The sequence below is a fragment of the Piliocolobus tephrosceles genome, chromosome 19, assembly GCF_002776525.5.
Source record: "Piliocolobus tephrosceles isolate RC106 chromosome 19, ASM277652v3, whole genome shotgun sequence".
Taxonomy (NCBI): Eukaryota; Metazoa; Chordata; class Mammalia; order Primates; family Cercopithecidae; genus Piliocolobus; species Piliocolobus tephrosceles.
In genome coordinates, this window is record NC_045452.1 from 3,183,058 (window position 1) to 3,287,410 (window position 104,353).

The 104,353-nt window shown below is 53.0% G+C and overlaps 3 protein-coding genes across 7 annotated transcripts in view; 1 reads left to right on the forward strand and 2 right to left on the reverse strand.

Annotated features, from left to right (window-relative positions):
• The window catches only part of TBX1 (T-box transcription factor 1), a 12,643-nt gene extending 6,998 nt beyond the window's left edge, over window positions 1-5,645 (forward strand). Inside the window, exons 5-11 of the mRNA XM_026449002.1 lie at window positions 1-136; window positions 2,030-2,131; window positions 2,959-3,130; window positions 3,750-3,905; window positions 4,533-4,600; window positions 4,677-4,777; window positions 5,164-5,645. Coding sequence (XP_026304787.1) covers window positions 1-136; window positions 2,030-2,131; window positions 2,959-3,130; window positions 3,750-3,905; window positions 4,533-4,600; window positions 4,677-4,777; window positions 5,164-5,645 — 1,217 coding nt within the window. The remainder of the gene's footprint in view (window positions 137-2,029; window positions 2,132-2,958; window positions 3,131-3,749; window positions 3,906-4,532; window positions 4,601-4,676; window positions 4,778-5,163) is intronic.
• Window positions 5,646-27,156: 21,511 nt separating this feature from the next.
• GNB1L (G protein subunit beta 1 like) lies at window positions 27,157-97,203 on the reverse strand. 3 transcript variants are annotated; one of them, XM_023192597.1, is made up of 8 exons: window positions 97,084-97,203; window positions 96,702-96,803; window positions 60,894-61,040; window positions 60,287-60,412; window positions 51,006-51,168; window positions 45,582-45,680; window positions 40,952-41,167; window positions 27,159-27,688 (listed from the first exon to the last, which is right to left on the reverse strand). In XM_023192597.1, the coding sequence occupies exons 3-8, from the start codon at window positions 61,019-61,021 to the stop codon at window positions 27,437-27,439; spliced, it is 984 nt and encodes a 327-aa protein (XP_023048365.1). In that variant the 5' UTR covers window positions 61,022-61,040; window positions 96,702-96,803; window positions 97,084-97,203; the 3' UTR covers window positions 27,159-27,436. The 3 variants fall into 3 exon arrangements, with proteins under 3 accessions (XP_023048366.1, XP_023048365.1, XP_023048364.1); XM_023192596.2 differs by lacking the exon at window positions 97,084-97,203 and having other exon boundaries at window positions 96,702-96,911; XM_023192598.2 differs by lacking the exons at window positions 60,287-60,412; window positions 60,894-61,040; window positions 96,702-96,803; window positions 97,084-97,203 and adding an exon at window positions 53,537-53,725 and having other exon boundaries at window positions 27,157-27,688.
• Window positions 92,438-97,147, reverse strand: RTL10 (retrotransposon Gag like 10). 3 transcript variants are annotated; one of them, XM_023192593.1, is made up of 3 exons: window positions 97,084-97,147; window positions 96,702-96,803; window positions 92,438-94,733 (listed from the first exon to the last, which is right to left on the reverse strand). In XM_023192593.1, the coding sequence occupies exon 3, from the start codon at window positions 94,497-94,499 to the stop codon at window positions 93,459-93,461; it is 1,041 nt and encodes a 346-aa protein (XP_023048361.1). In that variant the 5' UTR covers window positions 94,500-94,733; window positions 96,702-96,803; window positions 97,084-97,147; the 3' UTR covers window positions 92,438-93,458. The 3 variants fall into 3 exon arrangements, with proteins under 3 accessions (XP_023048361.1, XP_023048362.1, XP_023048360.1); XM_023192594.1 differs by lacking the exon at window positions 97,084-97,147 and adding an exon at window positions 96,911-97,036; XM_023192592.2 differs by lacking the exon at window positions 97,084-97,147 and adding an exon at window positions 96,923-96,959.
• Window positions 97,204-104,353: the final 7,150 nt, after the last annotated feature.

Sequence of the window (104,353 nt, forward strand, 5' to 3'; positions counted from 1 at the left end):
GCGGCGGCGGCGGGCCCGGGGCGCCGGGGAAGAAGAACGCGAAGGTGGCCGGTGTGAGCGTGCAGCTAGAGATGAAGGCGCTGTGGGACGAGTTCAACCAGCTGGGCACCGAGATGATCGTCACCAAGGCCGGCAGGTCAGGGTGCCCCTCCCCACGCCGCGACCCTCCCCACGTGCTGCAGCCAGGGCCGCGGGCCTCCGCCGGATCCGCGCGAGCGGGGCCGAAAGCCGGGTCGGGGGCGCGGCCCGGCCACCTGCGGGCCCCTCTGGGCCCCGCTGCCTCCCTCGCTGTCCGCCGTCCCGGCTCCGGCGACAGCCGCCCGGCGCTCCCCTCCTAACACTCACCTATCCTCCGCCGGGGCGGGAGGAGACGGCGAGGGCCACACGGAAACCGGCGAGGAGCCCGGTGGGACTCGCCCGCCCGCCCCGCCGGCGGCCCCAGGACGCCGCGCGGCCCAGAAACTGGCCCGGCTTGGAACGCACCCGGCTGGGGGCAGGCAGCGGCGTCCAGGGTACCTCGCCGCCGGGCCGACTCCTAGTAAATCCCACCTCAGGGAAACGCTGGTTCGGTTCTGGAGTTCAGTCTATGCGGGGAAAGATAATAGAGCAGCAGCCAGGCAGCTCTCTGAACACTTTCAGGAAAAGATTACCCTTAAAAATACCCTTAAAAATAGCGTGCACTGTTCCGTGGAAGTTGCTACCCAGTTTCCTTCAGCCTAGATCCCCATAGTTGTGGGGCCTGGCTCTGTAGCCAGCGGCCGGTCACCTCCCAACCGGCCTGTATTTGTTTTAAAGACCAAGAGAGAAGGGGAACAAGTTTTGCAGATGCACCCGATTTGACCAGTAGACAAAGGCGGGTGCCGGGCTGTGTCTAAATGTACACACCAGCTCGGAGTTCGAACAGCCAAGGGGAGCTCAGGGCCTGTTTGCAAAGCCTTCTGGTAGTTTCTGTTTCCCTGCTGCCGGCGTCCTTCCTGAGGAACCTGGGCCTGTGCTCCGCTCCAGCTCTGTGAGTTTTTTTTCCAGGCCCTCCTTGCTGTCCCCAGGCACACAGGCCCTCCTGAGGACAGCGGCAGCCCAGCCTCTGGCTCAGGCCAGCCCGGCAAGGGCCTTATCGGTGCTGGGCTTCACCTGGGAACCCATGTTCAGAGGCTTCTGCAGGGAGTTGCTTGTGAGGGGAGGCAGTGGGGAGGACAAGTGAGGGCCAATCCTTGTGTTGTCCTGAAGGGCCCCACGGCCACTACTCCTGCGCCATCATGTGGGGGCTGCCAATGGCCTACCGTCCAGGTACCACAGAATGTCCTTTCAAGAGCCCTGATCAGTTACTGAGCCAGGGTCCAAAGCGGGGGAGATTTGAGGAATGGGAAAGACAAAAGCTGAGTCCACCCTGGGTAGCTGCGTCTTGGGGTTATGTGTCTTACGGGGAACAGAAGCTTGCCTGTGCCCTGAGGAAAGTGGGGAGACTTTCATGGGGCCATGATAGAGTGGGGCCCTGAGAGTCAGGGGAGTGAGGGCTCTGGGCCCTCGCCTCACTGAGGGGATTGGGTAACAGCCGAAGACCCAGCTAAAAGGGCAGCGGGTACACCTTGAAATCACACGGGACTACCCGGTTTCACTTTGTTGGAGCCGGGAGCTGCTTTCATCAGTTTGGGGAGGCTCTGCTAAGGGCGCATGTTAGGCACCCTGCTGCCGGCCGAAGCTGGGACCAAGAGGCTAAAAACTCAGCAAGGGCGAGGCCGGGTTTATGCAGTCCAAGGTTGCTGAAGGTGGGGTCTCCAGCGCTGGGCCAGCCATTTCTGCGTCCAGGAACGGCCCAGGAGGCTCCCCTGCTGTGCCGAGCTCCTGCTTGAGTAGGGGCCTGCCCAGATTAGAGCAGCTAAGCCAGAAGAGATGGAGCTCAAGGGTTGGGATGACACAGCAGCCCCCAGAGGCTGGAGGGAGGGCCAAGCCAGAGGGGCTGCTAGCCCCGGCAGGTTAAGGGGGGCTGCCTTCTACCAGCTGGGGTGACCCGAGGCCTCATCACCCCCAGGCGGATGTTCCCCACCTTCCAAGTGAAGCTCTTCGGCATGGATCCCATGGCCGACTATATGCTGCTCATGGACTTCGTGCCGGTGGATGATAAGCGCTACCGGTGAGCGAGCGGTTGTGAGCCTAAGGGACCTGGGAGGGCACCCTGGAAGGTGGCGGGTCTCTGCCTGGTGACCCAACTCCAAGGGTCGTCTGCACCATGAAACTCTTCAGGCACCTGCGATGCTGCCCGATCAACCCGATCAACCCGTTCCCTCCTCCACTCCCATCTGACCCCAGACCAACGATCCCACTCCGTGTGCTCTCAGAACCCGCCTCTGGGAGCCCCTTGAGCTGCAGGCTGCAGACAGCTCTTGCGCCCCTGGGCTGGTGTGGCCCTAGGGTAGTCAGTCAAGTACCCAGCCCCAGACTTCTTAAAGTCTCCCTCTCCCAGGAGGCCAGCCTGAGTGCCTAGTTCCCTTCCCCCATCCCCAGGGAACTCTGGGTCCTGGAGCTGGGCCGGAAAGGTGGGGTGGCCGGGAGAGATTATGCAGGGCGGGCCTCAGCTGCCTGGACAATTAACAGCAATTAATAAGAGAATGAGCACTGCCCTGTGCCTGAGGCCCGGCAAGACCAAGTGTGGGCTCCCACCGCAGCGGCACCAGCTGGGAGGACCCGCATCCAGCGAAATGAGATGGTGGGAGCCCAGCCTCCCCGCTCAGTGCCCCACAGGGTATCCAGTTCCTTGATTGTTTTGAGCGTTGGGGTGGGTGGGAGTTGTGTTTAGTCCATAGTCCCCCTCGGAAAAGCTCCCAGCATGTGTGGCAGCAGAGGGTTCAATCTCACAGGCAGGGAAACTTCTCAGAGGCATTTTTAGTGTTCATCCAGCACAGGGGTCAAGGCCCTCTGGGTTCACCTCCACATGCACAACCCTGCCCCGTGCCGCTCCAGGTACGCCTTCCACAGCTCCTCCTGGCTGGTGGCAGGAAAGGCTGACCCTGCCACGCCAGGCCGCGTGCACTACCACCCCGACTCGCCTGCCAAGGGCGCGCAGTGGATGAAGCAAATCGTGTCCTTTGACAAGCTCAAGCTGACCAACAACCTACTGGACGACAACGGCCACGTGAGCGACCGCCTCCCCAGGCTCCCAGTGTCCCACAAGCAAGGCCTCAGGCACCCGCCTGTCCCTAAGAGGACTGTAGAGTCCCCAGGCCCTCGGCTGTCTCCAGGAGGCTCTGGGCTGCCCCCGAGGAGGCCCTTTAGAGTCCCTGCGAGGCCAGAGGCTGAGGCAGAGGTTGGGCAGCACTGGCGTGCCAATGACGAGAGCAGCCTCTGGTCAGGGGTCACACAGCCTAGTGGACCTGGGCCCTGGGAGAGGGGTCGCCCTCCTTCTCTCACCCTACTCCTGATTTTATGCGGGAAGCTTTTTTAATGGAAAGGATGGGGCCATGCAAGGGGGCTAGGGAAAGGCTTTATGGAGTCCAGGCCAGCGAGGCCGCTGGGCAGGCACCACAGAACCTAAACCCAGATCTTTTGCCGCTTGGAGCTCATTCCTGGCAGTTGCCAGTGGGTCACAGCCTCCTCTTGGCCCAGTGACCCAGCCTCATCTTGGAATTAAGGGTTTTGCCCAACTTATCCAGGAAACTCATTGCCAACTCAGACCTCAGCCCGTTTCCTGGCTCCCACCCCAGATCCTCAGCCCAGCCCCACCGCTAGAGCTGATTCCTCACCTTGTCTTCCAGATTATTCTGAATTCCATGCACAGATACCAGCCCCGCTTCCACGTCGTCTATGTGGACCCGCGCAAAGATAGTGAGAAATATGCGGAGGAGAACTTTAAAACCTTTGTGTTTGAGGAGACGCGATTCACCGCGGTCACTGCCTACCAGAACCATCGGGTGAGGGCCTGCGGGGAGGACCTGAGCAGATTCAATGCCTCTGGGGAAGCGGGTGTAATTTTCAGTTGGGGACAGTAGGTCCGCTTAGACCTGCAGGCTGTGGTCCCAGTGGAGCCCAACCCAACTGGAGCCCCACTCCCAAAGGCCTCAAGCAGCCCCCTCCCTCCAGAGGCTGGCTGGGCCAGCCTCCTATCAGCTTGACCTCCAGCGGCAACTGTCCTGAAAGTTTGTTTTCCGAACCATTCCGGAAACTCCCCATCAGGGGCCTGATCTGAGGTGTACCCAGATTCCTAGGGAACCCGCTCGCTCTGTTCCCCCCGCCCCGCGCTGCACAGGGAGGGGGGTGGTGACCACATTCTCGTCCCAGTCAGGGGCACAGGGTCTCCTTCCCCATCCACTTGGGGGACACCAGAGAGGGGTTCCCTAGTGAGAGAGGAGGTTCAGACCCCCGCCCCCTGCAGGAGGGAGCACCAGCTCCGTAGAGGAGAGGCAGATGTGGGCTGGTTCTTGTCGGGGCAGCAGAGAGGCCCTTGGTGCTCTTCTCCTAACACTCCCCTATCCTCCGCCGAGGTCGGGTGGCCCAGGCTGCAGGGCTCCAGCGGCTTGCTCTCACCCACCTCCCTGCAGATCACGCAGCTCAAGATTGCCAGCAATCCCTTCGCCAAAGGCTTCCGGGACTGCGACCCTGAGGACTGGTGAGTGTCGTCCCCAGAGAGAGTGAGCGCTGGGCGCCTGGCGCAGGCGCCGCCCTGACCCGCCTCTCGCCCGCAGGCCCCGGAACCACCGGCCCGGCGCGCTGCCGCTCATGAGCGCCTTCGCGCGCTCGCGGAACCCCGTGGCCTCCCCGACGCAGCCCAGCGGCGCGGAGAAAGGTAGGGCCGGGGTCGTGGGATCCGGGTCCCGGCCCTGTGCGCGCTCTTCCCCGGGCCGGCGGCCTCGCCCGACCTCGCCTGCGCCCCCGGGGCGCTCCAGGCTTTCGCGCCGGTTGCACAACTGCAGCGGCGGCGGGCAAGCGCGCACTCGCCCGCCCGGCCCGACGGCTGCGCCCCGCCCGCCGCCGCCGCCGCCCGCAGAGGGGCGCGGGCCCCGGGGAGGGTTCGGGGCGCCCGCGGCGCGGGGGTCTCGGGCACGCTCGCACCGACGGGTCGGGAACACAGAGGGCGGCCGAGCGCCTTCTCCCCGCCAGGGCCTCGAGTGGGGCGTCGGAGCTCCTCGGCGGCCACAGCCGGCCGCGCTTACTCCTCGGCCCTCTCCGCAGACGCGGCTGAGGCCCGGCGAGAATTCGAGCGCGACGCGGGCGGGCAGGCAGTACTCGGGGACCCGGCGCACCCTCCGCAGCTGCTGGCCCGGGTGCTAAGCCCCTCGCTGCCTGGGGCCGGCGGTGCCGGCGGTCTAGTCCCGCTGCCCGGCGCGCCTGGAGGCCGGCCCAGTCCCCCGCACCCCGAGCTGCGCCTGGAGGCGCCCGGCGCATCGGAGCCGCTGCACCACCACCCCTACAAGTATCCGGCTGCCGCCTATGATCACTACCTCGGGGCCAAGAGCCGGCCGGCGCCCTACCCGCTGCCCGGCCTGCGCAGCCACGGCTACCACCCGCACGCTCACCCGCACCACCACCACCACCCCGTGAGTCCGGCTGCCGCCGCCGCCGCCGCCGCCGCTGCCGCAGCCGCCGCGGCTGCCAACATGTACTCGTCGGCCGGAGCCGCGCCGCCCGGCTCCTACGACTACTGCCCCAGATAACGCGGGCCCCGCCCCGCCGCGCCCCCGCCCCGGCCCCGCAAAGCCCCGAGGTTCGCGGGGCCCGGCCACCCTGCCCCAAGGGCCGGCAAGAAATACGTTCCTTCAGTCCCAGGGGCCACCTCGGGTCTCCCCTTCCCCAGCCTCGAAGCCATGGGGGCCCCCTCGCCACCCCCCAGCCCCTTGGGCTATCGAAGTATCCCGGTTCCCCAGTCCCTGGAGCCACCGCGGGTCCTTTCCCGGAGCCACCGCGGGTCCTTCCCCGGCCCCGAGGGCCACGGGGTCCCCGCCCGCCAGTGCCAAAGCGCCCGGTCGCAGGCGGAAGGAAGTGATATTTATTGTTCTCCCCGAGACCGCGTCGCCCGCAGCCCGGCCGGCAGTTGCAGTGTAGACAGCCTGAGAGCCCCGCCTGCAGGCGGTGTAGATACGTGTAGATATTGTAGATACTGTAGATACCGCGCCGGCGCCGACTTGATAAACGGTTTCGCCTCTTTTGGAAGCTGCCTGCGTGTCCATTTATTTGCGCCCAGTTAGATCGCGTTGGGAATCTTTGGGACACGAGCCCAGGGTGGCTCGGGGCCCTCAGGGCCTCCCCAGCCCCAATCCCTGCAGACTAGGTCGGTCAGGGTCCCAGTGCGCCTTGTCCGCCACGCCCCCAGCCCTCTCCCCGCCCCAAAGGGGCTTCCACTGCCCCTCCCCTCTCCGAGGCCCCTCCTGCCAGGCCTGTGCACTCCCCCCACCTTCCCACCGTCCCGTCTCATCCCAACCTCCCCAGGGCTGGTGGTACCGCCCAGGTGTGCATCCTGCCTTTTTATTTAAATTCCTCACACCTGCAGTTGTCCCTATTCTGGGACTTGGGCCTGTGCCCTGGCCTGTTTTCGGGACAGATGCTTGTGCTTTTCCATGGAAATTGGGAAGAAGGGTCATGACAGACACTGCCGGTCGCTGCTGGGAGCGGGAGAAGCCTCTGACCGGGATGGGATCATGGAAAGACAAAAACAGGCAGCACTGTTCTGCTAGCATTTCCCCTGCCGGCCCAGGCCCGCATGTTCCCTGCTTATTGACTTTATTTGCTGTGAGTGGCCCTGCGGAGTGACCTGGCCAGGGGGCACAATGACAGTGGCCATGAGTCATCTTGAGACCTGTGTGTGAAGCATTTTTCCCAGGCCAGGTGGCTAAGGGACCTTTCCCTGTTAACTCAACACCAGGGATGGGGCAAGAGGAACTCTTTGATCCCTCCCTTCCTGAGCGCAAGCAGGAAGGGCTGACAGCCGGTCAGCGCCAAGGCTGCTGACTTGGACACAAGATGAACGGGAAGTGCACGTGGCGGAGGCTCTGTCCCCCACCTCCCGTGCCTGTCCCAGTGTGTTTGTGGCAACTGCTGCCTTCTAGGCCACTTGGCTCATCACCCCACATGGTAGCGTCAGCCTGAGTGCTACCCCTCCGAGGGCACAGCCAGGAGTTTCCAGATGTTCACTCTCGATGGACCTGTTCTTCGTATCCATGTTTGCCCTGGCAGCGTGAAGTGAGCCGGGTCTTAGTAACTGAATGGCAGGAACCATTCCCAGAGGCCAGTCTAGGGTGGGAGGGGCTCTCCAGGGGCCATCTAAAGCTTTAAAGGGCATCTAGCACCAGAGTGTGAAGACCTCTGCAGCATCTGCCCCTGTGGCCTGCAGGCTCCGTGAACACAGTTTTGGAGATGCATTCTGGAGGATGGCTGTGGATGCCCATTCCCGAGTCCTGATCCACACCAGCGTGAACTTGGGGCAGCCATTACCCATGTGCCCCACAGTGGGCGGGGCTTTGCGCTGCAGAGGGCCTCCCCCTCTCGTGGTCAGAAAGCAGGCATTCCATACTCCACATCCAGGGTGTGCGGAGGGGCTGCCATTCGAGACCTCCACCTTGGTTTTGTTCAAAGCTAAAGGGAGGAAAAGCTCTCTCCTGAACAAAGAGCAAACACAGTGTTTGTAAATGAGGGTGGGACACACAGCAATGTGCAAGGACCTTGGCTGTGCAGCAAACTGGCCTGTTAACGTGCCCCTCCTGTTGGGATGGCCACGCAAAATGGAGCACCCAGCTATCCAGCAGGGCCGCCACTGGCCATCCAGGGCTATCCACATTCTTTTTTTTTTTTTTTTTGAGACTGAGTCTCGCTCTGTTGCCCAGGTTGGAGTGCCATGGTGCAAACTCGGCTCACCGCAACCTCTGCCTCCCGGGTTCAAGGGGTTTCTTCTGCTTCGGCCTCCCAAATAGCTGGGACTACAGGCATGTACCATCGTGCCCAGCTAATTTTTGTATTTTTAGTAGAGACGGAGTTTCACCATGTTGGCCGGGTTGGTCGTGAACTCCTGACCTCAGGTGATCCATCTGCCTCAGCCTCCCAGAGTGCTGGGCTTACAGGCATGAGCCATCACACTCAGCCACATGTCCTAATGAATTAGGATTCATTCAACATTCAGGTCCTCACTGGCCCCATTCCAGGTGCTCCGTGGCTTACAGGCCATGGGTCACCACACTGCGGCTGTTGCTGCTGAGGGCGCTCCACGCTGGGCAGTGGTCCACAGAGGTGTGGGTTATCTCCTCTCCACCCCCATAAATGAGTTTGTGCATCTGAGGACTTGTAAATGAGAGCTCGCAGGCCGGCGTCTGGGTGGCAGCTTCCGCTGCTGTGTGTCTTCAAGACTGGTGCACGCCGCTGCTCACTGTCCCTCATGTGCTCAGTCCTCAACCAATGCCCGGTGATTGCCTGCCTGCCGTGGGCGCTGTCTGGCCAATGCCCCAGCCATTGCCGTGCCATTCCTGGCCGTTCCTGTGGAGCTGACGTTCCCGTGGGCAGCTGCCCTGAGGCTTGGCTTCCAGCAGCTTCCTCTGTGACAGCTGTGATCTGAACGTTCACCCCCAAGGTGATGGCAGCAGGAGATGGAGCCTTTAGGGGGTGATTAGGTCGCGAGCGTGGAGCCCTCATGACCAGGATTAGCTGAGTGCTACCCTGCTTATAGACCTCCAGCCTCCAGAACTGGGAGAAATAACTGTCCATTGTTTATAAGCCACCAGGCCTATGGTGATTTGTCCTAGCTGCGCTACTGGACTGACAGTGGCCGTTCTTCCTTCCCCTTCTTGTTCCCTGTTTTAGATTCCTCGTCGAGCACACCTGCCCTATCCCTTCTGTACGCTACTGTGCTGGGCAGTACGGTGTAGGGGATAGGGGGCTCGGCCCACCACTGTTCCCCTAGAGGCTCCCCCTCAGCTGTTGGACTTCCCCCAAGCATCCTCCTCCAGGTTCCCTAGCTGGTCCAGAGGCCCCGTTCCCCTCCCCTAGCCTGGCTCCAGACGTCCAGCTGCCAGAACTCAGGAGGACAAGAGACCAGAAGGGCCCCCAGACTCCTCACTCCCAAAATCTCCAAAAACAACAGATGCACAACGGAAGAAATAGATACATTCCTGACTAAGAACGGACCATCCACACCCCCTTCACACCACTGCATCCACAGAAGGGTTCTAGGACCCCAGGGCCTCGGGGTGTAGCTGGACGATCCTACAGTAGCCCTGTTCCCTGTTTTCAGAGGACCCCCCCACCGCTGCCTTCTGCAGCATGTGCCCCTTTGTTGAAGGGATGATGGGCACACCACTGCTCAGAGGGGCTTCTCACCCAGGAAAGCATTGGAGGTGCAGAGGCAGGAGCACACTGGGGCTTGGCTGTGGGACAAGGCGAGACTGTTTGGTGGCACCTTGAGCTGCGGAGGAAGACAAGACCCTGGCCTGGTGGGCTCCAGGCCCCACCCTGCGGCGCACCCTCCAGCTGGGGAAGTCCATGGGGTGTGTGGGATCCATGCGATGACAGTTGTGTGAGGCTGAGGCCCTGATCTCCAGGTGTGCCGCAGATCAAAGCACCTGCATACCAGAGAATTCCACGTGGCCACAGCTGCCGAGGGCAGAGGGAGCCTCACCTCTCGCTGGTGGAGGGAGAGTGGTGGGCGAGGAGCTGCTTCTAGGATGAAAGGGATGGCTCCAGTGTGTCAGGCAGTGCAGCCCAACCAGGAGGTGGGCACCAGGGGAGAGCATGTGGCCTGTGTTTCACAGACTCTATGTTCCAGAGACTCAGTTTCCCCTTCAGCTGGGGTGCTGACGTCCGCCTTGTGTGGAGAAGCTCTCTGTCAACAGTGGAGGCCTGTGTCAGCCATGGGCACAGGGACGTTCATTCCTACTTCTCTCCTCCCTGTGGATTCCAATGAGTCTGTGTGCTTAGGCAGGGTCCGCAAGCCTCTGCACCATCCTGCCTCTCCTCCTTGCCAAGATCCTTCACCCCCCTCCCGCCGAAGGAGCACCCTGCAGAGCCTGGCCAAGGAGCAGGTGGGGACACGGACCCCCAGCCTGGCATAGTGGCACCCAGGCCTGGGGGGGCAGGATGAGACCTTTTTCCCTGATGCTACCTCACACATTTTCTGGATTTCAAAAAACACAACGGATGCCTTTGATTCAATTCCCTTTCCTGCTTGTTGTACTACTTGAAACCAGATGGGCTCCTCAGATGAAACTTCGGAGACTCAGTGTCTCTCTTTAACCGCTGCCAGGTCTGTGTGTGGGAAACAGCAGAACCAGAATATTTTGCTAAAACCAGCCCATGTGGGGGAGAGGCTTAGATTTTAATAGCAGTAATTAAATTATCTTCTTAATTATAAAGGGTGATGGCATTGTCAACATCCTTTATCTATCAGCTTTCAATTGCACAAAGTAAGCACGTAATCCTCTCCTCCCGGCCCCGCCGGCATCCTCTGCTCTGTGGCCAGCCTAGGCCCCCCTCCTGCAGTACAGATCCCCGGAAGCTTTGGGGTGCATCTCCCCATTTCACCAATTCTGAGTTGCACAGGGTTTTTTGCCTGCATTTCAACACCTCTGAAGTTGGTATCTGTCTTAATCAAAGTGGGGGGTCTCAGCCTAACTGAAGGATCTTGGCTGCACATGAAACCATGGTGCAGTGGCAGTTGCCAGGATCCTGCAGTTGAGGCCCGTGTCTGTGTGCCCACTGTGGCCTGGGGCAACGCTGGGTGGCAGCATCTTGCTCTGGGTGACCTTCTTGCAGGTGGTGCCCCTGGCTTCTGTCTCCAGCCCCTGCAGTGGCCCTGTCCTTCCAGGACCTCACTCTTTACTCACGTCGTTTCTCAGGGCACCCCTCTCTGCACATCCCCAGTCTTCCCCATCTCTTCATTCCTCTGTCACTCTAGCCTCAATTCCTCTCAACGTTTTTTTTTTGTTTTTTGAGATGGAGTCTCGCTCTGTCGCTCAGGCTGGAGTGCAGTGGCATAATCTCGGTTCACTGCAACTTCTGCCTCCTGGGTTCAAGTGATTCTCCTGCATCAGCCTCCTAAGTAGCTGGGATTACAGATGTCTGCCACCACGCCCGGCTAATTTTTGTATTTTTAGTAGACATGGGATTTCACCATGTTGGCCTTTTTTTCTTTATGAGACAGGGTCTTGCTCTGTTGCCCAGGCTGGAGTGCAGTGGTGTGATCATGGTTCACTGCAGCCTCGAACTCCGGGACTGAAGCTATCCTCCAGACTCAGCCTTCTGATTAGCTGGGAGTACAGGCATGTGCCACCACACTCTGCTATTATTTTGTAGCGACATATGAGTCTTGCTATGTTGCCCAGGCTGGTCTTGAACTCGTGGCTCTTGAACTCTTGGCCTCAAGTGAGCCTTCAGCCTCAGCCTCTCAAATTGCTGGGATTACAGGCGTGAGCCACCGTGCCCAGCCCTTTTCTCCAATAGTTTTTTTTTTCCCCTCCATTTCTGAATTCATCCTTTATCTCAGAATGTGTTTTCTGGATTACTCCCCAAGACAGCTTTTTTTCTTGTGACATCATCACAGAACGAAGATGGTGACGGCAGCAAGGCCACAAAACAGTCCCCAGTCTACCCAACTGTTCATGGCCGTGGTTTGGACCTTCAGCCATGAGGCAGTACATCCTCCCAGAGCAGGGTAGGGACCTTCACCGCAGGGCTGGTTCTCAGGAGCTGCCGGGCACCCTTCTCCAGTCCACCTTTGTGATAAGGTACAGAATCAGGGTCACTGGCAGGACACAGGTCCCCTTCCCTGTCGCCTCAGGCTGGTGGGATTCCTGCAGTCGAGTGCTGCTAGGACTGCAGGCGAGGCCTGGGCTACACAGGAAGCCCGGGCACCGCAGAGTGGCTGCTAGCTGGTGGCATTGTTCCTCTGCGGATTTGGAGCTATACGAGCTCGGGCGTTGAGCTGAGGCAAAATACGGAAACAGCCACTTCCATGCAAATAATCACCCTTCTGATAACAATAAGTCAAGTCTCAAGGGACTAAGAAAAACAAGCAGCTTTATTAAGATGCAGCTGACCGATCTGAAAGCCTGCCTGCTCCGCCACCTCCTGGGAGAGCCTGCAGGGCCCGGGCTCTGGGGACAAGGGCTGCTGCTCAGGCCCCAGAGGAAGGTCTAGGTGGGGAATGGACTGCCAGGAGGTGGACACCAACACATAGGAGCACATCCCAAGACACCCATCACCCTGCGTGGCAGGTGCTGGAAAGAAACAGCCGAGTTATGAGAGAGACTTGCAACTGGGGGCACCCTAGCACCCCACAGAGGCATTTCCAGATAGCCCCTCCAGCTTGGCTGTGTGGTCCTCCTTGGAGGACCCTCCCTCCTTCCAGGTGGCCAGCCAGAAGGGGCCATCTCCAGGCAGACACCCCCTTCAGGAGAGCCCATGCCCAGTCACTGCCTGGGAAGTTTACTGCAGGGCTGGCCCCCAGCTGCCACTGTCACCTCCTGGCCTCCACCTGCTCTCCTGGCTCCTCAGGCCTCACACAGTCCTGTCCCTCTAATAGGTGACTGCAGGATGGAGCCCGAGGCATCTCGGCACCCTGACGTGGTCACTGCCAGAAGGGGAGTGGTCTCAGGGTGGGCCAGACCCCTGGGCACCAGTGTGGCCTCCTTCCTGAGGTGCTGAGGGAGATTTGCCTGGCAAAGCCCACCTTGCCCCTCTACCCTCAGCTGCTGAGTTTCCCTCCAGTAGTGGCTATTCCAGTAGTAGCTGTTTCCCATGCACAGGTCTCTTCCCCAATAAGAATTGGTGCTGCAGGACAGAGATCCTATCGCATGTATACCCAGAAGGTGATTCAAGGTGAATATGAAAGACCTGGATATCCATTAGGATGATGATGTTTTTAAAAAACAAAAACAGAAAGCAACACGTATTGGTGAGGACGCGGAGCCCCTGGAAGCCGTCTACACTGCTGGTGGGACTGTAAGATGGTGCAGCTGCTGCGGGGAATAGCATGGTGGGTCCTTGAAAAATTATACAGCTGTTAGGGAGGGTGAAGCAGGAAGACTGCTTGAAGCCAGAAGTTCAAGACCCGCCTGGGCAGGCCCAGGCACCTGTAGTCCCAGCTACTTGGTAGACTGAGGCGGGAGGATCGCTTGAGCCGAGGAGTTCCAGGCTGCAGTAAGCTGTGATCACACCACTCCACTCCAGCCTGGTGACATAGCAAGATCTTGTCTCTAAGATAAATTAAAATTCTACATAGAATTACCGTATGATCCAGCAATTCCACTTCTGGGAAAATACCCAAGAGAATTGAAAGCAGAGTCTCAAAGAGAGATTTCTCCACCCATGTTCACAGCAGCATTACTCACAATAGCAAAAGGTGGAGGCGAGCCGAGTGTCCACCGATAAATGAATGGATCAACAAAATGTGGTGTGTGTGTACCGTGGAGTATTATCCAGCCTTAAAAAGGAAGGGAATTCTGTCACATGCTACAACATGGATGAACCCTGAGGTCCTTACGCTCCGTGAATTGAGCCAGTCACAAAGGACACATATTGTAGTGTACAATTCCACTTGCATGAGGCACCTCAAGTAGTCAGATTCAAGAAACAGGAGGATGGGGATTGTTAGGTGCTGGGGGTGGGGAATGGGGAGGTGGTGTCTAGTGGGGACAGAGGTTCCATTTTGCATTCATCTGGAGGTGGATGCATAGCATTGGGAATACACTTAATGCCACTGAATTGTGTACTTCAACATGGTGACAATGGCACATTCATTATTTTTTATAGAGACAGGGTCTCACTGGGCTGCCCAGGCTGGCCTGGAACTCAGGCCCAGGCTCTCCTTTCACCTCGGCCTCCCAAACTGCTGGGATTATAGGTGTGAGCCACCACACCTGGCCAAATCTATGGGTTTTTTGTTTTTATTTTTTTGAAACGGAGTTTGTCCCTTGTCACCTAGGCTGGAGTATAGTGGTGTGATCTCGGCTCACTGCAACCTCCACCTCCTGGGTTCAAGCGATTCTCCTGCCTCAGCCTCCCAAGTAGCTGGGATCACAGGCACCTGCCAACACACCCAGCTAATTTTTGTATTTTTGGTAGAAACGGGGTTTCACCATGTTGGCCAGGCTGGTCTCAAACCCCTGACCTCAGGTGATCCGCCCACCTCAGCCTCCCAAAGTGCTGGGGTAACAGGAGTGAGCCACTGCGCCCGGCCAAAATTTGTGTTTTTAAATGTATGTTTAACAATTTAAAAATCCTAGATATCTACAGGTTGCAAAAGCCACTGCTCTTCATCTTGGATTGACCACAGGTCAGCCAGTGCAGGTTTTTTTTAGCAGGAGCAGTCTTGTCCCCTGGGGTGTCTGACAGTGCCTAGGACACTGGGTCGGGGTGCTTCTGGCATCTGGTGGGTGGAGACGGGGGATGCTATCCACCCTCTGCAATGTACACTCGGAGCCACAGGTCCGGAGCCATGGACTGCTGTGGCGAGGCCTTCCCACATGGCCGCACCCTGTCTGAAGCAGCTAGTGGTGCAGCCCCGAATATTCTGAGGCCAGAAGCTCCCAAGTCCTACCTGGCATGAAGTGGTGCTCCAGGGCCCTCTCCGCACTCCTCCCCCTGCCCAAGTGGGCCCAGACTCCCCAGTGAGGCAGCATAGCCTGGAGTGCTCGCCTGGAGCCTGAGGGGTCTGGCTGCAGTGAGGCGGGCTTCGAGGGAGGCTGCCAGGCTGTGCTGGAGAAGGCTGTGCCGGAGAAGGCTGGTGACAGCCTTGCAGGGAGATGGAGGGTTACCGGAGCCGTCACTGGAGGCGGCCCCTCCAAGTGCTCAGGCCCCAGGCAAGTCCCACCAGCTCCGGAGTGGAAGGTGTAAGCCACGTGGGCATAGGTGGGAGGGAGTTCTCACCATCCGTGGCCGCTAGTGCCTCTGAAACCACCTGGAAGTCCCAGTGGCTTCCCCAGGGACAGGCAGTGCTGTGGCCCGTGTCCACCCCAGCTCTGAGGCCTGTGCTCCGTGCCTGCCCGTGGTCTCCCTCTCTCTCAGGGGTGGTTTCTCTGTCCCTACACGATATGGTGCTCTATAGCTTTCCTTAGGAACCCAGTTCCTCAGGAGGAAGACGCGTGGCCCCTTGCTCCAGGAAGGCCCAGTCCTCCCTCACTGGGGTTGGGAGGGTAAGGCAAAGGTGCCAAAGTATCCATCCCATGAACGCAAGACACACAGTGCCTGCTCTACAAGAGCTCATGTTCCGGCAGGGAGGGACAGTTGACACCCAGGGGTCTGCGGGGGGTGGAGGGCTCTGCAGAGGCAGGATCACCTCGGAGACGGGTGTAGGAGGGGACCTCGGGCCATCCCAGGGCCAGGCGTGCTTGCCCTGCTTAGGAGCTGGGTCTCCCACCCAGGGAGGGAGGAGTCATGTCTCAAGGGCAGCCACTGGGCCTGAAAAGCAGAACCGCATGTGATCAGTCTGGGTGTGCAAGGCTTCAGGAAAGCACGCCTACCCTCAAGGGATGGAGGCAGAGGCTGGTAGCCGACGTGCATGCCAGCCGCCAACTCAGAGCCAGCACACTACCCGCGTGTGCCTCTGCCAGTGAGTGGATGAAAAGCAATGACCTACGGACGCAGGCAACCTGGATGAGTCTTGACTTTATCTCGCTGAGGGGAGGAAGCAGGCTCGGGCGGTGCCGTGTGCGTGGCTCTGTTTATAAGCTGTCTGGGAATAGGCAAAACCACGGTGCAGAACACAGGTCAGCCAGTGCAGGCAGGAAGGGGCCGGCACGCGGGGAGGAGGAGCTTCCTGGGTAACGCTCAATCCCATATGCTACGGAGGGTGCATGTTATTGAACGTTAAGTTCTACTCTTATAGATAAAGAGTGTGCTGGCCTTTCCCACGCCCTCTCTGTTTTGACCCATTCTGGGTATCGGTCCTTTTTGTCTCCCCCTCTCTATCCTCTCTCAGCCCCTTTCACTGGGTTTCACAGTGTGCTGGGCACAGGTTCAGGATGTGTTGTTACTCTTTTTTTTTTTTTTTTTTTTGAGACAGGGTCTCCCTCTGCCACCCAGCCTGGAGTGCAGTGGTGTGATCATGGCTCACGGCAGCCTCGACCTCCTAGGCTCAAGTGATCCTCCCCCGTCAACCTTCTGTGTAGCTGGGAACACAGGCACGCACCACCATGCCCAGCTAATTTTTAAGTTTTTTGTGGAGATGGGCTTTTGCCATGTTGCTCAGGTTGGTCTCAGACTCCGGAGCTCAAGTGATCCTCTTGCCTTGGCCTCCCAAAGTGCTAGGATTACAGGTGTGAGCCACCACGCCCAACCAGGATTTGTTATTCTTAACTAGTAAAACAGCACGTTCCTGCTCCTTATTTCAAGAGACAGGATCTTGCTCTGTCACCCAGGCTGAAGTGCAGTGGCATCGTGATCAAGGCTCACTGCAGCCTCAGCCTCAACCTCCCAGTCTCAAGCGATCCTTCCTCCTCAGTCTCCCGAATAGGTAGGACTACAGGTGTGTGCCAGCACACCTGGCTTCGTTGTTGTTGTTGTTGTTAGAGATGGGGTCTCACTATGTTGCCCAGGCTAGTCTCAAACTCCTGAGCTCAAGTGATCCTCCTGCTTTTGCCCTCCAAAGTACTGGGATTATAGGTATGAGCCACTGCACCCAGCCATTGCTCCTTATTTCTTTTCTTTTCTTTCTTTCTTTTCTTTTTTTTTTTTTTTTTTTTTTTGAGACGGAGTTTCGTTCTTGTTGCCCAGGCTGGAGTGCAATGGCGCAGTCTCAGCTCACTGCAAACTTCGCCTCCTGGGCTCAAGCAATCCTCCTGCCTCAACCTCCTGAATAGCTGGGATTACAGGCTTGCACCACCACATCTGGTTAATTTTTGCATTTTTAGTAGAGACGGGGTTTCACCATGTTGGCCAGGCTGGTCTTGAACTTCTGACCTCAGGTGATCCGCCCGCCTCAGCCTCCCAAAATGTTGATTTTATAAGCATGAGCCACTGTGCCTGGCCTGTTGCTCCTTATTTCTAAAAGTAGGTAATGGGGACCGGACGCAGTGTCTCACACCTGCAATCCCAGAACTTCGGGAGGCTGAGGCAGGCAGATCATTTGAGCCCAGTAGTTTGAGATCAGCCTGGCCAACATGGTGAAGCCCCATCTCTACTAAAAATACAAAAGTTAGCTGGGCGTGGTGGCAGGCGCCTGTAATCTCAGCTACTTGGGAGGCTGAGGCAGGAGAACTGCTTGAACTTGGGAGGCAGAGGTTGCAGTGAACTGAGATTACGCCCCTGCTCTCCAGCCTGGGCGATAATAAGACTCCGTCTCAAACAAATAAAATAAATAAAAGTAGGTAAGGGGGAGATCTAGTTCCCTGATCTGACGTCTTTCCTTGGGGTCACTGACTGTTGGAAAGGCATGTGCTGTGCTGAGGTGGGACCTGGTGTGGCTGTGGAGGCCGTGTTCGTGTCCTGTGGGTGGCTCGGCTCATTGGGAAATCCAGTCCTGTCCTGTCCTTCCATGCGGTTCAGACACTGGACATTTGTGCAGTCTCATCTACAAGAAAAGAGAGGCACCTCTGACATGGCACTTCATCCACTCCCATGGGATGGGGTTGTCAGCCATGTGAACATGTCCTGAAGGACAAGGAAGTGAAAGCTGAGATGTCCAGGAACGCACCAGAGAGAGCAGTGGAGCTTCTGAGGGATGCAGGTGGCCGTGTGAACCTGGGGGTCCCCTGCCCCGCAGACTGCCAACCCTTCAATACCCAGGGCCTGGTGGCCGGGAGGACGTCGGGCCATGGGCACGTGGAATTGTCGTGTTTCCCTTCACTTTAGTTCCTGTTTGAAATTTCCAAAATTAAAAAACAGTGACTTGTTCAGTAAATTCCAGTATGAATAAATCGCATGTTTTGTAATGAATACTTCTCTACAGAGTCACACTCTCAGTTGATAAATCAAAACTTGTTGGATAAAACAAAGTAAATTTCTCCTCACATTTAAACATTGACTGTAAACTCATTATAAACACTTCTAAATATTTAATGAAAACTACAAGCTTAACATATCTGATCCAAAAATGCCTTAAACACCTCAGTCCAGACACCCACACACTGAGGATGATTCCCTCAAACTGGTTCTGAAAGTAGTAGCAATGCTTTTCTCTAGCCTGTTCTTATTCTTTCTCAGACATGCTCTTAGCACCCTCCTGGGGATGAGCATCTGACTCACATCACTCGGGAAAAGCCCTGGCCGGTGGATCCTGGGCGGGGCACCACACTGAGGCCAAGTGCCGCTGCCCAGTGAGCCTGACTGCCCCCTCGAGCTCTTTCCCTTCACATTTACTTATTTATTTTTTAAATTGACATATAAAATTGACGTATTTATTGTGTAATGTTTTTACCACAAAAATTAGAACTACGTCAGGTGATGTATTTGCTAATTAGCTAGACTTAACCAGGCCTTTAGTTTTCAGTTTTTAACACTGAGTTAAAATACACGTAAATCAAATTTCCCATCATAGCCCTTTGTAAGTGTACATTTCAGTGGCATGAAGTCCATCCACATGACTGTGCAGCCATCACCACCATCCATCTCAGAACTCTTCATCTCAGAAACCTGAAACTCTGTCCCCATTAAACAAGAAGTCCCCATTCCCCCCCCGCCCCCGGCAGCCAGCATTCTACTCTGTCTCTATGAATCTGACTACTCTAGGCCCCTCATGTAAGTGGAATCACACAGCATTTGTCTTTTTGTGGCTGGCTTAGTTCACTGAGTGTGAGGACCTCAAGGTTCATCCGTGTTGTAGCCTGTGTCGGAACTCCCTTCCTTTATAAGGCGGAACACTATTCTGTTGTATGTCTGTACCACATTTTGTTGATTCATTCATCTGTCAATGGACACTTGGGTTGCTCCCACCTGTTGACTGCTGTGAGTAATGCTGCTATGAACGTGGGCATAGAAATATCTTTGCAGCCCTGCTTTCAGTTCTCTTGGGTATTCTGCCACAAGAGGAACTGCTGGGTCATATGGTAATTCTATGTCTAAGATTTTGAGAAATGACCACACTGTTTTCCATAGCTGCTACTCCATTTTTACATTCCCACCAACCGTGCACAAAGGTTCAGATTTCTCCACACACTTGTTTTCTGTTTTGTTTTTATTTTTGGTGTACCCATCCTCATGGGTGTAAGGCAGTATCTATCTCATTATAATCCTGACTTGCATTTCCCTAATGAATAGTGAAGCTGTGCCTGCTGGCTACTCATACATCTTCTTTGGAGAAATGTCTACTTAAGTCATTTGTCTATTTTCTTTTAATTTTTAATTTTTAGAGACAGGGTCTCACTATGCTGTCCAGGCTGGACTCCAACTCCTGTATTAAGTGATCCTTTTGCCTCAGCCTCTTGAATAGCTGGGTACATACCACAGCACCTAGGATGGCCCATTTTTGAATCGGCTTTTTTGTTGTTGTTGAGTTTTAGGAGTTCCCTATATATTGTGGCTATTAATCCCTTACCAGATATATGGTTTGAAAGATTTTCTCTGTGGGCTGCTTTTTTACTCTGTTGATGGTGTCTTTTGATGCATATAACTTTTAAATTTTCATGAAGCCCAGTTTGTCTATTTTTTTCTTTTGTGACATGTGCCTTTGGTGCCATATCCAAGAATTTATTGCTAAATCCAGTGCCATGAAGCTTTTGGCCTATGTTTTCTTCTAAGGGTTTTATGGTTTTAGGTCTTAATTTAGCTCTATTTTGAGTTTATAGGGTATGAGGTGGGGGATCAAACTTCATTCTTTTGCACGTGTAAATCCAGTTTTCCCAACATCATTTGTTAAAAAAACAGTATTTTCCCCCATTGAATGGTCACCATATTAAAAATCTTTTGGGGCCGGGCACAGTGGCTCACACCTGTAATCCCAGCACTTTGGGAGGCCGAGGCAGGCAGATCACGAGGTCAGGAGATCGAGACCTTCCTGGCTAACATGGTGAAACCCCATCTCTACTAAAAATACAAAAAATTAGCCGGGCGTGGTGGTGGGTGCCTGTAGTCCCAGCTACTCAGGAGGCTGAGGCAGGAGAATGGCGTGAACCTGAGAGGCAGAGCTTGCAGTGAGCCGAGGTCGCACCACCGCACTCCAGCCTGGGCAACAGAGTGAGACTCCGTCTCAAAATAAATAAATAAATAAAATAAAAAATGAAATAAAATAAAATCATTTGGCCAGCCAGGTGCAGTGGCATGTATCTGTAGTCCCAGCTACTTGGGAGGCAGAGGTGGGAGAACTGCTTGAGGTCAGGAGTTCAAGACCAGACTGGGCAACACAGTGAGACCCTGTTTCTAATTAAGAAAAATATCACTGGATCATATACATGATGGTTTATTTCTAGGCTGTCTATTCTATTACATTGGTCTTTACATCTGCCTTTATGCCAGTACCACACTGTTTTGATTACTATAGCTTTGTAATAAGTTTTGAAACCAGGAAGTATGAATCCTCCAACTTTATTCATTTTAAGATTGTTTTAGCTATTAGGGGGTCCTTGAGAGTCCATATGAATTTCAGAATGGCTTTTTCTATTTCCACAAAAAATGTCACTGGGATTTTTGAAGGGAATGCATTGAATCTGTAGATTCCTTTGGGTACTATGCATATCTTAACAATATTAAGTTTTCCAATCCATGAACATGGGATGTATATCCATTTATTTATGTTTTAATTTCTTTCAGCAGTGTTTTAAAGATTTCAGTGTACAAGTCTTTCACCTCCCTGGTTAAGCTAATTCTTAAGTATTTTATTATTTTTAATGCTGAGTCTCTTTTGATAACAAAACCTCCTGTTACATTGAGGAACTCTTTAGCCCATCTTTTGTGTTTGCTTTCAGTTTGTGACACTTTGGCATCTCTTCCCGAGATGAGCGATTCTTTGGGTTTCACGGATGGGAGAGCCCATTACATTGTCCTTTCATTTGGAGATATTGCCTGGTGTGTTGGGACAAGGAAGGACTAACCTTCCTTGTCAGTGTCTTATCACATGCGCAGGGCTGAGTGACAGGGTGGTCCTAGGCAGGCTTCCTGTGGCTGTGCAAACTGAGTGGGTGCACACTGGACTTTTCCCACCTACTGATGGTGTGTGAGGCCGATGTGCATGGATTCTAGCTCGTTCCCTGTTTCTGGGGCCTCAGCTGTCTGTGTTCACTCTTTCTTGCTACACAAAGAGAAACAAGGACAAGCCTTATTTGATAAAGGCCACAAACACTTTGACCTTCCTCCACCCAGTGTGGGGATCTGTGTCCCTTCTCCTTGACTCCAGGGCTGGTCACAGAAGGCTCTGGGCTCCAGCCTGGCTTGCTGGATGTGCTCTTGAAGCTCCCAAGTAAGAAGTCTGAGTCCCTGAGACCACCACACTGTAAGGGCACTTAAAGGTGCTCGGGTTGATGGTCCCCACTGTGCCCAGCCCCTGAATGGAGCCAAGGCTCCAAGCACTTGAGTGAAGAGGCTGTGGTGGAAGCAGATCCTCCAGCCCTGGCCATCACCCCATGGAGTAGACAAACCGCTCAGCCCAGCCTCTCCCAAATTCCCGACCCACAGAGCCCACGTGCACAGCATGGCTGTTATGCTGCTCTGTTTGAGGTAGTTTATTAATGTAGCAAGAGATAATGGCACCAGGATGAACTCGATTTCTCAACACCCAACATTTTACAGGTTTCAGAATCCAAGTCAGGAGGTCAAGTGTGCATGCAAGATGTGGCAGAAGACAGATGTGCTGCTGTTCCCAGGCCACCTGCACAGCTGGATGGTGGAAGCAGTCCACTTAAAGGCCATGAGGTACTCGGGAGGCTGAGGCAAGTCTCATTTTATTCCATTTTCAAGAACAGAATAAAGCAAAAGAACATATGCAGTGCTTCCTTACAATGTTATCCTGTAGTGACCTTTAATGATTTCTCTTTGAGACTATTAGTTGGAGGCTGCAGTAAGCTATGATCATGCCACTGCACTCCAGCCTGGGTGACAGAGTGAGACCCCCACTGTCCCTGGTCTCTTAAAACAAAACCAAAAAACAAAACAAAACAAAACAAAACAAAAATTAACAGGCTGAGCACCTCCTACTAATTTCCTCGGTGTAGCACACCTTGTGGCCATCGTCCCCATCGTCCGTGGCTTCATCCTTCACTTGATGCCTTCCTATGTGGACTTCCTGGCCAGTGCTGTGGGACCTCCCCCATAGAGTTGGCCAGCCTCATGGGCTGAGCTACCCGTCCCACTCAGCACTGGCTGCCTGGCCTCCCCTCTGTCCCTCCTGCCCAGGTCCTAATGGGCCTCCCATAAAAGCTGATGCGTGGGGGCCAAGCCACACCTCGCTGACCTGGGGAAGCTGACAGAGTGACAGGGGGTCTCAGGGACCCTCCACCCACAAGGTGAGAAGGGGGATTGCTGGCAAATCTGGTATAGAGGTTGAGACCCCGAAGAGAGGCAGGCCTGGGGGATCTTGCAGCAGCTGTGTCCACCTAGGACCACAGGGCTGGTGGGGCTGGCGGCTTGGTAGAGGGCAGGTGCACGGCAAAGTTTTCACCAGTACCGGCTTGTTGTCTTCCACGCTGGGATTTCGCATGAAGTTCTAGCTAATTGAGTATAAGCGTTTCTAAAGAACCCCCAGAGGGTTGTTTTTCTTTGTGCAAACAGTCCTTTTGTGCAGAGGGTGTTCTGTGACTACTTGGCAGAGACACAGGTGGGAAACACCTGATTGAACATCATTGCCTGGGGAGTGGAGACACGCACAGCACGTCAACACAGAGCGCCCAGCAGCGGCGGTGGGTCCCGGGTTGTACTCTGGAGCCCTTCCTGGGATCATCTCCACGCACCGGCTGACCCCTCAGTGTCTACGTGCTGAGCCCAATCTGCCTGCAGGGCTGCCCACTGCCAGAGGCAGAGGCAGGTTCTCCTGGTCCCAGAGCTGGGGCTGTCTGTTAGCCTGCCAGTAACACGCAGGGAGGAAGGAAAAGGCTCTAGACACAGCTGCTTGTCCAAGAGGGACCCTGTTGGTGGCGCATTGCTGGGTGAGTGCTGCCCGCCTGTGGGTGGGGTGCTGGCCGAACCTACCTCATAAACTGGGGCTGCACAGAGGTCACATGGTGGCACCCACCATCAAGAGGGGAGGCCCCTTGGCACTGGAGGCAGGGCCTCACCAGGCAGACGTGCCAGGGCCCGCATCCCTGCACACAGCTGCCTGCTGGCCAGTGGAGTGGGACCTGCTGCCCCTCTGATAGCTCCTGGTAATCAGAGGAGCCCACTCCACCTGCACCAGAGGCAGTGGCTGGGGATGCTGGAGCACGCGGCTCCAGCCACTCAGGATCCCACTCTGGGCCATAAAAGTTACTCCACGGAACACCCCAAGGCCACCCCTGCTGGCTATGAAGGCACCACCATGCGGACAGTGCCCAGGGCTAGGGCTCACAGCCACAAGAATCTGGATTTGAACAGAAAAGGACCCCAGCCCTGCTGCCACCCTGACACAGCCTTGTGGGGCTCTGAGCAGAGGACCAGCCACATTGTGCCTGCGCCTTGACACATGGAAAGTCTTCCAATAAGAACAGGATGGTGGGCCGGGCGCAGTGGCTCAGGCATGTAATTCTAGTGCTTTGAAAGGAGGCTGAGGTGGGAGGATCAATCGCTTGAGCCCAGGAGTTAGAGACCAGCCTGGGCAACATAGCGAGACTCCTTTTCTATAAAAAAATAAAAAATTAGCCGGGCATGGTGGTGTGCAACTATGTAGGTGGTCCTGAGCTCCTCGGGAGGCTGAGGCAGGAGAATCGCTTGAACCCGGGAATCAGAGGTTGCAGTGAGCCGAGATTGTGCCATTGCCAAGATTGAGCCAAGATTGTGCCTGGGGGACAGAGACTCTGACTAAAAAAAAAAAAAAAAAAAAAAAAAAAATCCCAAAAACACAGGACGGTAGAACACACCTACCTGAGTCGGCACCGAAAATGGCAAGACATGTCCACCGTTATTGGCAAACACAAGTTCTCTCTGGCTTGAGAGACCTCACTGCTATCCAGGAGCATTATGGAGGAAGACGTGGAAGGGCCGATGAACAAAGGCTGCCTCTCTCAGTTGGTGGTTTGGCTGGGGGCGTGATGGCAGCGACCAGCCATGCTGCCAGGAGTCACCTCCCAGGTTCTTCCCAGGAGCTGCATGCTGACCCTCGTGCGCTGCCTCCGGGTCACCCCTCCTCCGCACTAAATGTCTTCACTGCTGGCTCTGGTGGCGTTCCTGCCAGCCTACAGGATGTGGCTGTTTGCTAGGAAGATATCGCCAATGTCCAGGTACATCTTTTCCAAGCTGGATGTCTGGAACTGGGACCCTGTTTCTTCTTCTGTTGTGGGGGTTCTGAGGCTGGTCATACGCATGGTGATTCATCACGACCCAGGTTCTGTTGACACAAAGGCCGGCCTGTCCAGAGCCACATGGCCCTGCTGTAGACGCCACAGAGCAGCTCAAGAGAGGAACAGGACCAGGAGGGCCGCACTGCTCTTGGCCGGCTCGGACCCCAGCACTGGTTCTGCTGCTCTCCCAGGCAGCTCAGCCAGGTGAACGAAAGTCTTGGGCCCGCACTCCACAGGACGTTTATAAGGCCTCAGAAGCTGGATCTGCCTGGCAAGGGGGGCCCTGTCTGCCTAGCCACCCAGATGCGGGCACCTGGCTCTGTTGTGCACCGGAGGGATGAGGACTGTGTCAGGCATGCAGGACTCACGCTGTCCCCTGACTCCACCCCTGCGCACTGAGATTCGGAACAAGATGTGCCTGGACACTGCTCAAGGCCACGTGGCCTGGGGCACACAGCTCAGGGCCAGGTTAGGGGGCAGCTGCCTGCCATCCGCCCTGCTTGTGCCTTTGACTGAAAGCACAAGGGCCAGGGGTCGACTCAGGGTCTGTACATCCCTGCCCACAGCTCTTCATGGCCTGTAGGTAAGACGCCGGCAGGCAGTGCCACTCGCCAACCTCATGCTGGCGCGCACACCTGGGCCCTCATGTGGGATGCACGCCCTGTGGCTGTGGGACCTAGGGAGTTTTGTAACTATAGTGATGATGCCAAAGACAACAGGGACATAAAAAGGGGAAGGGGCAGAGGCCCAGAACCCTCAGGGTGGGAGCTGAGGTGGGGCAGAGGTACCCAGCAGGGGCCTTTGGCAAGGCAGTCAAGGGCATGCAGGGAGACTTCAAGGCCAACCCCCACTCCACCTACCCTGCCGCTGTCGTGGGGATGTCAGAACCTGACACCTTCCCTCACCGTGACAGCCTATGATGAGTGCCCAGGGTGCAGCTCCCTCAGCACCTGTAGTCACTGCAGCCTGAACCCAGGACCCTTCCCCTCCCCGACACCTCAGTGATGTGAAAATCCCTCCCGGAGTGCCCCATGCATCCCGGTGGCTGGCTATGGGACACTCAAGGAGAAGCAGCAGGGCCCCCCTCTCCAAAGGTTCTGGGCACCTGGTGGCCACCCTTGTCCAATGGGGCCAGGTCAGTGCCCAAGTCGGGCGGTCTCCAAGCTTGGGCCAGGGGCTGCTTTCCCGGCCAGCACTGACATTCCTGTTTGGTGGAACCAACAGAGAAGAGTGGTCACAGGACCCCTTGAGGACTCCGGGCCCCCCAGCAACCATGTTCCCCACAGTGGGGTTGGGAGGCGTGGTCTTGGGACCCCCTGCAGTGGGTGCGCAGGTCTCATTGACAAATCCAACACCCCCATCCCCAGGCCTTGGAAGCCCTCCTCGACCGTACCCCGTGGCGGCTGGTCACATCCACTTATCCCAGTGCAGCTGCCCTCAGGCTGTAATCTAGCCCCCCACCCCCAACCCGGCGCCGGAGCCTTCCTGGCCCCAAGCTGCAGCGCCCAGTCCAGCCCTCCGTTTAGCAGGTCTGTTCCAGGAACTCCCCTAATCCACCCATGCTCTGGCCACCTGGATCCCACACCCTTCCGATCCGTCCCACACATGTTCTCCAGATTTCTGCCTGTAAACCTGGAAATGACATGTGGTCCTGCAGGAGGTCGGCACCCCTCTCAGGGTCACCCTCTGTACTTCACCTTGGGGGCCTGCTGGACTCGAGTCTAGTTCTAGGACTAGAAGCCTGGGTGGGGGTCCCAAGGAGCATTGGCAAGGCCTTGCAGGGCAACTGCCTCAAGGGAGGCCACCCCGGGCCTTCAGCTAGAGGGGCTCTTCCGGCAATCAGGGCAGACGCAGGCGTTTGTGGTCCCAGCTTCTCTGGATCTGCCCATAGGCCCCACTCCAGTATTCAGGGTCATGGTTCTTTCCTAATCAACACCCGCGTTTAGGAGGAGACGACCGGCCAGGCTGGGCCCGGCTGCCTGCAGTGTGAGGCTCTGGCTGCTAAGTCCTGTTCTTGCTGTGTTGTGCCCTGGGGGCCACCCTGTGTGCAGCTGCAGCTGTGACTGTGGCCTTGACCGCTGGGAGGCAGCGCCGCTCTCGTGCCTTCTGCTCAGCACTCACCTGGAGGCGCACCCTGCGTGCCTTTCCCACTGCCCCCTCTCTGGGCAGGCATGCCCTCCTGGATCCCACATCTGGCCTGGGCCTGTGCGCTGCAAGCCCCCCTTGCCATCCCTCACAGGCACCTTTCTCTGCTTCAGCTTCAGCTTCACTCTTTTTTTTTTTTTTTTGAGACGGAGTCTCGCTCTGTTGCCCAGGCTGGAGTGCAGTGGCCGGATCTCAGCTCACTGCAAGCTCCGCCTCCCGGGTTTACGCCATTCTCCTGCCTCAGCCTCCTGAGTAGCTGGGACTACAGGCGCCGCCACCTCGCCCGGCTAGTTTTTTGTATTTTTAGTAGAGACGGGGTTTCACTGTGTTCGCCAGGATGGTCTCGATCTCCTGACCTCGTGATCCACCCGTCTCGGCCTCCCAAAGTGCTGGGATTACAGGCTTGAGCCACCGCGCCCGGCCCAGCTTCACTCTTTAGGGAGTTCAGTTACTTCCTGATCCTGATCCTGGCCTCAACCTATGTGTTGGGAGCTCCTGGCTTCCTCAGGGCGAGGGGTCATGTGGACATCGACAGGCACCTGTGGCTGGGGCCTATCATCTCCCGAGGCCTGGCCCAGGAAACCACACTTGGGGTGGCCCATTCAACAGTGGGTGAGGGTGGGGCTGAGCATCCTGCCTGGTGGGGGTCTGAGGGCACTGATGCTAAGTGGGGGACCAGGGCCTCCTCAGGGAGCTCCCACCTCAAGCCTGCAACTTGGCAATGGAAATTTATTATAAAATACCCTCAGCTGGCAACACAGCAGGCCCAAGCCAACGTCTCCCGTAGGCCTTGGACGGCCAGGGCTCTGGCTGGCCCCCAGAGTCACCATCCTGTGATGACACACTCCACAAAAGGAAACACCAACCTCGTGGTCCTCGGGCCATGACTTGCTGGTCCTCAGAGGCCCTTGAGGTTTCAGGTCAAGGCTGGGGCCCGATGCCCACCTCCCTGCCCGCCCTCCTTGTCTCCCGGGAGGGGAGTGGGTGAGTCACGCGGGCGGGTAGAGCGACCAGAGGCTGATCCGCTGATCCTTGGAGCCCGCGGCCAGCAAGCCATCGGCGGCGAAGGCCACGCACTGGATGGCGGCGCTGTGGAAGGCCAGCACGGCCAGCGGCTGCATCGTCCGCCAGTGGAACACGCGGATGCGGTGGTCCCAGCCTGCGGTGGCCAGGATCTTGCGGTCTGGCCGGATGGTGATCTCGGCGATCCCGGGATTGGTGAGTTCATGAGTCCCACGCACCTGTGAGAGTGACGAGAGGCGTTAGGCCACTGCTTAAGCCCGTGAGGCAGTGCTGTCCCCAGCGCCCCACCTGCAGCTGGAACCAGGAGAGACGTAGGCCCACAGGCCCGGGACGTGAGGGGCACACACGCCCGCACAGCTGACCTCCCACTCTTCCTAAGGCCACGATGGGGGACTCCAGCCCTCCCCTCAGACTGGTCTTCAGCCCTGCCCTGCTGCTCCTTGCACCAGCTCTGACCGACTCCTTCCCCAGTCAGAGAGCAGCAGAGAGACAGGGATGTCCCAGCTGCAGGAGAGGGGCTGGATCCTGGGGCCCCTCACCCCGGGGAACACACTGCACCCTAGTGCCTAGTGAGAGGCCACGTCCTGGGCTTGATGGCAGCAGAACGCTGGCACTTCTCCCAAAAGAACCTCACAACCACCCCAAAGCTGATGAGGATGAGAAATACAAACTCCATCTTCAGCAAAACCATGAGGTATGTGAACCCGCAAGCTCAACAGGGCTGGGAGCGCTGCCAAGAGTGAGACCCAGTTGGGGGTTGGCAGGATGAGGCGGGGACAGGGGGAGACGCCCTGGAGGCGGCAGGAACCACACAGTGCACCTTGCCCGGTGGGGGCAACATGCCCGGTGGGGGCAACATCCCCGGCTGGGTTCTGAGAGGGGGTGGAGCACTGCACAAGACCCTGAGCCACACAGGCAGATCCTATGTGCACGGGGCTGTCGGGGCGCTGGGTGCGCAGGAAGCCTCCTGCCCTGACCCCTCCCTGACATTCTTCTCCTACAACAAGCAGGGAGCTGGGGAGTTGGGGGATTAGCGCTGCCTCTGTGGCCACAGCACTTCTTGGTTCCACAGGGCTGTCCCATGTGCTGCAGGAAGTTTGGCACCTCTGTGCCCACACACTGAATGACAGAGGCACTTTGCCACCATGATGACAAGAAACAAGGGCCACTTCCTCCCACACCGGCCCCATGCACTGTGAGCTTTCCGTCAGCACCCTTTTCTCTAAGGGCCTCCTGATGGGGCCACGCTGCCCTCAGTTGCGAATCACACATCTCTGCAAAGACAGCACAAGGAAAAAAGGAAGAAGAAACAGGAAAAAGCAATGGCAACATTCAGCAGAGGCCAGTGGAAACTGTCACCAAGCAATGCTGTCATAAATTAACAAAAGAAAACTTCACGAATTAAGCTCTGGCTCTGCGTCCCGTCTGTAAAACAAGAACCCAAAGCAGAAGAACGCGGAGGAGGAAAGCTGACCTGGCAGAGCTCAGGGGAGAACTGGAAGAAAAACTCAAAGCAATGAAGGAGAATCAGCAGCAGCAGTGACTCTAACAGGACAGCGAGGGACACAAAGGGCAGGAATGATGGAGAGTGAGCAGAATGGGCCGGGCATGGTGGCTCATGCCTGTAATCCCAGCACTTTGGGAGGCTGAGGTGGGAGGATTGCTTGAGTCCAAGAGTTTGAGGCCAGCCTGAGTAAAACAGCATGACCTCCATCTCTATAAGAATTTTTTAAAAAATTAGCTGGGGGTGGTGGCATGTGCCTGTAATCCCAGCTACTCGGGAGGTTGAGGCGGAGGATCAGCTAAGCCCAGGAGATGGAGGCTGCAGTGAGCTGAGATCACTGCCACTGCACTCCTGTCTGGGCAACAGAGTGAGACCCTGTCTCGAAAAAAAAAAAGATACGCTGTAATAAAGTTATCGGACTTCATAGCGAAAAAACTTTTGATAGCCAGACAAAAAGACCGTGTTGATGACGAGGGTGCCATTTAGGCCGTCTTCAGAATGTTCCGCAGCCACATGGGTGCCAAGGGATGATGGGGTGATGCCTGCAAAGGCTGAGGAGGAAAGCGTGGTCCAAGCATTTTATATCCAGCCAAACTGTCGCTCAACTATAAAAACAACAGACCAACATTTCTGAACATGTAAGAACTCAGAGAATCCTGCAGCCATAAGCTGTTCTTGAAGGACTAGAAGATTAACTCCAGTCTCGTAAGAGATAACTGAAGAACTGCTGCAAATGGTCTGGCAGGGAGCACTGGACCCACTTGCCTACAGGATTAGCTCTAAGACAATATGGGGATTATGGCTGTGAAACCGGTTATATCACTCACAGACATATGGGAGGCACTGAGAGAGGTGGGATGGTTGTTAAGTTCACTGATTTAGCTCAGTTTTTGTCCTTAGGGGCCAAAGATATAATAGTCAATCTCATCCCCGAGAGATTATCTGAGCTCCCCCACCATAAGTAATGACAAAAATAGCATCATTTCCTTCTCCTATCCCACCTCCCTGTAGGTGCCTTTGTTTCCTAGTATTTCGCTTGTATATCTGCATAAAGTTAAAAAAAAGATCTAAATATACTCAACAGGCTGAGTGTGGTGGCTCATGCTTGTAATCCCAGCTACTTGGGAGGCAAAGACAGGAGGATTGCTTGAGGCTGGGAGTTTGAGGCTGTCGTAAGCTAAGATCACACCACTGCACTCCAGCCTGGGCAACAGAGTGAGATCCTGTCTTTTAAAAACATTACAAATTAGCCAGGTGTGGTTGTGTAGTCCCAGCTACTTGGGAGGCTGAGGTTGGAGGATCATTTGAGTCTAGGTTTATGATTGAATTTCAAAGTGAAATCCAAATCTGTGCTATGTACAAGGGAGATTCCAAAGGAACTCTTGGCAGAGGTTTACCGGGAAAATGCAAACAAGAAGAACAGGGTAATCTGAATAATAGGAACATTTGAATTCAGGGCCAAAGCATTAGGTAAGGTTATATAAAATACTTAACAATGATAAAGAGTACAATTCCCAGTGAAGAGCTATATAATCCCAGCACTTTGGGAGGCCAAGGCAGGAGGACTGCCCGAGCCCAGGAGTTCAAGACCAGCCTGGGCAACATATAGAGATCCTGCCTTTACAAAAAAAATTTTTAATTAGCCATGCATGCCGGCATGCACCTGTAGTCCCAGCTTCTTGGGAGGCTGAGGTGGAAGGATTGCTTAATCCAGGAGTTTGAGGCTGCAGTGAGCTATGATCACACTACTGCACTCCAGTCTGGGTGACAGAGCAAGACCTTGTGGCCCCCACCCCCCAAAATAACTGTAAATATCTGTTTAGCCAATAAACTGACATATCATCCATAAAGCAAGAACAATAGGAAAGTGGCTATAATTGAGTAACTGTTACCAGATTAGTCCTCTTGATGCAAACAATCATAAAAAGTGGACAAAATACACAAGGCAACTGTTTACAGGCAGGAAACACTAGGCAGAGAAGGGGAGCTGATGAGGTGGGCCTCCCAAATGCCCCCACAGCTCTCTGCCTGGAGACAATGCCCTTGGCATGAAGTCCACGCAGAACATAGTGGTCACGTTAAGCCGAGGAGGCAATGATCAGAATCTAGAGCAGTCAGAGGGCTGAAATCCATGGGGCAAGGCAAAGGAATGGAGGGAGCTGAAGACTGTGTGAGGGGTCCCTGTGAGTTTTGTGTGAGGGCTGGACTGCGCATGCTCACGGTGGACTCCACAGGGCTTACCAGAGCTGCAGAGTTAAACAGAACAGGTTCGAGAGGTCAACACTGCTGGAGGTCCAGTCAGCCTGAGTGCAAAGACTGTGTGACAGCCTGAGACCAGCTGAGCTACCAGAACGGCATCACTTCAGGAATAGGATTCTGTCTTAGAGTATGGCCTACCCTAGATCTACCAGAACAAAACCAGAAACCAAGCCGTGACAAGGTCTACAGGAGAGGCAGAGTTTGGAAGTTGAGTTCCACCCCCCTTAACAAGCCTGAGAATGAACTTTCCACAGACCTGCCCTAACAAAGCCAAAAGCCAAGCCTGCACAAGCTCAAGGTGAACAGTCAGTAACTGAATTGCACACCAGAATGAAAGTAAACACTCTTCAGAGCAAAATAACAGAACCCAGAGATTCAGCATGTATCATTTACCATGTCTGGCACACAAACAGCAAATTACTAGACATGCTAAAAAGCAGGAATATATGACCCATAGTCAAGGGGAAAAAGCAGTTAATAGAAACTGACCCCAAAATGGCAGAGATGTTGAACATATCAGATAAAGACTTTAAACAAACTACTTAAATGTGTTCAAAAAAAAATGAAAGGAAAATGTATTCAAATGATTACCAAAAAAATTGTCTTCAATGAGCATATAGGAACTATTAGCAGAGAAATGGAAATTATAAAAAAGAATCATAATAGAAAATATAGAACTGGAAAGCTCAATACTGAAATGAAAAATGTATCAAATAGGCTTAGCAGCAGATTGGAAATATATTTATTTTTAAAGTCAGTGAACTAGAAGACAGATCAACAGACATTGCCCAATCTGAAGAGGAGGGAGAAAAATGACTGAACCAAAACAAACAGAGCCTCAGGGGGCCATGGGATGCTATCAAACTGCGTACTCACAGAAGCCCCAGAAGGAGGAGACAGTGAAAATGGTCAAGAAAAAACAGTGGCTGGATATTTCCCAATTTTAATGAGAAACACGAATATATAGATGAAAAGCTCAGCAGAACCCAATCAGGACAAGGAAAGAAAATCTATCTAGGCACATGATAGTAGTCAAACTGCTGAAAACCACAGATTAAAAAAAAAATCTTGAAAGTAGCCATGGTGCAAGACATATTACATGCATGGGAATGATAGGATACCATGAGTCCTCATCAGAAACAAGGAACAACATCTTTACAGGGCCCAAGGAAAAATAAAACTATCATTCCCAAGTTCCATAGCTAGGATTCTGTAAAAAGGAGGGTGATGAAGACATTTTTTAAATAAACAAAAGCTAGAGAATTTTTTGCCAGCAGAATTGCACTACAAAAAAATGTAAGAAGATACTTGGGTCTATAGGATACGCAGCAGAAATGGCAAAGGGGTGAGTAAATGTAACATGTTATGTTTTTTATTTCTTGTAAGTTTTTTGTTGTTGTTGTTAACTGATGATTTGAAGGAAAACTGGTCAGATGCAGTGGCTCATACCTGTAATCCCAGCATGTGGGATTGCTTAAACCTAGGAGTTCAAGGCCAGCCTGGGCAACACAGTGAGACCCTATCTCTACAAAAACTTAGCCAGGCATGGTGGTACGTGCCTGTAGTCCCAACTACTCGGGAGGCTGAGGCAGGAGTTTGAGGGTGCAGTGAGCTGTGATTGCAACACTGCACCCCAGTCTGGGTGACAGAGCAAGACCTTGCCTCAAAGAAAAGGAAAACTAATATTGTAAGGTGCAGTTTTGAATGTGTGTAGTTATAGATCACAACAGTCACAGAAAGACTAAAAGGGTGAGTAGGAGGGATTGCACCAGCACAAGGTCATGTTTGTGAGATGGGATGTGAACAACACTGATTCTAAGGAGACTTTGAGAAGGGTGCACACTCTTAAAGTGCAACCACTTAGGAACAAAAGTGGCAAGAGGTCTAGCTAAGAAGCCAATAGAGGAAACATAACAGAATACTAAAAAATAAATATTTGATTACCACAAAAGAAGGTCGAGAAGGAGGAAAAGTGGTCAAAAATGGAAGTGACAAGTGGAAAATAAGTATAGAGGTGTTAAACTTAATCCCAGACATGTCAATAATTACAGTGAATGCAAACAGACTAAACGCATCAGTTAAAAGGCAGAGATTGTCAGAAAGCATCACAAAGCAAGACACACCTGTCTTCTAAAGATACTTTTTATTGGGAGGCCGAGGCAGATGGATCACGAGGTCAAGAGATCGAGACCAGCCTGGCCAACATGGTGAAACCCCGCCTCTACTAAAAATACAAAAATTAGCTGGGCATGGTGGCACAAACCTGTAATCCCAGCTACTCGAGAGGCTGAGGCAGGAGAATCACTTGAACCTGGGAGGCGGAGGTTGCAGTGAGCCGAGATCATGCCATTGCACTCCAGCCTGGCGACATAGTGAGACTCTGTCTCAAAAAAAAAAAAAAAAAAAAAGTAAAAAAAAAAAGATGCAGCCGGGCGCAGTGGCTCATGCCTATAATCCCAGCATTTTGGGAGGCCGAGATGGGTGGATCACGAGGTCAGGAGATCGAGACCATCCCAGCTAACACAGTGAAACCCCGTCTCTACTAAAAATATAAAAAAATTAGCCAGGCGTGGTGGCGGGCGCCTGTAGTCCCAGCTACTCGGGAGGCTGAGGCAGGAGAATGGCGTGAACCCAGGAGGCGGAGCTTGCAGTGAGCTGAGATCAAGCCACTGCACTCCAGCCTGGGTGACAGAGCAAGACTCCGTCTCAAAAAAAAAAAAAAAAAAAAAGATGCTTTTTAAATGTCAAGAGGTCAAGACAGGTTGAAAGTAGAAGCAGGGAGGAAAATGCAAAGGGCAAACCTAAGAAAGTCGATGCTACTGTTTAGCATCAGACAAAGCCAACTTCAAGACAAAGAGCATTATAAGAGACAAGGGACACTTTGTGTTGAGAAAAAGGCCCTGCACCGAGACGAGGTGACATCTCAGCGCCTATACACCCACACTCAGCCCCAGAGCTTCAAAGCTCATGAAGCAAAACTGGCAGAGACAAAGAAACAGGCATGTTTGCAATCACAGTTAAAGATTTTAAGAGCCTTCTCTGCGTAACTGTTAAAAAAAACTAGACCAAAAAAATCGGCAAGGATATTAAAGACTGGAACCACGTCCACTGACCTGGGTCAGGCTGACGGAAGGCTCCACCCCACAACTGCGGAACACACGCTCCTTTCAAGTCCATGTGGTGCACTCCCCGACACACGCCATGTGCTGGGCCAAAAACAAGCCTCCATAAATTTCTAAACACTGCAGTTGCACTGCGTGCATTCACAGACAACAGAATTAAGCTAGATTAAAGATACAGCTACAAAATCAACGAATATTTGGAAATTAACACACCCCCCCCCCAAGGAAACAACAGATCAAAGAGGAAATCACAATATTTGAACTGAATTAAAATGAAGACACAATAAATCAAAGCTTATGGGACTGAGCCACACGGAAGGTGGCCAGGCTGGGAGTTGAATTCTCAGCAGCCCAGGGAAGTGGCAGGACCTAGATCCGAGACCCAGCAGCTGCTGCTGCTGAGAGAACGGCCCCTCGGCATCCAGGCCCGTGCACTCCGAGGCCACCAGCACAGCCACCAAGAAGCCCCTGCCCGAGGAATCCCTAAAGGATGTGCTTTTTGGCTTCCAGAAGGAGGGCTTGAGATGTAAGAATGCCCAGGGCTTGAGATGTAAGAATGCCCAGGGCTTGAGAGGTAAGAATGCTCACACATGAAATGCAATTATCGACATGGGAACTGGTTCCGTAAGAGAGGTGTCTACACCTGGAGGGCCAGGAAGGTTGGAGGTAAAATGATTAAAATATAAGGCTATAAAGGGAAGTAGCGACCAAAAGAAACCTGGATTGAGCCATATTAATAGTTGGAAAAATAGGCTTTGGGGCAATTGTCCTTTCTAGAGATGATGAGGGGGAATGAAGAGAAGACCTCACTCACTAGGGAATTACCATTTTAAACTGGCATATTCCTAGGCCAGCTTCAAAGTGCATAAAACCAACACAGGCTCCCAGCAAAAGGGAACTGGACAGGCCTCTCTGCACTTGCTGGGGACCCTGGTCACCTGCAGGATGACTTAAAGGCCTAAGAATCAGTAGACACATGGGCCTGGCACTCACGTGTGCAGCGGGGCATCTGACAAGCAGCAGCGCCTCCCTGGCACATGTGCAGTGCTTATGAAAACTGGACGGCCCTGCATTTCAAAGAACTGATATCATTCAGACCTTGTTCCCAGACCACAATGTTAATTAAGTTAGAAATTGAAAACTAAAAAATAACTGGGGGAAAAAAATCAAACATTCAGAACCATAAAAACATTCTAATTAACTCAGCAGCCAGAGAACAAATAAAAATGGGGTCTTTGTGTCAAATGAGGAACATGGAAAAAAAATAAGAAAAATGGGGTCTGCCTGGAAGTGAGGGGAGGAAGACAATGCCTTCTTGCACCGGGGAGCCCAGCTGGGTGGTCACCTGTGGAAACAGCCTCCATGTGGGGGAGCCCAGCTGGGTGGTCACCTGTGGAAACAGGCTCCATATGGGGCGGGCAAGGGAAGGCTGAGTGCCGATGGGCTGTGCACCTGACCCCAGGCAGGGCAGCAGATGCAATCCGGGGGACGTGGGATGGAGGGAGAGCATGGCAAGGACTGAAATGATGAACAGAAAGACAGAAGTGCTCAAGGACAAACACATACAAGACTGATCAGGAATAAAGCAGGGACAGAGCTTTGAATGCGGCAGAAATTTAAACAATCATCACAAGCAGTCCAAAAAAGGTCACTAGGAATATAACCTTGAGGATTTGTATGCCCACACATTCCTAGAAAAATTCCCCAAATCAGGAAACCTAAATTAGTCCACAAAGAAAACAACCCAGGCAGAGAAAATAACTGCCCAGTAATGTGCAGGTGAAGACCAACCTATAGTCACTCACAATCCCCCACCTCCACCACCCAAATGTGTCCATCCATCGGGAGAAGAGGGGACGCTCCCCACCAGCTGCCTGAGCCCGGGTCTCCTGTCACTAGGCAGGTGGTGGGAGAGGGAGACCCAAGTCAGTCTGTGGATCTGGGCAGTTCCGACCCAGCCCAGTGGAGTGGGCAGAGCATATGTCACACGTGGGGGGCGCTCGTGGTGATTTCAGGACTTTTCCCTGAGATCCAGGGACAGACTGAGGATTTTAGTTGTTTTAATGTTTAAGAAAACTCCAACAATGCAATGAACAGATTCAAGAAGAAAACCTGTATGAGTCAGAGAGATACAGTGAGAGCATTTGGTGACATCAGGCACCCATTCAAGACCCAGATTCTTTCCCCAGGAGAGGTGGGAGGAGCCTTGCCTGGCGAGGAGATGCCACCAAACAACCCACAGCCCTCACCCCGGCCTGGGATACCACCGCCTGCGCCCCCTGACGCTGCTCTAGGCGCCTGGTCAGTGAGGTCGGCGCCTCGCCATGCCCTCTCAGCCACCTTGCCCTCCTACCTCAACACCAGCTTGTCTCTCAAGGCCAAGCCCTTGCAGGCCCATCGTCCTGCCCTTTCAAGGCATCTCCAGGGCCCAGGGCCCCCTGTTCATGGACTTACCAAGGCCTGCAGCCCTGACCCTTCTCATGGCCCCTCCCCTCCCACCTCACTGTAACCAGCACAGTCCCAGCACATCCCAGATGCTCTGCCTGTCCTCTACCTCTCTTGCCTGGCAGACCTTGGCTCTAGGGGTCTTGGCAGCGTCCTCCTTGTGCTGAACGTGCTGCAGCATGACACACAGCCATTGGTTGGCAACCACAAGCCCAGGCTGGCCTCAGTGTGCAGAGCACCCAGCCTCAGGGCTGCCTCCCCTCCCTCCACACCAGCCCCTGCCTCCCCACTTGGCTCCCTATGACCCGGCTGAGGGGCCATCAAGGCCAGCACCTGCTGTGCAGGGCCGTGGGGGGATGCTGGCATGTACACGTCACGCACGTGGGGTTCACTGCCTGTGCTTGCAGACCCAGGAGCCTCTCCCTGCTCTCGGGGACCAGAACACAGTGGCCCAGGGAGGGAACTGGTGGCTGGGAACAAGAACAGGAGGCTGATTTGATGCCATCATCATCGTCACCCGTTTCTCTCCTATGATCTCTGCCCTGAGTCAGTGGTAGAGAACAAACACCGGGCCCCACGCCGTGGCCCTCACTGGAAGCCTCTGGAGCCTGTTCAGGGCCCTCTTGATAGGAATTTGCTGGAAGGTCCTTCCCAGGGAGAAAAGAGCTGCTGAATGCCTGGAGCCACTAGGCACGCGGGGAGGTTTCAGTAGGAGTCCTGACTGGATGTCTTCACCTGTGGGAAGCTGAGATGCCCGGTTCCTCCTGCCCAGCAGCCTGGCTGTGCCTACCCACCAGCCAGGCGGCCACTGCCTGCAGGGACAGGAATGACCCCACACCCACCTCAGCCATTCTCAGAAAGCAGTGACAGCATCAAGGTAAAGAAAACCAGGTGCAAGGACCAGCTTCCCGCAGGAAATGAGGACGATGCAGGAAGCCTGGTGGGGCCTCCTGGAGAAGGACTAGGGCCTGCTCCAGCCCTGTGTTCCTGAAGAAGAGGACTGGTCCTGGCCCTGCAGTGATGGCAGCCAGGGCCCTGTACTACTGTGCTCCTGATGGCAGGTGGGACCATGCCCACGCCCTGCACAAGCCTCTCCTCCTGATGCGATGCACGGGGAGCTGACCCAGGACCCTCTGGCCCCCCTCCTGGCTCCCAGCAGCTCTGCTACTGCCCTCTAAAGGGCAGCCTCTGGCAGACAGCGGCAGCAGCCACCACTGCTGTGCAGATGGGAGCGCAGCTGGGACACCTGGCCCTGTCTCATGGGAGAGCCACAGTTGGTCCACTTCCCAGGCCAGGGCTGTCTGGAGTAGGGGAGCCTCATTATTACTTAAAGGCCTCAGAATATGGCTGGCTGTAAATCAGTCCCCACTTCAAGGCTGTGGGCGCTACCCCAAATGTGGGAGGGAGAGGGCCTGCGTACCACCTGTATCTGATGACAACGCAGGCTCTAACTGCGACGGCTCGTGAGAAAGCCACCTCAGCAAGGCAGGGCTCCAGTTGCCACTTGCCTCCAAGGCACCCTCAGGTGGCATCCTGATGTGGGCAGCCTCCTCATCACCACCGCGGCCCCTGGCCAAGCCCCAGCCTGGACCTGGCCCTTCCAGGAAGGCTCTCTGGCCACCAGTGTCTCTCATAGCGCATGACCTCAGGTGCCAGGAATGCGTGGCGCGGCCAGGCCACCATCTGGTTCCGATTACCCATGCTCTGCTCCGGGAACCTCACTCGCGTCTCCGCTCCCAGCACCCGCTGGGGGGAGACTGATCTTGGCTTATCAGAGGCTTCAGCGGGAGGGTGCGAGGGACACACAGTCACGCCCATGTGGCTCTTGGCCGAGGAGTCACAGTGCAGGCAGTGGGTGAGGACACCAGTGGGCGCTGAGGACCTTCGGTCACCTTGCTTGCTCCCGGCGGCAAGAACGCTCTCAGGTAGCTCACCTCCGAAAGTGCCCCCAGAGGCTTTCCCTGAGGCCTGGGCTTTACAGAACCTGCAGTCTCCAGGGCCTCTAGGATCAATGTTAAGACGTGACATCGGGCAGAGGGTGGCATGTCAGCTTCTCCAGCTCCCTGTCCCCTGTCCCTGGGGTCGCCTGTCCCCTCCCAGGCCTCCTCCTGGCCCATGCAACACAGGGCTCAGTAGGGGAAGCGCTTCTCCTTTGATGTGCACCACAGGCCGATGCCCTGCCCAGCACGCCACAGCCACGCCAACCACTTCCAGTTCCTGGTTCTCCCTTCTGCTCTCACTTTTCAATTCGTTAATACCTGGTCCTCCTTTTGCTTTAACTTTTCATTTCATCAATCCGGTCAAGTTCATCTCTGGACTGGAACGTGCCCCATAAATTACAGTTTTAAGTTCCAGCAGCTGTTTCCCAAGCACGCCAGGAGAGACGAGGCAGATCTGGGCCAGGACGGCAGGAGGGCCCCTTCCCGGGGTCCTGGGCGCAGGGGTGGGGACTGCAGGGAAGAGCCTTCCGGGGGCTCTCAGGGAAGCTGCCTGGGTTTTCAGCCCTTTACTGTCAGACTGGTGAAGGACAAGCTAGTGCCAAGTGAACACTGGACCCCATGGGGGCACCCTGCAGGGTCACTGCCAGGCTTGAGGAGGAGGGAGGGAGTGGGAGGGGTATGCCCCTTCCAGACATGCAGACCCAGCACCCAGAGTGGCTCAGCCTCCCAGCGCCCAGAGCAGCTCAGCTGCTAGCTGCTAAGAATGGGCATCATGATGACTCTCCTCCACCCATCACACAGGCCCACTAGGCCTTAGGAGACCCTTCTTCCTGGGGACACACGAGAAGCTCTGCCGCTTACAGTAGGGACTTGCGTCCCCACCCCCAGGACAGCTGACGGATGGGCAACGGATGGACACAGCTTTCCTGCAAGTCTGCCATGTGCCCGCACAGGTTGGTGATGCCCACAGGGCACTGGGGCCGCTCACAGAACCCTGCCCCTCTGTGTATCCTGGTCTCACCAGGGCCCGTCCTTCACAGCTCTACCATATGCTTCAAAGGCTCTGGTGGTGCCTGCTCAGGAGTGGGCCTGACGGACCCGAGGTGAGCCCTCCCCGCTCCACAGGGGCCAGGGCTGGGCGAGCGTGAGGCGCAGCAGGCTTGCTGGGGCTGCTGGCAAGTCTGCCCTGCCTGGGGGCCCAAGAGATGCCTTCCCTGTGGCCTCCTGTCATACAGACAGCCTGGACCACAGCCCCACAGAGAGGGGCAGCCCCAGGACCTGTCCTCAGTGAGGCTGGGAGCTGCTGCTTCTGCCAGTAGCCACCTCACGGGACATGCAGCTCCCCCTGGAGGCCCTTCACCCACGAGACTGGGCAATCAGGCCACTGGCTGGCTGTGGGTAAGTCTCAGGCTTCCAAGGCTTCTGCTGAATGGGGGCTCCTTGTCCACCCCCCAGAAGCCAGGATGTACCCAGGCCACACCCAGCACCTCACCCCCCATGGTCTTTGCAGCCCCAAGACCTGCACCAGAATGAGACCTGGACAGGAGGCTCCCCTTGCTCCCACCAGCCTGACCCAATCCCTCCCATCCCAAATGGGGCCACATGTGTAGGCCAGGCCACCCTGTGTTGAGCCCTGGAGCCACAGGCTCAGACAGGGACACCACGGTGCCCCTCGAGCCACGCCAGCCAGGAGAGCTCAGGAGACACCACGAGAAGATCTTCGGCAACCGCCAGGCGGCCCTGAGGCCTCCCTGCCTTCCTGCTGGGCTTTCCCACTGCCCGTGAGCAACAGCCTCCCTCGGGCCAGCTCCAGACCACCACGGGGGCCACAGCTCCTTGCAGTTTTCCACACTGGTGTTTTTTTTTTTTTTTTTTTTTTTTTTATTAATCAGTTCCTTACTGACCAAATTCCTCTGAGTTTTCACAAAGGGGTTTGAGTATTCCTGGACTCTGCGTGCCTTTCTCTAGATGGACAAGATGTAATGGCATGAACCCGAGGTCTGGGTGAAACCCAAGCCATGTGAACACTCTGCCAGCGCCCACGCCCCTTTCTTCCTGCGCCAGCCATGGACAGCCCCCGTGCACCCGCCTCCAAGTGATTAATTAGCCAGGGATCTGCAACAACTCCTCTTCATGCCTAAATATTGTTTCAGCCTATCAGACTGTTAGTGCAGAGCAGGATAAATGAGGCCCAGGGCCTGGCGCACTGACCTGCAGGGCCTGCTGCCCGTCCAGGCTCCAGACAGCCAGCACCTTCCCCGCGGAGCCCGAGATGCCCCTGGCCTTCTGGGAGTCAAAGTCAAGGTCCATGACGGGCTCCTCGTGGCAGGCGATGTGGCTGCACACCTTCTGCTCAGAGACGTCCCACAGGGCCACCGATCCATCCTCATAGCCGGCCAGAAGGAGTGGGCGGGGGTTGCAGTCGGCCTGCGGGGAACAGCAGAGCAGTCAGCTCCTAGAAGGACTCTGACTTCAGTGAGTTTTGGGGGAGAAGGGGCTCTGGAGATCTCCTGCCCCTCCTGCTGGCTGGGGCTGTCTCCCATGTCTTCCACGTGGCTCCCACAGCTCAGAAGCTCTGCACCGCCAGTGCCCTCCTGTACAGCCCCTGGATGGCTGATGCTGTCAGCATGGGACTGGCACGGCTGCTCTTAGGGCAACCCAAGGACATGGGGCAGAGGGCACAGAGCTGAGCCCAAGGCCTCCCACTGCTGTACCACTTCTCACCAGCCCTGCAACCTGCATGTGCCCATCCTGGGTTCTGCCCAAAGGGGTGATGCTGGGCACTCACCAGCCACTGTGAGTGCTGCCAACCCTCTCCACCTCTCCCATGCACAGGGACCTGTCCTCCTGTCTCCTTTCCCCAGGCCTAAGATGTGTGGCCACTGCTCACTGGGGCTGGTCACCTGTCTAGAGCCGCCAGCCAGAAGAAACCATGAGCTCCGTCTCCATGAAAAATGAACTCTCTGTGCTTTGTCAATGTGGCTGCTGAAGCCCCCACCCCTGAAGCCTGGCGCGAGCTGCCCGAGCTCTTGTGATGAATGAGGGCGCAGGTCAGAGGGCTCCGAGCCCTGGGCAGACGCCTCGTTTGTTAAGCCTCTGGAATAATTGCAGGAGGAGAGCGCTGCAGGATTCCGCATCACCCTGGGGACACAGCCGTCAGTCCCCGGCACCAAGAATGACAGCCCAGAGAAACCTGGCATGGCTGAGCAAGGAGACCTGGGGGAGCCGGAAGGCACCAGGGGGTGTACCTAACAAAGGGATGCTGAGTCCTCAAACAGCGCAAGGACCAGGGCTCCAGGGAACCGGGGGAGCCAGGCCCGGAGCCCGAGGCCAACTGCCCTGACCTGGAGGGGATGGCCAGGCCAGGGACAGAAGGACAGTCACTGTGCCCTGCAGGATGTGGGCATGTGAACGCGAGGCCAGAGCTGGTCCAGTGGTCTTCATACATGTCCCTGGAAAAGACTTGTAAAACCGCTGGGTTCTAATAACAGAGTTCACACAGACGAAACTGAGAAGAGTGAGGCTCCGGGAGGAGGCAAGTGGCAGTCGATGCGTCTCCTCCTGGGGCATCTTCTCCCAGGCCTCGTCCCAAGTCATGACCTGCTGCCAGAGTCCACATTGTCCCTGGGAGGCAGGGCTGCCCCAGGCCCCCGAGTGTACTCAGCGCCCTGCCCCTCCCTGCAGAAGCCCTGGCCATGCTGCTGCGTGTGCTGTTTTATCCCCAGGAGGAGCTCCACGTTGGCACCTTTCAGATCACCTGCTGGGAAATGAGGCGTGCAGGACCCACAGTACTTTCCTCCTTGACATGGGTGCCACGCCCACTGCACAGGAGCTCCTTGCAAGCAGCCCTGGCTCCCTGGAAGGGCCTCCCCCTGGTAAGCGGTGTATCTGAACTCAGAGTGGGTGAGGGCCAGGCGAGAGCAGCTGGAACACTCCGCATCCCAACCAGGAATGCAGACCAACCCCAGAAGCTGACTCCAAAGACTCTCCCCACTGGACCCGCTCCCCTCAGGCAGCGCTCTGTGGTGGCGCCTGTTCCCAGCCTGCGCTACCCTCCTCCTTGGCACTGTCCTCCACTGCCGGAGCTGGGACTGCCTGGGGCTGCTCCCGTCACTGATGTCCTTCTGGCAGTCTCCGAGCCTAGAGCCTGTGTGAAGCCACTGCCTCTGAGTTCAGATGCCATGGTCAGCGCAGGGACTGTGTGTGTGACTGACCTGCCTGCCATGGTGCCACAGGGTGGCCGGAGCAGAAGCCAACCTGGCCTGGAGGGGCTTGCCCTGTGGTTGCCAGCCTCTGCTATACCCCTGGTCCCTGCAGACCCCAGTGACAGACACCACAGGCAGGGCAGTCCTTTTGTGGCTGGGGCACTTCGGTGCCCACAGCCTTGATGCTGCCTGACCTCTGCTGGGGAGAGGATCTGAAGTCTCCCAGCTCTGTTCTTCTCTGCCCTCTCCCTGCCTGCAGATGAGACCTGGAGGCCAGGCCTCACTCTGTACCCCTCCTATTGACTGGCAGCCCCAGAGGGACACAGCAGGTCGAGGGCTGTGGGAAGCCCTCAACGCACCGTACCCCAGGAAGCAGGGCAGGGCTGGCTGGAGGGGCCCTTGCCCTGAGGGCTGTGCCAGTAACTGCCTCAGGCTTGACATAGGTCCTGATCTTTTATATATTAATAACAATTATTCTTATGTTGCAGGTCAGCTGCTTTAAGGAGCAAAATAAGAATATAATAAAGATTAAAATTTTTAAAAAATGTTTAAATAAATAAAAAATAAAAATGAGATTGCCCCCCCCCCAAAAAAAAGTAAAGAAAAGAAACCTCTCAGTGTTTCAGAAAAAAAAATAGCAAGTCAAGCCACTGTGCCACAATTGGATTGACAAATTATAACCCGACCCTCAGGCTTGGGGATGGAAAAGGGAACATGTGGAGTTAATGTCGGCTTTTCTTAGCGGAATGCTTCATGCTGGATCTCCATCACCAACAGAAACGCGATTTGTCCTCTGTCAACTACATTAATTACCTTAACAAGTTTGTACATCCCTTTCTATGCATTTTTCTGTTGGAATTTTACATGATTGTGCAATGACCCACGTTTCCCAAAGGGTGGAACAGGAGCGGTGCAGCCTCGGACACCCTTTCCCAGGATCTGGACGTCCTGCCCACTGCCTGTGGGGTTCCAGCCTTGGGGGGCGTTTTTCCTCCCAGCAGAATCCCTGTCAAGCCCTTGGAGGAGGCTTGTCTGGGCACATGGAGGCCAATGACCCAGGCTCCGCTGCAGTCCCTGTGGCCCGGCTGTGAACCTGCTGGCACCGAGTTTCATCATCCCAGGTGAGCCCCCCGGAAGCTGCCCTGCCTCCCGTGAGGGCTTCTCCCCAAAAGGCCACAGCCGCAGAAGTAGCACCGCAGGATCAGCCCACGGGAGACCCCAAATTCCAAGTGAACTTTTTCAGTCAAGAAACCATAGGGGAAAGCTGACTGCAGTAAGGGGCGCCCGCTTTCTGGTCACATGGAAAGAGAGAAAAGCTGGGGGCAGGGCCTCTGGGAGTGCCCGTCCTGGTGGACCTCGCAGGGCACGCAGACGCCCACCAACTGCACAGGCCCGCTCTCGCTCTCATGAGGAGGTCAAAGAGGCAGTGAACCAGAGTCACCTCCTGGTAAAGGCCCAGCCCAGGGCAGTTCTCAGAGTCGAACAGAAAAGGAGGGTGCCTGGGCCGGGCGCAGTGGTTCACGCCTGTAATCCCAGCACTTTGGGAGGCCAAGGCGGGTAGATCACGAGGTCAGGAGATCGAGACCATCCTGGCTGACATAGTGAAACCCTGTCTCTACTAAAAATACAAAAAATTAGCTGGGCGTGGTGCCGGGCGCCTGTAGTCTCAGCTACTCGGGAGGCTGAGGCAGAAGAGTGGAGTGAACCCGGGAGGTGGAGCTTGCAGTGAGCCGAGATGGCACCACTGTACTGCAGCCTGGGTGACAGAGCGAGACTCCGTCTCAAAAAAAAAAGAAAAGGAGGGTGCCTGGCATGACCTAGGGCCCCGGGAAGGGTGCTGCCGGTGACCCCTTACCATGGGCTTCTGAGGCAGCTCAGGGCTAAAGGGGCTCTTTGCAAGTGAATGCATGGGACCACTTGCTCTGCAGCCCTAGACATGAGCAGCCCCGAGGAGGGCAGCTACACCTGGCCTGGAGGGTGATGAGGGAGGAGGCTGGCCTCAAGGAAGCTGTGCTGCATGGAGGCAGCTGGCCCAGAAGAGTCCCTCCCAGCAATCCCGACCTGGGCCCCGGCTGATGCCTTCCAACCCTGTCTAACCACAAAGAACAGTTGAGAAGGAAGGAAGTGTTCATGGATCTGAAATTCCAAGTGTGGCCTCAGGGAATGTCATTGTTGTTAAGTCCACTCCTGCCTCTAAGAGGCAAAGAAGTAACAAAAATTAATTCCAAGCAAAGCGGGGACATGTAGGCTTGCTGTAGTTAGTCAGCGTGGCCCGCCCTGCCCTAAGCAGGGCCCAAGTACTGAGGCGCTGGCAGACACCATTGTCCCCTCCTCACTGCTCACTGGAGGGCACCACCGGCTGCGGGATGAGCCCACCCGAGCCTGCAAAGGACAAGGACCTGCTGCCACTGCTGCTGGCTGAAGCCAGGCCTCTCCTGAGATGCTGACGGGAGGCCCCTTGCAGCAGCGGGAAGCAGGGGGCCATGGGGACGCTGAGGAAGCTGCACAGGTTCCCTGCGGTGGGGGGTGGGGGGAGTTGCCAAAGTGGCTTGACGATAAATCAGATCCTGAATGGAGCATGACTCATGGCCGTGGGCGTGGCCAGCAGGGCGTGGCTGGTGCACGCGGGGCCTTACCTGCCACAGCCGCAGGCACATGGGCATGCCTAGCTTGGCATCTGCCTTCGGCTTCAGGGCGCACACTGACGTCTTGGATGGCATCTCCAGAATCTGAACCTGACAGTAAGAAAACAAGTTGAGTTGGGCCGTTGCCAAGTCGAGTCTGCACTATACAAACAAGAGACTCTTAAGGCGATTAACCAGGGCTGCTGTGAGTTTCTGTCTGCACCCCTCCCCGTGGTCACCTGGGAGCCCAGGCTCCTAATCAGGCTGCATGCACCCTTGCAAAATGCTTGCACCATTCCCGGGTCACTGCCTGGCAGCTGCCCCGGCCTCTCCCGACGTTACTGCGCAGGCTGAGCAGGAGGATGGTTCCCTGGCCCCTGACAGAGCCCGCTGATTCTCTCTCCTTCCTGGTGCAGGCTTTACATACAAACCACTATGAGTGATCTCAGGCATAGCCATGGTTCTAAGACTTGCCTAGGAGCACCTAGAGACCTGCCACCCACTTGAGAAATGAATGTGATGTGCCTCTTCTGAGGGCAGCTCCTGGAAACCTGGCTCCCCCAGCACCCCGGTGTGCCCTGTGCATCAAGGCTGCATTCCAGGTCCCCTGAACACAGGCCAGGGCCCTCCTACACCTGGGCTGGGAGATGTGCCGTGCTGGCTTGTGGGGTGCAGGTCTGCTGATCACCCATCTCCTGAACAGCCAGGTCAGGGGATGGCCAAGGCCACAAGCAGCAGACCGCCAGGTGGTTCTGCTGGAATCCAGGTCTGCCTGCACCCTCTGCCCTCACTCTGGGAACTGGGGAGGCTCAGTCAGCCCTGAACTTCCCCAGGTGCGAGCGAGAGCAGCTCACTGGCCCCTGACAGAGCCTGCCGATTCTCTCTCCTCTGTCTGCTTCTCCTTTCTGGTGCACGTTTTACACAAGAACCACTTGGAATGAGCTACCGATAACATTGGCAATAACATCAATGCACAGTCACCTTGGGCAGAGCCTGGCATATATGGGGCATCACCCAGTTTACACACAAGGAGTCCAAGCCCCAGAGGCTGGGGGCTCTGAGTAGGCAGAAGTCATACCAGTTGGTCCAGTGGTCTCTGGCCTCTCTATTCTCCAGAGCCAGGCAGGGGGATTGTGTCTTAGGGGCCTGTGCCTGTGTGGGTGAGAAGCTTGCTGCCCTCACTAACCCACACAGAACAGGCCCGGGACCCCAAGTCTGAAGCCTAGATCTGCCACAGGCATGCTGGGGGTGTGCTGAGGTCACCCCCGTTGGGGCAGAGAGCTAGGCCCACAGGCCAGTCCTTCCAGCTACAGAGTTCTGCTGAGGCGCCCACCTCCAGTACACGGACCAGGGCCACGGCACTTTCTGGGCAGGCTGCTCTCGCCAGGGGCCCCCACGGCAGCTCAGCCTCTGACAGCAGGGCTTCTACTCCACTCAGCACCAGGAGCTCAGCCTGGAACATAGGGCTTCTGCCCCACTCAGTACCAGGGATGGCTCACAGATCTAGGCCCCACACAAATGCATGCACACACACACATGCATGGGTAACATGTACACACCTGCACACACAAATAGAGCCTCCTTCCCGTCAAGCCCAGACACCAGGGGCCTCAGGGTGAGCCAACCATCTGACTGAAGAGGTCCCCGGGGAACAAAGAGAGCAACACAATGAAGGGGGCAAAAAAGAAAAAAGCACTCAGTAATGGGAGAGGTGATTATAGTCAGGAACCAAGAGGCTCAGTGATGGTAAGACCAGGCCGGCGAGCTCTGGGGAAGGTGGTCAAGCCTGAACTCCAAAGCCAGCCAAAACGGTAAGCAGGAGGGTAAAACAGGTCTCCGTGGACACCAAGGATTCCTTGTGGAAAAACCGCTCAAGGAGAAGCTCTAGCAACATGGAAATACAGGAACAAGGACGTCCAAAAACCAAGACGAGGCGCCACTGAGCCTGGCACAGAAGAACATGGAGAACCCAGGAGAAGCCAGGGCGGGCTTAGCCGTTCTTTGTCTTCTGCAAGTAACAGCAACTCCGGGACAGGGTTTCTCCTCTTAGGATCAGCATGGCCACTGTGTGAAGAGCTACAAGCACGTGGGTGGCCTGCAGGGACCAGAGTTATGACCCATGTGCCGCCTCCGTGATCCCAGCTAAGGGAGCAGCGGCAAGCTGTCATTGGGTGTTGCCACCATTGTCCCTTTGCTGTTTTCAGGAAGGGTCTGTGAGAGCCACCGTCAGGGCTGTGGGGAGGGTCTGGGAGGGTATAGACCACACTGTGTGGCTCACTCCCGACATTTCCAAATGATACAGGAGACGGGCAGGCAAGTGCTGGGAAGGGAAGTCCCCTGGCAAGGGCTCCACCCTCGGGCCTGTGCCTACAGACCTAGGTGAGGACAGGCACTCCTGCATTCACGCCCAAATGCTGCATTTCCCAAGACCACCCTGGCCCGCCACGCCCTCATTCTGTGCCTATAAAAACCCCCAAGACCCTAGCAAGCAGAGACACAAGCAGCTGGACATTGAGAGGACTCTGAGAGGACGTCGAGGGGAGCACGGCGGTGGAAGAGCACCCCGACAGAGGCTGGCATGCTAGCAGGCCATCGACCAGCAGAACGAGGTGGAATCTGGCCGGGCAGTTGGAGGACAGCCCAGGCCACCAAGCGGACCAACTCCAGGAGAAAACCATCTCCCTTCTGGCTCCCCTATCTGCTGAGACCTACTTCTACTCAATAAAACCTTACACTCATTCTCCAAGCCCACGTGTGATCCAATTCTTCCGTTACACCAAGGCAAGAACCCATGATACTGAAAGCCCTCTGTCGTTGCAATAAGGCAAGCGTCTAATTGAGCTGACTAGTACAAGCCACCTATGGACAGCTAAACTGAAAAAGCAGCCTGTAACACACACCCACTGGGGCTTCAGCTGTGAACATTCACCCGACACTGCCGCGGAGCCGGAGCCTCAGCCTGCCTGTCCGTGTGCTCCCCTAGAGGTTTGAGGAGTAGGGCACTGAGGAAGCAGAACACACCACCATCGCATGCCCTGGGAGGGGATGAGGGAACTTTTCCCGTTTCACAACCTGTTTTCCCCATATGAAACTGAGAAGTTTTGTTTTGTTTTAAAGTCAGAGTCTCACTCTGTCACCCAGGCTGGTGCCATCGCGGCTCACTGCAGCCTTGAACTCCTGAGCTCGAGTAACCCTCCCACCTCAGCCTCCCCAGTAGCTGGGACTACAGGTGTGCGGCCACCAGGCTCAGCTAACTTTTTGTAGAGAGGGAGTCTCACTGTGTTGCCCAGGCTGGTCTCGAACTCCTGGGTTCCTCCTGCTTCGGCCTCCTGAGTAGCTGGGACTATGATTTCCTACTTTTTGCACTCTTCTGTGCCAGATTTCTTAAAATAAGATCTGCTCCTCTTGTCGCTATATCAGGAGGATGGGCTAGTTGAGCAGTTAATGGGGTGGGGAGGTGAGGGACTTAAGCCAGGGGCAGGAGGAGCTGCCCTGAGCACACCTGTGCTTCTGTGGGGTGGGGAGGGCTGTGGAGGAGGCAGGCACTGGCTACACAGCCTACACAGCCATACACAGTCCCCAACAAGGGAGGGCCTGTCTCAATTTGGGCTCAAAAAAACCCCTCTGGGGAGAGTGAGGGGACATCAAGGGCAAATGACTTGAGCAGGCCAGTGAGGACAGGGGCAAAAGATGATGGTGGGGCGCGATGAGGGCAGAACCCAGGGCAGTCCTGATGCCCCACTCTGTGTGCTGCAGGAGGGAGCGGGGGTGGCAGCGCCTTGAACCACATCCTGGGTGCAGGGGAGCGGTGAGCCCTGGACCTGAGCACCAGAGTTACACACCATGTCCACCTGGCCTGGGTCCTCAGCCCGGGGCCGCCCCTGCCTGCGCCTGTACTTGGAGCCTCCTACAGACACCCATGAGCTTTCTGCCTGGCACCTGACTGCAACCTTTGTTTCCAGAAGGAAAGAGGTTTGGGCAAGTGTGGCCACCCAGTCGGCCGAGTGGGGTGGGAGTACGGCTCCCTGGGCGTTGTCTGGGTGCAGGCCAGCGAGGCTTTCTCCCGCCCAGTCCGACAGATTCCAGGTGGGAATGTGGAAAGCAACTGTTTTCCCAGGATGTGCGAGGTCCCCAGACAGGCTGCCCCGGGAAAAGACAGATGCTGCCCCACGGGGAGAGCCGAAAGCCAGGACGAGGGTTAGACAGCCTTGAGCACAGGGGACATGGGGCCGGGGGTAGTGCAGGCTGACCGAGTGCTGGCTGGCGGCCTGGGGGTGGCTGACACCAGCGCATGGAGGACAGCAGGACAAGGGAAGAGCTGACTCAAACTCCTGCGGCATTCCTGTGGGTCTGCAGACCTTGGGTCCCGGGGGAGGAAGCACACCCCTCTTTCTGACATAAATACAACTTGTAACAGGTTTTTGGCAGATTGGCAAGAAAAGTATATGTAGCTCCTAATTGGTTATTTAAATGCAATGAACAAATAAATGCCTGTTCCTATCTCATTATTTATGTACTGGATCTGCCTGAAGACAGAACGACTCTCCTTGGGCAGAAGCCAAGCCCAACTGTGCGTGGGGGCTGCCCTGCCCAGTACCAGCCCCAAAGACAGCTGGGGCACAAGGAATGGGGAGGACTTGGCAGTGGGCATGGACAGCAGCCCCCACGTGTGTGACCCCTACTCCATGGTATATCCTCCCCACGCCTTGCCCTCGGGCCACCACGCCCCACTCACCAGGCGGGACAGTCACCACTCACAGGCTCTTCTCTGATTTCCCTTCAGCTCCCCCAAGAGCTGAGCCTCCAGCCATGCCTAAGTTCCACCTAACAGTGGCCTCCCTGCTTGGTGACCCCCTCATCCCCCTGGGTGTTCCCTAGCTCACCTTTCTCCTGGGGACTGTGATCACCACCCTGTGCCTGCACCCACCCATCCCAGCCCTGGTTCTGTGCCCTTGGACACCACCCTCCCTGCAGCCCTGGTTCGGCCCTCCCCAGGCCTCCAACTTCACCAGGGCATTGGTCTCTCTCCCACCGCCTCCTGCCAGCTGCCTCGGAGTGTTCCTCCCACTTGGGACTAAGGTCCTCAGGGCCTGAGCAGTCTCTACCCTGCTGGCCTCGGGCCTCCAGGCTTGGCCATCCCACGCTGCTCTCCTCCATATGCAGAACTGTGCTGGCTGTCAGGCCTCCAAAACACCGGCCCCTCCCCCAACCCCTCCTGATTCTCCCTCTGCCCTAGGAGGATGGCTCATCAGCAGGGCCACCCCGAGGGGCAGGCCCAGGCCTAGCTGGCTGTGCACCAGCCCCAGTCGGTAGAGCTGCCGTCGAGTGGGCAGCTCCATGGGGTCCTGTGGGTGGGCGCAGGCGCCTCCTAACCAAGTGCAGAGGATGAGCACAGCTGTTTGGAGAACATGGGGCCTCAGGTGGGCTGGCTCTCACCTCGTCGCTGCCCTTCCCTGGCACGGCAAGCATCCAGCGCGGCTGGCCCCCGGCCAGGATGCTGCTCCGGCAGAAGCCCACACTCTCCAAGCGCACAGAGTCCACGACAGCGTTCCTGCCCTCCGCCAGGTCCCACAGGCACAGCTTCAGGTCTCGGCCCTGACTGCCAGACAAAGAGGAGACATGCTTGAGACTCCCCTGGACAAGTGTCAGCTCCCATGGCCCCTGCAGCGGAAGGAAGGCAAGGCCATGTTTCCAGAGAGCGGGTGCTGTGAGCTTGGATCACCGCAGGTTGGGAGCCTCAGCTGAGGAAGGGCCTCACGGCTCTGGCACTGACACATGAGCCAGCACCAAAGTGTCCAAGGCCAGGACACGCAGTGGACCAAGGCTGTGGACCGACGGCTGTCCAGCGTGGCCCTGGGGTGGGGGACACCAAGCCTGCAGTGCTGCACAGCACAGACAGCAGACTTCACTGTGTACATCCTAAAACCAGCAAACACCCAGGGTGCCAGGCCCCCAGGAAGGACTGCAGACTGTGACAAGGGGGAGAACAGAGGAGAGCCAACCTGAGGCGTTTTGGGGTAGTGCTCATGACTAGATGCTTATGAGGTTGAAGACAAAAATAACTGTGCAAAAACTGCTCCCGTGGGTGAATTAGTTTCTCAGAGGAGTGCAGGTTACAGTTCTGGATCCTCTCCACGTGTACACCTGGTAGAACAAATGAGGAAACCAGGGGTGGCTCACGGGCCCGGGGTCTCACCACAGGGAGATGTGACAGAGAGGCACAGGGAGAGATGGCCTGGCAGAGTCAAATTAGAATTGTAAAGTCAAGACGAGCAACGAGTGGTCAGATGCACAGACAGAAATGAGTGCAGACGGGTGCGTAAGCACAGGTCACCCTGCAACCCAGGCGCCTCCCACTGCTGTCCGCTGAGAACACCACACCTAACCCCAGGTTTTGGTTTCTTATCCTGTTCTCCAAAAACAGGAACCAGGGCTCTGGAGAAATGGCTGACTCTAGGACAGAGTGGAGGAAAACCAAGATGTTAGTCTCAAGCATCCTGTAGTGCCAGGCAGTGAGAAATGCTTCAGAAATAAAATAAGGCTGGGTACAGTGGCTCACGCCTGTACTCAGCACTGTGGGAGGCCGAGGCAGGCGGATAACCTGAGAGGTCAGGAGTTCAAGACCAGCCTGGCCAACATGGTGAAACCTCGTCTCTACTAAAAACACAAAAAGGGCCGGGCGCGGTGGCTCAAGCCTGTAATCCCAGCACTTTGGGAGGCCGAGACGGGTGGATCACGAGGTCAGGAGATCGAGACCATCCTGGCTAACATGGTGAAACCCCGTCTCTACTAAAAAATACAAAAAACTAGCTGGGCGAGGTGGCAGGCGCCTGTAGTCCCAGCTTACTCGGGAGGCTGAGGCAGGAGAATGGCGTAAACCCGGGAGGCGGAGCTTGCAGTGAGCTGAGATCCGGCCACTGCACTCCAGCCTGGGCGACAGAGCGAGACTCCGTCTCAAAAAAAAAAAAACACAAAAAGATCAGCTGGGTGTGGTGGCGTGCGCCTGTAATCCCAGTTACTTGGGAGGCTGAGGCACGAGAACTGTTTGAACCTGGGAGGCGGAAGTTGTGGTGAGCCAAGATTGAGCCATTGCACTCCAGCCTGGGTGACAAAGCAAGACTCTGTCTCAATAAATAAAAAATAAAATAAAATAAAGACTGGGTGTGGTGGCTCACACCTAAAATCCCAGCACTTTGGGAGGTCAAGGCAGGAGGATTGCTTGAGCCCAGGAGTTCCAGATCAGCCTGGGCAAAACAGTGAGACCCCTATTTCTACAAAAGACGCAAATATTGGCCAGGCCTGGTGGTGCGTGCCTGTAGACCCAGCTACTCAGGAAGCTTCGGTGGGAGGATTGCTTGAGCCTGGGAGTTGGAAGCTGCAGTGAACCATGATTGAGCCACTGCACTCCAGGAGACCCTGTCTCAAAAAGTAAAATAAAAATAAAAAAGGATCGGGGATGTCAGAAGGACACAGGCTCTGAAGCTGGAACAATCTGAGAAATCAAATACATCATGGTGGTATTAGATTTTAGCTCAAAGAAAGAAGTAAATCTGCATGAGCCCATCCTCATGAGTGAATGTGTATTATGTATCAGAAAGAAGGAATAAACCTTCCTTCTAGCTTCTTATATTCCAATTAAAGTAGGAATCTGCCATGGCTGGGAGGGATGAGGGAAACAAGAACACCCCAGTAATAACTAGTGCCGGCAGAGTCCACAGATGGATGCTAAAATCAGCGGCAAAAGTGTAAGGGTCTCAACATATTGCCTAGGCTGGTCTCAAACTCCTCGGCTTAAACGATCCTCCCGCCTCGGCCTCCTGAGTAGCTGTGACTACACTCCCCAGATGTTAGTAATTACTGCAGTGGTGGTAACACAGGGCCACACATCCTTGGCTCTCCTCCCCCCAGGAGGTGGAGCTTCATTTTCCCTTTGCATGTGGACTGCAACTAGTAAGCAAAAGCTATACCTTGACAGTGGAGTCAGGCAGACACTTCCTGCCCCAGTGACCAGAGTTGTACTCGCCAAGCCATGGGCCATCAGGGCCCCATGTGTTCAGCATGGACGCCAGGATGATAGGATGAGAAACCTCACTTCTGTGGGTTTCTTCCCAACACCCATCACCCCAGTCTTAACCTGAGAAAATACAGACAAACCCAACCTGAGGGGTGTTCTACAAAACATCTACGCAGTAACTCTTCAAAAGTGTCAGCTAGGTGCGATGACTCAGGCCTGTAATCCCAGCACTTTGGAAGGTGGTGGTGGGAGGATTGCTCGAGCCCAGGAGTTCAAGACCAGCCTGGCTGATATAGTGAGACTCCATCTCTATAAAAAAAATTTTTTTAATTAGTCAAGCTTGGTGGCATGTGCCTGCAGTTCCAGCTACTCAGGGGGCTGAGGTAGGAGAATTGCTTGAGCCTGGGAGATTGAGGCTGTGTGAGCTGTGATGATACCACTGCACTCCAGCCTTGGTGACAAAGCAAGACCCTGCCTCAAAAAAAAAAAAAAGAAGACCAAAATGTTGAGGTCACGAAAATAAATGATCACACACCCAGAAGGGACTAAGGAGACGTGACAGCTCAGAGGATCCTGGAGAAGAAACGTCATTGGTGGACAAACAGAAGAAATTGAAACAAAGTCTGGGTCCCAGTTATTATCATGCACCCATGTTCTGCCAGAAGGGCTGTGCGGTGTGCGGCGTCCACGCCACAGAGAACTCAGCACCACAAAGACTGATCTGGGCAACTCAGTCCCTGTCCAAATCTCCACTGGGGTTTTGGAGAACCTGCCAAACTGATATCAAAATGTACCCGGACATTTGGAGCACATAGACTCGCACAGCCCCCGGGGCTCTGCTAGGCAGCAAGGCTCAATGTGACACTGCAGGGAGGCCGGGATGGGGGTGTCCTCAGCATGACGAGGGCCAGGGCCAAGGGAGGGGAGATGTGGCTGCACACCACGCTCACAGGGAGGGCATCCATGCGTGCCCTGCGGGGAGCGGAGGACTGACTTGTTTTTCCAGGAACTTTAACATTTTTTTTCTTTGAGACAGTATCTTGATCTGCTGCCCAGGATGGTGCAGTGGGGTGATCACAGCTCACTGCAGCCTCAAACTCCCAGGATCAGGTGATCCTCCCACTTCAGCCTCCCAGGTAGCTGGGATGACCAGCGTGTGCCACCACACTCAGCTAATTTTTGTATTTTTTTGTAGAGGCGAGATTTCATGATGTTTCCCAAGCTGGTCTTGAACTTTAGGCCCAAGCATACCTCAGCCTCCCTAAGTGCTGGGATTATAGGAGTGAGCCACTGTGCCCAGCTTAACTTTTATTTTTTTGAGACGGAGTCTTGCTCTGTCCCCCAGGCTGGAGTGCAGTGGCGTGATCTCAGCTCACTGCAAGCTCCGCCTCCTGGGTTCACGCTATTCTCCTGCCTCAGCCTCCCAAGTAGCTGGGACTACAGGCGCCCCCGCCACCACACCTGGCTAATATTTTTATATTTTTAGTAGAGATGGGGTTTCACCATGTTAGCCAGGATGGTCTTGATCTCCTGACCTCGTGATCCGCCCGCCTCAGCCTCCCAAAGTGCTGGGATTACAGGCTTGAGCCACGGTGCCCGGCCGGCCCAGCTTAACTTTTTATTTTGAATCAGTTTTGAACTCACAGGACAGTTGTGAAAACAGCACGAAGACTCCCTATGCCTCCTGCTGCAGTGGCCTGCTTCTCCCAGCCTCTCCCAGCCCGGTGCACACAGGTGAGCCTGTCACCAAGAACCCCGCCTTGTCACCACCACATCCTGACCAAGGGTGAGCCCCAACAGCCTGCAGTCATCCTGGGGCGTCGTGGCCTGTGTGGGGTCTCGCGGGGCACACATTGCGTTGCTGTGGGTCCTGGCTGCCTCTGACCCCTGCACGGCCCCTTCTCTCTCCCTGTCTCTGCCTCTCTCTCATGTTCCTGCACTCCTTCCTTCCCTGGTGACGAGGCCCAGGCCCACATTCCTCAGGGGACACCAGATGATGCTGCCTCTCCTCAGTCATCACGCTGCGAGGCACCCGACGTGCCCTGACCACCATCGGGGGTGTCAACCCTGGTCTCCTGGTCAGGACCCATCGTATTCAAAGGCTCATCACCCCAAATTCTGATCATTCATTTTAGTGCTCATATTGGCCTAGGCTAATGGGAGCCCCTGCAGGCTGGCTCAGAATCCTCTGACATGTGGGTGGCCATCTGTGAGATGTCCAGACCTAGAATCTGCCATCTCCCAGGGAACCCTCACTCCACCGGGACACACAAGCATTTAGAAGCCAGGACCTGGGTGTCCACCTGCTCACTGCTAGAGCATGCCCTGGCCGCCAGGCCCCTCCATATGCAGGCGAGGGAACACACATACGCCTCCCACGCATGCACACAACACACAATCACACACACCACACACCTCATACACACCTCACATACATACACACCACACAGGCATCTCTCACACACACAACTTCCATACACAAACCTCGCACACACAATACACAGGTTCTTTTGACTTTCCCCTTCCCGTGTTGGTAACTCTCCTCTCTGGGCAGGGGCAACCCTGGCCTCTGTTCTCCTGGAGATGTTCACTGACATGCTCAACCAGTGAGCCTGCCCACATGCTCTCACCAACCTCCTGGCCTCCCAGGCTGCCGCTGCCACACCACTCTCCTGATCCTGCTTCTTTGACTGCCTGGATCCCCTTCCTGCCCCATCCAAGGGGCATTGAGGTGGGGGAAGGCAGGACCGCCGGGTACCCACACGGAAACACAGAGCCTTCACTGCACACCGTAGTGAACTCCAGCTGAACCATGGACCTACAAGGGACAACAGCAAAGCTCCAGGGAGACATGGAGAGAGGTCTCTCGGACCTCGGTGTGGGAACTCCCTGCAAGACACAAAGGCACTCTCCATAAGGGGAAAGCCTGGCAGACTTGAATGGACTCCATTAAAATGAGTAACCTTTGTTCATTAAAGACACCATTAGGGGCCAGGCACAGTGGCTCACGCCTGTGATCCCAGCACTTTGGGAGGCCAAGGCAGGCAGATTATGAAATCAGGAGACCGAGGCTGTCCTGGCCAATATGGTGAAACCCTGTCTCAACTAAAAATACAAAAATTGGCTGGGCGTAATGGCGCATGCCTCTAATCTCAGATATTCGGAAGGCTGAGGCAGGAGAATCGCTAACCAGGGAGTCGGTGAGCCGAGATCACGCCACTAAACTCCAGCCTGATGACAGAGCAAGACTCTGTCTCAAAAAAAGAAAAAAAAAAAAAAAAGGGCCGGGCGCAGTGGCTCAAGCCTGTAATCCCAGCACTTTGGGAGGCCAAGACGGGCGGATCACGAGGTCAGGAGATCGAGACCATCCTGGCTAACATGGTGAAACCCCGTCTCTACTAAAAACTACAAAAAAACACTAGCCGGGCCAGGTGGCGGCGCCTGTAGTCCCAGCTACCCGGGAGCCTGAGGCAGGAGAATGGCGTGAACCCGGGAGGCGGAGCTTGCAGTGAGCTGAGATCCGGCCACAGCACTCCAGCCTGGGCGACAGAGCGAGATGCCGTCTCAAAAAAAAAAAAAAAGTAAGAAAAAGAAAACAGCGACAGCTGACTGCAGCTACATGCAACACAGGGAGCTCACAGAGATAAAGCTGAGTGACAGAAGTCACACACAGATGCTGTTCCTTATGTCTCCACACTTTCAAGGAAAAAAGCAGATGAAACTAGTCTATGCTTTCTAGAGACAGATATTCAGAAATAAAGCAAAAATGAGGCATGAGGGGCTACCTCCTAGGGCATGAGGGGCTACCTCCAGGGAGAGCAGGTGGCAGCAGCTCAGGGTTCGGAGGCTCGGGGGCCCTGCGCTCTACTTCCTGACTGGAAGCTGGTTGCTCAGGTGCCCACTCAGCCATAATACAATGCTTTGAGCACACTTGTCTTGCGCTCTTCTGTGAGTACATTATACTTCACAAGAAAAAAGATAAAAATACACCCTGCTGAGGTGGCTGTCGAGGGCACAGGTGCGTCCTTGGCATGCGGGAGGCTGAGGGCGTCCTCCCACCTCCCATCGACATGAAAGCCATCACTTCCTTCAAGGGCCACTTGGAAAGACTTGGCTTCCAAACACAGCTGAGCGCAGGCCGGGTGGCGGCCTACAGGCTCTAGTACAGTGCAAACGCACCTGGCACTCCACACCTGCAGTCTCCATCCACAGACCCCCTGACCCGTGGATGGCTCTGCCTGGGAAGCGGCCACTGCAGCACCATCCCAGCAGGAAGGGGAGGCGCCCTTGAACACTAGCTCCCAGACTGCCCACCAGGCCTGGCACAGCTCCCGTCTACAGGACAGCCTGATACCACGAGGCACCTACGCAAGGGACCACCAAGGGCTACACTGTGGCTGAAAGCTCAGGAGGACCCTTACAAACAGCAGCTCCCGATGCACATGGCCTGGTGGGGTTGTAGAAATGAAGTCTACTCTGACAATCAAAGACCAAACCCACACTGAGGCCCCCTGCACCAGCAGTGGGGGATCTAGGTCGTCTTGGCCAGTACGCAGGCACGACCACAGGGGGTTCTGCAAGCACACAGGCCCAGGGTTCTGCAAGCACACAGGCTCAGGGCCTCTGTTCTCCAGGACAACCCTGGTGCCTCCGTCACCTGCAGCCATCTCCCAGGTGGTAGGCACTGCATGAGTCTGGCACAGACATGTTTTGCAGACTGGTGGGGGCCAGACAGGCCTCATTCTCTGGGGACTGGACTCCACAGTGCCATGAACCAGGCACCGAGTCCAGAGCAGGAGAACAGGCCTGTCATTTTGGAGTTCTGGGCCGTGATGGTGATGGCATGGAGTTCCCTGAATACGAAGCAAGGCAAATCCCAGGACAGCAGGCCCGTGCTCAGAATTCCTGGGCTGGTGGCAGCGATCCCCACACAGGGACAGATGTCACTGTGATCAAGGACAATAGCCTGCTCCGGCATCCAGGCGGCCCAAAGGAGGACTTGTTGCCAGCTGCCTGCAGGCCTTCCCTGTCCCACCATACCTTGTCCCTCCCACTCCCCATGGGAAGCAGAGAAGCCCCTCAAGCACCTGCCCCTGCCTGCTGCTTCCTGGCCTACCTCCGGCCTGTTGTCCTAGCCCCATCACCTCCACAAGACCATGGGGGTAATGTCAGAACCCAGCCTTGGGCTAACCCCCAGGGGCTGCCCCCCCAACTCTGCTGCCAGCTGCCCAGCACCCAGCCCCACTGTCCCTCACCACACTCACAGGCAGGACCTCCAGGGCCTCAGCACATGGGATCTCCCCAACCAGGAATGCCAGGCCCTCTTGTTCCCCCGCCACCTCCTGCTCACCCAGTAGTGCACCAGCGTGTGGAGCAAGGCCCTGTGTACCACGTAACCTCAGGATGAGGCTCTGCCACCCATCAGGAGGATGGTGTCATGGCCATGGGAGACCAAGCTGCAGAAGGGTCCACAGAGGTGGCCCTGGGACCTGGGCCCACGGGATGGAGGCAGAGGCTCCTCTGAGGAGAGGCCTGGGCTCAATGTGGAGCCCTGGACAGGGCCAGCTCTGCTGAAGGCACAGGCTGACACTGCAATGGCGCCACAGCCATCCCCATACGTTCACTAGGCTCTTCCCAGCAGGCACCTGGCCAGACAGCACAGCAGTCATGGAGGGTAGGGTCACACTGTCTCGGGATGGGCTAAGGGCTCGTGAACCGTAGGGGCACCCAGAAACCTGCCCTTGTGCTAAGTAGAGGCTAGAACAGTGGGGTCTGAGTTCCAACGGAGACAGGCCACCTCTGTGGACCCTTCCTGCTGAGGCACAGTCTGGACAAGTCATGCCCAAGTGATGTGTAGGGGACAGAACACACACGTGAGCTCGGAGCCCTGAGGGAGGAGACTGCAGGGGCAGAAACCATAGGAGACACTGCAGGGGAGACTGGATGGGGAGATGGCCCTCACTCCCATGCCCACTTCAGAAACACAAAAGCACACCGCTGTGGGACAGCATTACACGCCCAAGCCCAAGCCCCTCCCCCGGCCACTCAGCTGCCATCTTGCCGGCCACATAGCTGTATGTGGCACATCAGGGGCTGGGTCCTCTTGGGAAGAGTCAGGTGCATTGTCATAACCTAGTGAAGGGACACACATGGCCAGGGCTCAGCTGTCAGAACCCCCAGTTCCCAGGGCCTCCACCGGCACGGTGTGTGACCCACCATGTTCATGGCACACGGCTCAGGCAGGAAGGGCAGTGGACAGGGAGGCCCTCCTTGGGACCACTGCCTGCATCTCTGAGCCTATACTTTGTCCCATTCCCCTCCTCTCAGCAAATGCCCTCACCCCTGCACAGTCTCCCAAGCCACAACCCAGTGCCCTTGTGAAGGCCCTCCCACCAACTTGCACCTGGGCTCACCTCAGATGTCACCAGTCCTGGAGCTCCGGCCTCCTCAGCTGGCACCTCCTGGCTCCAGCTTGGAGCATGAAGGGTCCAGTGGAGATGGTGGAGATGCAGAGGCAGACCTGCCTGCCTCCCCACGACGAGGGGCTGGTCCTGCACACCCTGCCCTTGCTGCGGACCCTCTGCTGGCCCCTTCTGGTCCCCCCACCCCATTCTGCCACCCAGTGATGGACACTAAGGCCTCCATCAGAGAGTTCCTGACTCCCCCGAAGGCTATACCTGGCTCCCGCACCTTGGAGACCCACCTGAGGAGCTGGTGCCCCTGGGGCAGCGTCTGCAGCCAGGTTACACACTGTCCCCCGTGGCCATCCAGGGTGGTGACCGTTCTCCGCGTCTGCAGGCTCCAGACGTGTACCAGGCCACTCTGAGACCTGTTTCAGACAAGCCGAGCAGGGCGTCAGGGGGCAGAAGGGTGTGCTGAATGCTCTGGGGCCAGCCTGGAGGCTACATTGTGGGATGCGGGCATCTAGGCTGGTAGAGCTGAAAAGCCAACAGCTCTAAATATGAACTAATGGGCAAACTGGCAAAGCGCTCCTCTTCCAGAGAGGGCAGCGGGGGACCCTCAGGAGCCTCTAGGTGTGACTCAGGCAGATCTGCTTCTCTGGAGGTGGGGGAGCCATGCCACAGAAAGGCATGCTGGGTGGTCTTGCCTGCTCCTGAGTCTGTAACAAAGAGTGTACGTGTCCCTGCCTCCCCCAAGGGACAGTGTGTCTGTCTGGTGGGTGCGAGCCTGGGTGACGAGCAGTCCATGCCCCTTGGCCAGCACCCTCAAACAAGTGCTGGGCTCCTTGCTAGGTCACGACCTCCTGACTTGGCCCTGGGTGGCCTGGGGCTGGGGCCGCAGCTACTCACCCTGAGAAGAGGACCGGGTGCCCCTGAGCCTGGGCTCCTTTCCAGAAGTGTAGCGCATGCACCGGTGACTGGGTGCCTCGGAGGACAAACTGGGGGTCTGGAGGCGGTGGCGGGCAGGGGGCCGCCATGCTGGCAGGATGCAGTTACCTGGGCACCAAGGGAGGGCGTGTGAATGACTGCGTCCCTACTCCCATCCTCTAGGAAGGCTGCTCAGGCTCAGGGGTGCTTGAGACGCTGCCCCTGCTCAGTGTCCCTGGCCCTCTGCCCCTCCTGGGAGAGGCACCCCTGCTCCCCAGACATTGATGAATGGCCTGTGGCTGCAGAGGCACCAGTTCCCTGCGCGGCGGTGAGCCCAGAAGAGAGCACGGAGTTCACCCTTCCCCCACTGCTGGGGAAACCTGGGAGCCCCATGGATGCCAGCCCTCCTCGCACTGTGCCTGTTGGCCTCTGCACTTGACTGGTGCACCCGCTTGGGTCCCATCTGAGCCATCCCTGGGTGGGCACAGCAGTGTCCAACATTCCCTCGGTCACCCTGGCTTCCAGGCCTTCCTGTCCACCACTGGCTGTGCCCTCTGGCTCCCCAGATCCCAGCAGCCACACCGGTGCTTTCCCACTCTGGCCATCTGCATGCTGGGACTGCCAGTCCTGCCACTGGGCTTGGCTGAGTCCCACCCTCTGTCCAGGCCTCACTCCAGTGTCTCTCTTGGGAGCCACCCTCCCTCCCCACTGGCAAATCCAGTCTCCTTTCTTCTCTCATCCCTGCTGCCACCTCTGCCCATGGCCAGCTCAGGGATCAGGGATCGGGGGAAAAGAGGCATGCAGGGTCCCAGGGGGGCTGCTAGGATGAGCCTTCCTCTCACATCTGCTGCGCCCTCTGCTGGGCCCTCAGCCTGCCCTGCCACAATTTCTAACTGCCATCACCACCCTATGAGGCGGCAGGACCCCTTTTACACTTGGGGAAACTGAGGCAGAGAATAGTCACTGAGCTGCGTCAGGCCCCTGGCGCTGAGGCCTGAAGTACTCTAGGGTTTCGTGGCGCCACTGAAGGGCAGAGTGGCCGGGGCAGAGTCGCCATGCGGCTCCTTGGGAGAGCTGCGGTCACCAATGAGCAGCTGCTCCCCGGACTACTGGGCCTGTCGGGGAGGCCTGCAGAGCCACCACCCACCCAGAGAGGCTTCCCCGGTCCCTGCCCAGCCCATCCAACCACTCAGCCCCGCAGAGCCTCTCAATCCACCTCAGCCCCACAGCTGGCTGCTCTGTGGGGTGGCCCTGGAGCCAGAAGCGACCAGTTCCACGTCTGTCTGCCTGCAGGCCCTGAGCTGGGCTAAGGCACAGAGGGAAAGGCCAGGAGCAGACCGCTGGGCGGCTGGGGCAGCCTGTCACAGGGGGCCTCTTCCACTGGGCTCTGGGACAGTGGGACAGGCCCCGGCCCAGTCGCCTACAGCCTGCACACAGGGCAGGAAGGATGGCCCATGGCAGCCACAGCCAGCAGAGGGACTGGGGCCAGTAAAGGACCAGGACAGGGGAGGTGGGAAGGACTCTTCCAGAAGGTGCTGGGTGGGAGGCAGATGGGGGTGCAGGTGCAGAGGCAGGAGTGCTGTGGATGTCTGGAGGTGGCTGTCCAGGGTGCCCCTTCAGTGGCACCACCACCGCCAAGCCCTGCCTCTTTCCTCCTGAATACACGCCAGCCCTCTCCTTACTGTCTTCAGGAGAGGCAGCAGCAGCCCAGCTGGAGCAAAGGTTCAAAACACCCTGAGAAATGCCCCTGCCAAGGTGTCCTGCAGAGTGGAGGGAGGACAGCAGCCAGGGCCCGCACAGGCTGCATGGGGGAGGGCAGGAAGTCTGGGAGGGGCCAGGCAGTGACTCCAGGGCGCAGGTCCACCCTGCCTGGAGAGAGACCTCGGGCAGCCACTCTAACTCCCGACCCTGCCTCTCTCAAGGGGTTCCAAAGACAATGTGGAGTTCCCTGGGATGTCCTTTACTAACTGCCAAGTTCCATTTTTCCTTTTCTTTTTTGAGGGGGATGAGAGGGGTTTCATCCTCTCTCACCTGTGGCTGAAAGCCAACTGACCATGCCCAAACTTGAGAGTGGCTTCCAGGGAGGTGGAGGGACCAGACCCCACACTGTTCCCAAGACCCACCGCCCCTGCTCCAGCCTGGGATGGGGAAGACTCCTGAAGACGCAGCCCGCAGCCGGGCCAGGGGCTGGAACAGCTGCCCTCAGTGGGTTGGCTTGGAGGACAGTTCTCAGAAGCCACCACCTGCTCGTGCTATGCCTGCCAGGTAAGAAAGGCAAGCTAGTCAGACAGACAGGGAGACAGGGCCCCAGCTCCAAGAGGAGCCAAAGAATGCAGACCTGGCAAAAGCACCTCCACCTAGCAGGAAAGCACTGAGTGCAGCATGGAGGGCCCCTCTCATGACTCCAGTCCAGGAAGCAGAGCCTGACAGGTCACCTCTACAGAGGCTCCCCGTGCAATCCCGGCACGGACACACATTGGACACATGCTATGCACACACATACACACAGGCACACACATGCACATGGTGCACACACACACACGCAAAACCCACACATAGGACACACACATACACATACATGTTCACACACCCATATGTGCACATACACACAGGCACACACACAGGCACACATTCATACCTATACACACATACACACATGCAGACTCACACACTCAGGCATAGGCACTCACGTATGTGCACACACCTGCACACACAGCACAGAGAAGCACACACACAGATAGCACGGCGGCCTTGGGCGGTGCCAGCTGAAGCCCGGCCCCCACTTGCCACCTGCCTGGGGCCTGGCGGGAGTTTCCAGAACCTCACCAGCAGAAGGCTCATTCTCAGGTGATGAAATCAAGTTCTCCTCTATTGTTTCCCCAGAATTGCAGGGAACAAACCCGTCACGTTGTTACAACAACCAAAATGCACAGGCCAAAATGATGCATCGTCAATTAAGGGCTCCATCATTTCAAGTAATTAAAATAAATGCTTTATTTGAAAACTAATTAATTCTAGCTACATATTTTTCCCATGACAATATCCTAGGATTGCTTGATTTATGACATCTAATTATTCTTTATTAATTTAATTGAGAATCATCACGTTCCCCTATCTTGCCTGGCCCCAGGCTGTGGAGCGAAGGCCGCCCTTGCGCAAGGCCTGTGTGCGCCCAGCCGTCCTCGCGGTGGCCCCAGCCCAGCCCCGGCCCTGTCCTCCCGGAGGCAAAGGAACAGGAAACTTAATTCACAGAGCACAACTTTGGCTTCTGCCTGCTCTTCCAGGTGTCAAAGTGAGCCACATTCTTTGAAAAATGAAAGACAGTCTGACACAATTTGTGTAACTCTTAACAGCCTTTCCAGAGAAGCCACAAACGCCCCTGAAAGCCCCAGGGCACAAATGGACAACAAGAGCATCTGCCTGCAATGTGCCACTGCGGAGGCAGCTCGGCAGGCCCCAGGGCTCTCCCAAGAGAGGTCCAGAGCGCTCCTCTGGGTGTGGGGACCAGCGGGCAGGTGCAACTGGCACAGAGGTCCACGGACACTGCACTCAAGGGAGGCAGGGGCAGGCCTGCAAACGTCCTGCTGGCACACACCCGCCCACACCTGCAGGGCCTTCCTCCCTACAGATGAAGCAGGGCTGGGGCAGTGGCTGGAGCCCGAAGACCACAGGTCTCTACCCAAGACATTCTCGGGCTTTTGGGGATTCATGCCAGACAGGCCTCAGCTCAGCCTGGGCCCCTGCCCTGCCCTTGGGCTGCACAGCCCTGTGCTCAAGTCCCCTAACCCTTCTGTGTAAATTAGCAAAGAGTACCACGAAGTGAGTCAACGTGGGGAGCCACCACCCAGAGAGGCCACTGGCACCACCCCTGCCCGCCCCAGCCCACCAGGTCCTGCCTGTCCCATTGGGCATGTGACAGCACAAGGACAGGCCACTCAGGCTGCAGGGAGTGCCTCAAACAGGACCTTCCGCCCCGCTGCATATCTCACACAAGGGCATGGAAATAGCTCCAGCATCCCCCGAGGAAGCTCCAGCCCATAACCAGCAAGACTGAAGACTAGGTCAGCACCCCTTTACACCAGGATGGACACCCTGGGCGGCCCTCTCCCAAAAAACAACTAAAGATGTTGATAAAAGTTCCTTAAAAGACCAGGCATGCAGACTCATGCCTATAATCCCAGCACTTTGGGAGGCCAAGGTGGGAGGATTACTAGAGCCCAGGTGTTCAAGACCAGCCTAGGCAACATAGGGAGACCTTGTCTTTACAAAAAATAAAAATAAATTAGCCAGGTGTGGTGGTGTATGCCTGTGGTCCCAGCTACTCAGGAGGCTGAGGTGGGAGGATGGCTTGAGCCCAGGAGGTCAAGGCTGCAGTGAGCCATGACCGCACCACTGTACTCCAGCCTGGGGGATAGAGCAAGACCCCATCTCAAATAAATAAAATAAAATAAATAATTATCTTAAAATTTTTTTTAAACACAGCCAGGCACAGTGGGTCAGGCCTGTGATCCCAGCACTTTGGGAGGCCAACGCAGGAAGATTGCTGGAGGCCAGAAGTTCAAGAACAACCAGGGCAACATAGTCAGACCCCATATCTACAAAAAATAAAAATAAATTAGCCGGGCATGGTGGTGGGCACCTGTAAGTCTAGCTACTCAGGAGGCTGAGGTGGGAGAATCACTTGAGCCCAAGAGTTCCAGGCTACAATGAGCCACGATCACACCACAGCACTCCAGCCTGGACAACAGAGCAAGAGCCTGTCTCTGAAAAAAATCAAAATCAAAATCTTAAATGCATCACTAAGTTGACAAAAAAAAGTCTGAGCTGCCAGAGGTCAAACACTAAGTGCAACCTCGGGAGACCTGCCATGCCTGCTGTGAGGGCATTTGCTGCACTAGTGACCTGGATTTCCAGCTCTGATGGCCTCTGGGGTGACAAAAGGCAAAGCTTAGGGCCCTCCTATGGTGGCTAACCTCCTAGGAAAACCCCAGTAGCTAGATGCTCAGTGTTAGGCTGAGCCAGCACTAAACCTACACCCATGGATGCCAGAAACACACCAGTCCTCAGGTTTCAGCCCTAACTCACACCACCCTGAGAGATCCCCCACACCTCAGTCTGTCTTCTCAGAAGGAACCCATCTGAAACCCAGGCCTCAAGGAATTCACTTTAGAAAAAGTCCTAAGAAGTACAAGGTTGTAGTCAAAAATCACAAAAATCAACAAGGAACCATGCCACTGTAAGCGAGAGTCATCAGAGGCAACAGAAAACAGAACTAGACCCACAGAGCAGAGCACTCAGGTATACAAGGCAAGGGTGCTTAATGCTCTTAAAGAAACTGAGAGGGAACTGCAACTACAAGCAGAGAGCAAGGGAGGTGAAACATCATCACACAGATCAGAAAAGGATCCAACTTGGTGAGAGGTGGTTGGGAAGCAGGAGATGTGTGTTGTGCCAAGGTATTACTCTCCAGACTGTTTACTGATCTCAAAAGGAAAATGTGTACCTTCAATGGAGACATCTGGCTGTCACCACTTTTACCACTGAGAAAAGCTGGCACTGCCAATCATGAACAAACTGGCATTGCTTATCTCCTGACATGATGCCACAGACGTGGCACCATCCCTGTGTGTCCATGCCAACAATGCTCAACCTGAATCCAGCCATAAAGGAAACAATCAGACACATCCATACGACGAGACACTAGACAAGACTACTAGCTTGGACTCGTCAAAACGGTCAACATCAAGAGAAACCACCAAAGGAAAACGCTAGGTAACTTCCACATTAAGAGACCAAAGGGGCATGATGACCAAACACATATGAACCTTAGATCCTGGCTCTTAGATCAGATCCTGGATCAAAAAAAGGGGGCTATAAGGGATGTCTGGGGGACCTTTGGGGGTAATCTGAATATGGACTGCAGATAATGGGGTGTTATTAATTTCCTTGGGAAGGATAACCGTATTTTCTGTAAAGAATGTCTTTATTCCACGAGATACATCCTAAAGTATTCAGGGGTGAAATGCTATAATGTCTACAATCTGTTTTCAAATGTTTCGAAAAAATTATCTCTCTTAATATCTCTACCCATCTATGTATGAATATATAGGCAGAGAAGTAGCACAAATGTGGCAAAATGCTAACAACTGGTGAGCACAGGTGAAGGTGTACAGGTATTTATTTTACTACACTTGCAGCTTTTCTGTAGATATAAAACCATAAAGGCAGGCTAGAGGGGTGGAGAAAGACAAGTCCACACTAGACTCGTATCCAGAATATCTAAAGAACACACAGGTCAACAGAATATAAAAGCAAACACCAAAAGAAAAATAAGCAAAAGGCTTGGACAGATATTTCACAAGCAACGTAAATGTCCAATACATATATGCAAAGATGTTGAACCTAATTAATAATCCTGGGAATGCCTGTCAAAACTACAATGTGATATAATTATACTCTCAGCAGATTAGCAAAAAATTAAACAGTCTGTCAAATGTTGATGAAGACAGAGGACAACTGGAACCTTCTACCAAGCTAGAAGGAGCACACACGGAAACGACCACTTTGGAAAACAATCGGGCTCCATCTTGCATGCCGTATGACTCAGCAACCCTACTCTTAGATAAACACCCTGAAGAAATTCTCACAAGTGCGTGCAAAGAGACTCACACAAGAATGTTCCTAGTAGTATTGGGTATAATAACAAAAACCAAAAACAACCCAAACAGCTAGCAACTGCGGAAAGGAACACATTGGGTAAATTCGTATGATAGAATACTCCACAGAACTGAAAATGAATCAACTCCAGTCTTACATGGATGAAGCTCAAAGTCATAATTCTCATCAAGAGACATTAAGGGAGTCAAAACTGAAGTTACAGACAGAAATAAAATGTTCACAACACATGTCTGTTAAAGGATTCATTCTCAGAATTTACTCCTTGACTCAGAATATGTCAGTCAATAAGAAAAAGAGTGTGTAACACAAAGTAATTCCAAAAGGCTAAAATTAGAGATAGGCAAAAAGGTATATGGGGCAAACAGAAACAATAAGAAAGGAGGAGTTGAAATACTAATAGCAGACAAAGTTGAATTCCAGCCAAAAAGCATTAGACTTGACAAAGACAGATAGTTTTTAACTCTTCGTTGCAGTTTACAAAATGTACCAGTTTATGGCCAGGTGTGGTGGGCTCACACCTGTATTCCCAACACTTTGGGAGGCTGAAGTGGGAAGATTACTTGAGGCCAGGAATTCAAGACCAGCCTGAGCAACATAGTCAGATTTCATCTCCCAAAACAAATAAAAATTAGCTGGGCACAGTAGTGTAGTCCTAGCTATTTGGGATGCTAAGGAAGGAGAATTGCTTGAACCCAGGAGTTCGAGGCTGCAGTAAGCCGTGATCACACCACTGCACTAAAGCCTGGGTGACAGAGTGAGACCCTATCTCAAAACAAAACAAAACAAAAAAACTATATATATAACAGGTTTTAACATCCATATATAATATATAATTAATATATATAACAGTTTTTTTTTTTTTTTTTTTTTTTTTGGAGACAGAGTCTTGCTTTGTCACCCAGGCTGGAGTGCAGTGGCCGGATCTCAGCTCACTGCAAGCTCCGCCTCCCGGGTTTACGCCATTCTCCTGCCTCAGCCTCCGGAGTAGCTGGGACTACAGGTGCCCGCCACCTCGCCTGGCTAGTTTTTTTTTTTTTTTTTGTATTTTTTAGTAGAGACGGGGTTTCACTGTGTTAGCCAGGATGGTCTCGATCTCCTGACCTCGTGATCCGCCCGTCTCGGCCTCCCAAAGTGCTGGGATTACAGGCTAGAGCCACCGCGCCCAGCCATATAACAGTTTTTAATATCTATGCAATATATAACAGAGATACCACCAAGCAGAAACTACAGGAGATGCACAGTCACAGAAAGCCTACTAATGATTGGAGAATGTGACATACTACTCTTTTTTTTTTTTTTTGAGACAGAGTCTCACTCCATCACCGAGGTTGGAATGCAGTGACGTGGTCTCCGGCTCTCTGCAACCTCTGCCTCCTGGGTTCAAGCAATTCTTATGCCTCAGCCTCCCGAGTAGCTGGGACTACAGGCATGTGCCACAACAACCGGCTAATTTTTGTATTTTTAGTAGAGACCGGGTTTCACCACATTGGCCAGGCTGGTCTTGAACTCCTGACCTCAGGTGATCTGCCCACCTTGGCCTCCCAAAGTGCTGGGATTACAGGCATGAGCCACCGTGCCCGGCCATAACATACTACTCTTAGTACAAGTCAGATCATGTGGACAATAAGTAGGCAGATAGAAGATCCAAAAAATACAACCAACAAGGTAGATACTACAGATCTATAATGGAACTTTACACTCTCATAACAGAGCCTACATCTTCTCAAGGGTACATGGGACATGTGTAAAAACTGACTATATATTGGGTCACAAAGAAATATCAGTAAGTTTCACAAAGAAGAAATATTTATAAATAAAATTCTATGACTACAGTGCAATTAAACTAGAAATTAATAAAATAAAAAATGAAAAGATCTTATCAAATAGAAAATTTAAAACAACTTTTAGATGAAATGGGATAACTGAAACCACAAAAGTTTTTTTTTTTTTTTTGAGACAGAGTCTCGCTCTGTTGCCTAGGCTGGAGTGCAGTGGCCAGATCTCAGCTCACTGCAAGCTCCGCCTCCTGGATTTACGCCATTCTCCTGCCTCAGCCTCCCGAGTAGCTGGGACTACAGGCACCCGCCACCTCGCCTGGCTAGTTTTTTGTATTTTTTAGTAGAGACGGGGTTTCACCATGTTAGCCAGGATGGTCTCGATATCCGGACCTCGTGATCGATCCACCCATCTCGGCCTCCCAAAGTGCTGGGATTACAGGCTTGAGCCACTGTGCCCGGCCCCAAAATTTTTTTTAAATGAAAAATACTACATACCAGTATATATTTAAAGCTCTGATCAGAAGAAAAGTATAGACCAATACCAGTTATGACTATCACACAAAAATAGTAAGTAAAATATTAGTAAACAGAATCCAATATCACATTAATATACAATAACCAAGTGGAATTTATCCTAGAAATGCAAGGTTGGTTCAAACAGGGAATTTATGGATGCCCCACTGTATTAATACATATAATGAGAAAAAGCATGTAATTATCTCCACAGATGCTGAAAAAGCCTTTGACAATATTCAATGACCATTTTTTATTAAAATACATAAACAAATAGAAATTGATGCATTTCTTAGAGATTATTTAAATATATATATATACATCCCCCTTGGTCCTAAATCCAACATACTATTTTATGAAGAAATATTGGGGACATTCCCACTAAGATCACAATGCCCACTATCTCTACTACCATTCAACATCGTAGTGGCAGTTTAAGCCAAAGCAATGCGACAAGAAAATTAAGTAGAGGTTTATAATTGGAAAAGAAGACATTAAATGATCTTCCTGTTGGGTATACTGGTACACGCCTGTAGTCCCATCTACTTGGGAGTTTGAGGCAGGAGGATTGCTTGAGCTCAGGAGTTTGAGGTTACAGTGTACTATGATCACACCTGTGAATGGCCACTGCACTCAAGCCTGGGCAACATAGCAAGACCCCATCTCTAGAAAAAGAAAACAAAACTATATTCCAAATTATATGATGGCATACATGGAAAGCCCTAGAAAATCAATGATAAACCAGATTCTAATAATAAAAAAAGAAACTTCGATTGGTAGCAGGATGTAAAACTAACATAGAGAATTCAATAGTCTCTGTGTTATTTGTATACAATAACAATAACGAGCACAACATTACTTGTACAAAAATAATAACCAGTCAGAGAAAATTCCATTTATACCAAAGAAGATAAAATACTTAAGAATAACTTTAATAAATAAATAAGAAAAACCTACATGAAGAAAATGTTAAAATTCTCCTGGAAGACACAAAAGTTGATTTGAACAAAGGAAAAAGAATCCTTTGTTCTTGGTTAAGACAATTCAACATCAACATAAAAGATGTGTCTTCTCCCCAAGTTAATTTATAAATTTAACACAACCCCAATAGAAACACCAGCAAGCTTCCTCATGGAGTTAGAGAAGTTGATATTAACATTCACTTGGATAAACAAAAATGTAGAATGCACAGGAAAACATGGGGAAAAGTTAGCTGCAAAGGAGCTAGCCCGATCAGATACTAACATGTACGGGAGTCTTTAGGATTAGAAGTATAGTATTCCTGTATAGACAGATCAGTGAAATAAAAAGCCTAGAAATAAACCCAAGTACATGTGGAAGTTTAATACACAGAAGAGGTGGTATCTCACATCACTGGAACAAAAATGGTTAACCATTTGGAAAAATGATAAAATCAGACCCATATCTTATAGTGAAATACACGAGAATAAACTCCAAGTGAATCTGGGATCCATATGTAAAAAATAAACCAAGCACTAGAAGAAAACATGGAAGAACTGCATTAACTTGATTGTGGAAAAGGTTTGAGGTTTGTTATGACTCAAAATTTAGATACAATGGTGGCTGGGTGTCGGGGCTCATGCCTATAATCCCAGTACTTTGGCAGGCCGAGACTTGAAGTCAGGAGTTCAAGACCAGCCTGGCCAACATGGTGAAACATGGTGAAACTCCATCTCTACTAAAAATACAAAATTAGCTGGGCGTGGTGGCATGCACCTGTAATCTTTGTACAGCTACTTGGGAGGCAGAGGCAGGAGAACAGCTTGAACCCAGGAGGCGAAGGTTTCAGTGAGCCCAGATCATGCCACTGCATTCCAGCCTGGGTGAGAGAGCAAGACTCTATCTAAAATAAAATAAAATAAAATAAAATAAATAAAATGGATAATTCTGACTATAGAAAAATAAAAATTTTTTGGCCGGGGATGGTGGCTCACGCCTGTAGTCTCAGCATTTGGGGAGGATCACCTGAGGTCAGGAATTCGAGACCAGCCTCAACATGGAGAAACCCCATCTCTACTAAAAATACAAAATTAGCCAGGCGTGGTGGTGCATGCCTGTAATCCCAGCTACTCAGGAGGCTGAGTCAGGAGAATTACTTGAGCCTAGGAGGTGGAGGTTGCGGTGAGCTGAGATCGCGCCATTGCACTCCAGCCTCGGCAACAAGAGTGAAACTCTGACTCAAAAAAAAAAAGAAGAAGAAAAGAAAAAGAAAATTTTTTCATGCCTGTAATCCCAGCACTTTGGGAGGCTGAAGCAGGTGGATCACAAGGTCAGGAGATTGAGACCATCCTGGCCAACATGGTGACACTCCATCTCTACTAAAAATACACAAAATTAGCCGGGCGTGGTGGCGGGCGCCTATAGTCCCAGCCACTCGGGAGGCTGAGGCAGGAGAATGGCGTGAACCTGGGAGGAAGAGCTTGCAGTGAGCTGAGATTGCACCACTGCACTCCAGCCTGGGCAACAGAGCGAGACTCCGTCTCAAAAAGAAAAAAAAGAAAAAAGAAAAAGAAAAATTTTAGCTTTTGCATGTCAAAAGAAATTTAAAAATTAATATCTTTAAAATATAAATAAACTTTTCAAAATTAAGGAAAGGCTAAAAACTCAACAGAAAAATGGGAAAAAGAGATGAATAGACAATTCACAGGAAAAGCTATGAAAATGGCCATCAAACATATGAAAAGATGTTCAACCTAAAGCTTACTAATAGAGAAATGTAAATTAAAACTACAGAAAAGCTTCTTGTTCTGGCAGGATGAAGTAAGCTCATTACAGCCTCTCTCTCAGGCTGACTGCAACTAAAATCTCTGTACAAAACATAAAAAGCAACTGCCTAAGGCTGGGCACAGTGGCTCACATCAGTAATCCCAGCACTTTGGGAGGCTGAGGTGGGAGGATCACTTGAGGCCAGGAGTTCAAGACCAGCCTGGGTAACATAGTCAGACCCTGTCTCTACAAAAAATAAAAAATATTAGCTGGGTTGATAGCATGTGCTTGCAGTCCGAATTACTTGGGAGACCGAGGTGGGAGGGTCACTTAAGCCCAGGAGTTCAAGGCTGCAGTGAGCTTTGATTGTGCCACTGCACTCCTCCCTAGGCAACAGAGCAAGATTCTGCTGCCCCTTAAAAAAACCCAAAGAACAATTATCCGAAAACAGAAAAGTGGGCAACAGCAGCCAGCCAGATTTTGGAGGAAAGCAAAGCTTAGGACAGTGACCTATACAGGGACACGTTTCCTGGATTATTTGTATGTGTGTTTTGGGGTGCCGCCCTGTCGTGGGCCCTGGTTGCAGAGCTACGAGGCAGCAGTGGCTAAATCTTGGATAAAACTCCAAATTTCTGGATAGAGATACAGAGAAAAAGGTGCACTATGGCCCCAAGAATGTGAGGGGAAACCTTGAAGGTTTACTGTTCCCCTCTCTCACGGTGGTGCCCCGGGGAGGGCCCTGCACACAGAGCCCGGGGGAAAGGTGACTGGGAGAGAAGCTTGTCTTTCTGGTCAGGGGAACCAAGGAAAGGGAACCCTGCAGGATGGCAAGAGGGGAAACAACAGAGTGGGGAGAGCTAAAAAAAAAAAGTTCCCCAATTCTGTGAATAAATACACAGAAGCCTCAAGCTCACCCCTGAGCTGTGTATACACAGGGCAGACCCAAAGCAGCACCAGCTGTAAGAAGGGAAGTAAACCACCACTCACATCTCAGGCTTAGCCCTGGGTGGCTGACGTGTGAGACAGAACCAAAGCAGCATGTCAAAAGCTCTGAAAATAAAAATGAGATTAAAATCACAGCCCATGGAGGGCGAGACGGAGCTTGTGCAAATCTAACTGGGTTGACTGCCTGCTAGCGCCAAACTCAGCTCTCTCTGGACGACCCCACATAATGCTCAACCCAGGATATGTCTAGGATATCATCCAAAATTATTCAGCATACAAAGAACCCGGAAAATGAGACCAATTCTCAAGGGAAAGGGCAATTCACAGATGCCAACCTTGAGAAGATTCAGATGTTGGAAATATCTGATAACAATTTTAAAGCAGCTTTATGATTATGCTCCATGAGGCAAAAATAAACATCCTTGAACTGAATGGAGGGAAAGGATCTCTCAGCAGAGAAACAGAAATTATTTTTTAAAAAACCAAACAAATACAAATTTCAGAACTGAATAACATCTGAAACAAATCAATAATGGAATGGAAAATGACAGAGTGACATAAAGTGGGCCAGGTGTGGTGGCTCACATCTGTAATCTCTGCACTTTGGGAGGCCAAGGTGGGAAGATGGCTTGAGGAGTTCCAGGCTGCAGTGAGCTATGATCGTGCCACTGTACTCCAGCCTAGGCAACACAGCAAGACCCTGTCTCTAAAATAAAATAAAATAGGCCGGACGCAGTGGTTCACGCCTGTAATCCCAACACTTTGGGAGGCTGAGGCAGGCGGATCATTTGAGGTCAGAAGTTCGAGATCAGCCTGGCCAACATGGTGAAACCCTGCCTCTACTAAAAAAATACAAAAATTAGCCAGGCATGGTGGCGGGCACCTGTAATCCCAGTTACTCAGGAGGCTGAGGCAGGAGAATTGCTTGAAGCTGGGAGGCGGAGGTTGCCGTGAGCTGATATCATACCACGGCACTCCAGCCTGGGCGACAAAGTGAGACTCCGTCTCAAAGGAAAAAAAAAATAATAATAATAATATAAAAATAAAAATAAAATAAAAGAGTGAGTGAAATTATTCAATACAAGATCAGAAAGAAAAAAGATGGAAATAAGTTGTTAGCATAGCAGGGACTTGTGGAATAACAGTAAAACGTCTAACATTAAGGGCAGTGGAGTCTGAGAAGTAGAAGAGAGAAACAGATTTGGACCAAAAAATTAATTGAATAAATAATGCCTGAAACTTCACAAACTTAAAGACAAAAGCACATATGTTTAAGAACATGATGAACCATAAACGAACCACAAGATAAATTCAAAGAAAACCATATTAAAACATCAGAAGCTGCTGGAAAATAATAATGAAACCATGGAGGCCAGAAGAGTGGGACATCTTTGTTAAAGAACTGAAAGAGGCCGGGCGCAGTGGCTCACGCCTGTAATCCCAGCACTTTGGGAGGCCGAGGTGGGTGGATCACAAGGTCAGGATATCGAGACCATCCTGGCTAACTCAGTGAAACCCCATCTCTACTAAAAATACAAAAAAAATTAGCCAGGCGTGGTGGCGAGCGCCTGTAGTCCCAGCTACTCGGGAGGCTGAGGCAGGAGAATGGTGTGAACCCGGGAGGCGGAGCTTGCAGTGAGCCGAGATTGCGCCACTGCACTCCAGCCTGGGTGACAGAGCGAGATCCGTCTCAAAAAAAAAAAAAAAAAAAAGAACTGAAAGGAAACAACTCTATATCCAGCAAAATATTCTTTGGGAATGAAGGCAAAATAAAGATTCCCAGATGAGAGAAATAAGAATTTCTTGCCTGCAGATCTGCACTAAAAAAAATGCTAAAGTTCTTCAGGTTCAAAAGACAAGATACCAGAAAGAAATGTGGAACTTCAAGAAGGTAGGAGGAGCAATGGTAAAATGTGGGTAAATATTAAAGACAGTTTTATCTCTTCAGTAAACATGTATGAATGTTAAAATCATATTATCTGTTGAGGTTTTCAATATGGCAGTTACAACATAATGGAGGAGGGTAAGGGACCTATGTGGTTGTAAGTCTTCTATATTTTATTTGAAATGGAAAAATATTAACTTTAAGAAGACTGTGAAGCGTTAATTAAGTGTGTACACTGTCATTCCTGCAGCAACCATTAAAAACGTAACAAAAAGAGATACTGCCAAAGTTCCAACAAAAAATCAAAACAATGCTTTAAAACACCTAAATAATTCAAGAGAGGACAGGAAAGAGGGGATAGAAGAAAAAGAAAGAAGAGAAGAAAAAGAGAAAACAACAAAATAGTAGACCTAAATAGAACCATATCAATAATTACAATAAAAATAAAAAGGTGAAAAAGATGTGCTATACAAATAATAACAAATTGGAGTGGATATATTAATATCAGGTAAAGTAGACCTCAGAGTGAGGAATATTATCACGGACAAGAAGAAGATACAATGATAAATGGCATCAACTCATAAAGAAGACGCAAAAGTTGTAAATACTGAGCTAATAAGACAACTTCAAAATGCATGAAGAAAAAACTGATGGAACCGATAGTAGAAATACATAACTATATAATTATAGGTGGAGACTTAAACTCCTCCTTAGTAACTGACTGAACAAGTGGCCAGAAAGTCATACAGAAGACCTGACTAATACTATCTACCTACTTGACCTAGTTGACATTTATAGAACACATGCCACTCAGCAGAAAAAACACATTTCTTCTCAAATGCACATGGAACATTCATCAAGATAGGCCATATCCTGGGTCATAAAAGAAACCTTAAAAATGTAAAAAAAAAAAACTCACGCCTGTAATCCCAGCACTTTGGGAGGTCCAGGAAGGCGGATCACGAGGTCATGAGTTCAAGACCAGCCTGGCCAGCATAGTGAAATCCGATCTAAAATTACAAAAAATTAGCCAGGCATGGAGGCGCACACCTGTAGCCCCAGCTACCCGGGAGGCTGAGGCAGAAGAATTGCTTGAACCCGGCTGGCAGAGGTTGCAGTGAGCCAAGATTGTACCACTGTACTCTAGCCTGGGCGACAGAGCAAGACTCTGTCTCAAAAAAGAAAAAAAAAAAGTTAAAAAAAAAAGTATACAAAATATATTCTCTGATTATATGGAATTAAACTGGAAATCAATAGCAGCAAGATAATGAAAATCTCCAAATATCTGGAAATTAAACAACACTCTTTTATATAATCAATGGGTTCAAGAGGAAGTCTCAAGGGAAATTAGAAAATATCTAAACTAAATACAAATGAAAACACAACATATCAAAACTTGTAGGATGCAGCTAAAACAGTGCTTACAAGGAAATTTACAGCATTAAATATTTATATCGACAAGAAGAAAGGTCTCCAAATCAATGAATCAATGACCTGGTTTATGCCCTAAGATAACAGAAAAAGAGGAACAAAATAAGCCCAAAGCAAGCACAAGGAAGGAAATAAGATTAGAGCAGAAATAAATGTTTTAAAGAATAGTAAAACAATGAGAAAATAAAGAGGTTGGTTCTTAAAAAACATCAATAAAATTGATAACTTTGTAGCTGAAATGACAACAATAAAAAGAGAAAAGAGACAAGTTATAATAATTAAAGAAGGGTTTTCACTACAGACACCAGAAACATTAAAAGGATAAGAAGGAGATACTATGAACAACTCAAATAAATTTGAGCTAAATAAACCTAGCTGAAATGAAAGTTGAAAAACACAGACTAGGTGAAGAAAGAGATGACCTGAATAGTCCTATATCAATTAAAGGAATCACAGTTTTAGTTTAAACCCGTGAAGGAAAAAAAAAAATCAAAACTCCAGCCCACATGACTTTACTGGCAAATTCTACCAAACATTTAAAGAAGAAATAACACTATTCTACATAATTTTTTCCCAGAAAACAGAAAAAGAGAGAACATTTCCCAACAATTTGATGAGGCTAGCACTACCCCAATACCAAAACCAGACAAAGGTAGTAGAAAGAGAAGAAAACCACAAACAAATATATTTCATGAATATAGACATACAAATCCTCAAACAAAATAATAGCTTGCTGCTTAAGTCTCAAGTTGGGGAGGAAAAAACAGCAAATCTAATCCAACAGTGTAGAAAAAGAATACACTGGAGCCAATTGGCATTTATCTCAGGAACCCAAAGCTGATTCAATATTCAAAAGTTATTCAATGTAAACTCTCATATTAACACTAAAGAAAAACCACAGGATCTTATCAGTTAATATAGAAAAGGCACTGGGCAGAATTCAACATCCATTCATGATTTTAAAAAAACCCTCAGAAAGCATAATCCATAAGATAAAAAACACAAATTCACCTTCTGCAAAATTAGAAACTTTCGCTCTTGAAAAGAGATTATTAAGAAAATGAAAAGGCAATCTATACAGATGGGGAAAAATATTTTCAAATCGTGTATCTGGCAAATAATTTATATACCAAATATACAATTTTCAAAATCCACAAAGAAAACACACACACTCACAAAATAAAACATCTAAGAATGGGCAACAGATTTGAACAAATACTTCACCAAAGAAGATACGCAAATGGCAAATGAGGACACGAAAACATACTTAACATCTTTAGTCGTTAGGAAAATGTAAATTAAAACCACAATAAAACGCCATTACATACTTATCAGAATGGCTAAAACAGAAAAGACTGACCATTCCACTTGCTGGAAAGCTTGTGAAGTAATTGAAACTCTCATACGCTGCTGATGGGATTATAAAATGGTACAACCCCTTGGAAACAAAGTTTGGTTATTTCTTTAAAAACCAGTCCCATACTGGAGACAACCCAAATGCCCATCAACAGCAGAACAAACAGAGGTATACTGACACCTGGATATAGCCATCCTTGACAATGATAAAGTAGGAAGTACTGATACATGCTTTAATGTGAATAAATCTCAAAATAATCATGTCAGGTGAAAGAAGCCAGAAAAAGAGAGTAAATTCTGTGATTCTATTTATGCAAAATTCTGGGAGATAGAAACTGACCTATAGTGACAGAAAGCAGATTAGAGGGAACCTGGAGAAGAGAGGTGCAGGGAGGAGGAAGGGAGGAGCATGCAGAGAGGCAGGAAGAGACTTTAGGCTCAGTGGGTATGTTCGTTGTCTTGAGTGTGGGGATGGCATCACAGACGCTGCACTTGTCAAACTGTCCACTTGAAATATGTGCAGTTTATTGCATATGCAATTTAATTGCACAATCTATTTTTGTGCTCATTAAAGGAAATGCAAGAGCAACTAAACAATCCAATTAAAAAGGCATAAAAGATTTGGCCAGACCGGGCGCGGTGGCTCAAGCCTGTAATCCCAGCACTTTGGGAGGCGGAGACGGGCGGATCACGAGGTCAGGAGATCGAGACCATCCTGGCTAACACGGTGAAACCCCGTCTCTACTAAAAAATACAAAAAACTAGCCGGGCGAGGTGGCGGGCGCCTGTAGTCTCAGCTACTAGGGAGGCTGAGGCAGGAGAATGGCGTAAACCCGGGAGGCGGAGCTTGCAGTGAGCTGAGATCTGGCCACTGCACTCCAGCCCGGGCGACAGAGCAAGACTCCGCCTCAAAAAAAAAAAAAAAAAAAAAAGATTTGGCCAAACACTCCACCTAAAAAGACATGCAAATAAGCACAAAAGGAAACTCAACATCATAGCCATTAGGGAAATGCAACTTAAACCCATAATGAAATACCACTACATACCTATTAGAGTGGCTAAAATTCAGAAAAAAACTGACAAAACCAACAAAACCAAGTGCTGACAATACTGTGGAGCAACTGGAACCCTCTTACACTGTTGGCGAGAATGCAAAATAGTGCACACTCTCTGGAAAACAGTATGTCAGTTTCTTACATATGCACACATACATATATACACACACACACACACACACACATATATATATATATTTTTTTTTTTTTTGAGACAGAGTCTTGCTTAGTCTCCAGGCTGGAGTGCAGTGGCGCAATCTTAGCTCACTGCAACCTCCAGCTCCCAGGTTCAAATGATTCCCCTGCCTCAGCCTCCCAGATAGCTAGATTACAGGCGTACACCACCACACCCAGCTAATTTTTATATTTTTAGTAGAGATGGGGTTGGCCAGGATGGTCTTGATCTCATGACCTCGTGATCCACCCGCCTCAGCCTCCCAAAGTGCTGGGATTACAGGCGTGAGCCACTGTGCCCGGCCCAGGTTCTTATAAAATTAAATATGCATTAACATGTTGCCCAACAATTCTACTCCTAGATATGTATTCTAGAGAAGTGAAAACTTATATGCAAACTAAAACCTGTACGTGAATGTTTATAGTAGCTATAACTAACCACCCAAAACAGAAAGGTGAAACATATAATCTCCTGAAACAGAAAATAACCCAAATGACCATCTATGGATGAATGGAATACTATTCTGCAACAGAAAGGAGCAAACTATTGATAAATGCAACAACGTGGGTGAATCTCCAAAGAACTGAGTAAAAGGCTACATACTATTTATATGGCATTCTGGAAAAGGCAAAAGTATAATAGGTACAGAGGACAGATCAGTGGCTGGCATGGGTCGGGAGGAGGGGGAGGGGATCACTGTCAAAGGGCAGCAAAAGGCAGGGTTTTGAGAGAATGAACAGTTTTCTGTGTCCTGATTGGGGTGGTGTTGACATAGACATGGATTAGGACTCACTGTAAGTGCACACAATAATAAAGATAATAACAATAATACAGTAGTTCCCCCTTATCTAGGGAGGATGATGAATGATGATGATGAAAACTAGGGGTACTTTTCAAGACCCCCAGTGGATGTCTAACACCATGAATAGTTCTGAACCCTATATAAACCATGTTTTTCCCTATAGTGTATATATATACCTATGGTAAAGTTTAATTTAAAAATTAGAGCCAGGCACAGTGGCTCATGCCTCTAATCCCAGTACTTTGGGAGGCCAAGGCAGGAGGATCACCCGAGCCCAGGAGTTCAAGACCAGCCCTGTCTTGAACAAGGGAGACCCCGTCTCTGCAAAAAATAATTAGCTGGGGCCGGGTGCAATGGCTCACACCTGTAATCCCAGCACTTTGGGAGGCCGAGGCAGGCAGATCACCTGAGGTCAGTAGTTCAAGACCAGCCTGGCCAACATGGTGATACCCTGTCTCCCGGACTAAAATACAAAAATTAGTCCAGGCGTGGTGGCAGGTGCCTGTAATCCCACCTGTTCAGGAGGCTGAGACAGGAGAATCACCTGAACCCAGGAGGTGGAGGTTGCAGTGAGCCAAGATCGCACCACTGCACTCCACCCTAGGCAACAGAGACTCTGTCTCAATGATAATAATAATAATTAGCTGGGTGTGCTGGTGCATGTCTGTAGTCCCAGCTACTCAGGAGGTTGATGGGGGAGAATCACTTGAGCCTGTGGAGTTTGAGACTGCAGTGGGCTATGTTCACACCACCGCACTCCAGCCTAGGCAACAGAGCAAGACTTTGCCTCAAAAAAAAAAAAAAAAAAAAGGATACTATGATAAGAGTTATGTGAATGTGGTCTCTCTCTTACAGTACCCTGTTGTGCTGTACTCACCTGTTTTCAGACCACAATTGACCATGGGTAACTGAAACCTCAGCAAAACTGTAGATGAGCGGGGAGCTAGTGTCATAATAAAATGCTCATGAGTCCACACTGAGGTAAAGAAATTACTAAATAAACAAATCTCCCAAACAGAAGAATTCCACTTTATGCAGACACTCTACCATCAAGGAGGAGTAGATATCCCAGCCCTTTAAGTGTGGGCTATGCAGTGACTCCCTTCCTAAGAGGAAGTACGGAAAGGAGGGAAAAAGAGCCACTTTACAGCGGAAACAGCTGACAGATACTGCCTCCGCCAGGTGATAACACTCAGCATCAGCAGGGCTAGGTTATGCTGACCACACCTACCACTGACATGATAGAAAATCCAGGAATGGGCCAGGAGTGTGGCTCACACCTCTAATCCCAGCACTTTGGGAGGTTGAGGCGGGTGGATCACTTGAGGTCAGGAGTTCAAGGCCAGCCTGGCCAACATGGTGAAACGCTGTCTCTACTAAAAATACAAAAATTAGTTGGGTGTAGTGGCATGTGCCTGTCATCCCAGCTACTGGGGAGGCTGAGGCAGGAGAACCACTTGAATCCAACAGGCAGAGATTGAAGTGAGCCAAGACTGCGCCATTGCATTTCAGTCTGGGTAAAGAAGCGAAACTCCATCTCAAAAAAAAAGAAAAACAGAAAAAAGAAAAAAGAAAAAGAAAATCCATCCACGAATGGCACTCAACCTTTGTGCTTTTCTTCCTAAAACCCATAACCTCAGTCTAATCACGAGAAGAACACAACAAATCCCGGTGGAGGAACATTTTACAAGAGCCTGACCAGGGCTCCTCACAACTTAAGGTTATCATCAACAAGGAAAGTCTAAGAAGCGGTCATAGCCAGAGGAGCCTGGGAAGACAGGAGAGCAAATGCAGTGTGGGGTTCTGGATGGGATTCTGCAACAGAAAAGGACATTAGGGCAAATTCAGGAACCCTGGATGAAGCCTGGACTTCAGTCACTAACAATGCATCGATCCTAGCTCATTAGTCATGTGCACAGCAAGATGCTGACAGGAAAGAGGGTTCAGAAATGCCTCTGTGCACAAGGTTCACACTCAACCGCTGCTCTTGGCCACAGATTCACAGGTAATGTTTCAAATAAAATATATTGTACAAGATTCTTGTGCTATTTTTTCTTGTGTTACAGTTAATGGTATTTAATTTACTACTAATGTACTATGAAACCTCAATTCCTGTTTAAAGTTTCTGGCTTTGGAGTTAATTTCTATCTCTACTCAAGGTGACTTAAACAGACTTAATGAGCCTAGGCAACATAGCAAGATCCCCATCTCTACAAAAAAAAAAAAAATTTTTTTTAATTGGCCAGTTATGGTGGTACCCGCCAATAGTCCCAGCTATCTTGGTGGCTGAGGCAGGAGGATCGCTTGAGCCCAGGAGATTAAGGGTGCAGTGAGCTATGATCACACTACTGCACTCCAGCCTAGGCTAAAGAGACCTGTCTCTAAAATAAACAAACAGAAAAACAGACTTGATGCCAATTTTTACATGCTTCTCCCATCCAAATAATTTACCATCTTATTTTTGCCCTAATATAAATTCATCAACAGTGCCCCCTCGTACAAGCTAGTACTTATTCGGTTAAGCAAATGAGCTGATGACTTTTATGACCATCGTTACTTCCAGAAGGTGTCTTCTTTCTATGACAGTAGAGCAGCCAGCTGGGGAAAGAGCACTGACCTAACCACTGTGGTCCTTCTCCAGCCCAGCCCACCTAATTTCTCTATGAAGTAGCACAGCCATTCCAGCAGGAAGATGTTGAATTGGCTGGTCCTTCAGGCCAGCAAGAACATGAAGCCAAGGCCATGAGGCCTGAGGCAGGCACACAGGTGGCTGGTGAATGGGCTCCCTCCCACCTCCTGCTTATCCGGCACCTCCCAGGCTACGCCTGGAACCAGAAAGGCACTCCCTAGTCAGGCCTGTCCTGAGCAGAGACCTCAGTGTCATCTCCTGCCTTCCTGGTGAGGACAGACAGCAGTAAGGCCCAGAATCTCAGAACTGTCTCCTACAATCCAGCCTCAGCCGGCAACCTTGACCTCCCAAAAAGCCTCACACACACCACTCCAAGAAGCTGCATCAGACACAGCGCCCCGGGCTGTCCAGGTCAGTTCACGGGCACACATCTCAGTGCCGCTGCTTCAAATCAGGAAACTGAGGTCTAGGCACACCCTTCCCTATCTCTGAAATGCAGGGAGATCAGTGGGGAGTCAGTGGCGGCAGTCAGAGACTAGCCCCCAACAACCCTTCTCAGTCACTGATGATGTCTGCCCACCGAGCCCTCGGGGGCCAGGATTGCTTCCATGGCCTTGGCTCTTGGCTGGCCCAGTACGGGGGTGGGAGCAGCCTGCTGAGTGATGCCCAGGCCCCCAAGAGGTGGTCCTGCCATAAATAATGCCAAGGACACATCCCCCTCCAAGGGAGGCCAGACCTGCCAGGGAGGGCTGCATAAAAGCTGCACTCTAGCTGCAAACAGGAAGGGATGAGCCTGCTCAGATGGTGAGGTCGCTATCCTGTTACCTGCCACTCACGGCCACAAAGGACCAGACACCCTCCCCGGGCCAACGAAAACATGCTGTTTGGACCCACCTCCCTGTTTGGACCCACGGCTACCAGGGCCAGCTACTGGAGATACCAGGACTCTGCTGGTGTCACCTGGCCTGGGGAGGACCTGAGCAGCTCAAGCTGGGCCACACACCAGCCACAGCCCTGGCCATGGCCCCCACCTGCCCACGCCCACTGCAGCCATGCAGCCAGCTCCCTGTCCTGCGCGCGGGAAACAGGTCTGCCAACATTAACTCAAACTTCACAAAGAAACCATTTCTGGAATGGGGCTCCGTTTGGCGATTCGGAGTCAAAGGCGCACTTCATAGCTCCTTTCCAAATCCCGTGCATTGTCAGGCCCTGTTCCCCTTTGAAGCCTCGCTGAGTGATTGAAGCGTCTACTTTCTGAGGGGCAGATAGCACCGGGCTGGTAATCTGACTCTAAGCCACGGGATAAAGGTAGTTTGTTTCCTCTCAGCCCGTCTGTCAACACCTCCTCAGTAATTAGCCCTAATTATTACAGAGGGCCAGCCTCCCATTCGGTTATTAAATCAGAAATAGTATCACGGCTGGGCATCTGTCAACGCCCCGACTGGCGACCTTCGATTCATTGAATCCTCTGTCAGTATCCGCCTTTGGAAGCGCCCAGGCGGGCAGGGAGGCAGCGGCTTCAAAGATGCAGATCCCAGGAAGAATTCCAGGGAGGCAGGTAGGCAGGGAGGGCCGGTGCCCAGCAGCCTGATGGCGAGGGGAAGCCAGGCACCGCCCCCTGGGCAGCAACACACAGCCCAACCCCAGCCATTTCCCACCTCCCAGGACTGACTGATGTCAGTCTCTTTGTGGCGGGGAAAAAGGTATGCCCCCAAGAACTCCTTCCCTTGGAGAGGAAAGCACCTCCGGGCCTGCGTCAGGCACATCCGTCTCAGGGAGTGGCCTTGACTGACAGCTTGGCCTGAGGCCCAGCAAAGCCCTGCACCATTTCAGTGCAGAAAGGGGAATCCGAGCCCTGGCTGCCCAGAGCACTGGAAAGCTGGCAAATCTGCAAAGCAGAACTCAGATTCCAGCCATAGACACGATTTCCACAGTGGAGCCAAGAGTGCTTCAGTTCCGTAGGCCCCGAGGAAGGACAGCCACCGGTCTCCCTTCTGGGTCTGGGTCTCTTCTCCATCCTAGAGAAATGGCCACATGCTCTGCCACAGGGGCCTTCTGCTCTGGCAAAGCACCTCCACCCTGCTCCCCCAGGGAATGGCTGCCCCCCAGCAAGATTCACAGCCTCAGGCCAGGGGCCGGCGCTGACCTCACCTCACTCGGGGCAGTGGCCCACATCCCCCAGGGCTGGCCACCAGCACTTCTCCAGAGGCTGAGACCCACAGTGCCCCACCCGGGGCTCCTGGCCTGCAGTGAACCGGGTGGGGCCCAGCATGGTGCCTACACGCTGAAGCCCACCAGGTCTGTGGTGCCCCTTCCAGATAGGCCCTGCATGTGAGGGAGGGTCCCAGAGATCAGTCACTTGTGCTGGGGACACGGCCCAAGGGGCGTGATTCGTTCCCGAGCAGAGGCAAGCAACTTCCTCTCGACAGCCCACTGCAGCCTGTTCTCCCCAAGGCACTGCCAGTGCCTGCTGGCTGCTCTGCCAGCACTTTGGGTCCTCGTGGCCACCAACCACCATGCTGGCAGGGCCAGGCCCCACTCGGCAGGGGGAGTGGGTCTCATGGAAACAAGGACATGGGTTAGTTTTCTTCCTTGGGGATGCCTGGAAGCCTCATGGCTGGAGCATGAGTGACCTGCTGGCCGGCCCCACAGTCAGCAGGGGCGCCAGGCAGACGCTGAGGCTGCAAGTCAGACTTCTCCTTCGCACTGGGATACGCGCTGCCTCAGCTGAGCCAAGAGGAAATGCCAGAGTGAGGAGCCACCAGGCTGCAGAGGCAGGCAGGATGGGCAGGCGGGGTCTCTCTGTGAGCAGGCATCTCTCGCTGTGGCTGGGGATGTCCGTCGCCCCAGGAGCAGGTCCCAGGAGCCTGGCAAGATGGCAGGAAGGAAGCCTGACTCGGGCATTTTTAGCCAGCCTGCCCTAGGCACTTACGGGCAGAGGCAGGAACCCAGCCAGCAGAGGGGACCGGCCTTTTTGCCCCGGGTGAACACACGGAAAAGCTTGCTGCTTTACAGGAAGCATGATATTCCCGTGCACCAGTCCGGCCTCTGCTCAGAGGCCTGGTTCATGTAGGCCAGCTGCCGGTCCCGTCAGGGAGAGAGACAACACTCACAGAGGGTGCAGGATGGGGACCAATCCCCTGGGGCTGGTGCCCCTGAACTAGGGGATGGGGACGTGCCCTGGGAACTTGGTCGGATTTGGAGGAGGGTGCCTAAGCACGCTGGGGCTGACACTTTCTGACAGGGACTTGCCTGTGTGGCTCCTCCTGTGATGGAGGCCACCTTGGGTGGAAAGGGGAGGTCCCCTAACACACACAGGTGATGGTGTAGCCAGGTGTATGTCTCATCAACTCCTGACCACCCAGCTGTGTGCAGTCAACTGTGCACATGCTTACACAAGCATGCCAGCAATGTGCTTGCCACACCCACATCCACAGACATGCGAATGAGGACAGAGGCCAGCCTCCCACTCGCTCTGCCCTGTGGGTACTACATGTGGACCAGTCCTAGCTCCACAACCCACAAACACTCTCCAGTCCCCTGCACTGTTCAGACACACAGGTAAGGTGGGCAGCACAGGCACAGCAGGGGGCAGGGGAGTCAGATGTCCTCTGCACCCAGCTGGCAGCCCCACCAATGGGGACACAGAAGAACGTGGCAAGTGCATGAGCACCCACCACCCACAGGCCCCAGCCCCGTGACGGGGGGTCCGTGAGGCCAGGAGGAAAGGAGCAGGCCAGTGAGAGCACCCCACAGGCCTGGGCTCTTCCCTGGCCAGCCCCCACCCACCACGTCCCTGTAACAGAGATGATGTAGCCCAAAGAAAAACTAAGGGAGCAACGGGCCCTGCCATCCTGGAGAGGCTGTGCAGTGACACGGCACCCCCAAGGCCTGCACCAGGAGAGTGTGAGCACTGCTGGGGCTGGGCAAAGGCCACGACACCATCGTCCCTGCCTCTGCATTTGTGATCCAATGTGTTTTCAAACTTGCCAAGACAACTGGAAGAATGGGGGCATGGAGGGCTTCCCTATGAGATAATCAAGACTTAAAAGTTAGAATAACTAGTAAGGGACAGATCAGACCAGAGAGCAGGCAGGTAGGCCAGGCACGGCCCATGGGTGGCTGCGGCCAGGCTGAGTTGCTGCAGCCAGCAGCTGATGCTGAGGCAGGCTGGTGCCCTATGGAAAAAGGTGAAATGGGATCCCCTGTCGGTCAGGACATAATAGGTTATGCTGTGGAAAACACAAGCCCCAAACTCAGTGGCTTCACACATCAAAAATTTATTTCTTGCTCATATTACATGTGCATCGCGGTCGGCAGAGGGGCTCTGCTCATCACAGGCTCTCGAGGATGACAGCAGACCCCTCCCTTCCGCCAGTTACACTTACAGGTAGACTCAAGGTTGAATGTCAAAGGCAGAAAGTTACAACCTGGGAATACAGGATAATGCCTTTGTACCCCCAGGCAGGGAAAGATTTCTTAAGTGAGAAACAGCATCCCATACAGCACAACTGGGCACTACCCACCCAAGAGCCAAGGCTTGGCCATCCCCACTCCTCAGCATGGGCCCCGGAACCCAGGGCCTGGGGGACTCTGCACATAGGCATGTGGAGACCATGGAAGCCTGACCAAGATAGCGCTGCCAGGAACAGCAAAGACAAAATCAGAGAAGCCTATCTGGGGCACTGCTGTGGGCGGAACTATGTCCCTTCAATATTCTTAAGTTCGAGTCCTAACCCCTAGTACTTACATTTGAAGACAGGGTCTTTATTTTTTTTATTTTTTGAGACCAAGTCTCGCTCTGTCGCCCAGGCTGGAGTGCAGTGGCGCGATCTCGGCTCACTGCAAGCTCCGCCTCCCAGGTTCACGCCATTCTCCTGCCTCAGCCTCCCCAGTATCTGGGACTACAGGCGCCCGCCACCACACCCGGCTAATTTTTTTTTTTTTTTTTGTATTTTTAGTAGAGATGGGGTTTCACCGTGTTAGCCAGGACGGTCTCGATCTCCTGACCTTGTGATCCACCCGCCTCGGCCTCCCAAAGTGCTGGGATTATAGTGAAGATGGGGTCTTTAAAGAGGTGATTCAGGGTTAAATGAGGTCATGAGGGTGGGCCCTGATCCAATAGACTAGTGACCTTATGAGCGATTAGGACACAGACACAGGCAGGGACATGGCAAGAAGGTGGCTATCTGCAGGGCAAGGAACGAGGCCTCAGGAGAAACTAACCCTGCCCACACCTTGATCTCAGGCTTCTGGCTCCAGAATCACGAGGAAATGTCTGTTGTTTAAGCCCCCCAGCTAAAAAAGCTGGGGTTGTCCTTTGTTGGGCAGCCCCAGCAGACAAACAGGTATGTTGCCCTGGGATGGATGCAGGCCCCTCCCATCCTCCCATCCTCAGCAGCACCAACCAGCCCCACGCTGGGTAGCTGCTGGTACTTCTCCATACTGAGCAACCCAGCCCACAGGATGATCAGCTGCTCCCATCCTATGGAACTCAGGTGTGGCTCTGTGGCTTCCTCTGGCCAGGGAAATGGAAGTGGGGTGACACACATTACTTGTGGCCTGCTGTGGCCTTTCCCCTGCCTCAGTGAGCATGGACAAATATGTCCAGGTAGGCTCTCGTCAGCACAGTTCTGACAGGCCCCAGCCATGGTGGCACACAGGTGTGAGCAAGAAATAAGCAGAGCCAACTGTAGCGGCGCTGTTGGAGATCTTCGTTACTGTGGCACAATCTGGCTCATGCTGACTGATCCTGCAGGGTAACAGCTTTATTTGCCTTGCTCCTTTATTGCTGGATCTTTGGGCTTTTCCAGTTCTGCTGTTCAAAAAATAGTGACACCCATGAGGTGGATGTCAGAGGGCCCAGACCCCAGCCAAGACACTGTGTGGGCACCATTCTCATTCAACCCTACTACCCACCCCATGAGGAAAAACTGTGGTCACAGCTCAAAAAGGTCGGGGAAGGACCCTCAGCTTGTGAAGGGAGGGGAGAAGGCAAGGCCACCCTCCAGTCCCTGTTTTTTTTTTGAGACAGAGTCTCGCTCTGTCACCAGGCTGGAGTGCAGTGGCCGGATCTCAGCTCACTGCAAGCTCCGCCTCCCAGGTTTATGCCATTCTCCTGCCTCAGCCTCCCAAGCAGCTGGGACTACAGGCGCCCGCCACCTCGCCCGGCTAGTTTTTTGTATTTTTTAGTACAGACGGGGTTTCACTGTGTTAGCCAGGATGGTCTCGATCTCCTGACCTCGTGATCCGCCCGTCTCGGCCTCCCAAAGTGCTGGGATTACAGGCTTGAGCCACCGCGCCCAGCCTCCAGTCCCTGTTCTAAACCCCCATGTAGTGCCACCAAACCATGAGTATCCCTGACAGGAGTCTTCATGCACCAAGTAAGTAGTCACAGCATGTGTGTGCCTAGAACTGTTATGTGGTCAAATTGTAATATTGTATACTCCCACCGATAGTACGAGAAGGCCCACTTCTCCATACCTCCACAACTCTAGGCATCTAAAACTTTTAAAATTCTGGAATCACAGGCAAAAAAAAAATTCACCCATATTTCCCTCTAGTCCTTTTATAATTTTAGCACTGAAATCTTTAATCTGGAATATATACTGGCATGAAGAGTGAGGCACGTACATGGCTTTACTATTTTTCAGAGGGCCAACTGCTTTTACTGAATAATCCATTTTACCCTCATTAATTGGAAACACCTCTAGCATGTACTATATTTCCATATTTATTCAGCCCTGTTTCAAAGTTCTCTATTCTCTGCTCATCTGTCCACAACATCTAAGTGCTTTAACTATTGTGGCTTTATAAAATATTCCAATATCCCATAGGACCTTATCCTTAGGACTTCCTATTTTAAAGTTTTCCTTGGAGACAGGTACTTTAAACACCATCTCAGAGGACCCATCATATCCCATCTTCAGGAAATAAAACCTCCGGGTATTTCCAAGGGAAGTGAGGGACAGACATCATGATTGGAAAGCAGAGCCAGCACCATGGCCTGTCCCTGAGCACGTCCAGCAAACCCTGCCAGGCTCTGTGGCTCCTGAGCACCTGCCTTCGGGTCTGCCAGTGTGTGGCGGCCAGGAGAGAAAAAACAATCCAGGGAGAGTGCCTCTTCTCCTGGCCCTTGGTGCGCCTCCTTCCCCAAGGAGCAGGAAAGCAGCTTGGTCATCATGTCTGAAAGCAGGTGCTGCAGAGGCTGGCAACAAAGCCACTCTGAAAGGGGCTGTGTGCACTGCCTGTCTGGAAGGCTGTGCCAGAGTCCATCCTTGCCTCCACCCTACCTGTGCAGGAAACCTGGACATCACCACTTCGAGACCCTGCCTCCCTTTCTGGGGAGAGCCCAACCACAATAAACAGGACCCGTTTTTTGTTTTTTTTTTTTGAGACGGAGTCTCGCTGTCGCCCGGGCTGGAGTACAGTGGCCAGATCTCAGCTCACTGCAAGCTCCGCCTCCCGGGTTTACACCATTCTCCTGCCTCAGCCTCCCGAGTAGCTGGGACTACAGGCGCCCGCCACCTCGCCCGGCTAGTTTTTTGTATTTATTTTTAGTACAGACAGGGTTTCACCGTGCTAGCCAGGATGGTCTCGATCTCCTGACCTCATGATCCGCCCGTCTCGGCCTCCCAAAGTGCTGAGATTACAGGCTTGAGCCACCGTGCCCGGCCTAACAGGACCCGTTTTAATTAAAAACCAGGTCACCTGAACTCTCCCGTGGACTCTCACGCCTGCCCCGGTGGATGCTGCATGACTGGCCTGCAGACACGTGGCAGACCGTAACTCACACATGCCCAGAAGTTGCCTGGGTCCCAAGGGCAGAAAAGGCCCAAAGCCCCAATGGGACAGGGTTCAGAAGAGAAGGCACCAATCTCAAGCTGAAGGATCCACTTCAGGTCCACTAAAGGGAGATGGGGAAGGTGGCCTGTCCAGAAGCCTGTGGGACAGGGTAAGGGTCAGATGGGTGACTAGGCTGTCCATCCTAGAGAGCAACTCTGGGTTCTACTGCCAGACTCACAGGCAATCCAGGCCACAGTGCACTGGAGGCAGGCATCGGGGAGGAGTCGGACCCGACCCACAAAAGGGTGACTGGGGCCTGAGCCATCAGACGGAGGGCAGCTGTGTGACCTGGCACAGAAGCATGGGGCTGGGCCAGGATGTCCAGGGACTTCCCACATCTGACCAGAATCAAGACTGAACATGGGTTTCTCCTGCCAGCTCCCTTGCTTTGCTACCAGGGCTATACCCGCTTTCTAAAAATAGCTTTCCACCTATTTCCAAGGTTTCCAATTGTTTTATCTACAAGGTATCTGTGCCCTGAAATAACTCACACATAAAACCACCTGAACCCAGAGCCTTTTTTAGTGATAGTTACCATAAAATAATCCCAACAATTTCTGTTTTTCTAAATAAGTGTTTTTTGTGTGTGTGAGATAGAGTTGCACTCTAATTGCCCAGGCTGGAGTGTAATGGCATGATCATGACTCATCGCAACCTCTGCCTCCTGGGTTCAAGCGATTCTCCTGCCTCAGTCTCCCAAGCAGCTGAGATTACAGGCATGCACCACCACACTTGGCTAATTTTGTATTTTTTGTAGAGACAGGTTTCTCCGTGTTGATCAGGCTGGTCTTGAACTCCTGACCTCAGGTGATCCACCCACCTCGGCCTCCCAAAGTGCTGGGAATACAGGTATGAGCCACTGCTCCCAGCTAGTTTCTGAGTAAGTTTAACCAGATACTTGCTAATTAGTTTTTCCTAAAATAGTTGGCTGTATTTCCAATTCACATTTCTGCTTTTTCTTCCAACTTTTCAGGAAGGTGTTTTGTTGTTTTCACAACTGTAAAACTGAAAGGGGGCCGGGCGTGGTGGCTCAAGCCTGTAATCCCAGCACTTTGGGAGGCTGAGACTGGCGGATCACGAGGTCAGGAGTTCGAGACCATCCTGGCTAACACGGTGAAACCCCGTCTCTACTAAAAAATACAAAAAGCTAGCCAGGCAAGGTGGCTGGCGCCTGTAGTCCCAGCTACTCGAGAGGCTGAGGCAGGAGAATGGCGTAAACCTGGGAGGCGGAGCTTGCAGTGAGCTGAGATCCGGCCACTGCACTCCAGCCCGGGCGACAGAGCAAGACTCCGTCTCAAAAAAAAAAAAAACAGAACGGGACTTGAACTTCTTGTCCAAGCACCAGAGTGGAACACACTGCACACACTGGGCGGCTGTACCTGCCCATCCTGTGGTAAACGGCTCCAGGGGCTTCCAAGCTCAGCTTCCACTAGAAAACCCCTCCTTGTGTGGAACAGGTCTTTCTTCATTCCAACCCTCTGGGCCTGGGGCCTCACAGCTCTGGACTGCTGCCTGGTCCTCACTTCACCTACAGCTTGGAAGTCAGATCTCCACCTGCAGAGCCACCCACCCCCACCTACTCAGCCCCAGCTCCTTCGATCAGACCCTTGGAACCCCAAAGCCCCTGCTAGAAACCACACCTGCAACGCTGACCTGGAATGCTCAAGGCCAGGCCTCTGGTCCTGAGAGAATGGGAAACAAAGACTCGCTGGTAGGCAGCCACTGCACCACAGGCTCAGCCAGTAATCCAACACATGTTTAATGAGCACCAATTGTGTACCAGGCCACAGAGCTGACTAAGACAGAGCCCCTGTCCTGGAGGGTCACAGTCCGCCAGGAGGGAGATCCGAGTCATTTACATCACTGGGGCTTAAGTGCTGAATCGATGATGCATGCGAGTGTGGAGGGCTCAGGGGACAGCAGCACAGCAGCGGGGAAGAGGAGCCTGCTTCAGAACACCAGGCCCGACTACTACAGCGTTAACACACAAAGGGGGAATGCCTGCAGCTGAGCCTGGCAAGGGGCTTGCATCCTATCTTCCTGCATCCAAACCTCCCAGTTGCCCAGGACTACTGGTAAACAAACCCACAGGAAACATCATTCTGTGCCAAGATGCTATCCCACTCATCCAGCATAATCAGTGACCACTTCCTCCAGGCAGCCTTCCTCACATTCCAGCTGGGACAGAAATCACAAGGAGCAGAGAGGGTGGGGTTAGGGGGACAGACACAGAAACCCCATTCAGGAACCAGGTCCCAACAGGACAGACGTGGCAGACCCAGTTCAGTGCCAGCCAGTGTGGAAGACACCAACGGGGGTGTTTTATGGGGGTGGAGGTGACAAAGATGATGCAAGTATCTGCTGAGAGTTGACCTACAAAACGACCCCCTCGTGGGAGCAGGCCTGGGTGAGACGGCACTCCCAGGAGATGGACAGGGATGCAGCCAAGAGCCAGCAGGAGCAGGGAAAGGGAACGGGGTGGAGGTCAAGCTCTGCTGGAGTAGGGGGAGCTGGTTCTGCTCAGCGCAGAGTCCAAAACAAGAGCATCTTGCCCAGCTATGGGGTCTGAAGTCATCTGGGGACACCACTCTGCTCTGACTGGGGACTATGGGGCTCCCGAGCCACATAGGCCACTTCATCACAAGGGGCACCATTGTTCCCGCCTGGGCTGTGCTCAGAACCCAGGAGAAAGTACTGGCTCTCCTGGGGTCTCCAGGGCCTCCACCGCCTACTGTGGGGTACCTAAGGACACCTCCTGGTCTCCCTCTGTCTCCAAAACCTCCTCCTCTGTTTTCTGGGGTTTTGGATCCCCTGGATGAGCGGAGTCTGGTCTCTGGGCAGGAGGATTAGCTGACTCCGACAGTCTAGGTTCAGGTGTGGGGGCTGCCTCCTCTGGCTGGGAAGAGGCTGGTTCCACAGGACCAGGCTTGGAGCTACATGCAGAACTGGGCAGGACTGGGGGCTCCTTGGGCCCAGGAGTGCTCTCCTTGGTCAGCTGCTGCTCGAGCAGAGCACTTCTGGATATAGAGTTGGACCGAGACACAGCAGGGGTGGCCATGGCGGCTGGTAAAGACCTGGGGGCAGTACCCATGTCGAGTGCCAGGCCCTCTAAGAACCTAGCTAAGTATTGCCTCACCACAGGCAGCTGAGGGGCCACTGGCAGCTGGCCGGAGGCCAGGGGCAGGGGACAGGGAACCACGGCGTGGTACTCAGCAAAACTGTTCGAGTCCTGAACAACTTCCTTGAGATCCTGGCAGAAGAGCTCGTAATCGTCAGGCAGGGGCAGGTCCCCATCAAGGTAGGGGGCTGCCCAGGCCCGGGCTCGGCCTGTCAGGCGCCTGAGGATCTCGCAGACACGGCTGATGTTGTCCTGATAGTGCTCGAAGCGGAAGGACATGTAATCTCCCAGTTGGGCCAAGAAGCGGTCTAGTAGCCACGGGGAGCCATCAAAGGTGCCTGGGTCTGAGCCTGGCACCCAGCAGAAGTCCACCCTGTGGGGTCGGGAGCCGGGCAAGCGCCCAGCTAGGGGACCCCCTTCTGCAGGTTTACCGCCACGAGCGCCACTAGCTGTGCTCTTCTGCTCCATGGTTGTTCGCACACACACGGGGTCCCCGCAGCAGGGCCGCTCAATCCAGGGATCCACAAGGGGGGTGTATGCCACCCCAGGAGACGCCTGGTCCATCTGCTGCCATGGGTGTGCGTTGGCATAATTGGCGGCTGCCCAGATGGGAATGCGAGGGCCCTGCTGACGGCACCGGCCACGAGGCATGCTGGGAGCAGAGGGCAGAAGAAAGGAGAGCCAGCACTGCGGGGGGGCGGGAGGTGGGGTGGTATGGACAGACGTGGCTTGCACGACACAACAGGACAGGGATGGCTGAACAGGGCGTGGTAGACCTGCACTGGTCCAGGCAAGTGCTGAGGATCAGGGAGCTGACAGCTGCAGCCTCAGGAGAGCTGAGAAGAGCTGAGGGACTGTCAGTCGCAGGCCATCATCCGAGGCAATCTGTCCAAAGACAAGGTGGGGAAGAGCAGGAACTAGGCCTAACCATCACCCACTGAACTGGTGGGAAGAGGCAGCAAGCGGGCAACCCTCTGGTACCCAACTAGCAGCCCTGAGTGGAAGGGGGTGCCCAGGGGGCTGGCCTGGGAGGTCTGAGAAGGTGGGCCAATGCTGCCTATGACATTGCAAGGGCAAGGGAGAATGACAGATGCTGTCAATTTCAGAAGAAAAGGGGCCAAATCAGAACTGTCAGGGAATTTCAGGATAGCAATAGTAGCAACCTTTCACTGAGTGTCCCATTTGCGCCACCTCCCCCACATGAAGTTGGTACTAGTATTGTCTTTGGGGCACACAGTGGTGAAGTAACTTGTCTGCAGTCACACACCAACCCATAAGTGGTGGAAGCAGCAGAAACTGGCTGGAGAGATCACAGGCTTAACCACTATACAGCACGCATATTATAAACTATGTTTGTCTGCTGAGTAGGCTCTAGCCACCCCCAAAACTCTGAACAATGCACAGACCGCGTCATTAGGCTCTTTTACATCCCAGCACCAGGCACACAGCAGGTCCTACCTGCATCCCCGACAGCAGCAGTGAGCCTGCTATTATCTGCTCCCTCCTGACCCCACATGCTTTCCAAATTCACCTCTCACAACTGAGTGCCACCTGCAGGCAATGCCACCCCCACCCCCAAACACCACCTTTCCACAGTCCCCATCCCAGCCACAGCAGAGTATCCCAGCCCCCCACTGTAAAATCCTGGAACCCCACTTGCTGTGTCTGCTCCCGCAACTCGTCACTTGTGCCCAGGGTCTGGGGAGTCCCAGTCTGATGGCTGGACCTGCCCCTCCTTCTCCACACAGCAGTTACCTAGGAAGCTCCACAGCCAGCAGCCAGTTCTATTCCAGTGCAAGGAGTCCTCCCTGGGGCTCTCACACTCTCCAGCCTAACTCTATCCAGCCCCCTCCCCAGTCTCTATGCAAACGGAGGCCCACTCACGACCTCCATGAAACTCTCTGCTTCACCCCGCACACAAACTCCACTGGCTCACTGGGAGCACAGGGCCTGCACACACCTTCATCCCAGATCTCCCATTCGCTGGTCATTCCCCCTCAGGGTGAGTTCCTCCAAGGACCTCCCAGGGTGGCCTGCAGCACTAGAACCTGCCAGGGCCACTGGCCCTACCTCCACCACCCAAACACTCTGGAACCCCTCAGGTCTCACCCCCCTCTGGGGGGGGGGGTCTTTACCTGAAAGCCCAGCCCATGACCCTGGCTTCCCATCTTACTGCAGGATTATACTAAGGCCTGGGGGCAGCAAACCCACAGGACAGCACGTGAGTCCAGTACACTGAGCTCTAAAAAACCAGTAACAGGCCCGATCCAGGGCCCAGCTCCTACCACCAGCCAAGGTTAGGTATCCAGGTTGCCCACAATGACCACACCCCACGCCCAGGAGTCACAGTGTGCTACCCAGATCTCTGCCTTCCCTTCTTCCCAGTCCCCCACCATGCCCACTCACCTGCGCACCTGTGTCCCCTGCAGTCTGGGAGAAGGCTTCCCTGCACCAGCCAGCCAGGCGTGCTTCGGGCCTGAGCCTTCCTAACCCTGGGCTCCACTCTCACCATTTTGAGAACCTTAGCACTCCCACGCCTATCAGTCTGTTGTTCCCCCTACTTTTCTCCCCACACTGCCTGGCACAGAAGACTTTCGGCCCTTCTGGACTGGTCAGCACTATCCTAAAGGGGCAGGTACCACGGCGCATGTGTATTTGCGCCCACAAGGCCAAAGGCAGCACCTGGAACGCTGGGACGTTCTCTGCTCTGGGGAGACCCAGGGGCCCCAAGAACAAAACCTGCCCAAAGCCTTAAAGCAAGCTGAGTGCAGACGACTGCACCGCCCACCCCCAGCAACCGCCATGCAGGAAATACGAGCTCACAAGGCCCACGGCAATAAGAAGCCCACCCACCTGCGGCTACGCGAAGCGCCCGCGAAGAGGGTCCAGGGATCCGTAGCTAGAGACCGGTCTGGGCGACGGGCCTCCCTCCGAGGACGAGAGTCCAAGCGCCACCTAGAAAGTGGAGAACGAGATCGGCCGCCGTGAGGCCAGGCAAGGCGCGGGCGCGACCTCCCGAGACTGCGAGAATGGCCCGAATGTCTTCAGGTGCCCCCACAAACCCCGGCGCGGACCGAGAAACAGAGGCCCGCAGACCGAAGACACTACGACCCAGGCTGGGGCTCCGAGTGCCCCTCCGCGGATCAGAAGTCGGGAAAAGACGGAGGGGCACAGCTCCACGCCCGCGCGCACAGAGTTCCAAGCCGGCCGCCCGGGCTCTCGCCTCCACACTGACCCTCCTGGGGCAGTCAGCGACGCCTGCTCCAAGCAGCGCCGTGTGGCGTCCAGCGCCCGATTACGCAGCGCAGCCACGCCCCCAGCGTGCGCGCGACCGCCGTGTACGACCCCGCGCATGCTCCAGGCTCGCCTCGCGCGCACCTCCCAGCCAGGCCGCGCGCGCGCGCGCGCGCTCAGCCCGCCGCGCCTGCGCTGTGTACCGTGTGGCCGATGCCTCTCAGGCGTTCCCGGTCCCTGCTGGCGCGGTAGCGCAGCGCGGTGGGTGATGGGAGAGCGCGCCCATTCCCACGCCGCGCCAAGTGCCACGGGAGCAGGTGGGGCCGCGTGTACAGGCGCGGAGCGGTTGGGCCAAAGCTGCCTCTCATGATCCCCAGCGGGCGGTGCCCGGCGGTCCCTCAGATCCGGGAAATCTGCACCCCGCTGTGGCGTAGACCCAGGGGCCGATGCTGCTTCATCCCACAGTTACTGTCCTGGCGTCAGCCAGACACTGGGGTGCTGCTGGGCGTCGAGAGGGCTGCTGCGGGGCCGGGCTAAGCCTAGGGGGCTGCAGGTGTCGGAGCGGATGTGGGCATAGCGGGGCTGCTGGGCCTCGAGAGCGCCCTGGAACGGCATGCCCGCGGAGTGCCTCTTATCACCCGTTGCCGGTGCCAGGAACCTCGTTAGGACCCGGTTCGATGTAGCTGCAGCCCGGGCGCGAGAGGCAGGGGGCAGGCAGGCCGAGAGGACCCTGTACCTGCATGCCTGGGGGCTGCAGACGGCCTCTGGGCCTCCTTGTTGTGGGTGTAAGTGTGTGCTTCCCGACTCAGGAGAGGAGAGCAAGGGCGGGCTACCAAGGCCTCCCCACAGGGCTGTGCCCAGCCCAAGCCTGCCGAGTCAGCACCCAGATCCGGGACAAGATAGGTGAGGATGAAGTGGTGCTCTTCTCACTTGCACGAGCCGCCCCACGCCACCTCTCCTCGGCTTCACGGTGTCTAGAGAAGAGGTGGGAGAGGGTGCAGGCGCCCCAGCTCAGGATCTAATGCCTGTGGGCCAAGGACCTGGATGCAGGCCAGGAGTCTTTGGGGCCACGGGCAGGCAGCCGGATTCACCGGAAAGTGACGCTTCTCAAGGGGAACACACACGTAACACACCAGCTCCCCTTTTGCCCTGGTCCAGTGACTCCTTTCATGAAAGCTCTCTGAAATGTTATCTGCATTTACACCCAAACTCACTCACTTTGATCCCTGAAACGCGAATCAAAGATCACATTGTACCTTCCCTGGGTCTGTGGGGCTTTCAGCAGCCTGGGCCAAAAATAATAAAAGTGGCACCGAGCCAGGAAACGCCTCCTTGAAGTGGGAATGAAACTTGAATTTTTTTCGGTTGTATCTTTCCTAATTGACCTGATAATTTAAACTTCCTCCCTCAAGGGAAAGGTGGGGGTTCCCACAAATTCAGCTTACCTCAGCCTCTAGGCAGCTCAGCCTACAGCTTAGCGCCCATCAGCAGACTGGGCAGTGGGCCTGTGCAAGAGATGAATCCAACTGAGCCAGAAAAGCCCTTTTTTGGTCCAAATTTTTTTTTTCTTTCAGGCCCTGTCCTGTGTATACCAGTCATGCACCACATAACATTTTGGTCAACAAGGGACCACATACATAAGTGGTCATCCAGTAAGCTATGGTTACTTTATTATTGAAGAAAGAAAATGTTTAGGCCAGGCGCTTCACGCCTGTAATCCCAGCACTTTGGGAGGCCGAGGCGGGCAGCTCATTTGAGGTCAGGAGTTTGAGACCAGCCTGGCCAACATGGTGAAACCCTGTCTCTACCAAAAATACAAAAAGTTAGCCAGGTGTGGTGGCATGTGCCTGTAATCCCAGCTACTTGGGAGACTGAGGCAGGAAAATCACTTGAACCCGGGAGGCGGAGGTTGTAGTGAACTGAGATTGTGCCACTGCACTCCAGCCTGGGCAACAGCAAAACTCCATCTCAAAAAAAAGGAAAATGTTTAATATAAATATGGTGCAGCCTAAGTGTACAGTGTTTATAAAGCCTGAAGTAGTGCACAATAACATCTTAGGCCTTCACATTTACTCACCACACCCACAGCAACTTCCAGTCCTGCACCTCTTTTCATGGCATGTGCCCTAACCAGTCCCATTTTTTATTTTTTGCACTGTACTTTTACTGTACCTTTGCTACGATTAGGTGCACTAATACCGCTGTGTCACAATTGCCTACATTGTTCAGTAGAGTCACTGCAAGTTTGTAGCCCAGTAGCAATAGGCCTTACCGTATAGCCTAGGTGTGTAGTAGGCTCTACCATCTTGGTTTGTATAAGTTACTCTATGATGGCCGGGCGCGGTGGCTCAAGCCTGTAATCCCAGCACTTTGGGAGGCCGAGATGGGCGGATCACAAGGTCAGGAGATCGAGACCATCCTGGCTAACCCGGTGAAACCCCGTCTCTACTAAAAAATACACAAAAAACTAGCCGGGCGAGGTGGCGGGCGCCTGTAGTCCCAGCTACTCAGGAGGCTGAGGCAGGAGAATGGCGTAAACCCGGGAGGCGGAGCTTGCAGTGAGCTGAGATCCGGCCACTGCACTCCAGCCTGGGCGACAGAGCGAGACTCCGTCTCAAAAAAAAAAAAAAAAAAAAAAAAAAAAAAAAAAAGTTACTCTATGATGATCCCTCCAGGACAAAATCACCTAGTGACACATTTCTCAGAATGTATCCCCGTAGTTAAGTGACATATGACTATTTTTTTATTGTGGTAAAATATAGTAACATTTACCATTTTAGCCATTTTTAGGTGTACCATGTAGCCATTTCAGGAGCATTAAGTACATTCATCCTGTTGTATATCCAGTGATCACTATTTATTTCTAGAACTTTTTCATCACTCCAGAAACTGTACCCATTAACTCGTCTTCCCCTCCCACCCCCAACCCCTGGCAACCATCATTCCATATTCTGTCTCTGTGAATTTAATTATTCTAGGTACCTCATATAAGTAGAATCATACAGTATTTATCGATAATTTTGTGACTGGTTTATTTCACTCAACGTGTTTTCAAGGTTCATCCACATCGCAGCATGTGTCAGAACTTCCTTTTTAAGGCTGTATAATATTCCATTGTACACATTGACCACGTTTTGTTTATTCATTTGTTGGTTGACACTTGGGTTGTTTTCACCTTTTGGCTATTGTGAATAATGCTGCTGTGAACATTAGTGTATATGTTTGAGTCCCTGCTTTCAGTACGTGAGAGTGAAATTGCTGAATCATACGCTCATATTTTGTTTGACTTTTTGAGAGATTGCCAAACTTTTCCATAGCAGTTGAACCATTTTACATTCCCACCAACAGTGCATAGGAGTTCCAACTTCTCCACATCCTCACCAACACTTGGTTACCTTCTCTTTTGTTTTGTTTTTTCCTAATAGCCATCCTAACGGTCTGAAGTAGTGTCCCATTGTGATTTTAATTTGCATATCTCTAATGAATAGTGAGATTGAGCATCTTTTTCCTGGTTTTGGCCATTTGTATATGTTCACTGGAGAAATGGCTGTTCAAGTCCTGTGCCCATTTTTTATTGGATTTTTGTTTTCATTGTTGAGTTGTAAGATTTTTCTAGATATTCTGGATATTAATCCCTTGCCAGATATATAATTTGCAAGTATTTCTCCATAGGCTGCTTTTTCACTCTGTTGATAGTGTCTTTTGATACACAGAAGTTTTTCATTTTCATTAAAATGTCATTAACTTAATTTCACTAATTTCATTAATTTCCAAGTCCAATTTGTCTATATGTTGGTGGTAGTGGTGGTGGTATATCTAAATCATTGCCAAATCCAATGCTATGAAGTTTTGCCCTATGTTTTCTTCTAAGTTTTATAGGTTTAGGTCTTTATATTTAGGACTTTGACCATTTTGAGTTCATTTTTATATACAGTGTTAGGTAAGGATCCAGCTTCATTCTTTTGCATGTGAACATCCAGATGTCCCAGCATGATTTGTTGAAAAGACTGTCCTTTCCCTATCTTGGTACCCTTATTGAAAATCATTTGACATGTATGCAAGGGTTTATTTCAAGGCTCTCTAGTCTGTTCCATTGGTCTGTATGTCTGTCTTTCTTTTTTCAGGAAAGTACAGTGTTCAAACTACACAGCCTTGATTACTGTGGCTTTGTTGTAAATTTTGAAATCAGGAAGTGACAAGCCTCTATGTTTGTTCTTTTTCAAGATGGCTTTGGCTATTAGGAGTTCCTAGATTCCATATGAATTATAGGATGGGTTTTATCTTTCTTTCTTTTTATTTTATTTTATTTTATTTATTTATTTTTTGGAGATGGAGTCTTGCTGTGTCGCTCAGGCTGAAGTGCAGAGGCGGGATCTTGGCTCACTGCAATCTCTGCCTCCTGCCAAGATCTCGGCTCACTGCAACCTTCACACCGTTCTCCTGCCTCAGCCTCCTGAGTAGCTGGGACTACAGGCACGTGCCACCTCGCCCGGCTAATTTTTTGTATTTTTAGTAGAGATAGGGTTTCACTTTGTTAGCCAGGATGGTCTCGATCCCCTGACCTCATGATCTGCCCGCCTCAGCCTCCCAAAGTGCTGGGATTACAGACGTGAGCCACTGCACCCGGCCTTTTTTTTTTTTTTTTTTTTGAACTAGATACAGGGTCTCCCCTGTTACCCAGACTAGAGTTTAGTATCCTGATCATAGCTTACTGCTGCCTCAAATTCTTGGGCTCAAGTGATCCTCCTGCCTCAGCCTCTAAAGTACCTGTGACTGCAGACATGTGCCACCACACCTGGCTTTTTTTTTTTTTTTTTTTTTTGGTAAAGCTAGGGTCTCGTTATGTTGTCCAGGCTGGTCTTGAACTCCTAGGCCCCGCAAAATATCGGGATTACAGGCATGAACCACTGAACCTGGACTGTGATAGGTTTTTATATTTCTAAAAATCACTGTTGGGATTTTAAGAGGATTGCATTGCCTCTGATGATCACTTTGGGTAGTACTGACATCTTAACAATATTAAATTTTCCAACACAGGATGTCTTTCCATTTAATTGTGTCTTTAAATGGATATAATTGAACACAGGATGTCTTTCCATTTAATTATGTCTTCTTTAATTTCTTTTTTTTTTTTTTTTTTTTTTGAGACGGAGTCTCGCTCTGTCGCCTGGGCTGGAGTGCAGTGGCCGGATCTCAGCTCACTGCAAGCTCCGCCTCCCGGGGTTTATGCCATTCTCCTGCCTCAGCCTCCCGAGCAGCTGGGACTACAGGCGCCCGCCACCTCGCCCGGCTAGTTTTTTGTATTTTTCTTTTTTAGTAGAGACGGGGTTTCACCGTGTTAGCCAGGATGGTCTCGATCTCCTGACCTCGTGATCCGCCCGTCTCAGCCTCCCAAAGTGCTGGGATTACAGGCTTGAGCCACCGCGCCCGGCCGTCTTCTTTAATTTCTTTTGTAGTTTTCTGTGTACAAGTCTTTCACCTCCTTGGTTAATTCCTATGTCTTTTATTCTTTTTGATGCTATTTAAATGAAACTGTTAATTTCTTTCACTAAGTGTTCACTGTTAGTACTATATAGAAATGCAACTGATTTCTGTGTGTTGATTTTGTATTTGACAACTTTGCTGAATTTGTTATTCTGTTTTTATAGAATCGCTATAAGATCATGTCATCTGTAAAAAAAGAGAATTTTATTTCCTATTCAATGTGGATGCCTTTTATTTTCTTGTCTAATTGCTCTGGCTAGGACTTTCAGTACTATTTTGAATAGAAGTGACAAAAGCAGGCATCTTTGCCCTGTTCCTGATCTTTTGGGGAAAGCTTTCAGTCGTTCGCCATTGAGTGTGATGTTGGCTGTGGGTTTTTCATGTATGGGCTTTATCATATTGAGGAAGTGTCTTTCTGTTCCTTGTTTATTATTGAGTATATTTATCATGAAAAGGTGTTGAATTTTGTCAAATGCATTTTCTGTATCAATAAAGATTATCATGTGTTTTTCCCCTTCTTTCTAATAATGTGGTGTATTACATTGATTTCAATGTATATATTTTTTCTTTCTTTTTTTTTTGAGATAGGATCTCGCTCCATCACCCAGCCTGGAGTGCGGCAGCAGGAACATGGCTCGCTGCAGCCTCAATTCCTGGGCTCAAGTGATCCTACCCCCTCAGCCTCCTGAGCAGCGGGGACAACAGGTGTGTGCCACCACATTGGCACTTTTTTCTTTTTCTGTAGAGACAGGGTCTCCCTATGTTGCTTAGGCTGGTCTCAAACCCCTGGGCTCAAGCAATCCTCCCACTTTGGCCTCCCAAAGTCCTGGGATTAAAGGGGTGAGCCACCACACCTGGCTTCAATGTATGTATTTTTAAATGATTTTAGGCCATGTGTGGTGACTTATGCCTGTAATCCCAGCACTTTGGGAGGCCAGGGTGGGAGGATTGCTTGAACCCAGGAGTTCGAGACTAGACTGGACAACACAGCGAGAGCCCATCTCTAAAACAAATTTAAAAATTAGCTGGGCATGGTGTTGTGCACCCCAGCTACTCAGGATGCTGAGGCAGAAGGATTGCTTGAGTCTGGGAGGTTTGGGGCTGCAGTGAGCTATGATTGTGCCACCGCACTCCAGCCTGTGCAAGAGTGAGACCCTGTCTCAAATTTAAAAAAAAAAAAAAATGTGGAACTAAATCCTTTGGTGTCCATCAGAGGCCCCAATGTCATTCCCAGAAAGGAGTCTCCTTCTTGCCCTGCTGGTGGCACTGCACCCTACATGACTCCTTTGGATACCTCAGAGACCCTTCCATCTTATCCAGAGCAGGGAGGTGGCTGGGCACCCAAGCCTGGTGACCCTGGGGCTGTTTGTGCTTCATCCCTTAGAAACCAGTGTTCTCTTTGTGGGTTTCCTTCCATTCTTTAGTTTTGTTTTGTTTTTAATTTAAAAAAAATTCTTTTTAGAGGCAGGATCGCTGTTGCCCAGGCTGAGTACAGTGGCACAATCATAGCTCACTGCAGCCTCAAATTCCTGGGCTCAAGTGATTCTCCTGCCTCAGCCTCCTGAGTAGTGAGGACCGCAGGCGTGAACCACCATGCCTGGCTAATTTTTAAAATTTTTGTAGAGGTGGAACTCACTCCATTCTCTCTTTTTTTTTTTAATTGAGGTAAGACTTAAGTCTCAGGTATGAACAACAACAAAATTGAGGTAAGATTGACTGTAATGGAAGGCACAGATCTTTTATATATATATATATATATATATATTTTTTTTTTTTTTTTTTTTTTT

Excerpts from the sequence above, each read along its gene's own strand:
- GNB1L (XM_023192597.1), bottom strand. The coding sequence starts at position 61,021 with ATGGCGGCCCCCTGCCCGCCACCGCCTCCAGACCCCCAGTTTGTCCTC. Across the intron at positions 51,169-60,286 it reads CAGGGGCACCAGCTCCTCAG|TCAGGGCCGAGACCTGAAGC; the intron begins GTGGGTCTCCAA and ends TTTGTCTGGCAG. Across the intron at positions 45,681-51,005 it reads CAGGGAAGGGCAGCGACGAG|GTTCAGATTCTGGAGATGCC; the intron begins GTGAGAGCCAGC and ends TCTTACTGTCAG.
- RTL10 (XM_023192593.1), bottom strand. The coding sequence starts at position 94,499 with ATGCCTCGTGGCCGGTGCCGTCAGCAGGGCCCTCGCATTCCCATCTGG.